This window comes from Euleptes europaea, chromosome 1, assembly GCF_029931775.1.
Source record: "Euleptes europaea isolate rEulEur1 chromosome 1, rEulEur1.hap1, whole genome shotgun sequence".
Taxonomy (NCBI): domain Eukaryota; kingdom Metazoa; phylum Chordata; class Lepidosauria; order Squamata; family Sphaerodactylidae; genus Euleptes; species Euleptes europaea.
The window spans coordinates 145,937,752-146,056,616 of NC_079312.1; the positions used below are offsets into that span (position 1 = coordinate 145,937,752).

The 118,865-nt window shown below is 43.6% G+C and overlaps 3 protein-coding genes across 3 annotated transcripts in view; 2 read left to right on the forward strand and 1 right to left on the reverse strand.

Moving 5' to 3' along the window:
* PRKAG1 (protein kinase AMP-activated non-catalytic subunit gamma 1) overlaps positions 1 to 5,539 on the reverse strand; it is an 18,024-nt gene extending 12,485 nt beyond the window's left edge. The window contains exons 1-4 of the mRNA XM_056851731.1: positions 5,493 to 5,539; positions 3,822 to 3,934; positions 452 to 533; positions 274 to 332 (exon numbers count right to left, since the gene is read on the reverse strand). Coding sequence (XP_056707709.1) covers positions 274 to 332; positions 452 to 533; positions 3,822 to 3,893 — 213 coding nt within the window. The 5' untranslated portion in view covers positions 3,894 to 3,934; positions 5,493 to 5,539. The remainder of the gene's footprint in view (positions 1 to 273; positions 333 to 451; positions 534 to 3,821; positions 3,935 to 5,492) is intronic.
* An 11,739-nt stretch (positions 5,540 to 17,278) lies between these two features.
* Positions 17,279 to 36,350, forward strand: INPP1 (inositol polyphosphate-1-phosphatase). The gene is made up of 6 exons (XM_056863574.1): positions 17,279 to 17,301; positions 20,184 to 20,413; positions 29,091 to 29,151; positions 31,408 to 31,608; positions 32,542 to 32,716; positions 35,797 to 36,350. Exons 2-6 carry the CDS (start codon positions 20,210 to 20,212, stop codon positions 36,290 to 36,292), a joined length of 1,137 nt encoding a protein of 378 aa, XP_056719552.1. The 5' UTR covers positions 17,279 to 17,301; positions 20,184 to 20,209; the 3' UTR covers positions 36,293 to 36,350.
* Positions 36,351 to 50,636: 14,286 nt separating this feature from the next.
* On the forward strand, positions 50,637 to 110,094 carry ESYT1 (extended synaptotagmin 1). The gene is given in 32 exon segments (XM_056862605.1): positions 50,637 to 50,705; positions 50,707 to 51,063; positions 77,469 to 77,510; positions 77,598 to 77,732; positions 78,753 to 78,826; positions 80,338 to 80,410; positions 82,424 to 82,513; positions 83,996 to 84,051; positions 84,730 to 84,853; positions 84,944 to 85,120; positions 85,325 to 85,407; positions 85,738 to 85,786; positions 86,080 to 86,169; positions 87,253 to 87,345; positions 88,802 to 88,873; positions 89,326 to 89,412; positions 89,496 to 89,645; positions 90,918 to 91,070; positions 92,097 to 92,273; positions 95,722 to 95,804; positions 97,630 to 97,678; positions 97,775 to 97,864; positions 98,375 to 98,470; positions 99,685 to 99,756; positions 102,394 to 102,480; positions 105,153 to 105,296; positions 105,379 to 105,542; positions 106,167 to 106,265; positions 107,299 to 107,430; positions 108,570 to 108,672; positions 108,777 to 108,826; positions 110,053 to 110,094. Coding segments are annotated over 32 exon segments (3,354 nt in total). The 3' UTR covers positions 110,087 to 110,094.
* The last annotated feature ends 8,771 nt before the right edge of the window (positions 110,095 to 118,865 follow it).

Below are 118,865 nucleotides of genomic sequence, written 5' to 3' on the forward strand. Positions count from 1 at the left end.
CAGGCCTATTCCTCCAAAATGAGTGCCACTCATTAATCTTGTAGACTTTATATTCTTATTTAGTGGATATTAATGGGGCTGGAAATTGTTTTTATCTTATTTTGTGATTTTATGATGTTTTATTGTATTTATAATTATTGTATGACTACTGTGATGTAAGCTGCCCTGAGCCCGGCCTGTGTCGGGGAGTGAGGGCAGGGTATAAAACCAACCAACCAACCAAATAAATAAATAAATAAATAAAGGTGACAATGAAGCTTAGTTTGTGCTTACCATGGCTGACTTGTAGTAGCGATGCAGGATGTTGATGAAGTCTGTGATTGTCAGCATTCCTACAGGGCGAAGAAGGGGTGGGGCAGAGGTCAGCTCCACCCTACAGGCAACTGGTTGGGAGTTGGGAACAAAAGATTTCAGATGCCTCTCACCTCTCCTCCTGAGGACATACACTTACCCACAAAGCTTTGCTTTTTGCTGTCCCAGAGTGGAGCAGCCCGAACACCATTGGTCACCAATGCAAAGAAAGCTTTCTTCACCTACAAGCCAGACAAAAACAGAGAACACACAGTGGTGCCAGGATGCTACACAAGTTGCTGCTTCAGTTTAACAAACCCTTTTGACTCCTGTTCTTACTGAGAGAAGTTACAGAAGAAGCAGGAGTGTGGATCTCTCTCTGAAGATTTACAGAGGAGTAGCCATGTTAGTCTGTTGTAGCAAAAACAACTGATACTCAAATTGGAACACATGAAGCTACCTTGTACCAAGTCGGACCATCTGGCTGTCCAGGCCAGCACTGTCTAATCTGACTGGCAGATGTTCCCCAGGGTCTCAGGTGGAAGTCTTTCACATCACCTACCACCTGAGCCCTTTAACTGAAGATGCCATGGAGTGAACCTGGAATGTTCTGTATACAAAGCAGGATGGTCCATCATGGTTCCTGTGGCACCTTAGAGATGAATGGTTCACACAGGCACAAAGGAAAAAAACCATTATGAACTGTGGGCTGAAAGGCCATGAAACACCACACGCAGCTATCCCACTCCACTTTCCCACATGCATCCACCCACCATAGAGAGAGATGTGCTCCCTCTCTAGGTGTCAAAGCAGGGAAGGAATCCTGATGTGACTTCCCTCATGGGACAAGGGTTTCAAACTGTTTTCAGGGAACTCAGAGGTCCCTTGGAAGCTTACTAGAGGTTCCCCTTTATGAGACAACTCAGCTATGGTGGACAGCCAGCAATTACCATTCTTCACCTGCCATGAACAGCTCAGGCAGACTACTGGGTATGGTCCAGGTCATGATCTCAGTGGGCTAGCATGGTGTAGTGGTTAAGAGCAGTGGTTTGGAGCAGTGGACTCAAATCTGGTGGACCAGGTTAAATTCCCCACATGAGCGGTGGAGGCTAATCTGGTTAACTGGATTTGTTTCCCCACTCCTACACATGAAGCCAGCTGGGTGACATTGAGCTAGTCACACTCTCTCAGCCCCACCAGCCTCACAGGGTTTCTGTTGTGGGAAGGGGAAGTGATTGTAAGCCGGTTTGAGTCTTCCTTAAGCGGTAGAGAAAGTTGGCATATAAAAACCAACTCTTCTTCTTCAACAGGGAGGACAAAAAGACCTTGACAATGAGTCCTGGGTGAACCAAATACACTCTACAATCCATTGCACTATACTGGGGCTCTGTGGCAGACATGTGGAAAAGATCCCTGAAGGCAGACAGGCTGGAAACTATTTCTGTATATAAAGAATTAGTAAAGGAGTAATATGCCCTCCAGAATAACCCTCACAGATCTACTCAACTACTTTGTGTCCTTGGGCATATTTACACAAATATATTATTACCTTAACCATCTTTCAATCCATCACTGCTTGCATGCTGTGCCACTTCTCATTAACACATCATATTAAGTGTTAATAAATGTGCATCTGTTACCATGTGAACACGAAAGCAGGAACTGTGGCCAATTCTAGGTAAGTATATCAGTATGATAACTTGCATTCATTCATTTTAGATTGCTGGTGTGTGCGTTTGACATACTGCTAGCTACCATAAGTTTTTAGAATAGGCACAGACTAAAAAAATCCAGCAAACAACTGTATCAATAATAGACTAGAAGTTGTCCTCTAGCTAAACCTGGTTCAAATGTTTCATTGGCTTGGTGAACAGTCTTGACAATATACCCTCTCAGGACTAAAACCTAACACCTACATAAGAACATAAGAAAGGCCCTGCTGGATCAGACCAAGGCCCATCAAGTCCAGCAGTCTGTTCACACAGTGGCCAATCAGGTGCCTTTAGGAAGCCACAAACAAGACGACTGCAGCAGCACCATCCTGCCTATGTTCCACCACACCCAAAATAATAGGCATGCTTCTAATCCATTCTTGGAGATTTAGATGAAACCAGTCTCCAATTTTGTCTTTCAGACTTTTGGATATGCCTTGACTGAAGGGCCAATGTAATTCACATCCCCCCCTTCTCCACATTAGTTCAAGGTGACGGACAAGGGTGGTAAACCATAAATCAGACTCTATTCAAGGACAACTATCAAAAAGTGTGGACTACAATTCAAAAAGATTTATTAAGATGGTCCAAATTAAAATTATAATGGTTGGGAAGAATCACTACTGTTAAAATGAATGTGTTACCAAGAATGAACTTCCTGTTCCAGATGTTGCAAATTCATATAGAGGAAAGGACACTAGAAAGTTGGTAGCGACAAATCAACAAATTTGTTTGGAACGGGGGGGGGGGGGAACCGAGGATCAGCTTCAAAGTGATTCAAGATGAGAAAAGGAGAGGTGATTTAGCATTACCAAATTTGAAATTATGTTATCAAACTGCGGGGCTAGTCTGGATTTCAGATTGGATTAAAGAACCAGAACATAGTATATTGAAGGTGGAGAAGGGAGATTGGAAACAAGGGTTACATTATTATCTTTGGAAAGCCAAAAAACAAGAAATGATAAAACATCGGCATGGATTAAAGATAGTTTAATGAAGACTTGGTTGAGAAATAAAAATAGGTTGAGTCCAACACCTGTTCTTCTGATGTCACCAACTGAGGCCTACTACAATACAGAGGAAAAGAAGACAATGGACTTTATAAGATATCAAGGCATGTTAACAAAACAAGGCAAAATTAAATTGTGGGGTGAAATCAAGAAAGGCAACAAGAAGATAGGATGGTTAATCTATAACCAGCTAATTGTGAAATTTAGACAAGACCGCTTTGAACAAGGCAAAATTAAAGAATCTACAGAATTTGAGACTTTGTTAACGGATCAATTATTGGGAAAAATATACAGACTTCTACTCAAGTATGAAACTGGGAGCAAGTAAAAGTATGCATGATTAAATGGATGCAGAACTTTAAGAGATTACGATGCAGCAATGGGAAAACCTGTGGACAAGATCCATAGAAGAGAACTGATACCTTCTGTAAAACTGCTTGTACATCACACCAATGGATATCAAAAAGATGAATAAAAAAGCTGATAATTGCTGTTGGAAGTGCAAAGGAATTTTACGGGACTTATTTTCACACTTGGTGGTGTTGCAAAAAACTTAAGAAATTTTGGATTTTGCCTTCTATCATATTATATGCCACCAAGCCAGAACCTCTCCCCAAATGTAACAATACCTTGGTTTTGTCCTACTGTTTGACTTCTAGACTGCAGGCTGTTTCACTGGCCTTCATTGTACAATATGTAGCTACTGTTCAGAAGTGTAAAAACATTAATATTAACCTTGCAGTCACAGCCCACTTGGCTCACTTGCTGGAAGTCACCACCCTACCCTTCCCAATAGGATGCTACCCACCTGCAGGGAAGTATCGAACACAACAAGCTTGGAGCTTGTGGGGATGAGGTCATAGCAGCGATGTGACTTCATGAAGCACGTGTAGATGCTGCTGCTGGAATCCCCATCGGTGGCTAGAAACAGATTAATGACTAATGAACACAGCCTGCTGTCACACACATCAAAGAGCATGAAGGGTCAGAAAGTTAGAGAGATGACGGTGCCACAACCCAGGGAGGGAGACTCTTCAGAGCAGGAGCTCCTGAACAGTGGCTTCTTGAGAGCCCTCCACTTGAGGGTCAGTTTGGGAGACTTCAGGCTCTCTTGCCATCTCTGCTGGTCTGTATTATTTGTGCAGCATTACTACAGAGAAATATGATGGAAAAGATCCATGCCTCAAGGCACTAACAATATTATTGTCAGGGCTAAATACTTTATGCTTTTAAAAAAAGACTTGCATACTGTACAGGGAAAAATCAAGCAACTCTGCATATATTTGCATACATGCTGCATAATTTATTATGTCATTGCTACTGTGGGGAAAGCCCAAGCCATTATGCAGAGCACCAAAGTCTATGACTTCTGATTGCCAAGAGATCACCAGGCACACCTCACATGCTTTCTGGGGCCATTTCAACAGGCACAGGGCCGAAATTATTTTCTTTTTAAAGCTGGAAGCTGAGATTCCCAGATCACATCCGCACCAGACAGGAGGCTGGGGTGGGATCCAAGGCCCGCCTTTGGGAACACTTACTATGGAGCAAAGGAATACCAGCTCAGGAAGAGTAAAGCTGTGGCATGGAAAGGCTTTTTGTTCTAATGAGACCACAGCTCTTTCGGTGGAAAGAAGAAATGTTGGCTTGCTCTGTGTGTAAAACTGATGATGACACTGTTCACATCTTTTGGGATTGTTACCCCGGAGGATACCTAATTGCTAGACAGCTAAGACTAACCAGCTTGGAGGAGGAAAGTGGAAAGACACTTGGATCCAGAGCACTATTTCTGCGGACAGAAGGATTTCCACCTGTGGAGTACATTTTTTCTGACTGTCCCTTTTGGTGGAAGCCAAAAATCCCCCTGGAAATCCTGTTCTTAGAGAACTGGGGACCACAGGAACTGGATTTTGGGGAGCATTTTGGGTTGCCGTAGGTTGCTCCATGGGCCGAAATCTTTGTGCCCACAGAAGCGCTGCTCTAGATCCAAACCAAAGCCTTCTAGCTCCAGTGGGATAAAGGATGTAGAAGATGGAACTGAGAAAAGCCCCACTGAGAGACCCACATCCATGGGAAACCTCAAGATAAGTTGGCAGTCCCTCCCAAGAGATCCCAGGATTCTCCACTGCCTAAGAGTACCTTCTGCCTCAGGGCATTCCCCAGCACCCTGCAAACCCTCACCCCAACTGCTGCATGTATGATAGAAACCCAGCTAAGTAGATAATAACTGGGGCTTTGCTTGTCTGTGGGAAAACTCACTGTAAAGTCTACTGATTTACAGTAAGGTTGTACATATCATGAGAACAAAGTAGTCATCCTCCTCCTTAGCCCAGGAAAACCTACAAGAAACCAGCATAATAATCACAGGGCAAAGTAGATGATGACCTGAAATGCATCCTTCCACAACTGCACCCAAATGTCCCCTACCAGGTATCCCACAGATCATTCTGCTTACCCCATTCCCACTTGCTTCACTCACCTTCTGATAAGGGTAAGCATTTCTCCAACCTGCTCTCTGGAACGGTACCCTGCAGAGACAGAGAAGGAGAGAGATGAGTGAGATGTGGGTGCTACAAGCAACAAGTCCTCAGATGGCCCATACCATCTTCTCAAATGAATGGGAACGTGCCCTCTTGGCCAACTAACAAAATTATTCATACTGCGGGTTTTAAAAGATTTGATTAAATTTGCATGTGTACAAACAATAGTTCTGAAGAATGAAGCACACACACATCTCAGAAGAGGCATTCTCTGCAGTGTGAAAGAGTAGAAGGCATGCTTGTTCAAAGATGACATCTGCCACCCACTGGTTTCCATAGAAAATAATCCAGCTTTTTTTTAAAAAAAAGTCTGATGCTCAATTAATGGGGTGGAGGCACCTTGTTAGTACACCACTGTGATGTAGTGTTGGACTAGAATCTGGGAGCTGCACACTGCCATGAAGCTTTCTGGAGGACCTTGGGTGAGACACTCTCTCAGTCTAACCCACCTTGCAGGATTGTTGCTGTGAGGATAAAATAGGGAAGTCAGAATGCCCCTCCCAGCTGCCTAGATGAAGGGTAGAATAAAAAAATGTCATAGACAGTTTTTAAATCTATTAACCAACCAGCCAGCTAAATGGTGCCATCCTAAGAATTACACGGAATCAGAATCTCTCTCCTAGTCCCACACCTGGAGTTGCAAAGATCTTCTGAGCAGTCAGTCTGGGGTGACCTCTCTTTGATAAAGGGATACACCCTCTCCCCCAAACCTGTTTACTTCTGAAGACAGACACTCAAGAACAAGTGAAATGTTGAAAGAAATTTCACCACAGCTAGAATATAAACAGATTAGAACTAAAAAGAATGGGATGAACAAGGGCATCCATTTTTCCAGCTTCCCAGCTGGCCAGATAACCTAAAGACCGGCAGTGTCACGTAGTGGAGAGAATGTCAGACTTTGACTGAGGGAGACTATATCCAAGCCCTTCCTCAGCCACAACACTTACTTTTTCACCATGACTCTACCAAACCCACCTCACAGTGTTGTTCTGAGGATACAATGGAGAAGACCCACATGCATCTTCCTGACCTCCCATGAAGAACAAAGGGCCTATCTCAGAAAACCAGAGGAAAACTAACAGGCTCCTTCCTTTTTGTGTCCAGAACACAACTATGCAGTCCACAATGGACCAGAATGGCTAACCTGGGACAGGCTTCTTGCGCTTGCTTCAGTGTTCAACTGTGGCCTCCAGTTTAGAAGATCCACTTGCTTAAAGCTGAGAAATGCTGAGAACAGCACTTCCACAGGCTTCTTCCCAGCTGCTGGAAGGAATTGTGCCCTCTGACTTCTGCCCTCTCTCCCTCAAAAATTTCATTATGTTCCCTCATCATCCTGTTTTATTCTTTCAGGGTTTGACAAAGCCCAGCTGTTAGTGCTTACAAGATAGGAGATGTTCTCCTACACAAGCTTCTTGCCCACAGAGACTGATTGTGTTAAAACAGGGAAGGGCCACTGGACCCATAGCAGGACAGAAAGCCCAGAACGGCTACCATGGGGTGCAATTTAAAAGCTACACTCGTTGCTCTCTAAGCAGTAGTCCATAGAGAGGAAGAGGTTTGACTACACCACACAAGCACACCCTGGGCTACATTCTCTCTAACATAATACAAAATGAAATTGGAACATCAGGATCTGCAAGCAGGATGCTTTACTTGAAGTTCTGTCACCAAAGCTCTCTGTGTGGGTATAAGCAGAGTTTTTGAAATGAACGAGTTTTGAAGGAAAAATCACAGGAATTGGATGCGTGCAACATTCCTCAGCTTATGCAATTACCCAATTACTAACTGCAAACATATGAAGCAAAACATGGGGGGAAAGCCTCTCTCACTCACATGGAAGCACAACTTCCATGGCACCATTCAAGTCTCTTAACACAATTATCTGATGTTCATCATGTAGTGGGGAACTGGCAGCCAGCAGATCCAACCAACTTTTAAGGTGTGCCATGTGGAAAAAATCTTTACTCCCAGTTTCCCATCAAAGAAAGAGAGAAATTATTTCAAATAGAAGATTCCACACTCTGCTACACCTCCCTTTGCATGCAATGCCCTAGCTGTGACTAAGTATAAGTGATCCACAATTGTAAAGCTTTCATGACTAGTTGACTCTCACTTTGCTATGCAGCCCGTCCACCTATGGGGGGGGGGCAGTTCATTGGTGGTTGCATTCTCTGAGAAGTTAGAAATAGGTCACCCCTCTCACTGGGTATAGAGTTGTAAAGTTAAAAATCTGATTTTGTTTATGCATGTATTCATTTTTCCACATCTGGTCCAAACTGATCTTTTGCTCTGAATAAACCTGCAGAAACTTACCCATACAGGCTCTCCTTTCAAACATACAGAACTCATGAGCACAGGTACATTTTAGGCAGCTGACCACACCCACTGCACGAGTCTGCATGTGACCACAAATACCCACTTTTCATTCCAACACATATTGGTTTCAAATTAAAACACTTCCTATAATGGCACACAGTCTCCACCATATAAGCACAAACATACACATTCCTTCACCAGCCCCAATGCAACTTTAGCATTGCCTCAGAGAACCATGCTGTAAAAGTACTGAACAGTGGCTTACTATACTACCACCATGATACAAACGTTCCCTCTGGTTGCTCTCCATCTGCAAAGTGTCCAGGAATGGCTAGGTTATTACTTCTGCTGTAGCTACCCAACAACTTGCATGTTATAAAATGCAAGTGCATCTCGGGAGATATAAAAAAAGAAAGAATGGGGCATAGAAAAGAAAAGGTCACTGGCTCAGCAGTAACAAGTCTCTGTTCATGCACAGCAAAAAGCAAATGTATCAGAGAGAAGTCATAAAAACAGAATGCTGTAACTTAAAGAAAAGGTGTCAAGTGCCAGCTAGGGATGGTGTATGTCAGAAAAATCCAGCTTTCCAAAGGTTCTTAAACATTGCAGAATGATACCCTTTCCGTGGTTCTTGCAAAAATGATCTGCGGTCACAGATCATGGTGCTTCAACACACACCAGCAAACAAACAGATTATACAGATAGGATCTGGGGGAGCGCATAACGGCTTTCTCTTTCTGAACATGTGCCTAAATGCTCACAGATACATACACAAACTTCAGCCGCTCCATTGTTTCTGCCACAGAAAACTCAGAGGCATGATGAGAGTCACTCCATGGCAAGAATGCTGGAACGGAGAGGAGCCAGTGAAAGGTGGGCAAGCTCAAACCATTCGTTTTCCAGTAAGGCGGAAATGTGGTAGATAATTTACTATGATGGGGGAAATTTAAACTCCTATGAAGGAAGCCCACTACCCAAATAAACTACAACATTTATTGTTTAGCCAAGGCAAGTGCCTGACACTCAAAAGAATCCACAGCAGTTGCAAAGATTCAAATCACAGTTTAGGCAATTAAAGAAATTCTGACATCATAGTGACATAGAAACTAGTACATTTACATATAACTATTAACCATTAATCAAGATTGGTGGTATAGCCAGTAAAAGAAGTCTCATCCCAGTAAAAACTCAGCCCTTTCCCAGCCGGGATCTGGCATCCTTTCCAGCAGCTCAGATGCCTAAAGAGAAGGGAGGAGAGTAACTTTTAATACAGAAGTGAGAAAGAATGTAACAATAACTGTAACTGCAGACTTCTTGTCACTAGCAGAGATATAGGAAAAGTAAACTCTCTCTTGCTAGGGCATCACGTCCTTAGGAGAAAATATAGAGAAAAGAGCACAGCATGTAATTGCTTTCCAGAATAGTGTGGTGGCAGAATTCTGGACTTGGAAGGCCCAGGTTCAAATCCCTACTCTGCCGGGGAAGCTTGCTGGGTGACCTTGAGATAATCACACAGTCTCAGCCTAACCTACCTCACAGCATAAAATGGAGAAGGGAAGAATGAAGGGCGCCACCCTGAGCTCCTTGGAGGAGGGGCAGTATTTTAAAAGTACTACACTGATAAAGCATTACAAGGTGTTTCACCTCTAGGCTGGTGATCAAAACAAACAACCTCAGTTTTAGTACAAAGATAATAGAAAAACAATTCTACTCCTACACCTTAGATTGGGGTGTCAAACATAAGGCCCATGGGCAGGATCCAGCCCTTGAGAGCTCTTATCTGGTCCATGAGCCAGCCGAAGCAGCCCACCCCACCCCCCACTCTCAATCTGGGCTGGAGAGGCATGGCCTAGCCCAACCAAGTGGCATTTATGTCATATCCAGCCCTCGTAACAATTGAGTTTGACATCCCTGCCTTAAATATTGGTTAGACAGTGTGATGAACCAGGAATAGTGTGGAGAGAATAAAAACTACTACTATCATACTGCCCTTGTGCAAATTTTTGGTGAGACCACACTTGGAATACTGTGTAGTTCTGGTCACCACACCTAAAAAGGGATATTGCAGAGCTTGAGAAGGTGCAGAAAAGAGCAACCAAAATGATCAAGGGGCTAGAGCAACTACCCTATGAGGAGTGGTTAAAACGCTTAGGGCTGTTTAGCTTGGAAAGAAGGCAGTTAAGGGGAGACATTATAGAGGTCTATTAAATTATGCATGGTATGGAGAGAGTGGACAGGGAGGAGCTTTTCTCCCTCTCTCATAATACTAGAACATGGGGTCATCTGCTGAAGCTGGAGGGTGAGAGATTCAAAACAGATAAAAGGAAGTATTTCTTCACACGATGCATAGTTACATTGTGGAACTCCCTGCCCCAGGATGTGGTGATGGCTGCCAACTTGGAAGGCTTTAAGAGGGGAGTGGACATGTTAATGGACGAGAGGGCTATTCATGGCTATTAGTGAAAATACATACCTATTTTCTCCAAGATTTTCTTCAGGATCAGAGGAGCATGCCTATTACATTAGGTGCTTTGGAACTCAGTCAGGATAATGATGCTGCAGTTGTCGTGTTTGTGGGCTTCCTAGAGGCACCTGGTTGGCCACTGTGTGAACAGACCACTGAACTTGATGGACCTTGGTCTGATCCAGCATGGCCTTTCTTATGTTCTTATGGAGAAAACATATCCCATCCTGCAAAAGTGTTCATATCTCATGAACTGGAGGTATGAAAGCTGAAATCAAAAAGTCTTCTATAGATGTGGCCTGAACAACCAACCAGGGTTGGTCAGAAGAGCTGAGTGTGCAGGGCTTCTGGAGACAGGTGGGACTGGCTGGCCACAGCACACAGGGCAACAGGCCTGGAAGATACTCTTTGCCCCAGACCTTGGCTCTCCCCCAGGCCTCACGCACCAGCCTGTAGGAGCATTCACCTTAGCTAAGGCAAATGTGTGCACATTTGTGGGGAGTGGTGATTCTAGCTCCAGCTCAAGGCTGAGAAAGCCTGGGAGGCTTAGAACTTCTGGATCTCTGCAGAGCATATTTACAGTTATAATAGTCATGCTTGGGATTGGCAGAGTGTCTTGGTCCCCTTCCCTGCCACCTAGGTGAAAGCAGTTAATCCAGTTCCTGATGTACTTCAACCAAAAGGGGAGATAAACTACCAACTAGAAAAGACCTTACTGGGCAGCACCGATCAATGGCAGATCTTGTGTGTGTTAATACACACCCCAAAAAAATAATAGAACCAGCACCTGTAGCTTTAAGAAACAATTGCCCTTTCAGTGGCCACTGTGAGGGTTGCTAGGCAACCAAAACAGTATTGTCAACCTTCACACCTTGGTTTCCGTCACTAAAAGTGGTGTGTGTGTGGGGGAAATAGGGCTCTTTCCAGGGCTGTTTCGGCCTTTGAGGGAGGACTCATCAGGGCAAGGCCTAGCAGCAACCACAACAACTAGATATCATGTGACTTGCATGACTCACCAGTCGTAGCTAGCAATTCAGACTAGGATTGGAAGACCTATGTTTGAATCACCACTCTGTCATGGATGTTCACTGAGTGACCTTGGGCCGGTTACAAATTCTCCGCCTAACCTACCTCACAATGTTGTGTGAGGACAAAACAGAGGAGAGAAGAGTGATGTGGGCTGTTTTAGGTCCCCATTGTGGAGAAAGGTGGGATATAAATGAATTAAATAACAAATAAAGCTGAAGATGGGGGCAGATAAAAGGGAGGTTGGTGGGTAGGTGGGAAGGAGAGAAGGAAGCAGAAAAAGGTGAGGATATGGGGGCTGCCAGGAGCAGGGGAAAAGGAGATCGTGTGGGAAAGGGGATACAGGAGAAATGATGTGCCCCCTGCCAGTCCTTTCAGGTTCCACACTGCACAGGTGGGCCTAGCAGCCATCACCACACAGAGGGGCCATAGTATTTCCAGGTAGAGGCTGCCTGTGGTAGGGAAGGAGGATGAACTGAAGATGGAGCATATAAAGGTAGGCTGGCTGGTATGTGAAGGAGAGAGGGAACCTGGAAAAGGAAAAAGGTTATGGGGACTCTCAGGGAAAGAGGAAATTGTAGGGGAGGGGAAATGAGATGCCCCCACAAGTCCTTGTCACTCACTTTTATTATACAAATTATGCTGAACACTATTTCTATATGTTGTTTTTAATATCTTAAGATGTTTATTGCTAGTTTTAGAGCTTATTCTAATATTGTTGTCCTGTATGTTTTTGTTGTCAAACTGCTTTTTACTTGGAGAGCCTCCGAGGGCCTATAAATTATCTAAAAATTAAATGATAAAAATGGTTAAATGTATACATTTAAAACCATTTGATTAATCAGGCTTGACTATGTATGTCTATATATCTATTTCCTACTGGATATCTATCTATCTATCCCATACTCTATCTTGCTTATGACATGTGTGTTAATTCAGAATCAAGTCCCACTAAACTCAATGGGGTTTATTCCTGTGTAACATAGCTACATAGGACCATGGTCTTTACTGGTTCAAAAAGAGAAGCTACTACGCATGCTTGCAACCTCTCAATCCATTCTGGCCTCAGCAGTTGCGCTTCTCCTTGCCAAGAAGCCATATGTTGTTTGTTCTTCCGGGAGGCAGATGCTTTTAAGGTGGCAAATAGCCTGACAAATGACAGTTTCTCTGAAAAGATAACCACAACTGCTGAGGACCAGACCAGCAGGGATATTCTTCCTTCACTCTCCAGGAAAGAGTATAAGGGAAATCTGCAATCTTATGCACAGCAATGATGGCAGCATTCCCCATTAATCTCAGTGGGACATACTGCCCAAGTTATGCTTAGGTTTGAGGTGTAAGCTTCCCTTGCAGTGCACCTGAGAGAGAAGCAGTAGATGAAAAGCTGAAGGGAGGGAGAAAAAGATAGGTGCCTGAGAGCATACAGTGGTGCAGGTTGAGACACAGAGGGAGAGACTCTTCCACAGTCCAGGGACTGTGGCATGGGGGACTGGAATTCACCAGTCAAAACACTGGCAGCAGGCTTCTAGATATTTTACATGCAAATACGTAAAACTGCAGCTAGGAGACAGAAGAGAATTCTTCTTCCTCCTCTGCCTCCCTCTCACACGGAAAAGAATGCCTCTTCTCTGGGGACACTTGCTGCTACACATGTGCACAACAGGTACAAAATAAAAAGAATGCTTTCCCCCCTTCAGAACTATCAATTTACTCATATGCAAATTTAATATTCCATGAAAATAAGCATGGCTCACCAGCTGGTGTAGTGGTTAAGAGCGGTGGTTTGGAGAGGTGCAGTCTGATCTGGAGAAGCGGGTTTGATTCCCCACTCCTCCCCATGAGTGGCGGAGGCTAATCTGGTGAACTGGATTTGTTTCCCCACTCCTACACACAAAGCCAGCTGGGTGACCTTGGGCAAATCACACTCTCTCAGCCTCACCTACCTCACAGGGTGTCTGTTGTGGGGAGGGGAAGGGAAGGCGATTGTAAGCCGGTTTGATTCTCCCTTAACTGGCAGAGAGTGTTGGCATATAAAAACTAACTCTTCTTCTTCTGGGATTTTATTAACCTAATGCCTAGTCACAAAAAAAATCCAAAAAGGAGGTGCCAGTATCAAATATTTAGTTGCATCAGTGATGAGGACCACCTGGTCCCGATCTGTGCTGACAAGCCCACTGTGGACTCATCAGCTGAGGCAACCACCCCTCCCCATTCTCGATATGGGTTGGCAAGTCCACTGCAGGCTCGCCAGCCGAGCAACTCCCCCTCCTAATCTGGACTGGTGAGGCATGGCCCAACCAAGTGACATTTTTGTCATATCCAGCCCTCATAACAAATGAGTTCGACCCCCCTGGGTTAAAATGTTGGACTAGGACCTGGGAAACCTAGGCTGGAATCCCCACTCTACCATGAATCTTGCTTGATGACCTTGGGCCAAGCACATTCTCTCAGCCTAACCTAACCCACAGGGTTGTTGTTGGGGGTAAAGTGGAGGAAGGGAGACTGATGTATGCTGCTCTGAGCTTCTCGGATAACTGATTGGATAAAAATGCAGTAAATAAATAAATGCAGTAGTTCCTGCTCTTGAGGCCTGTGTTTCAGTTCCTGGTCACTGGGTGATTTGGGGCCGGTCTCTCTCTCTCAACCTAACTACCTTATGGTGTGAGAAGATAAAACCAGAAAACCACTCATGTACATTGTTCTGAGCTCTCTGCAAGAAGGGAAGGATAAACATACAATAAATATATGCATCCTGAAAGAAGCCCGTTGAAGGAGATGCTATAAATCCCAGCCAAGTCCCTCCCATCACCACCAGCGTGGCCTCATGATCAGTTTACTTAAAAGGAAATGCAATTGCCCTTTTAAGCCTCTGTTTGTGTCTACAAATCAGGATGGTAAAATGGTAAAACACTGGAGTATTCCTCTTTATTGATATGCAATTAGTGGTGTTCTTAATCTCCACTGACTATTTTTAAAATAGAAGTACTCGTCTACTATTTAAAGAGACTGATCTAAATATCCTTGTGGCTCAAAGACTGGCAGAGCAATCTGAAGCAGACATACCCTTCTTTGAAGTGAACAGGCCTAAAAATGGATCACTCTGTTGAAGACCGCACTCTGTGTCAAGGAACCAACAAATCTTCAGATCCAACTACTCTGCCATTAACTCACTATAGCCAGTGAGTTTCTTTCTACTTGTTGCTTATTTAAGAATTATATTCTAATTCTTGTAACATTCTAGCACAGCCTCTCAAAAATTTCTTTATTCCAGTCCCAACAGATGCTGCATTTCTAAAGCATTTCTACTTAAAAACCAATTAGAGTTTGAAATGGTGAATCACAGAAGATTTTAGTTCTGCAATTATAAAAACCACATCTTGATGCGTTTCCTAATCAACATCCACTTCTCACGTTTTCTTCCCTGCCTTTCTCAATGGAGCTCAAGGCAGAGTACATGGTTTTCCTTCTCTCCTTTTCATCCTGGTAACAACCCCATGAAAGACAGTGACAGGCCCAGCTTTATGGCTGAGTGGACACCTGAACCCATATCTCCCCAGTTCCAAACTCTATCCATTACACCACACTTGCTCTCTAATAACTGAAACAGTTGCTGCAATCTTCTGAGAGCCCACCCCCCTTCAGTACGCTATTCTCAGAAGCAGCTACTGAGGGAGAAGCCAACCAGCAGCAGTAGCATCCACCAGCAAGCCACTGTAATTTAGACTCAACCTAACCATCAGCAATCTGCACTTTACAGTCTAACTATGGAAGTAGGAGCACCATAACACCTGAAGTCCCCGTTTCAAATGTTAACGTTGCTATGAACTTACTAGATAGCCTCAGGCAAGCCACTCTCTCTTAGCCTTGGCCACTCTGCAATGGGGGTTGGGGAGAATACCATCGGTCTACCTTGTAAGGCTGTTGCAAGGATGGCAACAAGACAACGTATGAAAAACTTTTTGAACAGTGAAAGCACTATATAAACGTTAAATAGTATGATGCTGTGGATGTGCCCCAAAGGCATACAGCACGCCCGCCCCACCATCATCCCACGTAGGAAAAGCCACGTTGAAACAATTCCTAACTCTCCGTTCAAAAAGAGGGACAGGGGAGGCGCAAAGGAAAGGGAGATCCGCAGCAGTCCGTCTTCCTGTTAAACAGGTGGGTGACAAGGCGTCTCACTTACCGCCTCCATACTCCCCAGCGCTGCCCACCGCACCCAGAAAAGGGCACACGCCTACCGTTGTCGCTCCAACATAGTCTGTACTTCCGTCTTGACGCACTTCCGCCAGTAAAAGAGGCTACGGCAGGGAAGGGCTGACGCTTCAGGAATGGTCTTCTATCTCTTTGAAATTGTATCGACATATCCGGTTACCAATCGAACGTTATACTGTCCAATGGGAACTGCAGCCCTTTTGGTCTACGGCAGCAAAATAAACAAAGCAGACGCCTGCCCGGAGTGGGTCCTCATTACAGATTGCATAGTGGCGGTCTACTCGTTTCAACTGAAGAGGTGACCTCTGGTCAAGGAAAGTTTATGCCGGAAGAAAATCCCGTTAGTGTTTCAGCCTCCTCTTAATAATAGAACACGAAGGGAGCAACCTCCTAGAGACTGAAAAAGCTTCGAGAAGCACGCCATGGCAATTGGTATTGGCTATTTCTGTCTAAACATTAAACTGTTTTCCCACTCTTCGCTTCCAATGTATAGTATCCAGGGGTTTCGTGACAGTGGGACGTCAAGGGATAGCGTGATGCCATTCAGCGCCTGTGGCCAATGGTAACTTCTCACTTTTCCCAGACATACAGGGTCTATTTTTCTATAGAAAGAAGCTATTAGGAGCCTTATGGGTCCCAAAGTAAAATCAGAACGCAATCCTCATTTTGCTTTATTTTTCTGCACCGCATGTGCAAATGAAAACTGGAAGAGAAGGCTGTGTTAAACTGTTGCGGTTTTTTCTCCCTCTGGGTAAACCTCTATACAGAATTATACCTTTGTGTTTTCTTGGCGACCCCTTTTGGGGGTTTTCATGGCAGGAGACTAACAGAGGTGGTTTGCCGGTGCCTTCCTCTGCACAGCAACCCTGGACTTCCTCGGTGGTCTCCCATCCAAATACTAACCAGGGCTGACCCTGCTTAGCTTCCGAGATCTGACGAGATCAGGCTAGCCTGGGCCATCCAGGTCAGGACTTGTGTTTTCTTACTGTATTGTATATCCTTGTCTCCCCTGACCTGGCTGGCCCAGGCTAGCCTGATCTCAGAGGTTAAGCAGGGTCGATCCTGGCTAGTATTTGAATGGGAGCTCCTCCAAGGAATACCAGGCTCGCTATGCAGAGGAGGCAGCCAATGGCAAACCACCTCCGGACGTCTCTTGCCTTGAAAACCCTACGGTGCCGCCATAAGTCAGTTGGGACTTGCCGGCAAAAAAAATAAAACAGTAGAAACGGGCGGGGATAGATCGAGCTCCTGCGAGGGAGCTAAGACTGACACACTCTAAAGCAAACCTTTTCGATAGCTCCGGGTTGGGAAACACCTGGAGATTTTGGGGGGTGGAGCCTAAGGACGGTGGATTTGGGAAGGGGAGGTGCCCTAGAGTCCGCCTTCCAAAGCGGCCATTTTTTCCAGGCGGACGGATCTCTATCGCCTGGAGATCGGTTGTCATCCCAGGAGATCTCCAGCCGCCCCCTGGAGGCTGGCAACGCTCTGGAAAGAGTTCTGCGTCCGTTTTCAGCCCCCCCCCCCATCTAACGAAAACGTTGGAAACGCCGACCAAACCGCCGCCTGGGCTGCTATTTCCACGCCCACTGAAGGAGGCCGAGCGTGGAACCCCCCGGGGCAGGCGGCGGCCAGGCTAGACGGGGGAGGCCGCCTCCTTGCCGGGCGGGACGTAAGGAGGCCGCGCGCCGTCAGTGACCCGCCAGCTGCGATCCAGAAAACGGCGGTTGGTAAGGAGGGCGTCGCCGGCGGGCGGCCATCATTTTCGCTTCCCTGTAGCTCGGCCCGGTCAGTCGGATGGAGAGGGTTGCCAGGTCCCTCTTTGCAACCGGCGGGGCTTGGGGAGGGACTTCCACGCCGTAGAGTCCAATTGCCCAAGCGGCCATTTTTCTCCCGGGGAACTGATCTCCATCGGCTGGAGAGCTCCTGCTATTTCCCTGGAGGTTGGCCGCCCTGCCCGTGGAGGACTGTGGCTCTGCCTGGCCCAGAGTGGGGAGAAACGGAAGCCGCCACCAATGACGCGGCGGCGGCGGCAGCAGGAGAAACGCGCTCCAACACAACTTGGGAGAGGCCTGATGGGGCCGTTGACGTGGCGAGTTTGTTTGGCGGCTGGGGCGCGTGGAGTGCTGCCGGTTGCTCTGCCACTTTCATATCTCCAGCCCACCCCCACCCCCCGCCCCCCATGCTTGGAGGAGGAAAGATGCCGACAATGCACGTTTGATAGTGCAATCCTACAGACAAGGATGTATTTTATCTCCCTGTCTCTTCAATCTATATGCAGAACATATAATTAGGAAAGCTGGATTAGATTTAGATGAAGGGGGAGTGAAAATTGGAGGGAGGGACATTAATAATTTGAGATCTGCTGATGACACTGCATTGTTGGCAGAAAATAGTGAAGATTTGAAAGGACTACTGCTGAAAGTTAAAAGAGAAGGTGCCAAAGCAGGACTACAGCTGAACATCAAGAAGACAAAAGTAATGACTACAGGAGAATGACACAACTTTAAGGTTTACAATGAGGAAACTGAAATTGTTCAAAACTTTCTATTCCTTGCCTCCACCATCAACCAAAAGGGAGACTGCAGCCAAGAAATCAGAAGGAGATTGAGACCGGGAACGGCAGCCATGAAGGAGCTAGAAAAGATTTTGAAGTGTAAGGATGTGTCACTGGCCACCAAGACTAGATTAATTCATGCCATCGTATTCCCTATTACTATGTATGGGTGTGAAAGCTGGACAGTGAAGAAAGCTGATTGGAAGAAAATAGATTCCTTTGAAATGTGGTGTTGGAGGAGAGTGTTACGGATTCCGTGGACTGCCAAAAAAACAAATCAGTGGGTTACAGATCAAATCAAGCCTGAACTGACCCTAGAAGCTAGAATGACTAAACTGAGGCTATCGTATTTTGGCCACGTCATGAGCCGACAAGAGTCACTGGAAAAGACCGTCATGATAGGAAAAGTTGAGGGCAGCAGGAAAAGAGGAAGACCCAACAAGAGATGGATTGACTCAATAAAGGAAGCCACAGCCTTCAATTTGCAAGATCTGAGCAAGGCTGTCAAAGATAGGACATTTTGGAGGACTTTCATTCATAGGGTCGCCATGAGTCAGAAGCGACTTGACGGCACTTAACACACAAGAGGCACTTCCCCTGGGAGCAAGTCCCAAACTAAGCACCAAATTATTCATTGGGGGAATTCCCACGAAAGAGAACCACCGCCAAAACCACTGTGGCCTGGCTCAATGGCCCTCCCCAAAACACGCTCAAGGGTGCTTAAAGGATCAGTGCCCCCCCTCCTCTTTGATGGACATCTCCGAAGGAAGAATTCTGTGCTTTGATTCGAAAAGCATCCCCTCCTCCACACCCCAGATCCCAGCGAGCAGACTGCTTTGTTTATTTTGCTATGGTAGACCAAAAGGGCTACAATTCCCATTGGACAGTATAACGTTCAATTGGTCTGTCTTGCGTCTGATCCAGAGCAGGGGCAGCCAAGAGTTAGCTCTAGAACTCTGCTCCCAGTTTCATCCTAACAAGACTAATATTTTACTCTTTTATAATGGGATTGCAATGATTGACGGTATTTCTATATTAAGCTACAAAAAGGCTCTTCAAGCCAAAAAATGTGATTCTTGCATGTACAGTTGAAAGGTATCCTACTAGGAGAATAGATGGGCCAAGCATAGGGCAGTATCAGGGCAGAGCAGCATGCACCACTGCATCTCCCCGTAGCTGTATGATGGAAGTGCCAGTTACAGGAAACAGGTGGGAAGGATTTTCAGAGAACTCACAAAATGTGGCTCCCAGAGAACTGCTACGGTACTGACATAGTCTCAAGTCCAACATCTCAGGCACCCTTCCAATACATTATTCCAGATTTTTCCTTTAATGGGTGGGGGGAGTTGTATGGCATCCAAACGGTAAACCTTTCCTCACCACCACATTAAAAATAGTATGCTGCACAGTTCTTCATCCTGCTGATTTTTTAATCCTTAAGTGGAATTGTATCTTCCTAGTTCTTTTTTAAACTGGCTTACACTGCAGCAATTAAACAATAACACGGGAAACAAACATTTCCTTAACAGGTTTCTTTCTAGTAAGGAACAAATATCAAGTGGTTCCAAGTGAGAAGATATGCTATTGCTATTTGGGATCATAGAGAATAATGATGGAGGCTGGGTCTGGCAGGTTTTTGGGTTTTTTGAACAAGCAAAGTGGCCACATATCAAGGTCAGTGTTGCTTATTCTGACTTGCAATGGCTCAGGGATTGGACCCAGGACTGTCTACATGCAAAGCAAATTCTTTGTAACTGAGCCACAGTTGTTGTTAGTTGCAAGTTTCAGTGTGAATTGATGTTTTGATGCTCTTGCAACTTTTTCTGGGCTGCCTGGGGGCAACCTTTGGGGGAAAGATGGGATACAAATGTTTTAAGGAAATAGGCTGCAAGAGATGGCAAAGCCTCGTGGCTGCAGTGTCTCCTGCATAATTTGCTGGTTCCAGTTTCTCTCACCAATAGGCTGAAATAAGGTTTATGATGAGAGGGTGGGAATAATAATGGGATTCTTCACTGTTTGATTGCCTGTTTCTTCCCCCTCCCCCTCCCATCACAGCCGTCCTCCAACTTCTGCCGCACACTATGGCAGCTCTTCTGAAGAGCCTACTTGCTGCCTCGGAGAAAGCTGCCAACATTGCCCAGCTGTGTCGCCAGGAGGAGGCACTCTTCAGCTTGCTCATTGAGGAGAAGAAGGGCGCAGACAAGAACAAGAAGTTCCTGCAGGATTTCAAGACCTTGGCAGATGTGCTGATCCAAGAGGTCATCAAGCATGATGTGGGGAAGGAGGTAATCTACCAGGGAAAGAGACACTAGGGAAAAGAATAAAGCAATGTCTGGCAATTATAGGCCAGAGAAGGGGCTAGGGCTAGAGGTGATTGCACCCAGACTGTTTTCCACACTCTAAGCCTCAGTGGTTGCTCCTTCCAATTTCACTTACCCTCAACTGCACCAACATATAGACTAAAGTTACTGAATAAGAAGATGCAGTCAGGGACAAAACCTTCTGCTACTAGAAAAGTAGGTAAGACCAAGTGGCATTATAGTTCAGCGGTAGAGTATCTCCTTTGTATGCAGAAGGTTGCAGGTTCAGTCCCCAGCATCTCAGTTAAAAAAGGGTCTGGTAGGAGGTGATGGGACTGACCTGGGCCTGGGGCGCTGGAGAACTGACACCAGTCAAAGTGGACAATATTGACCTTGATAGACCAAGGGTCTGATTTGGTGTAAGGCAGCTTCATATAAGGTACTAATAATATTGTACCTCAGAAGCAGCTTCTCATTTATATAGTACATTAAAAACGCTTCACAAATATTATTTCAGTAATACTTACAACAACCCTATAAAGAAGGCCAGTATGAGTCCCCATATTTCAAATGAGAGTATAGGAGTCTTGGCTAAGATGACATTGAATATTTTTGGTAGAGTTGAGATTTGACGTGGGGATGCTGGCTCAGCCCTCAGTCGCTTAACTACTGTACTTCATCAGAGGGGCTGCCTGTAGACAGAATTGCTTCCCCGAAGTTGTAGAGTGGAGAAAAGGATCTAGTAACAAGCAAAGGAGTACAAGTTGGCCTAGGCTCTGAGGAAGAGTAAAGAAGGAAGAGTAAAAAAGAGTATTTTACAGTCATTAAACCATGCAAATGTGTTAAAAGGAAAAATCAACATGATTTGTCAAAAAGTTACCCACACTGAACAAGCCTGGAGATAAGCATGTGGCAGCCTGGGAAATCATCCTAATTCTTGCTGGATTCTGCTTTCTCTCTCCCTGTTTCCGGCTTAATTTCAAGGTGATGCTGGCTGAGGCAAAGTCCCTTGGCACTTCACATGTCTGCTTTAAGCCAGACTGTTACCCGTGCAAAACTGCTTAGTTAACATGTCACTGGACCGTAGACTTGGTAGGTGTTGTGCTGGCATGCTAAACAAGTTCTGCTTTGCACAGATAGTGAGTGTGTGTTATGTGTCGTCAAGTCTCTTCCAACTTATGGCAACCCTATGAACTAATGACATCCAGAACATCCTATCATTAACAGCCTTGCTCAGGTCTTGCAGACTGAGGGCAGTGGCTTCCTTGATTGAGTCAATCCATCTCTTGTTGGATCTTCCTCTTTTCCTGCCACCTTCAGCTTTTCCTGGTATTGTCTTTTCCAGTGAGTCTTGTCTTCTCATAATGTGACCAAAGTACGATAGCCTCAGTTTGGTCATTTTAGCTTCTAGAGAGAGTTCAGGCTTGATTTGATCTGGTGGTAGTGGAAAGTGCTGTCAAGTCACAGCTGACTTATCACGACCCCATATGATTTTCAAGACAAGAGACCTCAGAGGTGGTTTGCCATTGCCTGCCTCTGCATCACGACCCTGGACTTCCATGATGGTCTCCCATCCAAACACTATTCAGGGCTGACCCTGCTTAGATTCTGAAATCTAATGAGTTCAGGCTAGCTTGGGCTATCCAGGTCAGGGCTGACTGGATCCAGAATCCACTTATTTGTCTTTTTGGTTTTCCATGGTATCAATGAAACTCTCCTCTAACATTACATTTCAAAGGAATCTACTTTCTTCCTGCCAGCTTTCTTCACTGTCCAACGTTCACACCCAAAGATAGTAATAGGAAATACTGTGGTAAAAATTATCTTGATCTTGGTCACCAGTGCTATCCTTACAGTTAAGGATCTTTTCTAGCTCTTCATGGCTGCCCTTCCCAGTCACCATCTCCTTCTGATTTCTTGGTTGCAATCTCCCTTTTAGCTGATAATTGAGCCAAGAAATAGAAAATTTTGAACAATTTCAATTTCTTCATCATCAGCCTTAAAGTTGTGTAATTCCCTAGTAGTCCTTATTTTTGTCTTCTTGATGTTCAGCTGTTATCCTGCTTTGGCACTTTTGACTTTAACCTTTATCAGTAGTCATTTAAAGTCTTTACTATTTTCTGCTAGTAATGTGGTGTCATCTGCATATCTCCATGTTCCTTCCACCAAATTTCATTCCACCTTCTTCCAAATCTAATCCAGTTTTCTTTATAATATGTTTTATATATAGATTGAAGAGACAGGGAGATAAAATAATCCTGGTCTGACACCTTTGCCAATTGGAAACTATTTTGTTTCTCCATATTCTGTCCTAACAGTAGCCTTTTGTCCTGAATACAAGTTGCACATTAAAATAATGAGATATTGTAGCACGCTCATTTCTTTTAAAACCAACTATAACTTTTCATGATCCACACAGTCAAATGTTTTGCTGTAATCTATGAAACAAACTGATTTCCTTCTGAAATTTTCTCATGTGCTCCAGTAACCAATGTAAATTTGCAACACAGTCTCTGGTGACTCTTCCTTTTCTGAATCTAGCTTGAACATCTGGCATTTTGTGTTCCATCTATGGTACCAGTCTTTGTTGTAAGATTTTGAGCATCGCTTTACTCGTGTGAGAAATTAATGTGATAATCTGATAGTTGCTGCAATCTTTGACATCTCCTTTTTCGTAATTGAGTGAGCATTTCCAGTCTGTGGGCCACTGTTTTGTTTTTCTTATTTTTGGCTTATCGTTGTTAAGATTTTGATGGACTCTGTTTCTGTGGCTTGAAATAACTCTATTGATATCCCGTCTACACCTGGTGATTTGTTTCTCCCAATTGCTTTGAGAGCAGCTTTCACTTTACTTTCTAAAATTGCAGGTTCTTCAAAATTGAAGGAATCCGTCATCCTTCTATCTCTTCAATGTTGTGTTCAGTATATTGTTCCCATCTTTTCTTTATTTTGTCTTGATCAGCGAATGAGTTTCTGGTTTGATCTTTCAGCATCCCTAGCTATGGTTTAAATTTCCCTTCGATATCTTGGATCTTGTAGAACAGATTTCTTGATCTTCCTTTTCTGTTGTTCTCTTCTATGTCTTTACACTGGTAATTATAATAGTTCTCTTTGTCTCTACAAGCAAGGCATTGGAATACTGCATTTTAGACTTCTGATTCTATTTCTGTCACCTTTTACTTTTGCTTCTCGTCTACCTTTTAGCAATGTTAAGATTTTCCATTGGTCATCCATCGAGGCTTTTCCTTTCTTTTGGCTACAAAGAATAGTCTTTGCACATTCTTCCTTGATAATTGTCGTGGTGCAGGCGAGGAGCGAGGGTTGTAAGCGTAGTCTGGGGAACAGTCCAAGGTCATTCACAGTGAAGGCAGTGTCCAAGATAGCAATACAGGCAAGGGAAGTCCAAGGCGTTAGTCAGAGCCAGTCCAAGAAGTCAGGATACCAGGAATCCAAAGGATAGCAGGGAAACAAGGCCGGTACACAAAGAGGTTGGTGACAAGTTGCTTGCACAACAGCCAAGCCTAACTGATGGCTTAAATCCCTTCCCCTGCTGCTGTAGCAGAGCCAGCTGATGCTGATGAGGCTGAGTTCACAGGTGGTGCTTCAGCCCTGCTCTTCCTCATCACTGCTACTGGGGAGGTTCCTCTGTAAAGCCTTCAGTCTAGCACTCTGCCGTCTCTGCTGCATTGCCAGACGAACCTGTTTTCTTCTCTGCTCCAGTGGCCTTGGCGAGGCCTCTGGAGACACTGCATGTTGCAAGGTGTCAGGTTCAACTGGAGTCCTTGAGCTGGCAGGCTGCAGGCATGGTGAGTCATCTCCTGACTTTGACTGATCCTCTATTCTGGCAGGCTGTAGGCCCTGTGGTTGTTCCTGTGGGACTTCTGCCTGAGGATGTCCCTCTGTTCTGGCTTCTATTTCCTCTTCATCAGAGGAGGTCTCTGCAGGCTGACTCATGACAATAATATTTATTGTTTTAACCCATAGTTCTGTTTCACATTCACTTGAATTTGGTAATGCAAATCTGTTCTGTAAGATGGTCTTTAAACGCTTCGGAAATATTGCTTAGATTGTATTTTGGCATTGTGAATGTTCTAGTGTTTTTCTTCAGCTTTATTCTAATTTTCAATATTAACAATTCATGGTCTACATCACAACCAGCTTCTGGTCTTGTTTTAGCAGAGAAAGTAGAGCTTGTCCACCTTCTGTTTCCAGTTATGTGAACTGTTCGATTTCTGTATTGGCCATCCAGTGATGTTCATTGTGAACAGATGATTGTATACATGGACGAGTTCACAATGAACAAATTTTTGTCTTCACAGAATTCTTTTTTTTAAAGTTTTTTATTTTTGTTACAAGACATGGGAAAAGGGGAATAGGGAAAGGGGTAATCGGACTACATTCATTCTCATTTCTATTTCACCGGCGTACGGGCTTTCTTCATCATTATCTCTATCATATTCTTTTTTCTTCTATTATTACTGTTATCTCACTCGTACATCGATTCTCTAATATTTTTGATATTTTTAATGTTACCCTTTAATCTATTGAAAAGAACAATCACAAATTTCATAACACTAACTAAAGTATATACTTATGAACTATCATATTTATCATAAAAAGATTTCCATTTCTGCTTGTGCTCTTCGATCATCTCATGATGTAGCATGGTGGAGAGTTTTGACATCATTGCATATTCATGCATTTTTATAATCCACATCTTTAAGTCTGATTTCTCCTTATCTTTCCATTTTTGCACCAATAACAATCTCGCTGCTGTTGTTGCATATTGGTACAGCTCTCTTTGATTGGGTGAAATCTGAGTTGGACTAATACCCAATAAGAAATATTTGGCTTCTGGTTGAAAACTGGTTTTCATTAGGTCTTGTGTTTTTTTATGTATCATTTCCCAAAAAGTTTGTACTTCTTGCATGTTCACCATTAGTGGAAATATGTCCCTTCTGTATCAGAGCATTTCCAACAATTTGCCTGATTTGCTTTGTACATCTTCTGCAGATCTTTCGGTGCATAATGCCATCTGTAGAACATCTTATACCAGTTTTCTTTTACAGCTTGTGATCCAGTAAACTTAATGTCTCTTTTCCACAATTTCTCCCAGGTTTGCATCGGAATCATCTCCCCATGAGAATCATCTTTACAGAATTCTATGAGTCACTCTCCTGCTTAATTTTGTACGTCTAGGCCAAATTTTCTACTGTATTTGATTCTACTTTGTTTCCTACTTTTGTATTCCAGTCACCTATGATTATCAGCACATCTTGTTTAGATGTACGAGTAGTTTCTTCCTAGATGCTTGCATAAAAGCTTTCAATTTCTTTCTCTTCAGCATCTGCAGTTGGGGCGTAAACTTGAATGATGGCTATATTGATAGGCTTTCCATTAAGTCTGATTGACATTAATCAAGTCAGAGTTTGCATTATAGCCCCTAACTGCTTGCGCTACATCTCGCTTCACTATCGGAGCAACTCTGTTTCTTCTGTGTTTTTAATTTCCAGAGTAAAAAACTTAGTAATTTTCTGACTGAAAATGTCCTAATCCAGTCCACTTTAGTTTGCTCACTCCCAGGATTGCAATGTTTAAAAGTTCAATTTCTTATTTTATGATTTCAAGTTTACCTTGATTCATACTTCTCACGTTCCATTTTCCTATTATATGTGTCGAACAGCTCTGGACTTTCCTTTCACATCCATTCATATCAGCAACTGATAGTAGTCCAGTTTAACTGTGCGAAGTCCCATGGGTTAGTGCCCTGGCCTCAGCCAAGGCTGTGTTTAAAACAAGCCTTCCCCTCCACCCCCTATGAACAGCAGCAGAGGCTCTAGAAGAGTTCTCCTTTTCTATACATTTGCTTCTCCAGTTTGTTTACTTATTTTGTATATTTGTATTCTGCTTTTCTCCTCAATGGGATCCTCTCCCCAATGTTATTTAACATCTATATGAGACCCCTTGCCCAGCTACTCCAGAGTTTCGGGCTGGGTTGTCACCAATATATGGATGACACCCAGCTGTATCTGTTGATGGATGGCCAGCCAGATACCGTCCCAGATACATTGGCCAGGTGCCTAGTGGCTGTGGTGAAATAGTTGAAGCAGAGTCAGCTGAAACCTAATCCATCAAAGACAGAGGTCCTGTGGCTGGGCCGGAGAGACCTGGGATTGTGACACCAGCTTTTGATGTTGGACGGGGTGCAGCTAACACCACCGCAAACTGTCTGGAGCCTGGGTGTGATCCTGGATGCCTCCCTTTCAATGGAGGCCTAGGTCACAAATACTGCCAGAGTAGCATTCTTCCATCTCCAGCAGGTCAGGCAGCTGGTGTCCTGCCTGTCTCACCCCGACCTAGCCACAGTGATCCATGCGATGGTCACCTCTAGGCTAGACTACTATAACTTGCTCTGTGCAGGGCTACCCTTGAGACTGCCCCAGAAACTTCAGCTGGTCCAGAATGCAGCGGCAAGGGTTCTTACGGGGACCCCATACACAGTACATATCCAACTGGTACTCCACCAACTGCACTGGCTCCAAGTTGAATACCAGATCAGGTTCAAGGTTTTGGTTTTAACCTTTAAAGCCCTAAACGGTCTGGGGCCATCACACCTGTGGTACTGCCTCTCCCAATACCCCCCATAGAGCTTTGCACTCAGCTAGTAACAACTTACTGGCGTCCAGCTATCCTCAACCAGGACCAGAGCTTTTTCAGCTCTGGCCCCAGCATGGTGGAACTCTCTACCAAGTGAGACCCAGGCCCTGCAGGACCTGGCTCAGTTCTGCAGGGCCTGTAAGACTGAGATGTTCCTCCACACCTATGCTTGAGGCAGAAACAGTTACATCGCAGCTGGCCTCCCTACCCTTACCCCTATGTTTATTTATTCTTCCGTATGTATTAGCTGTTGTTGTTTTTTGTTTCCCTTACCTTTTTCTCCATCCTTTCCCATTTGATCATCCCTTATTGTTGATTATTAGGGCACCTTTTTGAATTTTAGCATGTATAAGGTTTTAAATTTTAGTAAGTGTATTTATATTGAGTTGTTGATGTTGTTTTTGTTGTTGTTGGTAGCCACCCTGAGCCTGACTGTAGTCAGGAAAGGGTGAGGTATAAATATAATAAAATAAAGTGACTAATAATATATAGAGAAAAACAAGTACAGCAACAAACAACAAGGCTGGGGGGGGGGCTTCCAGTTCCTAAGAGGGTCTTTTCGCTCCAAGAACTGATCTTCTGTCCATCTGTAGACTCCAAGCCTCAGGCTAAGAATCCAAGGGCTCGTACCTTTGGGCACACCCAGGCTTCAAATACCTGTGTGCAGGGAGGAAAACAAACTCAGCAAGGTGTTACATAGGGCAAAACTAGACATTTCAGGATCCTTGTGGTTGCCTCGAGGAAGCCAACACCATTTTATCTTGTATGTTTAGCATTTATGGTATAAGGCTAAAGGCCATTACAATTAGGGGACACAAAAAGGTCATAAACACCTAAAAAAAATAAAGGATAGAAATGTTAAGAACTCTTAAAACAGATTAAAAAATGCATTAACACCTTCACTATATATGATTAAAGTAGCTTTTAAAAACAGCTGTAGCCCATATTTCCTTGGCTATCTAGGCAAAATGTGCCACTCTGTAAGAAACATCCAAATCAGAAAGAAGGAAACTAATTTCTCCACCATGGAAGAATTTATACCCTTTGAAATATGAGCAAGAAATTTATTTCTAGTCTCTATATACAAAGGGCAAAACAAAAAATTTTGTTAAAATCGGGCTGTGAGAGCTCGATCTTTCTGCCTGCTGCAGCATGGCAGGCTGAGGTATTCCTGTCTCCTCCTAGTACCTTACCAAGAGGCAAAATGCCTGGCTCCTCCGTGGCTGTTTCAGCACTTGAAAAGGCATTGGGGGGGGGGGGGGAGGAAGAGTGCCATGCTGTAGGCCCAATCAGGATTGGGCCCTTGAGGTGTTTTTAAATGGCAGCAACATCCTTGTGGTGACCACGAGGATGCCATCATGTCTAGTTTGGCCATTAGCTGCTGCTAACTAGCAGGATCTTCCCTAGCTCCTCTCCAGCCACTTTGATTATTTCTTGATTTGTTTCTCACTCACAACTGCCTGTCCCTTTAATAGGTGCTCAGTGGGATGTTATTTAACTCCATGCTATGACAAGCTTATGTTGTCTTTTTCTATGCATTAAGCCTCTGTTAAAGGGACAGGGCACTTTTCTCCAAGCCCGTTGGCAAACCTACTCAAAAGGCCAAACAGCTGAGGAGCAAAAAGGGGTAACTATGACAACCTCACTTGTTACTCACACAGGGTGGGTAGGACTAGTCCTCTTGGGCAGCCTGAATAGGCTGAAGCCTCTTTTTTTCCATTCCTCCCCAATGGAGCCTAAAAGAACTATTTGCCTTGTATGGGATCGAGTCACTGAGCTGCAAAAGTGCTGTTGGCTCTTCAGCCCTTGGTTAATTCCAAATTAATTGCCAGTCAGTAGCCTAGAGGTTATGGTCAAGATTTATTTGACCCACAGATGGGAAGGGGCTGTTGAGAACTGTGAGCTCAGAATAATTGTGGCTTGGGTAAAACTAATCAGTATGACTGTTTCCATCACTCTTGTTTCACTGTTCCATCTTTTCTACCTCCGGTGATGCTACCACCAGTTTCCAGAGTTACAAGCCTATATTCGTGGTGAGGAGTCCAACAAGTTTGAAAATGGCCTTGGTGAGTGACAGGGGCCCTGAAGTGTTGGGTGGGAGAGGAGACAAACATCCATCAGGTCTCTATCGAATCCTTGCCCATCTATCTCAAACTCACAGCTAGGGTTCGCCACTGGCAGGAGGTTTTTGGGCGGAGCCTGAAGAGGGCAGGGTTTGGGGAGGGACTTCAATGCCATAGAGTCCAATTGCCAAAGTGGCCATTTTATCCAGGTGAACTGATCTCTATTGGCTGGAGATCAGTTGTAATAGCAGGAGATCTCCAGCAACTACCTGGAGGTTTTCCCTTAAAACCTACTCACAGCTGATTTTACTAGATCAGCTATTTTCATTTTTCTTCTGCATATTCTGGCTTACCCTATGCTTGAAATAATCTTCTCTTTTCCATTTCCCAAACCACTTCCTTCTCCTGCAAACCCAACTTCTTCCACAAATGTTTTCCTAAAATGCACTATGGTTACTCTGTCTAATATTTCCTTGCTCATCTGTTCCCCCCCCCCCCAAAAAAAAAACTTCTATCTTAAGGGACCACTTTCTTGATCAGCTTGTCTGCCAAGAAACTCCTGCACATTGCAAAGGATTCTAGGTAAAAGTTTTAGGAAGTACTATCTGTTCAGGCAGGGTATTAGCTAGGCTTTGCAGTTGTCCCATGTGAGTTGAGTGCATGCCATAGAACACACCTCAGTGAGTTTGTACATTTCGAGGCAAGACTGGTAGAGGTGATGAAACCACCTGTCTTAGGAAACTGTCTACATTATTGATCTTCTTTAGGTACCCTGATAAGCTTCCCTGGAAAACGTTTTGGAAACCATTCCTCTGCTAGTCATTTCTTATTTCTGAATCTCTGTCTAAGAGGATTTTTCATCCAGTCAGTGCTCTGACAGAGCAGTCCTATGCAGATTTCCTCCAGGCTACTGAACCCACTGCAATCAGTGGGCTTAGACTGGAGTAAGTCTGCATAGGACAGCATTGTCAGTGGGGCTCCCCACACATTGTGGCTCGTACAGTGCAATTCTTTTGCTAAATCAGTTTGAACGCTAATTTTATCAACATACTTTATCATGACCTATGAGTTGAATGTATTAAGGGTCACCTGCCCCCATGAAAGTCTGCACGGCAATAAAATTGCCAGAAAAGGCCCTGGTCATACATTCTAAGAATTCTAAGATCCTCTATTGCCCTACATTATATGTCTTTAGAAGGCTTTCTTTTCCTAAAAGCGTTTATTGCTTGCATTAGTGGCTAATTCATTTTCTGTTGTAGCTTATTGATTGGTCCCAATCCAGAAAAAAAACTTGGTCATGTTTCTGTTCCATTGAAATTAGTAGGACTTGACTTGCAATTAATTTGCCCCCTGCTGGTTTCAATGGAATTTAGATGCTACTAAGTCCAAAAACAACAGAAGGGTAATATTTTAATTAGGACCAACAAAAACATTATAAAATGTGAACAAGCTTTTATGTTCCTTTGAAAATTCTTTAGACCATAAGATAAGCAAAATTTTAAATGGTGGAGGAAACAGAACATTTTGGGGCATAATAAGAAAGTAACAAGACTTTAGAATGAAACAGGTATTATATACACAATTAGGTTAGGCTCTGCTGTGTAAAAAAGGGTCTTGATTGCATCCATCGATAATGTGACAGAGACACTGTGGCAGCTTTTCCTTTGAAAATACAAGAACCAACAGTAATTTGAAGTAGTCGCGAGTGCTAATGGGAGAACACTGGTGCCTTATAAGGCAAAGAGCAAAAGTTTTAAAAAATGATAGTCCTTATATTAGCAAAGACGGAAATTAATGTTTGGTGGTATGCCAGCTACAAAGTCAACAGAAGCCAAATTGGGTTGGGTTGCCTATGATGATGAAGCTGGTGTCACCCAGCAGTAAGGGTTTTACAGGTATGCAGTATGTGTACTTGGATGGTATAAGATTACCATTTTGGAAGCAGGGATGAATATCCTTCCTCAAAATTTGTCTTAAGAGGCAGTTTGGCAGTAATCTTCAGAAATTCCAGTATGTGCATGAACAATTTCACAACATGTTTTGTGAATCAGAGATGGAAACTCATTGTTTCTTTTCAGCAAAATTGTCCGCATTTTTTAAACCACACTTTAATTAAAATTTGATAGGTCAAATAAAGTTCATGTCTGACTTACCATCCCAGTTTCTCATTCTGGCTTAGAACATAGGGAGACATCTGCTTTCATAATACAGAGCGTACGAGAAGTTTTCCAGAGTTATTGAAATCTATTTGCCTTTTAGGAGAGACTGTGGTGGTGCAGGTATGTTCCACCCAAACAGAAACAGCTGCACTGCTTCAAAAAGTCCTGGATCAGAACCAGACAGCTGCAGAACTGCTGGCAGCTGCTATTCACCAGGAGATGGTGCTTTCTGACCCAGCACTGGATGGTGTGACTGTGACAGTCTCCACTGAGAAAATGGCTATGTGGATTGACCCCATAGGTAAGGTAATGAAATAAGATAGGAATTGCTTTATGACAGGATAGACTTTTGGATTGCTTCTATACACAGACAATTCACTGTTTTCCTCATTGCTATGAAACCTGCTGATTAATTATAGGCAACAGCGCTTCCACACAGAGGGCTTTTTCCTTCACAATTTCCCTGTATTTTTCCCAGCCATATGGTCAGGCATCAACTCCACACTTTCTCCCTGGGGGAGAAGTCACCATGACGAGCAGCCATGTTTTAATTTTTTTTTTCATTTATTCATTGATATATCAGGATACCAATGTCCCAGTGCCATAAAGTGCCACCCACCCCACCTTTGTATACCTGAGGATTTTAAGTTTGCAGTGTTTGGCTTCCCACAGCTGGCAATGTGACCTGATTGACTAAGCAGTAATATTCTACCCCCTTTTTTAGATTCTTGAATCTGTTGTGACTGCTTTTGGTCAGTCACATCCAGTGTTATATTATTGGACTTGCAGTGGTTCTTTCATCTCTCAGGCAGAGAGGTCTTTACTAAACATTCTACCTCCATGCCTTTAAAGGACCTCTTCACATATTCTGTTTTGTTTTTTTAGGTGTATATATAACTGGTTTTTAAGCGTACCTCTAAAAATGTAAATATGTGAATGAAACAAAAAGATGTTTGAAAACATGGTTTGATGCTATATAATGTGTGAAATTGTCCTTTAGCTGGAGATAAAAAAGATTGAATTTTAGATTTTCAGCATTCAAGTCATGTGCTCTTACCACCATGCTATGATGCATGGGATTGGGAGCCTTAAAGACATAGCTCTTGCAGTCCTCCCTCTGTGAAACTGATATAGTTTCCAGTGTGCAAACCTGTGCATCAGCCAGTGCTGACAACTACTCTGTTACTAAGCCTGGATGAAAGACATCAGTTTCACAAGTTCTTCCTTTCCTCAGATTCCACCAATCAGTACATCCGTGGCTGTGGAGATGTGGTGCCTGTGGATGGCATCTACCCATCAGGACTACAGTCAGCCTTGGTGCTAATAGGGGTATACAACCGGCACTCAGGTGAACCTGTTCTAGGTATCATCAATGAGCCATTTTTCCAGGAACAACTACCAGAGCATAGGTAACCACACTCTGTTGTATATTGACCAGGTTAACTATCCCCCCACGGGTGCCAGCTGGGTGGCCTTTAATCCTCGCATTGTAGAGAGTCAAGGAAGCAATGAACACAGAAGGCAGCCGTTTGGTGGTAGTTCCTCCTTTTTAAGTGCTGGGTCTGTTTCTAAGAGACCAGAGAGCTGCTTGACTGACAATTCCAATGAGGAATCCAAAGGTCCTTTGAAAAATGAGGACCCCCTAAGCCCTGGAGCACAGTATTCTACAACTGGAAATCACCTGCGTTTAGGGGAGGGGGATAGTAGAAAGTACATATTCTGTCAGCAGAACATGTGCAGAGGGCCACTGAGGAAGCATATAAAACTTTTAAAGGGAATGCAGGATACACACAGTGATTCCATTCAAATGGGCAGAGTCCCCATAAAGATCTCACACAGCTGAATTAATTGTGGTGCAGAATGGAATTATAGGATGCCAGTGATACTGTGGTGGGAGATGATGCCCTTCAGGAGAGGAAACCACTCAAGTTCCTGAGAAGAAAAATTGCAGGAATCCTGAGTCCAGGAAAGTTTCCTGGATCTCCAGGTTTCCCCAGAGTTTGTAGGCGGGATGGAGTGAGTGGCTGGATGTCCAGATCCAGAGAGAGAGAGAATTGAACAATCTAAAGCCATTTATTATACCATATAACACATTAAAAAGAAGCATGCATAGCAGGTGTGTGTGTGTGTAAAGTGCCTTCAAGTCGCAGCCGACTTACGGTGACCCCTTTGGGGGTTTTCATGGCAAGAGACTAACAGATGGCTTGCCAGTGCCTTCCTCTGCACAGCAACCCTGGTCTTCCATCCAAATACTAACCAGGGCTGACCCTGCTTAGCTTCTGAGATCTGACGAGATCAGGCTAGCCTGCATAGCAGTTATAACCCAAGAAAACCCAATACTGCATAGTATAATAAGATTAATAAGGAATATATTCTGTCTGCATACCAAGCACGAGCAATGCGCTTGCGACTTTGGCATGCAGCCCAGAGTAAAGAGCTCACAATGTTTATATGCCTTTTTGAGTTCATAGGAGAAATAGCAGGTGCCAATTAGAAATGTGATTAGCTAGACATCTTCCAGACTCTCAAGAGAAAGAAAGTATGGGGAATGATGAGGAATTTCCTTAACTTTCTGAGAAAGTTCCTAATCCTGATAGGAAAGGCAAGTTCTCCCTAGCTCCAGTCAAGGTATTCAGTATTAACTCAAATGAAGACTATGATAGGCACAATGGTTGCTCTTGTGGTTGTTTCAAGCAAGTAGGAACTTAAATGATCATCAGATCATTGAGATTAACAATATAAAAGCAATATTTTCTGAGAACCTACTCTGATAACAGAGAGCCAGTGTGTTGTAATATCTGGGCTAGGATCTGGGAGACAGATCATAAAGCTTGCTGGGTGACCCTGGGCTATTTTCTCTCACTCAGCTTAATTTACTTCACAGAGGAAGGGAGAAACATCCCTGTTCTCCATGGAGGTGAGATAAAATACTCGAGGTAAAAAGATGCTTTGAATTTGAGTTCTGTTTTGTTCAGAATGTTTCTGATGCTTTAGTGTAGAGGTTCCAGCATCATTTGAGTATATTTTATTCTGAAGTTAGGCAAATACCAATGATTCTTCATGAATATGCATTGAAGATGGTGAATGGAAATCTGCATTCTGTGCAGTAGCTGTGGACAAAGAAGAGCAGCAAAATGTGTTTGGTAGTTTTTATTGGACTAAGCTGACTTCTGCGTAGTGACATCAGTGAATTGTCATTCCTCAGCTCAGAATATAATGCTCATTAGCATCTCATGCTCACTTTCTCTGCCTAGTAAACATCACAGCTCTGAGTTTGTCTTCAGATTTTAGTGCAAGCTAGAGAAGAGCTCCTCGCTCTCATCCTTAACTATCACCTTGTTTGTGACGCGGATTGCCAGCGGATTATGCAGTCAGTCCAGGAAAACACCACCCGAAAACCCCTTGCTACTTAGAAAAGTGTTGTATTATATCTATGCACTGTAAAATAAACCAAGAACTCCTTACACTCCTTTTCACTCATAGCATCCCACACTGAGCTTCAGTTTCACTCCATTATATACACATTACAGTCTCAAGCACCAATCACAGAAGATGCTTTGTCAGTCTGACTTGCTCATACATTGCATCAGCCTACTGGTCATAACCTGATCTGGCCAGCTCCCTCTAGCTCTCCAGGGAGTTTCCAGGCTTGTTGCATCATCACAGATCCATCTGATCTACCTGCAACCTGTCAAACTGATCTGATAGCCTTGCAATATCAACAGTTTGTATGTCTCTTTAGGTCCTCTACACTTTCCCCACAACAGCAGCAGCAGCAGCTCTCTGACTTTCTCTGTGTCTCTCTTGCCCCACCCCACTCTGGTGCCTAAAACTCTGCTGTGGTAGTGTGCTAGGCACTAGAACTGGGACAGGGGCCCTGGTTGTTTTCCCAGGAGGCGGAGAGGGACTGCCCTTTTCTGAGCATTCTCCATTTTTAAGAGGAAAAGGACTTTTACTGAGTATTGTCAGACCCAAGCAAGATTGAGAATGTCCACCTATTACTGTGTGTGTGTAAAGTGCCTTCAAGTTGCAGCCGACTTATGGCGACCCCTTTTGGGGGGGGTTTCATGGCAAGAGACTAACAGAGGTGGTTTGCCAATGCCTTCCTCTGCACAGCAACCCTGGTATTCCTTGGTGGTCTCCCATCCAAATACTAACCAGGGCTGACCCTGCTTAGTTTCTGAGATCTGACGGGATCAGGCTAGCCTGGGCCATCCAGGTCAGGGCCCACCTATTACTACTAACTCTAAAATTAGATTAACTCAGGCCTGTTTGATTTGTAAATTATTGCTTCAGGAATGTTTGGAACACTTCTAGGGGTGCACACGGTGCATTGCTGTCTTGAATTTCTGCTTTCCATCAGTGCCGCTCTGATAACCACCACACTGCTCCATATTCGTGCCAATATTAAGATCTTGCTGAGGAAGAAAGCACAGCTACTTCAGCCAAGTCCCAGCCACCCCTCCCAGTCTCTTTCTTTTTCCTACAGATGGCACAGCAGATACCACTGGGGCATCTCCTATGGAAACACCAACCTGAGCTCGCTAAGCCAGCCCCTGCCTCAGGCTCCCCCTCGTGTGGTGCTGAGCAGCAATGAGAAAGTGGTGCTGCAGAAGGCCCTGGCACCCCTGTATGGCGAGCAGTTCTACTTTGCCTCTGGTGCTGGGTACAAGATGCTGTGTGTGGCCCTGGGATTTGCAGATGCCTATGTGCTCTCAGAGGGCAGCACCTTCAAGTGGGATTCGTGCGGCCCCCATGCAATCCTTCGGGCCCTTGGTGGAGGCATCGCTGATCTTGCAGGGGCATTGCGTGCTTGGCGTGCTGGCCAGCGTGACTCGCTGCCTGAACTGACCTACAACAAGCCAGAAGAGGGTGCCGTGGGTGCCGATCGCTGGGCAAATCATGGTGGTGTCATAGCCTATATTTACCATGACCATCTGGAGGCTGTCATGGCTACCCTGGCAGCTGCAGTTGATGTTGTTTAAGTTCCTCCTCTATATGGGTGTGGCTTGGCTGGGACATTCACATCTACATGAGGGGAGAAAGCCAGACTGCTGGTCAGGTACTGTATGACTTGGACTTACCACTGAACTGTGGGATCAATCAGTTATAGATGGAGCGCACCTGCCAGCATGGGGCTTGGTTGGGTAGAATGTTGGGACTTAATTTAGGCAATGCTTTGGCCTTTCAATGCTGAGTCAATGAAGGTTTCCTTTCCAGCACAGTGCAGATGGGAGAAGCTTAAAAATTTCCCCTTCCTTATCCATATTTTGCCCTCCTGCACGAGTAATATGTGTTATGAGTAATGCTGTAAACATGTCTTGAGGGTAGGGTTGCCAACTGCCTGGAGAAAAAAATGTTCTGTCTCTTTAACAGAGGCTTAATGGGATGTTACTTACTAGATGATGTTGTTTACTTCAATGCCATGAAAAGGTTAAGGTGCCCATTTCCATGCATAAATCCTCTATTAAAGGGACAGAACATTTTGTTTTCCAGGCCTGCTGGCAACCCTAGCTTGGACCTTTCAATGACTTCCACTATATTTCCCGTAGCCTTCCCTCTCTCTAACATCATATATGGAGGGGCTAGAAGATGGAAGGTCCTATTTCATGGTCAGATGACAACTGGGGATTAGAATCCAACCCAGTATTTCCACAGATGGAACAGTTTCTGCCCATAGAGCATGACTTTCTTGCTTCCCTCCCATTTCCCTCCTGAAATGCCAGTCCTTGGGGGGCAGGGGACCCCCAGAAAGAGAATGTGGGGCTGTAGTGGGAAGCAAGATAGCAATTTTCCACAGGAAGAAGTTGTTCCATCTGTGTAAATATTCCATTGGATCCAAAAGCCTAGGGTTGTAATTAGCGTTGCTATCTTGAGACTGGCAAGGACATGATAAGCCCATTATGGGGACCAGAAAGTAAAATTGTAACAGGAGATGAAGAGAGGGCGGAACTTCTCAATTCCTACTTTTCCTCAGTCTTTTCTTGCAAGGGAATCGGTGCTCAACATGGCATAAACAGAACACATGATGAGGGAAGGAAGTTGCAGCCTAAAATCGGCCTTGGGGTAGTGCACAAACACCAAGTTTCTTTAAATGAAACAAAGTCCACAGGGCCAGATGAATTGCATCGAAGGGTACTCAAAGAACTTGTAGATGTAATTTCTGAGCCTCTGTCCATTATTTTTGAGAATTCTTGGAGAACAGGTGAGGTGTCAGAAGATTGGAGGTGGGCAAATGTCCCCATCTTCAAGAAGGGGAAAAAGAAGGATCTGGGTAAATACCAACCCATCAGCTTGACATGTATATCGGGAAAAGTTTTCGAACAAATCATTAGTCAGTCCTTAAGCATTTCGAAAAAATGGATCTGATTACTAAGAGCCAGCACAGGTTTCTCAAGAACAAGTCATATCAGACTAATCTCATCTTCTTTTTTTGAGAAAGTTACTACCTTGCTGGATAAGGGGAATGCAGTAGAGATAGTTTATCTTGATTTCAGTAAGGCTTTTGATAAGGTTCCCCATTATATTCTTGTTGACAAATTGGGGAAATGTGATTTAGATCCTATTACTGTTCAGTGGATCTGTAACTGGTTGACATATCACACCCAAAGAGTGCTTGTTAATGGTTCCTCATCCACTTAGAGAGAAGTGACAGTGCCCCAGGGATCTGTCCTGGGCCCTGTGTTGTTCAATATCTTTAAATGATTTGGATGAAGGAATAGAGGGGGTGCTTATTAAATGTGCAGATAATACTAAATTGGGAGGGGTCGCAAATACAATAGAAGACCAGCCAGGATACAGGAAGATCTTGACAGGCTGGAGGATTGGGCTAAAACTAATAAAATGCATTTCAACAAAGATAAATGTAAAGTTCTGCATTTGGGTAGGAAAAATCAAATGCATAATTATAGGATGGGAGAGACTTGTCTTAGCAGTAGTGTGTGCGAAAAGGGTCTTGGGGTCTTAGTAGACCAAACACTGAACATGAGTCAGCAGTGTGATGCTGTAACTAAAAAGGCAAACACAGTCTTGGGCTGCATCAACAGAAGTATAGTGTCCAGATCACGCGAAGTGATGGTATCGTTTTACTCTGCTCTGGTTAGAGCTCAACTAGAGTACTGTGTTCAGTTTTGGGCACCACAGTTTAAGAAGGATGTAGACAAGCTGGAACGTGTCCAGAGAAGGGCAACAAAGATGGTGAGGGGTCTGGAGACTAAGTCCTATGAGGAAAGGTTGAAGGAGCTGGGTATGTTTAGCCTGAAGAGGAGAAGACTGAGAGGGGATATGATAACCATGTTCAAGTACTTGAAGGGCTGTCATATAGAGGAGGGTGCCGAGTTGTTCTCTGTTGCTTAAGAAGGTCGGACCAGAACCAACGGGTTGAAATTAAATCAAAAGAGTTTCCATCTAGACATTAGGAAGAATTTTTTAACAGTTAGAGCTGTTCCTCAGTGGAACAGGCTTCCTCTGGAGATGGTAAGCTCTCCTTCCCTGGAGGTTTTTAAGAAGAGGTTAGATGGCCATCTGTCAGCAATGCTGATTCTGTGACCTTAGGCAGATGATGAGAGGGAGGGCATCTTGGCCATCTTCTGGTCACTAGGGGTGTGGAGGGGGGAGGTAGTTGTGAATTTCCTGCATTGTGCAGGGGGTTGGACTTGATGGCCCTGGTGGTCCCTTCCAACTCTATGATTCTATGATTCTAACATGAGTCAGCAGTGTGATGCGGTAGCTAAAAAGGCAAATGCGATCTTGGGCTGTATCAACAGAAGTATAGTGTCCAGATCACGTGAAGTGATGATATCGGTGTACTCTACTCTGGTTAGACCTCACCTAAAGTATTGTGTTCAGTTTTGGACACCACAATTTAAGAAGCATGTAGACAAGCTGGAACGTGTCCAGAGGAGGGCAACAAAGATGGCGAGGGTTCTGAAGACCAAGTCCTATGAGGAAAGGTTGAAGGAGCTGGGTATATTTAGCCTGAAGAGGAGAAGACTGAGAGGTGATATGATAACCATCTTCAAGTACTTGAAGGGCTGTCATATAGCGGATGGTGCCGAGTTGCTTTCTGTTGCCCCAGCAGGTTGGACCAGAACCAACAGGTTGAAATTAAATTGAAAAGGTTTCCGTCTAGACAGGAAGAATTTTCTAACAGTTTGAGTGTTTCCTCAGTGGAGCAGGCTTCCTCAGGAGGTGGTAAGCTCTCCTTCCCTGGAGGTTTTTAAGCAGAGGCTAGATGGCCACCTATCAGCAATGCTGATTCTATGATCTTAGGCAGATCATGAGAGGAAGAGCATCTTGGCCATCTTCTGAGCATGGACTAGAAGTCACTGGGTGTGTCGGGGGAGGTAGTTGAGAATTTCCTGCTTTGTGCAGAGGGTTGGACTAGGTGACCCTGGTGGTCCCTTCCAACTCTGTTTCTATGATTCAAGTATACATACCTTTGATATATAATGCCACTCCTCCACCCTTCCTAGCTGTATACCCCTTTTAAACAAGTTGTATCCTTCAATCATAATATTCCAATTGTGAGTGATATTCCACCAAGTTTCAGTAATGCCTATTAAGTCAAAATCCCCTTCTTGTATTAGGGCTTCAAGTTCTTCCTGCTTGTTTCCCTTACTCTTCGCATTAGTGGGCAGACATTGGAATCCATGGTTATTGCACACTTGAAGCTGCCTTATACTGAATCAGACCCTTGGTCCATCAAAGTCAGTACTGTACTCAGACCGGCAGCGGCTCTCCAGGGACCTAGGCAGGAATCTTTCACATCACCTACCTGCCTAGTCCCTTGAACTGGAGATGCCGGGGATTGAACCTGGGACCTTCTGCATGCCAAGCAGATGCTCTACCACTGAGCCATGGCCCCTCCCCGGTTTTTGTTTCTGTGTCCCAAGGGTTTTGTTTCTGTACTTACCCGCGAGTTGATGTTTCCTCGCATGCATTAAGTTTTTGTCTCGGTCCCCCATAGGATTTAGTTTAAAGCCCTCCTTATCAGGTATGAAAGGCTCTCACCAAACACATCATTTCTTACCCTCTTGAGGTGCAAACCATCCCCCGATAGAAGTTTCATCTTGTAAGTGGAAGCCATTGTCCAAAACTCCAAACCTTTCTTGACAACACCATCTATGCAGCCAGTCATTAATTTGTAGTATTCTTCTTTCCCTTCCTAAGCCACGACCTTCAACAGGAAGAACTGATGAAAACACAAGCTGTTGCCCCAGGTCCTTCACTTTCTTACCAGGAGCTGCATAGTGTCTTTTAATACGTTCTGGGCTGTGTCAGGCAACATCATTTATTTCCACATAAATGAGAAAGAAGGGGTAATAATCTATGGGCTATTGATTGTCACAATCAATATTTTAACAGCAAAAAGCTGTATGTGATGAAATTGCATAGAATATTCCTTGGATTTTTAAAATATCTGTATATCTGGACTTTTAAACACGATGTAATGTTCCATTAATCAATAAACAGCCTAATTTTTCTTCTCTAATTTTTATGTATTTATCATCTTCCCATAACATACACATGGTAATTTCTCAGAGATATCATTGGGGAAAGACACCTGTGTCACAATCAAGGGTTTTGTGTTTGGATCTTACTAAGCTGACAAGAAGACAAATCTCTCCTTTTGGCCAACAGCATGCTGAGCTGCAGCAAAAAAGGAAGAAGAGGCCAGACTACAAGCCATCATTCCCACACCAGGAACAAGACATCATATAGGGAATTAGGATCCACCCAGCTTCCCTAGAATCAATATCAGCTCGGGGGACAGTAAAGAAAGGCATAGCACTTTTTTGTTTATCACATCATTTGATCCTCACAGCAACAACCTTGTGAGGTAGATGAGGCTGAGAGATTGTGACAGGATTTGAACACAATTCTTGCAGTCCCTTTCTAACCACTACACCACACCCAAAAGTGCAGATTCAAGCTGGCTAGGAATCCCAGTATGGAGTCCCAGGCACAGCTGAACGTAATCTTGGGATAGGCTACTCATTCTGATTAGCTAACTCATGTGTCCATCATTTCTGTTGGCACCCCCCCCCATCTCGCTGCCACACTCAGGGAACTCATTATCACCGCAGCAACCTTTGTGCTCCATTTGCTGCCTCCCCTTCTATGCTCGTGATGCAGCCTTCCTGGCTGATCAGATGCCAGCATTTGAGGGAGTGTGCAACCTGGAGACTCCTCTTTTTTTTCATAAGCATACTTGTACACACATTGAGGGGTGTGGAATGGTATAGTGTAGCCTGATCTTGTCAGATATTGGAAGCTAAGCTGAGTCAGTACTTGGAAGGGAGACGATCAAGGAAGACTCTGCAGAGGAAAGCAGTGGCAAACCACCTCTTTTAATTCACGTGCCTTGAAAACCCCACCAGGGGTTGCTATAAGTCAGCTGTGACTTGACATCACTTTGCACACACACACACACACACACACACACACACACCCTGTATGAGCTACATGCAGAAGTTGGTAAGCGATGGGAACATTTATTGAAAAGTATCAGGAATACTGAAAAGTCAGGTGAAAAGGGCAACCAGCTCTTTTGTACCTACACAAGCTTCACTATCAGACTCTAGGAAAACAGATAGAGTTGTCCTTATCATAACATGCCCATAATGTGGCGAGCTGTGCTGGTCTACCAACTGTTAGACAATTCACAATGGTGAATGAGCTAGGCTGAACCAAGAGAGCTGGCAACCCCACAGTAGTGCAGCTGGAGGTGTAATGTTCACGGAGGCGATTGGCCATGTTGCAGCCTTGGCAGATGGTTGGCACTGTACTGTGAATAGAATCCATCCTGATCTCTTCTTGGATGTATGCCTGCAAAGAGTAGAAAGGCACAAGACCAGGATGGACTAGCAGCAAAGAGCAAGTGGGTTCCAGAGGTTTGCATATGAACACACATAAAGCTGCCTTATACTGAGTCAGACCCTTAGTCCATCAAGATCAGTATTGTCTAAGACTGGCAGCAGCTCTCCAGGGTCTCAGTTTGAGGTCTTTAACATCACATGTTTCCGGACCCTTCCATGGTGCTCAGGCAGGGTCTGCAGCTCCTCTCTCTACCTTGTGGGGGAGTTCCTACATGGCGGGCTACCTCTGTGTGTGGGGGGGGTGTAAGGTTGATAATCAGCCTCAGATAAGTGTCATATCCCTTTAGTAGATGCTTAATGGGCTGTTATTTACCAGGTGATATTATTTACCTCTATGCTATGACAAGCTTCAGCTACCCATTTTTTCCAATCCATACTGGCACCACTGCAGAATTTTTTTATCTGCACCTGGGGGCCAGGTTTGGAATTGGTTAAAAAAGAGAAACATAGAAGATAATACATGGTTACTTTTCCTAAGCTTCAGCCATGGGATGATTTACAAATCCAACTTTAATTAATGTTGGAAATGGCCCTGGAGTCCCTCCTTCCCTTTAGAATTAGCTGGGGGCCTTGAAATAGAGGCTGGGGGCCTCTGCCAGTAAAGGGGCACCATCATATTTCTGACAGAAACTTAGTGTACTAGCAGCTGGATTGAGATCCTGGAATTAACCTGGGGTCAGAAATGGCTGCTGAGTAAGGGGAGAATGCCTGGAGGACTGGCAATTGTCACTGATTTGCACTGACAGATCACAGGTTCCATCCCACAATCTTTTACTGCAAAAGGGCCCACATTTTGGTAAAGACTGATAAGAAGATAATTTGCACTCAACAAACATTTTAAAATGGTGTATTTGTTTATCCATGGTCTCCAGACTGTAATAACAGAGCTTTTAATTTGTTATCATGGAATATTGCTGGGTGGAATAACAAAAGACAGGATACTGATTTTATTAATTTTCTTAAAGGGTTTGATGGTATATTCCTACAGGAAACTTGGGAAGCTACTGACTTGAGCATAAATGGTTTCCAAACTTTTCTCCTCCCAGCCTATAAAGTGTCCTCAATGGGTTGCCCAAAATGCGGCCTAGCTAGTTTGATCAGGAACAATAGCTTCTTTAAGCAAACCTTTTTTGGGAAATTGTGATTGTTTTGCTCAAGCAATATTACTCTCCTCTCCTACTCTGAGCCTTATTATGATTAATACCTATCTGCCACCCTCTAATAATATTAAGGACTTGGACACTATGTGGTCCAACCTCTCTAAATTTACTTTTAAAATTTCTCAAAATCGTCCATTGGCTCAAATTGTTTTATTGGGAGATTTAAATGCTCGAATTGGGTCAAACCAGCAGGAATGGTCAACCTCTATGGGTTTTGATGGGGAAGACTTGTTACCTCCCCAATTAAGTTTGCCTCATTACTCTACTGATAAAATATATAATAAGGCTAGAGTTAGACTGATAAAGTTCTGTGTGACTCATTGCTTAATAACTCTAAATGGACTACCACAATTCCCTTCTTCAACAAACTCCACCTTTATATCTACAAGAGGCTGTAGTGTGATTGATTATGGTTTATGCTCTTTCAACTTGTTGCCTCTTGTCAAGTCAGTGAATATTGAAACCCGTACCGAAAGGTTTTCAAGACAGGAAGCCAAGCCTTATTCATTCTTAAACTCTCTTCTTTTCCGTTAAAGTTGTGCTGATGTTTATGAATTTCAATGGCTTCTCTGTGCAATCTGACAAAATAGTTGGTAGAATTGTCCAGTCTTTCAGTGTCTTGGAATAAGACCCTGTGTCCTGTTTGTGTCAGTCCATGTTCAGCCACTGCTGATTTCTCAGGTTGGCCCAGTCTGCAGTATCTTTCATGTTCTTTTATCCTTGTTTGTATGCTGCGTTTTGTTGTCCCGATGTAAACTTGTCCACAGCTGCAAGGTATACGATATACTCCTGCAGACGTGAGGGGGTCTCTTTTGTCTTTTGCTGATCGTAGCATTTGTTGTATTTTCATGGTGGGTTTAAACACTGTTTGTAGGTTATGTTTTTTCAAAAGTTTCTCCATCCTATCAATGACTCCTTTAATAAATGGCAAGAATACCTTTCCCATGGGAGACTGTTTTTCCTGAGTTTTCTGATTTTTGTTTGGTTTAATGGCCCTTCTGATTTCATTCTTGGAATAGCCGTTTGCTAGCAGTGCGTGATTTAGATGATTAGACCGTGCAAGACGGATCTGTGAACCACAGTTTCTCAAGGAAGAAACTAAGAACATAAAGATTTATTAGATTCTAATATAACTATGGAGGAATTAAAAGCAGTAATAGGTAAAAGTAAATTAAATAAATCACCAGGCGAAGATGGATTTACAGCATTTTATTTCAAAAATTTTATAGAACAATTATCTCCATATTTATTAAAAGTAATGAACCGTTGTTTGCAGAATGGATCCATCCCAAATACCTGGAAGCAAGCAAACATAGTATTAATTCCTAAACAAAATTCAGATTTACTGGTTGTTAAAAATTATAGACCAATTTCATTACTGAATAATGATTATAAACTTTTTGTAGCTATTTTAGCAAATAGATTGAAAATTGTATTGAATCAGGTTATACATGAAGATCAGGCAGGTTTTCTTCCAGGAAGATTGATTAGTCAAAATGTTAGAGTAGTATTAGATCTTATAGAATATGCAGAATTTAGTACTACACCTTTTGCAATGCTATGTTTGGATGCAGAAAATGCGTTTGATAATGTAAAATGGAAATTTATGAAAAAAGTATTAGAATACATGGATTTTGGGGAAAAATTCAATTAGCTATTGGAAATATTTATACTTATCAAACGGCTAGGTTGTTGATCAATGGGAATTTAACCTCACAATTTGAAATTCATAAGGGTACTAGACAAGGCTGTCCTCTTTCACCTTTATTGTTTATTATAACGTTAGAAGATTTATTGAGAAAGATTAGAAATAATATAGATATTATAGGTTGTAAAATTGGAAGAAATCATTTTAAGGTTAAAGCTTATGCGGATGATTTAGTTTGTTTTTTAACTAACCCTATTAGTCAAATTGTAGAATGGAACAAAATGGTTGAGGTTTATGGAAAGCTTGCGGGTTTTAAAATAAACAAAAATAAAACGAAAATATTGGTTAAGAATATGACACTTTTGCAGCAGCAAGAACTATCAAAATGTACAGGTTTTACTATTGAACATAAAATAAAATACTTGGGTATTTGGTTAACTTAAAATAATTTTAATTTATTTAAAAATAATTATATAAAAATTTGGCAGCAAATTACCGTAGATTTGAAAAATTGGGGGAAAATACCTTTATCATTATGGGGTAGAATTTCAGTAATTAAAATGATGGTTTTACCCAAGATGCTTTTTTTATTTCAAAATTTACCAATTATAAAAGGAACCAAAATATTTAAAATTTGGAAAAAAGATATTCTAAAATTTTTGTGGGGTAAAGAAAAACATAGAATAGCATATAATAATTTGATTCAATTAAGGGAAACAGGAGGCTTAGGGTTACCAGATTTAAAAATGTATTATGAGGCATCCTGTTTTGCTTGGTTAAAGACTTGGATTATGTTACGAGAATACTAAAATATTAGAATTAGAGGGTTATAATTGACGTTTTGGATGGCACGCATACTTATGGTATGATAAGGAAAAGGTAAATAAACAGTTTAATATTCATATTGTTAGAGTTGGATTATTTCAGATTTGGAAAAAATATAGAAGGATTTTGGAAGATAAGACCCCGGGATGGGTTAATCCAGTAGAAGCTCATATGAGAAGTGGAATACATTTAAATTTAGAAATGGTTATATATAGAAAACCTATTGAATGGAAAGAGGGAAAATGGGTTCTAAAAAGTAGAGAAGAACTTGATATAAAGGATTGGTTTTTGTATTATAGGTTAAAAGATATATTTAATAAAGATAATCAGCTTGGATTTAATAAAAATAAATCTGAATTGGAGAAAATATTAATAAAAGGAAATAAAGGACTGGTAGGAAGAATGTATAAATTATTAATTGAAACTAATTTAGAACAAGAAAGAATTAAACCAGTTATGATAAAATGGATTAAGGAGTTAGGATTTAATATTGAATTGGAACTATGGGAAAATTTATGGAAGAGAGAATTTAAATTTACAATAACCAATGAAATTAGAGAAAACCTATATAAAATGTTTTACAGATGGCATATAACCCCTGTGCTGATATCTAAAATGAATAGAGGAGACACGGGATTATGTTGGAAATGTGGAAAGGAAAGAGGTACATATATGCACGTATGGTGGTTATGTAAAAAAATTAAAAGTTTTTGGAAAAAAGTACTTAGGGAAACTAATAATTTGATTAATGGTAGAGTAAAAAGGAAGCCGGTATTTTGTTTATTAGGAATTCCACCAAAAATATGAGTAATAATGACGGGGTTATCTGCCAATATAGTTTTGCTGCTGCAAGAATTGTGATAGCTAAAGTTTGGAAGCAAGTGAATAAACCTTTAATTGCTGACTGGAGAAATTATGGATGTATATGAGGATGGCCAAATTAACGGAATTCCTACATGGAAAGGACATGGAAGAATTAAAAAAAACATGGCTTAAGGCCGCCTCATATTGGGATAAATTGGCAAAAATGGATTTTATATTATTACTTAGCGAGTTATAGAAACTAGTTTTAACAACTTTATATTATTTTGTTAATAAGTATCATTATAAAAACTGTTTAGACACTTCTTCGGAAGTCAGGTGAAGGGTCACTTTTTAAAGTGGGTGGAGGGTCAAGGGGTATCTTTTTGGATTTTATAATTTAGTACTCATGAATGTAATAATTAGTATATAAAGATACTCTTTTGTATTTTCTTTTTGTATTTTTATGTTAATTTTATTGTATTTGTTTGTTTTGTGTTATAAAAATTAATAAAAATTAATAAAAAGTTATTAAAAAAAGAAGTTTGTAGTAATTCCATACTCTAATCTGTGTGGCTTACTGAGTATTATTGTGTTCAAATGTTTATCATGTTGATTAGATGCTGCTGTACAGAATGTTTTTAATGTTTTAACACCGGTTTTATTGAAGTGCCAATAAAATAAATATATGTTTAATATTGTCGACCATTTACTTTTTATTCCTGTGAGTGGTTGTCGTAGGGGCCCCAGCACACTAGTTTGCCCAGGGGCCCATAATGCTGTTAAGACGGCCCTGGGTTGAGGGTGATGTTTATCAGTTAAAAGAATGCAACGTCCAAATTACAGCAGTTCTGAACAGCAGAGAAATGGCTAGAGTCTCTTGGAAGGAAAAGGACCTTATATGCAAGTAAGGGGTGGGTGTCTCGGATCCAAGGAAACACACACGTTTGAATGGTGAAAAGGCCACTAATTATGGGAAAAGTTAGCCCTGAGGCTGCATGAGGTAACTGGCAAACAAAATAGACTTTGCCAGGGGCAAAAAAGTTTCATTCTCCCATGGTGGAGATATTAAAGTATGAAAAGGTAATGGTAACTGGGAAGAAGTGCTTGTTTATGGCCTGCTTGTATTTACTTACTAGTAAGGGATAGTAATTCTTCATATACTCAGATATCCTGTTTATTACTGATTTATGTGGCTGCAGGCCCTGCTTTAAATTAATATCTGTCCTGAAAACCAGAATGTGTGCTAGGAATCCTTGCTGAAGGTTAGGAGTGGCTTTGATATCTACAACATATTGCTTCAAGGATTCAAATTCTCCAGCACTGAGAATTTATGTGTGGGTGTACCAGGTGTGACAAGTGTGACAGGAGACAAATGGAAAAGCAGGTGTGGGAGTACTGGGAAAGGGGGAAATGTTGCCAGTGTGGCAAATAGGACAATATGAGCTCTGCTTGCCTGGTAAGTGTTAAATTGTTGCCATATTATTGTAATTTCATAGCCTTTGAGCTTGCAGTAGGCCTATGGAACCCACAATGGATGAGAGCATTTTCAAGAGTAGAACATAAAACATTTATTATATGAAAGTTGTGGTTATACCATCTTTGTCTTGGGAGGAGATTATTGGTATAGACTACTGTGACAATAAGGAGCACAGAGTCAATGAACAGGAATGTAGCCAGACAGGATTAGAATATTGTTAGCCAATGATGATTGTGAGGCATTTAAAATAATATTTACTCATGGAAATATGCTTTAAATCAAACCATTAAGTCTCAGTCAGTCAGGACCCAATCAAAATCATGGAGTTCCTAACAAGTTTAGAAAGAAAGGCTCACTAATTTGAGTCATTTTGGGGTAATTTAGAGGTCTTTTTAAGAACCAATGTGTTTTTTTATTCAAATCTTATTGAAAATTGTCAAGTAAACAAAGGCATATTTCAAAGGCTCAATAGATATATTGGACTATGGAATATTTCATGCCTCGAGAAGGATGTGTGTGTGTGTTGTAATGGTAGTATGAGAAATGAATGACTGGCTATTGGTTAAAATGAACAAGAGGTAAGTCAGGTGAAAAGGCCTTCGAAAGAGTCCAGAGGGTTAAAATTTTTTTTATTATTATTGTTTCTTTTTATACAAATTTCAAATATATATTTCTTATTCTACATACATTGTTTGTATAACGTACTTTTCTCATTCCCTTCCATCCCTCCCATCCCCCTCTCTAACCCCACTCCTTCTCCTTGTATTTTTTTAGTCTCTTAACCCCAGCCACGGGCACAAAGTCTGGATCTTCCACCGAATGTCTTTTCTTCCTTCCGTTGATATCCACTCTAAATAGGTCTTCCATCTACTCGTGATTTCCCTGCTCTTGTCTTCCCATGAAGTCTTCTGGCTCATCATCTCGACGATATCCAACTGTATAAATTCAAACAAATAGTTGTGCCAGATTTCTATAGTCCATTTACTTTTATCCTTCCAACCCAGAGCTATTACTGCTTTGCTTGCTAATAACATAGCCTTGAATATGGCCTGATCCCTCTTGTTTACCCCCGAGTTCCATGTTGTGCTCATTAACATCAGGTTAAAATCTATGGTTAAAGATACTTTACATTTTCTCCTTTTAATTTCTAGTATTTGTCTCCAAAAACCCTAACCTCTGGGCATTCCCACCACATGTGGGAGAACCAACCCTTAGATTGTCTACAGTGCCAACACATGGGGCTTAGTCCTGGAAACATGTGGTTTCGAATTAGCGAATATGTTTCCATGTTTCCAGAGGGTTAAATGTAATAAAATAGAATATCTAGTTGTAACAAAATAAAACAGGAGTGCAAAATAACAAACTATTCCAGCACAAGTTTTTTGTGTGAGCCAGAGCTCAAATTATGAAATACAATGATGAAGTGAACTGTGGCTCACAAAAACTTATTCTGGAACAATTATTTTAGTATTGTCGAAGGCTTTCACGGTCAAAGTTCATTGGTTCTTGTAGGTTATCCGGGCTGTGTAACCGTGGTCTTGGAATTTTCTTTCCTGACGTTTCGCCAGCAACTGTGGCAGGCATCTTCAGAGGAGTAACACTGAAGGACAGTGTCTCTCTCAGAGTAGTAACACTGTCCTTCAGTGTTACTCCTCTGAAGATGCCTGCCACAGTTGCTGGCGAAACGTCAGGAAAGAAAATTCCAAGACCACGGTTACACAGCCCGGATAACCTACAAGAACCAATTATTTTAGTCTTTAAGGTGTCACTGGTCTTCTGTTTATGATACTTTATAAGCAGATCCTCTACTGAGATTTTATTTAAGTGGACGTTAAACAAATTCATTTTGTGCAAACATGTGCGGCGTCGAGGAAAACTCAATGATCTGTTCAGCCATTGCTTCGTCTCAACTAGGACAAAATTCCAAACCTTCCTTCCCTCCGGAGTCGTCGTTCAAGAAAATGAAACACCGAGGCCTCATCGCTAACAAGAAGCGGCTTCTCCCTGCTCCACTGATAAAATGAAACAAGGCGGATGGCTGCGGATACCCGCTTCAGTCGTGTGGGAAATGCACTCTTCACATGACCAGTGACATTTTATTCTTCGTTCTGGTGTAACACGTTCCAGGACAGACAAAAAACCAGACACCCGCTCAAACAGGCAAGCAATAAGCACGCAGAAGTCACGCAGGGGCCGCGACGCCTCTCTTCCCACCCACCAAATATCTAACGGGGCAGCGGAAGAACGAGGAGGGGCGCTGTTTTCACACGTGGCCCCGCCCACCAGAATAGCTGCAAAACTACACTCATCCAACGGAAGAGAGCGGGCGAGAGGCTTTCGTCGTTGCCTAGTATCCTACTCTTGGAAGCCTGACGGACCAATCAGAACGGGAAGGGCCAGACGTCAGGGGCGTTCTAGACCCTCCTCCTCGAGCCTTTGCTCAATCCGAGGACGGGGAGGCGGGGCTTCCACGTCGCCGTCCAATCAGCCGGCGGGTGGAGACGTTGCTCCCGCCCTGCCTCGCCGTCCCGTTCCATGACTGCAGCCGCCGCCACCGCCGCCGCCGCAGAGACCGCGGCGCTCTCCGCTGGCCGGACGTTTTCGCGCGCGCGCCATGGAGGCCGGCTCGGAGCAGGCAGCTGCAGCGGCCGATCCTGGCCCGGCGGCCCCCCCTTCGGGCTCGCGCGGGCTGGGGGGCGTCGGCTCGGCAGAAGCCCTGGCGGTGCTGGGCGCGGTGGGGCGGCGCCTGCTCTGGCTGCTGCCCGTGTACCTGGCGGGCCGGGCGGGGCTCAGCCTGGGCTTTGTGGTGGCCGGGGTGGCTCTCTACATGGGCTGGAAGGGCCGGCGCCTGGGCAAGGAGCGCTCGCTGCGGATGGCCGGGCTGCTGCTGAGTGACGAAGAAGGGGCGGTGAGCAGCGGAGGGCTGGGCCGAAGCCTGGGCAAGAGCGACCTGCCCGCGTGGGTAAGAAGGGCGCCCCACTTCCGCCGCGCGCGGCCCCCCCCCAAAAAAAACTGATGAGTAGCACAGTTGCTGTAGTCTAAGCCCTTCTAAATAAATGCGCTTAAAGTGACTGTGCGAGCGCCTTTTCGCTGGCACGGAATGCCCTGGAATGCCTCTCTTATTGGCTGTTAGCGCACTAGGTATTCCCAGCGATGTATTAACAGTTTGAAAATGTTATGAAAAATACTGTTCGCACTTTGTTTGGCCCCTTTAGCTGTGAAGACGTCTTCCAACCATTTTTTAGCCGTGGCATCCAAAACCCCTTTTAAAGCGATGTTTTTTATAACATTTTCAAACTCTTAATACATCGCTGGGAATACCTAGTGTGGTAGCAGCCTATGGGGGTTACCGCACTTGTATTCCCAGCGATGTATTAAGAGTTTGAAAGCGTTATAAAAAATACTGTTCGCACTTTGTTTGGCCCCTTTAGCTGTGAAGACGTCTTCCAACCATTTATAAGCCGTGGTATCCAGAAACCCTTTTAAAGCAATGTTTTTTATAACGTTTTCAAACTCTTAATACATCTCTGGGAATACAAAGTGTGGTAACCCCCATGTCAGGACCGACCAAAATAACACAGTGAAGCAAGCTTTTGAATGCTCCAGAACTCTTCATCAGGCTGGATATTTAAGAGGGAGGGGGTCTTTCCATAGGCGTGGCTTCTTGTGTGGATTTCTGCTCCCTCTCCTCTTTGAATTCAGAATGGTGAGGGAGGAAAAAAGGAAACTCTCCCAGCACGTATGATGTACTTGAGGATAATGTGACTTGTGTTTTAATGCAGCCGTGCAGAGACGCCTTCAGAGGTTTCTGGCACACAAATGTCTGTTATACTGCCTGCCTCGATAATAGTTTTAAGGGCTTGTTCCCTTAAAGAACAATAAAGGGCTGACTGTAAAGCTTCCAAGCCTGGATGACAGTTTTGACTTTCCACAAGCGATCAGCTGTTTCCAAAGCTGTCCCAACTTGTGAAGTGGTCTTCAGTTTACACCATGGCATTCTTTCCTCTTGACCCAAGTCCCACTATTCCTGTCCTTGTGGGTTTCTGTTCTGATTGGGAAAAGTATGCTAGAGCTTGACCCAGGAATGGATGAACTCCAAGCTTTTGCCTTCTTTCCCACCCTCTCCCTTTTGGTGTGATAAGGAGACTAGCTGCTATCTCTCAGCTTGCGACATGGGGATGCTACTGGCCAACCTTACAGGCTTGTTGTAATGATTACATCAAGATAATGTACCTGAAGTAATCTGGATGCTATACAAGTGCTGTATATGCTTATCATGTCTTTATTTACTGTATACTTGTCTTCATCATATAAACAGAAGCAAGTTGGCTTATAAAATAAGGAACTCTGAAGCCTTACATCTGGGACGTTTCCCCCCCCCCCCATATTATCCCTTCATCTGTCTCATATAGCATGGGAGCTTGGATCTATCAACTAGTAAACTTCTATATTTCTGCTTTACATGTAGGGAGAAAAGTATGGAATAAGACAGTTTGATCTTGCTGGAAAAACACACAGAACAGCAATTGCTTCTTGAATGGCAATTGCTTAATTTAGCATTTGCATATGACGAGTAGGTATTAATAATTCCTGCTTGGTGTTCCCATCTTCCACCCCTGTCCAAAGCTTCTACCTTCTCCTTTATTCATAACGTTATACTGTGCTTCCCTCTTCTGCTTTACAAAACCCCATCTTCTCTGTTGAAATTCCATTTATTTATTTAAAACATTTATTAGCTGCCTTTCTTCCTTGCACAGCTCAAGGCTCCTTACAGCATAGATAAAACACATAAATCTTGGTTTTTAAGTTTTTAATGTATTTTATTTTATCTCCCTGCCTTTACTTCCTTTCCTTTTCTCTTTGCAATGTCTTCCCCACATGCGTGGAATTCTTTCCTGGAGACTGCTTCTTCCCCACCAGCTCTCCTAGTCTTGGAGTCATCTTTTGCATTTCTTACCTTATTCATAGAATCATAGAGTTGGAAGGGACCACCAGAGTCATCTAGTCCAACCCCTGCACAATGCAGGAATTTCACAACTACCTCCCCCCCACACACCCCAGCGACCCCTGCTCCATGCCCAGAAGATGCCCAAGATCCCCTCCCTCTCATGAACTGCATAAGGTCATAGAATCCTTACTTCGCTTCTCTCTGCCCTCTCTGGGATGTGTTCACTTTATGTGGAAAGAAACTCCTAACAGATAGGTAGGGAAAAGGTGCAAAGCAGCAGGCATGCTACTCTTCCATGGTGATTCTCCCTATCTTTGTTGGTATCAGGTGTTTTCTTTAGCAAGGGGAAACACAGCATTCTTTGCATTGCATCCTTTTGGGCAGCCTGGATAGCACTGGTTTGATTGTGGCAGAACAGCAGTAGACCATTTCTGCCGTTCAGGATCAGAATGCCCCAAGGAAACACAGGATGGCATTGCTAAAAGCAGATTAATAGTTTGGTCATCTAAAAACTTGGCATGTGCAAAATAAGCCTGTCCAGATTTTGTTTTGTTTTTAAATCCAGCTCCTTGTATCAAAATGGCTGCAGATATGAGAACTGCCATGCTGCAGCAGATATGGAAAGATCCTGAGTCTCTGGTTAGACTCTTGGTGCCTTAATTTAAGCAGAGTTCATCATTTTTTATTTTTTTCACAAGTTTGTTGCTTCTGACACTTAATTACTTTGATACATAAAGCTGCTGCTGTTGCAGGTCAGTTATCCTGTCACTTGCCTGGAGTAGTGTGATAGCTGATCACTGTGCCTGCTCTCAAGCAGAACATGTGGACTTTCCCCCTCTGTTTAAAGAGGGACGCAAGCTGCAAGGTCTGGATTAACTAGATGCAAGCAAGCCCGGAGTTAACCCGGAGGCTGACCCTACTTGCCTAGCTATCCCAAGTGTATTGGATACTTGCCAGGTGAAGTGCGTGCTGGCTCTTGGCAACTAAAATATTAGTAAAACTGGTACTGTATACTATGCAGTTACCAAAATCAGCAACCACGTGGTTTAATTCCTGTTTCTTCCAATGTAGCATCACAAGGAAACATCTCTCTGACCTTGCTTTCATGGCAATGTCGGTTTCTCACCCTGCTATCAACTGCCACTGATATGGGGTAGGGAATGCAGAAAGCTGGAGTCAGGTCTTGGATAAGTAGCGCTTGTGGTTACAGAAGGCGGAGAGGTAAATTCAAAGTGTAGTTGGTGGTTTTGGTGGCATTTGCATATTCACTCTAACATATAGTTCTGGCCTGAAACACCCTCACAAAAAGTCCCTAAAATATGTTATCTAGTCATCTAACAGAAACTTCCTATCTCAGGTTGTTAGCTTAACTAGCTGGTTTCTTGCCTTATCTAGATTTTTACATTGTAGCTTTTTTGGGGTGGGGGGGACATTCATTCCTGACAAGTACGCTTTGATGATTGGCTTGCCACATTCCAGTCTTGTGGTACATAGCAACATCATTGCAAGTTCAAGTTCAGTGGCCTGACCTCCCTTCTATGGGAGAGCAGAACAGAATATGGAAGTCATAATGGGAGGATTTATAGGTTTTAATCTGTTGGGGCCATGAATAGCTCTTTTTTGCCTTAGGCCTTTGTGTTGTTGCCGATGGGGTGGACATTTAGTGCATTGTACACAGAGAACTTCCTTTCTGTGGAAATCTTGACTAGTCTGTCCTTGGGATAAAGTTGGATGCTTGTGTGGAGCAAAACTCTTAAAGGGGCTATTGCGGATGCTGCTGCAGCAAATGGACAGGAGAGATCCCTCTTTATAACAGCGGTGTACTGACTACCTTGGTTGCTCAGCAGCAGCAAGAGAGGTCAAAGGATATGATGCTGTGAGTTAGAATTGTTTCTTGGTGTGAGAGAGCTTGCAATTTACTGTTCTGTATTTCATTGGTAAATATGGCATTTTAAAAGGAATTGTTCTGTGTCTCTGAAATACAGCCGAAACAAAATTGCTAGCTGATTATGATGCAGCCTTGAATGGAGCTTTGTTTGGAATTTTGTCCTCTGAATGTTTGGGGGAGTTTGTAGATGAGGCTTTTGGCAGGAAGACCATGTTCCATGTATGTAGGACAGATTTTTTTTTAACACACCATTGAAATTAGAAGAAGCAGCAGCGTTGGTTTTTATATGCCAACTTTCTGTACCACTTAAGGAAGAATCAAACCGGCTTACAATCACCTTCCCTTCCCCTCCCCATAACAGACACCCTGTGAGGTAGGTGAGGCTGAGAGAGTGTGACTAGCTCAAGGTTACCCAGCTGGCTTTATATGTAGGAGTGGGAAACAAATCAAACTCATCAGATTAGCTTCCGCCACTCATGTGGAGGAGTGGGGAATCAAGCCCAGGTCTCCAGATCAGAGTCCTCTGCTCCAAACCACTGCTCTTAACCACTGCACCACGCTGGCTCTCTGTAACTAGGGTTGCCAGCCTCCAAGTGGGGGCTGGTGATCTCCCGGAATTACAGCACATCTCCAGATGACAGAGATCTGTTCCCCTGGGGAAAATGGCTGCTTTAGAGGGCCCTGCACCCTACTGAAGTGCCTATCCTTCCCTTAAGATCCACCCCCAAAATCTTCAGAAATTTCCCAAACTGGAGTTGGCAACCCTATGCTTTGACTAGGTGTGAGAGCTTGTGATTTCATGTTTCATGAAGCCCTCTGTTTTAGTCCCCCCCCCCCCCAATCTTGGGCATTGAAACAATGGTAAAGGCCAGAGAGCCTTCAAACAAGTGTCAGCAGGACAGACTCATTATAAAGATAATTTAACTCCCACCTTCTTTCCTGCTTCACTTAACCAACCCTGAAGGCAGATAAACTTCCATATGGCACCGTGACAGTCAAAACGGAGATGGTGTGCAGCGTGACAAACATGTCTTTAATATAATTACAGCTTTTTTTAATTTTAGAAAAGTGTATTTGAGTGTCTGAGGTTACTTGGCTTGTATCAGGTTAAGATGAGAGCCTTTAAAATCTCCTTAAAAAACAAACAACCCTATGCAATGGCTGCAAAAGAGAAGAGCCAGTTTATTAGCATTTGTAAACTTGTGCGCGTGTGTGCACGTGCGCAGTCTGCATGCGCACAGCTGTGAGGATTGTTTCGCTGCATGCCATACATGGACAGTTTTGCATTTGCTTGTCATAGCACTGGTATGTGCTGAAATTCCCAGAATTCAAACAGTTGCACATGGCCGGCATGATTTGTATTTCAGGCTGTAGTTCTATCATTTGGAAATAACAAGTCACTCAGGCTATTAAAAAAAAAGTTTTACTCCAGGAGTAAGTTGTTTCCTTCCTGACTTCAGGGCAACAGTGGTCTGCAGTCCAATTCTGTCCATGTTTGGAAGCCAGTCTCACTGTCCCCCCAATGGCTTGCTTCCAATTAAGTGTGCTTAGGGCTGGAGACAGCATTTTTTTAAACTAGTGAGGGCTGACTCCCGAAAGCATTCATTGGAATAAACTTTGACAGTTTGTTAGGTGCCACTAGACTCCTGTTTTGTTTAGGTGAAAATGTGTTTTGCTTTGAAATTGCCCCCCCCATTTTTCTTCTGCACCTGTCCTTCAAACAACTTTTACGTGCCCTCAACCACTCTTTCTTCTTCTGCATGGCTCAGGTACCACTCCTGTACTGTTGCACCCCCTCCCCTGCCTATTTTCTGCATCACCCACAAACTGCCACAATCCCCTGGCTCCTTTCTCCCTCCCACCACCTTGTGCTGCTTCATCTCCAGCCTCTTAGTTACAAAGTCTGTGACCTCAGTCTTCCCTGATAAAGACCCCAGTGCAATATATGACCCATCTTCTGCAAAACCCTCATTATCTGTAAGCCTGTTCTGAATAGGACATTCAAAGAGTTTGTCCATTGTTTGATTAAACATGATTTTGGTTATTCTTGCTGGTTTAGCAAAAGGCAGACCAAAGAGCAGCAGACCAAGTATTCAGAGTCCTGGGCATGGGCTCTCTGTCTGGGGAGCAAGCCTCTCTGCAGAGATGGCAGCATCTTTTCTCTGAGCTGCAGTTAACATGATTTTACAGGACAATTCACTGAGGTAGAGCCTGAATTGTGTCTCTCTGACCTACTCTCAGGCTGCACATGGTTGTTATTCCACTGAACTGCAGACTGCAAGAAAGTACAGCAGTAATTCCCCAATGGCACACCCCAAGAAGACTGGCAGCATGTCACGTGAAATAAATTCATTGAGCCCAAAGCGCCCATCTGTAAAGGAGACAACCCTGCAGGGTCTCTGCTCAGTCCACTCCCTCACCTGTCCACTTCTCATCACCCTTTATTGAATAGTTTTGCCACATTTCTGCATTGAGTGTGACTGAATGATCCATCCATTTCCATGTAAAGAACTAGGCAGAATTCCCCCCCTCCCAAAAAAAATAAGGCTGCTGGTCAGGTGTCTGGGTGAATCACTATTACAGGTTTCCTTCCTTGCAACCAGGAGCCAAGCTTTTAACAATGACTCATGTAGAAACATAAGGGTGGTCTTTTCTGAGGGCAGCTTATTCTTTTTTACACTTTATTTACTTTATTTACACCCTGCCTTTATCCCCAATGGGGACCCAAGAGAGCTTACTTTGTTCTCCTCTCCTCCATTTTATCCTCACAACAACCGCGTGAGGTCGGTTAGACTGAGTGCCTTGTGACTTGCCTAAGGTCACCCAGTGAGCCTCCGTAGCAGAGTGGGGATTTGTACCTTGGTCTCTGACACTCTAACCACTACATCACACGGGCCGTCTTTGAAAATATATCACCTCAGCAGTGAAAGGTAAAGTATGCCCCCAGTTTTAATTTTGGGGGAAAGTCTGTCAGCTAGCAGAAATTTGGTGGACAATTAGACTGTTCCAAACAGCTTCTGGTATGAAGAGCTGAATGCTTAAAAAAAAAAAAATTTCTCACAGTTTATCCAAATGGTTTAGAAGTCTGCAAGCATGGTTTTAAATAATGGATGTTAAGAATATGGAAAGTCCCCCCAACCTCCATTAGAGCCTTAGCCACAATATCTAGCCCAAACTAAAAGATTACAAGTTTGCCAAAGATGCAGGAACAGAAGTTGAACAGCTTTGGGATACATCATCTGAATCTGAATGGAGTGAAATCATCAAAGTGCTGGGAGAAGTAGAACTCATGTTCCCTTCTCAGGTCCCCTGCTTACTAATCTGTGCTAAACTACTGGGCTTACCTGTGGATTCAGCACAATCATACAAGATGGAAGGGTATGAGAGAGCTCCTCTTTAGAATCATAGAGTTGGAAGGGACCACCAGGGTCATCTAGTCCAACCGCCTGCACAATGCAGGAAATTCACAACTACCTCCCCCACACACGCCCAGTTGCCCCTACTCCATGCCCAGAAGATGACCAAGTTGCCCTCCCTCTCATGAACTGCCTAAGGTCATAGAATCAGCATTGCTGACCGATGGCCATCTAGCCTCTTCTTAAAAACCTCCACCTCCCGAGGAAGCCTGTTCCACTGAGGAACTGCTCTAAATGTTAGAAAATTCTTCCTAATGCTAGAGGGAAACTTCTGATTTAATTTTAACCTGTTGGTTCTGGTCCAACCTTCTGGGGCAACAGAACACAACTCGGCACCATCCTCTATATGACAGCCCTTCAAGTACTTGAAGATGGTTATCATATCACCTCTCAGTCTTCTTCTCCTTCAACCTTTCCTCATAGGACTTGGTCTCCAGACCCCTCACCGTCTTTGTTGCCCTCCTCTGGACACATTCCAGCTTGTCTACATCCTTCTTAAATTGTGGTGCCCAAAACTGAACACAATACTCTTAGGTGAGGTCTAACCAGAGCAGAGCAAAGCGATACCATCACTTCGCGTGATCTGGACACTATATTTCTGTTGATACAGCCCAAGATCATATTTGCCTTGAATATTTCTCTGCTCTAGAGAACTGTCACATCAGAAAGAGAGCCTCTGACTTGGCTTACTCCTTCATGTTGTAGTTTTTGCCATGGAGAGAGGTTTTTAAAATGTGGGGGAATGTTTTAAAAGGATGGTACCTCCACCTGTAGTCTGCATTAATACAATCCAGGAAGGATTCTACAGTGTGAATTTGCTTAAGGTTTCCTTTGGCTCAGAGTCGCTATAATACTCACTGGTAATCTCAGGTTTGGAATAGAAGGCAAAATCAGTGGCATTTGAAAAGGTTAATTTAGTCTGGGTACTATAGTTGTACTCAGCTGTACTGAGTACAGGTACTATAGCTGTACTCAGGTAAAATGTCTGCAGTGGAAAACTTTGATGGTACACAATAGATTGGTACGCAATTGTATGGTGCAGTGTCTTTGATATCTAACAATTGTTAAGAGCAGACTGTGGGATTGAGTTCTTAGTGTCTAAAATGACCAGATTCTGCATTCTTTTTTTGATGGCCTTAACCACAGGTGAGGGTTATAGCTGTACTCAGGTATGTAGCCAGTGTCACAAGCATTGCTTAAGTGGGGCACTGATCAGCATTAACATTGGGTAAGGTTGATGCTGGCATAACCTCAACGCTGGTGAACGGTGAGGGGAATTCAGGTATGAGATGGGAGGGACTTAGAGGAAGGAGTGGTACCATGGTGGGTTCCTGGTCTTTTAAACTTGGTTAAAGACTGGGGATTTGATGTTTCCAGTGGGCCATAGGCAGGCAGAATGAGAATCTTGCACTGTACTGATCTATTTTGTACACACTTCACTGGACTGGAGTGTGTTCACCCCAAAACCAAATGTTTGAAGTTTAAGCCGTGGTATCTGGCGGTTTTGCAAGCGGATAGTCTATTTATGCATACTTGTGTTGGTTGTTTGCTTATAAAAAACTTTTTGGCTGGTCACCTGGCTGTGATTCCTTATTAGCCATAGGTGACTAGTCAAGTGGCTTTTTTCTTGCCTGATATCTGGCAAAGCTAGCCATTTAGGTCCTGTTAGGTATCTGTAAGTGTGAGTGAAGGTAAAATCTCTGCAGTGGAAGACTTTGAGGGTGCAGGAAAAGGGCCCCTCAGCCTGTGCCACAGTCTGTGCCTTAGCAGTTCTAACAGCAGCGGTATTTGGGGAATGCTTCTGTCTGAGTCACCACTTGCTCTCCACAATGTTTTCTGTTATATAGGAAATGCTGCTGCTTTTGCTCATTTTGTAGCCACACAGTTAAGATATGTGGGTGTAACATTTGGGGCAGGGAGTACAAGGGAGCTTCTAAAAATAAGCCAGTCTGGCATCTTCCTTGTGGTTCTCAAATACCTTTCAGCTAGGTGCTTTATCTTGTGGTTGATCGCTTAAAAATTAGCCTATCCCAGCTGATGCAAAGATGCCCATGGTTTCTGCTAACCAGACCTAGTACATACATACATCTTAGGAAAATAACGTACCTGCATCTTCCAGTTCAAAAGAAGATCTTTGAATTATCTGGGTTATGACAATGACTACATCCTGCTTTTGCATGCTGACATTCTGTTGTCTGGGTAACATATTTGCGCAATGTTGTGGGGGCACAACTTGTGTCTTGTGGCTCTTGCTGCCCTGGGAGGTTCTTGGGTAGGGTCCAAAATTAATACAAACTGTGGACTTGGCCTATTACAGAGTCCTGAAAATGAAAGGCCACAGATCTTTTGCTTGTGCTGGGAGTTTCATATTTTCTTAGGACGTGTGGGTTTATATAGGGCAGGGGTCTCAAAACTGCGGCTCCAGAGCCGCATGCGGCTCTTTGGCCCGTTGAGTGCGGCTCTCCGAACTTGGTTCGGAGCCCCTGCTCTTGTGCCCGCTCGCGCCGGCAGCCGGGCTGCGGAGCCGGCGCCTGAGAGAGAGAGAGAGAGTGGGTCTCCCTTTCCCTTGCCCTCAATGGTTGGGAGGCTAAAGGCTCCCCTCCCCTCTAGCCGCGCGATTGCTGGGCGGGCGGCTCGGTGGTTCCTGCCCCCCCCGCCTATCAGCTGTTGGGCGGGGCGGTAGACCTGGCCTCCGGCTGAGTCCCATTGGGAGGCCATGTCTACCCACTGGCTTTCTTAGCGGTAGACCTGGATTCTGAGGAGGGGAAAAAAGTCCCCCTTCAGAGGCCAGGTCTACCAATTGGCTTCTATGGGCCTCTGGAGGCCAGGTCTACTGCCAAGAAAGCCAATGGGTAGACCTGGCCTCCCAATGGGACTCCGCCAGGTCTACCAATAGGCTTTTATGGCGGTAGACCAGGCCTCCAGACGAGGACTCCGGACGGGGAGGGGGAAATGGCAGGGACTTACAATTAAATTGTTATCAATAAATAAGGTCACTATTAAGTATGATATCAAGTTTTATTCAGTGTACCTATAGTTTAATTAAGACTTAAAACTTTAATTAAAGTTTATTAAGTTAATAAACAGTGTACCTACCTATATAGTTTAAGTTTAAGAAATTTGGCTCTCAAAAGAAATCTCAGTCGTTGTACTGTTGATATTTGGCTCTTTTGACTAATGAGTTTGCCGACCCCTGATATAGGGTGATATTCTTACTCTTGGGCTACATTTAGACATCCTGTTAAACCATAGTTTGTTTCAACTGTGGTGGTGGAAAAACTGTAGTTAGTCTATCAGATGAAAGTAACACATCCCAGTTTGTGTATAATCCCAGGGGTGCCTGCTTTTCACTTCCCAGCAAGGGAGGACATCTGTGGTCCCTGCGGCCTGATGACTACAAGGTGTGGTGTTATTCAGCAAATTAAATCCATATATTGCCGAAAGCCACATTTAGTACAAACTATGTTTACCCTAGTTGGAAATCCCAGTTTAGTACCATCAAGGAACCCTTGTCTGAATGCAGCCTTGCCCAAATTCAGTCAGTATAACAGGAAGGACTTTTTGTTCATCTACTGTGGTGTGGCATGAAATCCAAACAGCCCTCAAGGGCTGAGGATACTTTGCATTGGAGGAGGAAGTGCTTAACCCTTCCCTTGCCAGTAATTTTTCCAGCTGCTTCTGCTTCAACCACTATTCTGGATCTGTTTTTACCTCAAGTATAAAAGCAGGGGGGGGCGCAGAGGGACGAAATTTTTAAGGAAAAGTAGCTGGCATGGGAAGGTTAAGGACTCCCCTCCCTGCTGCAAATTTTACCTCTCCTGAGAGTATTTTGCAAGGGAAAAGGGGTTCTCAGGACCTCACTGCATATGGCTAAACCTGATGTGATTTGTGTATCTGGTTTTGGTGTGTAAATGGGGCCTCTGCTTCTCTTTCTAGGCTTCTTCCCTGGGTGGACTGATTTTATAATCAGGGAGCTTAGACTGGAGCAATTCTGCAGAGAATTCTACTGCTGTTCACTTACATAGAAAATGAAGTTTTAACTCAGTGAATTTGATAATGGGTCATGGATACCATTTTGATAACTTCTCTCAGTCAAGATGAAGTTGTTATGTTTAAATCCCGCTGAAATCTTAAATCAGTGGGACTTTAGTTAGCTATGACTGACTGTTTTGGTGTACATTTACATATAACTAACTTGCCTGGGGTTCCACCCATGTATGTATTTTAGCATATTTGCATTCAGATTTCATTTTAAACCAGGCCCTTTCTTTTTGAAGATACATGATAGAATTGGATTTTTGAAAAAGAAACTGATTTAAAATTTTAAAAATCATGTGTGTACCCACCTTGTGCTCTCATTTGGGGACATCAAACCTATCATGGCCCCAGGATGTGACCCTTCTTGTTTCTTTTTTCTGTTCATAACCTTCATCTTCAGTGTTTGCTCCCAAACATATGGTGGTCAAGGCATTTGACTTTCTTGCATTGAGGAACCTTAAGTTAGTTCTGAGAGTTACTTTGAGAGTTACTTTGTGTGAGCAAAGCAGTTGCATGCAATCCATTCACTGAGTTCATCACGCATACCACATGTGCATATATGCCATCAAGTTGCAACTGACTTATGGTGATCCCAGCAAGGGACCCCAAGGTAAGTGAGAAGCAGAGGTGATTTGCCATTGTCTTACTTGGTGGCCTCCCATCCAAGTACCAACCCTGCTTAGCTTCTGATATCTGATGAGATCAGGCTATAACATGCTGCTTCCTTCCCACCCATGCAATAGCTGATGCATAACATTGACAAATTAGATCACAGCTAAAATCACTGGGAATCTTCCCATCATGATCAGTGGGACTCAGAGTGGATTACATCCTCAAAACCAGCTAAAATCTCATTGTGCAAATCCAATACAAATAAGCAGAACGCAAGCCATTACCGTATTGTAACCTTTGACCTCCACTAGCAAGCCATCAAAAGCATGTCAGAAAAGCTCTGTCTTACACATGAAACCTGTATCTGTACCACACTTACCATAAGGTAAGGGACCAAAAATGCATGAATTGTTCCTTGTGTGACACCTGCCCAGGGGACAGTTGTCCACAGTCGCTGCAGGAGCTGAGACCTGAAGCTTGATTTCCTGAATCTTAGCCAGGAAGACCCATCTGTGTGTTCAGCTCCTGCTCTTCATTTAGGAAGGCAAACATTTTGACAATTTTTTCAGTCCCCAAGCAAGGCTAGCAGGTTTGGAAGTGGGCCTGGACAGGGTTTTCCTTTCTGGCTCTTTATCCACTTATGGTTTGTTGAATAGTCTTGGAACGAAAAAGGGGGGCATGGGGGTGGGAGCAGAGTACATCTCCACATCCAGTCATCTTCTTTCCATACACCATCACTGATCAGCTTCACCACCACTTCCAGTTTTCCCTTGAATGTGCAGTCATGAAGGATATATAGATTGGGTTTGCTACTGGCAAAATGAGGGTGAAAAGTCTGGAAGTGACCGGACTAAATGCTTCCCCTCACTCCACCTAATGTATATGGGAGGATGGTACAGCCTAGCCATTTGAATGGCATGCTATTCTGTTTGCAGTTTTATTTTCCCATGGGATGAAATACAAACATGCAGCCTCTGTCCCCTCCCCCCAGCCTGTAGTGGTGTAGTCTAGGAAAACCTTTACCATATGGTTCTCCTGTGTACATTAAATAGGTCTAGTTCTTGGTAGTCCTGTCCCAGTTAATGTGTAGATCTTGGATCAATGGCAACTGCTTCTACTTGTATTTATTTCAAAATTTCAACCCCATCTTTTCTGAATTCCAGGCAGCTTGAATTCAGTACAATTAAAATCAGATACAGTTGGATTTAAGAAATGTGTTCCTCTTGGTGTGCTTCTCACCCTGTGCATAATTTTATAAACCGCTATCATGTCCCCCCTTAGTTGGCTCTTTTCTGAGCTGAAACAAGGCTGCATGTGGTGGGATATACCTATCTTGATGGTTATTGGTTATATGTAAATATACTGGTCTCTGTGTCACTATGATGTCAGAATTTCTATAATTGCCTAAACTGTACTTTGAATCTTTGCAACTACTGTGGATACTTTTGGCTGTCAGGCACTTGTCTTGGCTAACCAATAACTGTTGTAGTTTTTTTTAGAATAAAGACTTTGAATCTATTTTCTTTATTTGGGTAGCGGGCTCCCTTCGTTGTTTAAATTTCCCCCATTATAGTGAATTCTCTACCACATTTCCACCTTACTGGAAAACTGAGGGCTTGAGCTTGCAAGAGCTCTTCTTCTAGGAGAGCCCCCCCTTCACTTGCTCCTCCCCCTTCCCATTCCAGCATTCTTGCCATAGAGTGACTCTCATCATGCCTCTGAGTTCATTGAAGCCTGTCTCCCTAACATCTAACATACCTGCCTGGCTATGAACTCCCTTGGCTGCTGACAACAAAAGGGATTCTAGGAAGAATTCAAAGATAATCAATGGATAAGATAATGTAAAAGTGTAATTATTCATTAACAGTTCGTAGAGGTCAACACTATTTATTCTATCATTTAAAATAGTTGTTGATCATATATGTATATCATATACGTTAATTATATACATATGTATACAGAAAAATATGTATGCACTATATGGGGGGTGTCATTTTGTCCTCTTGCCCCCCTTCAAAAAAATGTATATCAGGCCCTGGGTTATTTACCTTGGTGCTGCAGACCCCAGCCTGAAATGTCTACCTTCAAGCAGATCTACTCTGAAGCAAAAGGCCCAGGCTGGCAGCTTGAAGCTTACAGAGAACAATCAGGTTCAGACTTGTATGCATTTTTAAAAAATAAGAAAAATGGCAAATAATATCTGTGCACTTTTCCTGCTAGATGAGGCATGCAAAAAATGTCTAATGAGAATTGGCCTGTTTAAAAGGTATCTTTGTGTGGCCAGTGTGCAGTGAGTCGAATGCTGAACTAGGATCTGGGAGACCCAGGTTTAAATTCCAACTCTGCCATGGAAGCTTGCTGGGTAACTCTTTTTCTTTTTTGCCATCAAGTCACAGCTTACATGGCAACCCCACAGGGTTTTCAAGGCAAGAGATGTTTGGTTTGCCATTGCCTGTCTCCGAGTCATGACCTTGGGATTCTTTGGAGGTCTCCCATCCAAATACTAGCCAGGGTCAGAGCTGAGAGTGTGTGACTGGCCCAAGGTCAACCAGAAAGCTTCCATGGCGCAAGTGGGATTTGAACCTGGGTTTCCCAGGTCCTAGTCTGACACCTTAATCACTATACCCACACTGGCTGTCATTCTTAGTCTAGCTGTATCACAGGATTGCAGTTGTAGTAATGAAGTGAAGGAGGGAAGAACTATGTTGTAGGCTACTTTGTGTCCCCATTGAGGGGAAAGTGGAGTATGAATAACTAACTAAATAAAATATTAAGATTCTTAACTTATTACAGTGGAGGAGAGACAGACAGGCACTCAGTCTTAGGTTCATGGATATTGATACTGTGGACTGAAATGTGTGTAAAGTGCCTTCAAGTCGCAGCCGACTCATGGCTACCCCTTTTTGGGGTTTTCAAGGCAAGAGACTAACAGAGGTGGTTTGCCAGTGCCTTCCTCTGTATAGTAGCCCTGGACTTCTTTGGTGGTCTCCCATCCAAATACTAACTAGAGCTGACCCTGCTTAGCTTCTGAGATCTGACGAGATCAGGCTAGCCTGGGCCATCCAGGTCAGGGCGGACTGAAATGGGCAAAGACATTTAACGGAACAGTTAATAAACATATGCTTAAATGAGCCCCCAATAACTCCAAGTCACAATGGCAGCTGTTGACTGGCAGTCCTTCAATATGCCTTTCAACCACTGTCTTTCTGCTACATGTCAGCCTTGATGTGTCTCTTTCATCTTGAGTTTCTGTTCTGCATCGTCTCTGGCCGTCCCCAACCCCTGCCATCAGCTGTCCCCAATCTTGCCATCAGCTGCATCGTCTCCAGCTGTCCCCAACCTTGCCCTTTGGTTTACCTCTTGTAATATCAGCATTATAACTTGCATGCCTTTGTGGCTCCTGATCCTTGCTTAGTTTCCTGTGTCAGAAGCAGATGGTTCTCTCCCCCTCCCCAGCCCTTCTGTGTGCTTTGAGCCTCAGCCTTTTGCCTAATCAGAATCACACATGAATCAGGTGCTCTTCTTCCTCCAGCTTTGACCACGAGACACTGGGCATTCAAAATCTTCTTCACAGACCAGAAGGACTTAGATTTTCTGAAATGCAAAGGAGTACTTGGGAGTTGACTGACCTCATGGGCTAGCTCTGGGAAAGAATGGGGGATGAAAGTCTGTGAGGTCTGGAGATATCATCTACTGCACTTTTTATAGGTTGTTCCTCACCCCTTTAAAATAAAGTAACTGATTGGAAGAAAATGTAATATTTGTCTATTTCCAAGGAACCTTTATTTTTTTAGCTCAGCTTGAAGTCTAGTCAGTGGGTAACACAAAACATGCACACATCTTAAAATCAATTAACATACCTGTGACTCTTATGCCTATGTTATAGTGTTCTTTTCAGTGTTGTTTCTCTTTCTCTCTTTATGGATTTCTGTGCACCCCATGCATATTTAGCTGTGTACTGGAGTGGTGCCCAGTTCATGTGCATTTAAAACCATTTAAAACCAGAACAAAAGTGGATTTCTGTCCCCCTTCCCACCACACACACTAGAACAGATAGCCCTGATGGGAAGAGGAAGCTGGTAAATTAGCTACAGACTATTAAGTGAATAAAATATGTAGTCCGGAAATAACGGGCATAAACCTGATTTGAAAAGTGGCACAGACCAGGCCTTTGGGCTGCAGCTACATCCTCTGTTCAATTATTGCTGTTATCAAGGGCCTCTGTGTTTTCCTTAATTGCATGTTACTTTTACATAATTACATCTTGGTATGTTCTGCATTTTGTAGCTGCTGTTTACTTTTATTTTAGTCTTCATAACTATGTGAGTACGCCTGCTTGTCTAGTGAGGAGTGCCCACCAGGATGCATCCGACAAAGCGGACTGCAGTCCACAGAAGCTCATGCTAGAATAAAATCTTTTTCATCTTTAAGATTCTGCAGGTACCCCTGTTTGTTTTTGCTGCAGCTGACTAACACAGCTGCTTGCCTAGAATGAGCTCCTCCGCCCTTGAACATCAGCATCAGAGTGTTAAGATGGCTAAACCAGCAGTGCTGTAACAAAGCTTGTTCTGTCCTTGGTCTCCGATCCCCACCCTCTTTCTGTGGATGAAAGGAAATGAAGAGGCTGCAAGCGCAGGGCCTATTCTTGATAGTTCTTCCCCTGCCCTGAGGAGCTTTCGTGGCTTTCTTCCACAGCTCTGAAGACTAAAAAGAGAGAAGAATGACTACAGCCCATCGATGGCAACCTACAAAAGCTGCCTTCTTCTAGCGGGCCTACAAACATACTCAGATGGGGCAGACAGCTGGTTTGGGTGTCGCCCTGAGTCTTTGTACCCACTCAACACAACACAGGCCCTTTTGTCTGAAGGGCTGAAGAGTCTGTTGGCTGCTTCTGTTCTGCCTCATCTCTCAGATCATCATAGAGAACAGACTAACCTCTGGAATGGCTGTTTTCAGCAGGAAGCAGCTGTGTGTGGAAGTGAACAGCTTGCATCTTATAAGAGACTCTTCTGGGTGGAGAACGGTGCCTTCCTTGGGTTGACAACAAGGACTAAGCTGTTGCAATCCAGGGAGATGTGTACATACTTCTGATTTCCTTTAGAGACAAGATATCCCTTTCACCACTCTCTCAAGCTGAGTTTTAACTTGCACTGCTATTGCCAGCAGAGTGGTTTTTGAGCTGTTTAACAAAAATATGGTGCACAGGAGTAGGAACAAAGCAGCTCCTGCATTAACTTAATAAACCAAACACTGAACATGAGTCAGCAGTGTGATGCGGTAGCTAAAAAGGCAAATGCGATCTTGGGCTGTATCAACAGACATATAGTGTCCAGATCATGCGAAGTGATGATATCGGTGTACTCTCTCTGGTTAGACCTCACCTAGAGTATTGTTTTCAGTTTTGGGCCCCGCAATTTAAGAAAGATGTAGACAAGCTGGAACATGTCCAGAGGAGGCCAGCAAAGATGGTGAGGGGTCTGGAGACCCAGGTCCCATGAAGAAAGGTTGAAGGAGCTGGGTATGTTTATCCTGAAGAGAAGACTGAGAGGTGATATGATAACCATCTTCAAATACTTGAAGGGCTGTCATATAGAGGATGGTGCTAAGTTGTTTTCTGTTGCCCCAGAAGGTCGGACCCGAACCAACGGGTTAAAATTAAATCAAAAGAGTTTCCGTCTAGACGTTAGGAAGAAATTTCTAACGGAGCGGTTCCTCAGTGGAACAGGCTTCCTCGGGAGGTGATAAGCTCTCCTTCCATGGAGATTCTTAAGCAGAGGCTAGATGGCCATCTGTCAGCATTGCTGATTCTATTACCTTAGACAGATGATGAGAGGAAGGGCATCTTGGCCATCTTCTGGGCATGTAGGGGTCACTGGAGGTGTGGGGGGAAGATAGTTGTGAATTTCCTGCATTGTGCAGGGGGTTGGACTAGATAACCCTGGTGGTCCCTACCAACTCTATGATTCTAACTGTCCAGTACTTGCCCTGTTCTCTTCCTCTCCTGTCTTGCTAAGATAAATTTTAAGCTCTCCGGGTGGGGGGGGGCTGTGTCACCTCTGAACGGTGCCTAGCAACCTGTTGGCCTTTCAAATCAGAGTGTTTGCTCTCCTCATTCCCCCCCCCAGGTTGCCACCCCAACTGTCATTGGCCATCTGGTTTCTCAGAAGCAATGGGTAAGACAGCCTGTAACTCTATCCACTGGGCAGAGGCCCAAGTGCTGCTGGGAAGGCCAGGTGCTGCTGGGAAGGGATTGCAATTGCCAGCTGCTCGCTGAGCGGCTGCTGAAGGGCACTGCCTGTCAGGGAGCTATTTGTTGTAAAGCTTTCTTTCTTACACTTCTGCAACAGGCATAAACTGCCCAAAGCTTCTAAATGTTGCTAGTAGAATTCCAGGACCGTTACGTGGCTTTGTGGAGAGTGGGGAATTATCCATACCATCCATCCTGACCCACATGATACAAATTACATTGCGCCAACAGAGGCAAACCAGGACCACAGCAAGCAAGCAAAGCAAGCAACTTGGCTGTCCAGAGTACCTTGCTTTAATTCTGTTTATGTCTGCTTTCTTGACGGTATTTGCAATTATTGTGTGGTTCATGATGTAGGCCAAGGTACTTCAAACTTGTTGAGCCTGGGAGTATTTTTTTAATTTTGAAAACGGGTAATGGGCATCACCAACAAAATGGCTTCCATAATGTGCAGGCCAATCACAAAATGGCTGCCACAATCACAAAATGGCTGCCACTGTTTGGCTTCGGTTTCCAAAGGAATGAGGAGAGTTTGCTTCCTGCATAGCCACAGAGAAAGGTTGCCAAGCCCAGAGAATGAGAATGCCTGTGGCCAAGCTGGGCTGGTACGTAGCTGTGATGCACAAGCCCAGGATGAATTTGGCATTTTGCTAGTCAGTCAGCTGGTAGGAAATGACCAGAAGTCCCCAGCTGTTTTTCCTCTTTCATTCAAGACCCTTTGGATTTTGTCCCCAAGACTGAAAAAGCAACTGGCCACAAGGAATCACATAGGCAAGCTCCGTGGGCACTACGCTGGGGATCACTGTTCTAGGCTGTGAGCCCTAGTTCTGGGATAGAATGACATGTGTTGGATTCAAATCCTTGTTCTGCCATGAAGTTTGCTGGGTGATCAGTCATTCTCCCTCACCCTAACCTACCTCATAGCATAGCAAATGGGGAGGGGAGAATGATATACTCCATCTTGAGTGCCTTAGAGGAAGGGTAAGATAAAAATGTACAAGAGAGAGAGAAACTCATTAGGGGAAAACATGCCAGTTTCATTTTAACAGTCTGTGGGTTTGTGACTAAGGTTGTGGGCTTCTAGTTTCCTGCCCCTCCTGTGCCAGGCCAACCCTGCATTTGTTTGTTCCATGGTGATTGTGTACCATGCAGGAAATGAGCTGCAGTGAACCAGGCACTGTACATAAAGTAGATGGCAGAGCCTTTCAGAGAAGCAGCTACAGGGCCCTACTGATAGGGCATCCTAAGAAGAGTTACAGCTTTCATTGGACATAGAAGGGTGTAAATGTGTTCAGGATTGCACTGTATACTAGCATTGTACCAGCGCACTGGCACCCAAGTTTCCTCTCTTATCCCTGATACCTCATTTTTCCTTGAAGCTGCCTTAACTCATTAAAAAAATTTCCTAAACCTTGTCCCCAGCCTTGTGTACACACCCTTCCTAGGAATTCCCTATTCTCCCAATGTCCATCACCATCAGACAGTAGCTAGATCTGATTTCTATAAGTCATTTTCACCATTAGGCTATTATAACCTTGTAGTTCTTTGGTGATTCTGTAGAACAGCTTTTTGGGGATAGGGGGATCTGCTTGTTCAGATCTCTTTCCCTAAAACCACACTTTTTACTTAACCACGAGACAAAGGCCCTTTATGCACAGGTTGCTGCCATCACTGTCAACCCCCACCAAGCTATTTCAAGGGTTTGTTTTAATCATGCATGTATTTTCTGACCTTAAGAAGTTGCCTCGATCACCCCTTGCGTTTCTCCACGTTTTCAGGATGCTGTTTTACCCTGAGTTTAAATTTGCCTCGATCCCAAATCAAAAGCCGGTCCTGTGCATACTTGTCACTTTGGGTTTTTCTCCCCATTCCCATTCTTGCTTCTCCCTCTCGTGTCTGCCCCCTTCATCCAACCTGTCCCCTCGAAGCCATTATCGAGTGCATTAGAGAAGGAATAATGCTGGAATACTATGAGGCTGCTTATTTGGTAAGTTTCACAGCGAGTGTAGGTGAGTTTCAGATTGAACAGTTGAGAGAACTCTGAAATAATCACAAATGACCTGTGTGGCTACTTTTGGTCTGTTTCACAGCGAGGCACTGGGGCTGAGAGTCTTGGTGAGCCAGTTCTCAGGCATCCTTTACCAAAGAAGACAGTGTTCATGTGTGTTTAAGCTTTTTCTTCCATTTAATGGTCACCAATAAAAATCCCCCTGCTTCTCCCAATGGGGTTATCTCTTCATGCCTCTGAAGTAGTGGACTTTGAAGGCTTATGTCACAATTTATACCATATTTTTGTGCTCAAGATGCAAGAAAGCTCTTTTGGTGCTAGCTCAAACCTGGACTCTTTCCCCTCCCCATCACTTACCCATCCAAATTTATCTGTATCTTTTAGTAAAATCTGTCCTCTGTCAGTCTTACTTGTGTCACGCTCCGTTGGAATGGTTACATTCTGTGCTTATCTTGTGATAGTATAATAGACAGGGTAGTTTACACAGACGAATGCACTCCACTAATTTCTCCAATAACACCTGCTTCAGGATTAGTATATTTCTGATTTCTGAACAGGGTTTTTGTAATTTGTGGAGTGTTCTTTCTCGCTTCTGAATATGTACACATGAACACATGTGCACATACAAGCATGCACCCTGCACCCTTTGACCTAGTCCTGGAACAATATTGGCATTCTGTGAAAAACTGAGAACTTACCAACTTACCAACAGTGAAAGTCCTGAGGAAGAGGAAGGGTCCGTGTGCGTGTCTGATTGCAGCAGCCTAGTATATTAGAAAAAATCAGCTGATTTTCTTAAGACAACAGTCAGACATGTACCCTGTAAAAGCATCCTCTGTCATGCCTCCTCTCGCCCTTTCTATTCTGAGCAAGTTGATAAAGCAGAGAAAATTGCTTCATTGAGCAGCTGATGCAGCTGTTGGTGATGACTAAATAGCATGAGGTGTCCCAGGAATCTGAGCCCCAGGACTGTGGTCTCCTTAGAGTTCTGCCTCCCTTCTTTGGCTAATGTTCAGCTTTATTGTCTCCTGATAACACCGTGGCTTATTTATGGGCCCCAAGGACACAGGTGTTTGTAGATAGGCCAACAAGCACTGCCTTTTTGCACTTCTGTCATTATTTTCGTTTAAGGTGCTAAAAGGATCCCACTCAGTGTGACTAAAAGGCCAAAAATCCCTAAGTGATAATGTTAAATTTATTTTTTTAATCATTTTATTAAATTTATTAACAAAATTACAACAAACAAAATAAAGAAAAAGGGGAAAATAAAAAGAGACAAAAAGATACTTCTGTTTTCGTTTGTATCGAATATAAACCTAATTAAGAAATTACATTAAGAAATCTTAATTAAGAAATTAAGAACCTGTTCTCTAGTTACATGTACAAAATTATTTTTAAAATTATTCTTACAACTAAAAAAATCAAACTTTTCTCTATCATACCTACATTCTTATTCTACTCTTCAAACCCACAAAGCATAAATTCGTTCTTTTCAGTATTTCGCAAAAAGTTCATAAATGGTTTCCAATTTTCCACAAACTTAGGTAAGTTATTTTCTCTAATCAAAGCAGTCAGTTTGGCCATTTCTGCTAATTCTAACATTTTGACAAGCCACTTTTCTATTGTAGGTATATATGAATGTTTCCATTTTTTCACATATAATATTCTTGCTGCTGAGATCGTATATAATAGCAAACATCCATATTTTTTTCCAACTCACTATCCATAAAACCCAAAAGATACATTTCAGGTTTCATTTGTATATTAACCTTCAAAATCTTCTGTATTATAGAGTGTAATTGTAACCAAAATTTTTGAACTTTTTTAGAAGTCCACCATAAGTGAAAGAAAGTCCCTTCATTCTGTTCACATTTCCAACATGTATTTAGGACATTTTTATACATTTTAGCTAATTTTATACATTTTAGCTAATTAGTACCAACGATACATCATTTTGTAAAAAAATTCTTTTAGACTAGAATGTAAAACAAACTTAAGGCCCTTTCACCACATATTTTCCCATTGTTCCATTTGTGTGTTATATCCAAAATTAGTAGCCCATTTCACCATGCAATCTTTTACTTGTTCTTCTTCCGTTTCATATCGCAGCAAGAGCTTATACATTTTAGCAATAACATGATTATCATTTGTACACAGTTCTGTTTCAAATTCAGTTTTACCATCTTCAAAAACATAACATCTTTTGTCAATTTTAAATGTATCCAATAATTGTGCATAGAGAAACCAATTCCTGTCTGTCATTATTTCTTCTCTCTTTTTCATTTTACAGTCCTTTTGTGAAAATGCTAACATATCCTGATATGTTATCCATCTATTTTCATGTATCATTTGTCTCCTAAGCAAGGCTTCTTTTGGTGATAACCACAAAGGAGTTTTTGGGCACAGTCTGAATTTATATTTATCCCATATTGTCAAGATTGCATGCCTAACATAATGATTATTAAAGTCCTTATTTACTTTGACTTTATCATACCAAAGATAGGCATACCAACCATATCTTAAATCATGGACCTCTAGTTCTAACAATCTTCCATTTCTCAACATAACCCATTCCTTCAACCAAAGTAAGGAGCTGGCAGCAATGTATAACTTTAGATCAGGTAAACTTAATCCTTTTCTTTCTTTAGCATCTTGTAGGATTTTATATTTTACCCGGGGTTTTCCCCCTTGCCATACAAATGCCGATATAGCCTTCTACCATTGCTTAAACACACTATCATTTCTCAAGACAGGTATTGTTTGGAATAGAAATAACATTCTTGGTGGAACTTTCATTTTAATTATATAAATTCTCCCCCGCAATGATAATTGAAGTTTGTTCCACCTTGTCAAATCCTTTCTAATTTCATTCCATGTCTTAACATAGTTGGTTTGAAATAACATGCAATTCATGTTTGTCATTGTGATACCCAAATAGTTCACCTTTTTCTCCACTTTAAAGCCTGTTTTTTTCATCAGTTCCAGCTGGTCTTGTGATGACATATTTTTTGTTAATACTTTTGTTTTCTGTTTATTAATTTTAAAACCTGCTAGTGCACCAAATTCATTCAACTTCTGCTCCCTTTAATGGATCTTCCAACGTTACCAAATCATCTGCAAATGCGCGTATCTTATAAATTGGATTATCCATTAGAGTATTATCCCCATCTTGTATTTTCATTATCAGTCTTTTTTCTTTTCCTTTTCTCAATTTAAATGCTAACCATCTGCCCAATTTATTTGCAAGTTCAAAATTTTTCTATTTTGCATATTTAAATCTTATTTTCAATTCGCTTACTGTTAACATCGACAACTGTTGCTGTAATATTTTAATTTGCTATGAAACACTCTTATTTTTAGGTTGCTTTTTCAGTTTCTCCTCTTTTCTTTTAATTTTCTCTAAAATATCTTGCATTTTCTTTTGTCTATTTTTTTTCATTTCACAATTATATTGTATCAAGTAGCCTTACGGGCATCCCAAACCATTCCCAAATCTGTTTCTTTATTTACATTAAGTTCAAAAAATTCTTTAATATTTTTTTTTACCTTCCTGTACAATTGTGTCTTTTCAGAGCAACATTTCATTTAATTTCCACCTGAAAGAGTTGGGTTTTCTTGTACAAAACATACTAACAGGACTGTGATCAGAAAAGGTTCTTGGCAAAATTTCTGATTTCAATACCTTAGATGCCAGGTCCTTGGAAACCAAATCATATCTATTCATGAAACAGATCTGTGTCTTTCTGAAAAAAATGAATACTCTCGCATTACCATTTTTCTGTCTCCATATATCAACCAAACCTAAGTTATCCAACAAATCAAAGCAGGTTTCTGGTAATTTACCTTGTGTACTTTTGACATCTTTTTTGGAAGCTATCCTTTTGTGGTGAAACTACTCCATTCCAATCTCCCAATATGTACCAGCTTTCATAGGGAAAATCTATAAATTTATTCATCAGATTTTTATAAAATACCCCTTTATCTTCATTTGGGGCATAAATTCCCAATACCATGGTTTTAATCCCAAATAAGTTAACTTCCACCCCAATATATCTACCATTATCATCTGTCAATACTATTGTAGGTTCTAAATACGGTTTGATATATAATACCTCCCCATTTTTCTTTTTAGTTCTTGCAGAAAATTCTTTGCCTACATTTTTATTCACCAAAAGCTTAATATCCTTTTTCTCAATATGTGTCTCTTGTAAACAGATTACATCCTGCTTCAACTTTCTCAAATGGAAAAAAAACTTCTCCTTTTTTGTGGGGAATTAAGTCAGTTTATGTTCCATGGATTACATTTGTAATCCATATTTATATTCCAAGGTGTCCAAAGAATTTATTTTCTGAGTCAGTCTCATCTTCTCCTTCTTGTAACTGTTCCTTATTTAATTGTTCCAAATCTTCCAATATCTCAATAACTGCACTGTTTGTTCTTATTCCAATGATTTCCAGAATAGTCCAGTCTTATCCGGTAGTCTCAATTGTATCCAAGCCTCAAATCCAAAAAAAGACTTCTTTCAAATGCACTTTTGACACCAAAATAAATAGCTTCAAAAATATCCTCTTATATCTTGAAATAATCAGGCAAAAAAAATCAAACAAGACTAGTAAGAATGTCTCTTCAGTTCAATTAAACATTCTTTCCATTATTTGTAGCAGTAGTTCATTTTAGGTCATTACTTTCCAACTCCCTCTTAAAGGTCCAAAATAATTTATAGCTCTCCAAGAAAAGTTAGTTTCACTTCCAGGGCAATTTCCAACGAAGTAAACGAAAACCCTCTGAAGCTGCACAATTAATTATCTCCACAGTCAAGGAATGAAGGCTGGCTGTTCTTTAAAAGTCTGTATATTCTCCTTGTCTTTGAGCCAGGTTACCTGCCGCTTCTCCTGTTGTCTATGCCGGCGTCCGCTGCCGAGATCTCCGCCTCTTCAGCAAACACCAGAAAAGACAAACTGCTAGAAGTTGTGTGGTTAATCTCCTTGTGTGTGTGTAAAGTGCCGTCAAGTCGCAGCCGACTTATGGCGACCCCTTTTGGGGTTTTCATGGCAAGAGACTGACAGAGGTGGTTGGCCAGTGCCTTCCTCTGCACAGCAACCCTGGTATTCCTTGGTGGTCCCCCATCCAAATACTAACCAGGGCCGACCCTGCTTAGCTTCTGAGATCTGACGAGATCAGGCTAGCCTGGGCCATCCAGGTCAGGGTGTTAATCTCCTTGCTCACCCTTTAATCCAGAGTGAAAGTTTGGCTGGTGAGTTCTCTCTCACTGCCATAAATCAGTTCACGGAGCTCCTCCACAGCCTGTAGAAGCGGTCAGAACGCCATTCACCTTCACCCAATACCCACCTCCTCCATCAGTCATTAACTGATGTCTAGACCAAAGCTTGATAATATTAAATTTCAAGTTTTGGTCTGGACATCAGTTAATGTCTGATGGAGGAGGTGGGTATCGCTCAGAATTGCGGTGCTGGGGAGACTTGAAAGCACATGCTTGCAAATATCATCCAGCTCCTAATTCTGTCACTTCCTTTAAAAAAAATGAATTTCAGGATGGTTCATCCTGCTCCAGATTTTCCTTTTTCCTATCATATTTGTGTGCTGCCCTTTCTCCAGTGGCACCACGCAAGAGATAATCTTGGTTTATCCTTACAACACTCCCACTGTGGCAGATCAGGTAGAAAGATGGTGATGGGGGGTCACTTGTTGAGAGGTTCATAGCTGAACAAGCATTTGCACTCCAGTCTGTTCAGTTTACATCCATCCTCCACACCAGGGGTTCTCAACAAGGGGGGAATCCCCCCCGGGGGGGATTTTAGGGTCCCAGGGGGGGAATTGGGACCACTATTCAGCCAAGTGTGATGTCCTGTAGATTATGTACAATCTGTAAAATTGTAGTTTGTTTTTAATTTAATCTGCGACATTCAATAAAGTTTATGACTATCTTGGGAAGGGGGGAATTATATTCTGAACAATGGTGAAACGGGGAACGGCGCAAAAAAGGTTGAGAACCACTGCTCTACACTGTTTATCTATTACAATTGCTGTTTGCATGGAATGTACACAGTCCTGACTTTAACCAAAATTCTTAGCTGAATCATTTTACAGGGATGGGAGAGAATCTCTTGTTTCTCCCCTGAGGTTTTCCAGTGTATCTAAGAGCCCATAGCAATTTGCTGGAACTAACCAATATTTCTTTTTCTTTCTAGGTCAGTTTCCATGAAGTTGAGAAAGTTGAATGGCTCAACAAGGTGAAAAGCAGTGGACTCTATTATTTCTCTCCTGTCCATGACGGTACTGAGTCTAACATCCCCTTTTCTCTGCTGTCTGCATGACAGATTCTGGCCCAGGCATGGCCCTTCTTTGGCCGGTACATGGAGAAACTGCTGGTGGAGAACATCACACCAAATATCCGGGCCTCCAACAGCCATTTGCAGACGTTCACCTTCAGCAAAGTTGACATGGGAGAGAAGGTAATAGCCAGGAGAGGAATATAGGGCCAGAGTGATGTAGTGGCTAGAGTGTCAGACAAGGATCTGGGAGACTCAGGCTTGAATCCCCATTCTTCCTTGGGTGACCTTGGGCCAATCACACTTTCTCAGCTTAACCTACCTAGCAGAATTGTTGTGAAGGGGAAAAAAAGCAGATGGGGGAATATTGTAAGCATCTTTGGGTCCCCATTGGGGGGAATATTGGGGTGTAAATATTTAAATATCTAAATATTTGTTTAGAGTATTAGGGGACAAGCCCAGTGTACCTGCCCCCAATAGCCATCAGTGCCCTCCCTCCCAGAGCAGCTACGGACATATAAAGCCCTGTCAGAGATCAGTCAGCAGAGTTATTCAAGGCATTGTCTCTCCTCTGATGTCAGTACCCACAAACTGAAAATAAATGAACAAAGAAGAGGAAGGAAATTTAATTCCCAAGGAACAAACTGGCCTATTAAAGAATTAACCACAACTTATCATATATGAAAGGATTCAGTAAAAAAAACAAAAACCTAATAATAATGATCTTCTGGAATGAAAGAGCAGGATATGAAATATTTGGCTGCTGGATAAGAAATCACCTTGACTCAAGGAACTTGTGAAATGTTTCTGTGGACCGGCCCCACTACTTTGTCTATTTTGAGAAATACCAAATTAAGCCATCAAGGAGATGGATTCTTACTGGAAAGCTTTTAAAGCTGATTTTTAAAGGTAATTGTTCCATAGCTATATAGCAATTCGTGTTTAAATAAAAGTCCCCCAAAGCCCTTCAGTGGCCCGAGGGGGGGGGTATGGCAGCTGCAGAGGTTCAGAGGCAAGGAAAGTGCACAGAAAACTGCTATGGGCACCCCATTGCCACTGTGTCTTTGAGCAAAGCTTTGAGGTTTATGCACAGTCACTGAAGCGATTATCTCAGAGCACTGAAGAAAGATTCATTGAGGGAAGTGGAACAGAGAAAAATGCCCCCCCCCATTTTTTTAGTGATGATGTCTCCTTTGTTCCTAGCCACTGAAAATCCTTGGAGTCAAGGTTCACAATGGCATGAACAAGAAGCAGATCTTGCTGGACCTAACAGTCAGGTGAGCATACGGCTTTGTTACCCTGCTATGTTGGTTCCATAGAAAAGTGTAGAGCGGGCTGTCAGTTTGTCAGGGCTATATTTCAACATTTTGGATGTGTTCTGTATACTCTTCCCTGGGAAAGTGCACATCCTGAGGGCACCTTCTGTTCTGAATTGGGGAAGTACGAACTGCATCAAGATCCAGTGGGTAAGAGATACAGCTAGGAGGGCCTGGAAAGAAAAGCAGACTAATTTGGGGAGCATCGTTTGGGGAGAATTTTTTCAGTATTCTCAATGGAAAAATTGAGCAATTTGGGGGAGCACTGGAAAGACTTGTGAAAAAATCTCTTTTGGAATGAGTGAAATGCTTTTTAAGACAAGGTATTTCTCACTCAAAATTTGTAGCATGAACATTTTTATGTAAGGCAATCTACATAACTAGATAATAACTTCCAGCTATACTGTAAACATATATAACATTTTGACAACATTTAATATGCTATAATGTGTTTGATAATATATTATTGAGTTTAGTGTTTTCAGTGCTATAAAGTATATCCAAATATGGCTCTGTCCAAATAATACACTTATTTTCTAATTTCAGCTTTTACTTAGTCCTGTGTCTGAGATAGCAAAAACTAAGGCTTGTGTGCTAAGGCAGCAGAGGGTACAACTCTCTCTCAAGTACTGGCTATATTTGCAGTTTTGCTTATAGAAGACTAAGGCTGCAATCCTCACAACACTTTCCTGGGGTAACCCCACTGAACAAAATGGGACTTACATCTGAGTAGACCTGCTTTAGACATTTACAGTGCAATCCAAAGCAGAGTTGCACTGTTTTCAGCTCATTGACTTCAGTGTATTTAGAAGATTGTAACTATATTTAGGATTGTACTGTTATACTTCTAAATTCCATAAACACATTCATAGTTTTATATGAAGTTATAAATGATGTATTTTATGTTGTTGAAGCAGTAAAGCAACTTCAGATTTTGACAGGGAAGTAAATATTGCAAATAAGTCAATTTCCCCCAAAATGTCTTGGGGGAAAATGGGGTGGGGAGAGAGCCATAGTTTTCTTCTCTAGCTTCAAAATGTTACTTCTCTGATAGGTGGGTTGAGTTAGCACAGGGAGATCCAGGGAATCCAAGGTCCCTGTCACTTATCAAGCTCACTAGGTGACTATGGAGTGCCTCTCAGCCTCTTTGAATTTCCAGGGCTGTTGTGAAGGAGGGCAGGACAAATAACTAGAGGGAGAAGCATATTTCCTTCCAGTTGCTCAGGCCAGCCTGGCACTTCGTAGACCCATGGAAAAGGTGGGAGGTAGATTGGTCCAGCCTTCTGTGAGCCCTCTTCACATGAAGGCCAAGATTGTCTATGTGCAAACCCATTGCCGCTTCCATTTGGTGGTCATATTGGATTTCTGCCATATGAAGTATGGGGGCTCTTGGAGGTTCAGTCTTGCGCAGACGTAATGGGTTTCTTTGAATTTTTGGGAACTTCATATTGCGGTCTTTCTCTTTATTATAGCTATGTTGGTGATGTTCAGATTGATGTGGAAGTGAAGAAGTATTTCTGTAAGGCCGGGGTGAAAGGCATGCAGGTAAGATGTACCATGGTTGAGAATAGGGGGGCAGAGACTGAAGAAAATGATATCACATCATCAGTGATGCTCTAGGAATTCCCCTAATCTCTGGGGGGGGAAATGGATATTAAGGGAATTCCTAGAGTGTTGTAGATTGTGTAACATTGTCTCCCTCCCCCACTCATTTTTGCTTCGGCTGTGAGAATGGGGGCCAGAGTGCAGGGGTGGGAGGTTGCCTGCTGCCATGAGCATTGAGGAGGGTATCCTGATTCAATTGATTGAGATTGGATTTGGCCAGTCCAGAGACTGATGTGATTTCTGGTGATGTGGATGCAGTTTTGACCTCTCTCTCTCTCTGTGTGTGTGTGTGTGTGTGTGTGTGTGTGTGTGTGTGTGTGTGTGTTCGTTCTAGGGAGGCTTTCCTCTCAGCATCCTGGCATAGTCTGCCTTTTGGCATTAGACATTTCTGTTCAGCCTATAAAGTATCACTGGAAGTTTTCAGCAGTTCCACCATACTGTCCTTTCCTGTGGCTTTCCCTGAAAGGGCATTGCTTCCTTGCCCATACCCTCTTTCTCCTGATACTTCAATATTTAGTCTTCCACCTGTCCAATCGGAGTACCTTATTTTCTTTTTAAAGGCATAGTGGCCTCAGGAAGAAGGTAAAGGCTGCCCTACCCATCTCTTTATTGGTGTTCATTCCCTTCAAAATGATATGTGCAAGAAATTTCCCTCCTCTTCATCCTCCCCAATTGCTGAATTAAAGAATAATCCTAGAGCTGTGCTGTACACAGTGTGAAAGCATTCTCTCTACTGCTTCTCATAAGGAGCAACACCACCCAGTGATGTATTATGAGCATTACTTGAGGCAGATACTATTGGCACCTTTATTGTACCAGTGTGGTGTAGTAGAATAATAGAGTTGGAAGGGACCACCAGGGTCATCTAGTCCAACCCCCTGCACAATGCAGGAAATTCACAACTACCTCCCCCACACACACCCAGTGACCCTTACTCCATGCCCAGCAGATGGCCAAGATGCCCTCCCTCTCATCATCTGCTTAAGGTCATAGAATCAGCATTGCTGACAGATGGCCATCTAACCTCTTCTTAATAACCTCCAGGGAAGGAGAGCTTACCACCTCCCGAGGAAGCCTGTTCCACTGAGGAACTGCTCTAACTGTTACAAAATTCTTCCTAATGTCTAGACAGAAACTCTTTTGATTTAATTTCAACCCATTGGCTCTGGTCTGACCTTCTGGGGCAACAGAAAACAACTCGGCACCATCCTCTATATGACAGCCCTTCAAGTACTTGAAGATGGTTATCATATCACTTCTCAGTCTTCTCCTCTTCAGACTAAACATACCCAGTTCCTTTGACCTTTCCTCATAGGACTTGGTCTCCAGACCCTTCACCATCTTTGTTGGCCTCCTCTGGACACATTCCAGCTTGTCTACATCTTCCTTAAATTGCAGTGCCCAAAACTGAACACAGTACTCTAGGTGAGGTCTAACCAGAGCAGAGTAAAGCAATACCATCACTTTGCGTGATCTGTTGATACAGCCCAAGATCGCGTTTGCCTTTTTAGCTACCACATCACACTGCTGACTCATGTTCAGTGTTTGGTCTACTAAGACCCCAAGATCCTTTTCACACACACTAAGCATCCCCTCTATTCCTTCATCCAAATCATTTATAAAGATGTTGAACAAAGATGTTGTAGTGGTTAAGAATGTTGGAGTAGTATCCAGGAGACCCAGGTTCAAATCCCTACTCACGCCCTGGAAGCTTGTTGGGTGACCTTGGGCCACTCACACTTTCTTAGCGTAACCTACATCACAGGATTGTTGTGAGGATAAAATAGAGGAGAGGAGAATGATGTAAGCTGCTTTGGGTCCCCTTTAGGGAGAAAGGTGAGGTATAAATGAGATTAATAAATAAATTTGTGTCTTCCATCTGCTGCAGAGTACAGGAATTAAAATAATGTTGGGTGGGAACCAAGGTTCAATCTTCTCCTTTTTTTTTTTTAGCTGCATGGCATGCTACGGGTCATCCTGGAACCTCTCATTGCTGATATCCCTATTGTAGGGGCAGTCACCGTGTTCTTCATTCGCCGGCCAGTAAGTATTCCTTCAGCCTTCATTCCATGTGGCTTCTCTAGGGATGGGTTTGAATTTCTCATCCCTGGTGTTCCAGCCCAAACAGTCCCATTTTTATTTTGCTTTTCCCTTGTGTGAACTGAACCTATGATTTACACTGCTTTCTGTTTCCTGACATGTAATTTTACTGTCACATGTATGCACTTTTCAACATTATTTGTCTGTCAGTAAATCAGCATTATATCTATAAAAGCGGGAGACCTGCAAGGACTGACTCACAAGGGTGGGAACCACATATCACAAACTTCAGCAGCCTTCCTGTGGATCCACACAGGAGGACTACCTATCACTATTAAATATATGATGGTGTAGTAGATGAAGTACATTGTACTTAGAAATAACATAGAAATTGCATATTAAACCAGACCCAATACAAGCAAATCTACAAAACCAATAGTGGAAATTGGATATGAACATAACCCATAGAAAAAAAACCATTCACTCGTTCTAGAATCTCTTCATGACTAGCAAATCTATCCAGTTGTCTCCCCCTGTGCCTTAGTGATTATCATTTAATCTCCTTCCCAGCTCAACCTCATGAATCCCATCTTCATTTTTGCATGACTTCTCTCTCTGTTGGTATCCTATGAAACCTGAGACAGAATCGAGTTGAATCTGTCAGACAGAGAGGTCTGGGAACAATGCTGAGTGCCGTGGGACACATTGTCCCAGCCAAGCCCCATCCCATGTGGTGTAGGATCCACATATCCTACTATTGTGCTACTGTGATCATTCACCTTCGGGAGGTAAATGATTACCATTGCTCTGGTCTAGCCTTGATTATTTAGTAGAATAACTATCATACAAGGCTTGCAAAAGATAGGGCCAATCTGCAGGTTTTCCATCTAAAAGAAGTATGGCTGCATGAGAACAGAATGTGAGGAAGGGTAAGAAGGAAGGTATCACTGCCTGGTTGGGATAGGCTTGGAGGAATGCTAAACCCCATCTAGGCCTGCAGGGCAAGATCATCCCATATCTTTCTGTCCCCCAACCCCATGCAATCCAGAGCATGGTACATCTCAATCAGATTCAGGGAGCAGAATGCAAAGTTGAGTGCATTTTTATTCTTTAGTTGCAAGGCGTTCAAGTAACTTTGGGAGACCTTGTGACAAGCTGGCATGGGTTTGTTATCCAGTGGTCAATATGATCACATTCCCCCCTTTTTTTGCCATCAAGTCACAGCTGACTTACATCAACACCATAGAGTTTTCAAGGCAAGAAACCTTTGGAGGTGGTTTGCCATTGCCTGCTTCCACATCATGACACTGGTATTCCTTGGTGGTCTTTCTTCCAAATACAATCCAGGGCTGATTCTGCTTAGCTTCCAAGGTCTAATGAGCTCAGGCTAGCCTGGGTTATCCAGGTCAGGGTATCACATCCCCTACCCTCACCTTATTTGGTATTTCGATGACTGGTTCTAAAATGCACCTCCTTCTTTCCCAGACTCTGGACATCAACTGGACTGGATTTACCAACCTCTTGGACATCCCTGGACTGAGGTAAATTGTTTACCTTATAGTGGCTTCAGATTTTGGGTTTTTGCACACAGGAAAGGAAAATGCACAGAAATGGTCAATGTGTTTTCCATTCAAATGGGGTCCCCACTGGGGAGAAAGGTGGGGTATAAGTGAAGTAAATAAATAAATGATTGCTGTGATAAGGACAGTGAGATTATGGTCCAAAACAAATCAGTAGCAGGGAGTATTTCATATCTTCAAAATTGCTGGCACAATGCAGAACTGAACTTGTTTAGAGGGAAATTTGTTCAGTAAAGAGGCATGATTGGAGAGTCAGCATTGCATATTGGCTCAAGTATCAGACTAGGATCTAGGAGACCCAGACTGAAATCTCTGCCGTGGAAGCTTGCTGGGTGACCTTGGGGCAGACACCCACTCTCAGCCTAACCTACCTCACAGGTTGATGTGAGGATGAAATGGAGGAGGGGACAATAATGTTGTAAGCTGCTTGGGCTCCCCATTGGGGAGAGAAGTGAGGTATAAATATCTAAAATAAATAAACATAAATTATGAGGGAATGGAGGAATGTGTGGTTGCAGTAGGAAGTTTCCTGGGATTATATTGTGCAGCAGCGCAAAAGGTACCAAGGAAAGTTGTAGGGGGCAGTGTGGCAGGTTAAAGTAGAAAACACTGGTTAAAGTAGAAAACTTTCTTCTGCAGCTCAGTTTCTGACACAATGATCATGGACTCCATTGCCTCTTTCTTGGTTCTGCCCAACCGCTTGCTCATCCCATTGATCCCTGACCTTCATGAAGCAGCCGAGCTCCGCTCTCCAGTGCCCAGGGTAAGGCAAACTCTGGTGCTTGTGTGTGTGTATGTGTAAAGGCTTCTGAATTTTAAAAAAGCTGTAGCTGATGCACTTTCTTTGCTCCAGGGTGTTGTCCGTGTGTATCTGATAGAGGCCAAAGACCTGCAGTCTAAGGATAAATACATCAAGGGGATGATTGAGGGCAAGTCAGACCCATATGCTGTTGTGCGTGTGGGTACCCAGCTCTTTACCAGCAAGGTCATTGATGAAGATCTCAACCCTACATGGAATGAGATGTATGAGGTAATTAGCAACCCTCTTCCCCCGAGGTAGCAACTTGAGTACAAATGGATCTTGATCTCCATTTCTGTCTTCTCTTTGTGACTTAGCGTTTTCCTCTTCATACAACACAACTGTCATTCCTTTCATTTTGCTGTTTGAAGAGGGTCACAGCAGCCTACACGGTAGGTGGTGCCTGCTCTGACCTCTCACTCAACTTCCTCACAGTTCATTGTACACGAAGTACCAGGACAGGAACTGGAGGTGGAGCTGTTCGACAAGGACCCTGACCAGGATGACTTCTTGGGCAGGTGAGAGGCTAGTTTCTATTTCCAGCTCTGGCAGGAGACTGAGGCCTACTTGAGGCTGGTTTCCAGACCTTTGTTGTTTTTCTTCTGATACCAAAAAGATTTTGGGAGCTAACTGATGCTGAAAAGATGTGGGAGTGAGACAGAGCAATTAAGGCCCCAGTCTGGAAGTCAATGACTTGGTCCTCAGCTCTGAAAATAGGGTCTTCTTGGAGAGGAGGTGATATCTCATGGGACCTGTGGGACCGGTGATCATGTAATCTGCAGCACTTTTGGTGCCACTGCTTGAAATTCAGAGAACATTGGATACACCCCTATTCTTTCCTTTCCCAGGATGAAGCTGGACCTTGGAGAGGTGTCCAGGGCTTGTGTGCTAGAGGAGGTGAGTGTGATAAAAATTCTCTCAGCCAAGCAGCAGGTTGGCATTGGAGTTTGATTTTTGTTGTCTGTAAAGAGGTGGACTTGCAATTCTCTTGAGAGCAGTGGTATGATGAAATAGAAGAGGTGGGCTGAGTGGTAAGGCCAGAGAAGCTGTATCTCATGGAGCAGAGAAGGCATTTATGGAGATGGGTAGTATGATTAAAAGGAGATGTCATTGCCTGTCAATGGGAAGGGCCTTGGATTTATTGACTGACCTCTGCTCCTGATTCTTCTACTCATTTTTCTTCTTGGCAGTGGTTCCCCTTGCAAGACGGTGGCCGAGCACGGGTGCATCTGCGCCTGGAGTGGTTGACACTTATGTCAGATTCCTCCAAGCTGGATCAGGTAAGAATAACATGGACCTAATTTGAGATAGGGAAGTAATGCAGCTCAGGGATACAAGTTGGCTTTGTTGGCTCCCTAAATGAATATAAAAAGCTACATTATATTGTGTCATGCCACTGGTCCTTTTAGGATAAGATTGGCTTGTATCCAACCATTCATACAAAGAAGGCACATGCCCCCCCCCCCTTATTCCTCTCTGTTCTTCTGAAGCCCCTTCTGACCCCTGAAAAGATCGTTCCTAGGGTCACAGGACATGTACAGAGGGAATGGAGGCTGTGTGAATTGGAGGGAATGGTGAAGGAATAAGGAATTTGCTTCCTTTTTTCAGCAGAGCTTCTCTTGCAGAAGGTGGAGGAGGAGCAATTTTAGCCCCTTGTCCCTGCTTTCTCCAGCCCCCTGACACACCCTGCTCTGAACAGATCCTGTGATTCCATGAATGATTGATCCAGGTGTCAGAAGGAGTTGCAGGCATGGAGAGGAATGCGGGAAAACTGTTCTTGGAGACTGGATGGTTGGGTATAGGCCATTGTCCACTGTGACTGGCAATAGCTCTCCAAGGTGTCAAGCAGAGGTCTGTCTCAGCCCTCTTACAGAAGATATTTTTAAAGTAGAGATGGCAAGTTGTCTTGAGTGAGTGTGGCTTTCTGCACAGTTCTTCCTACAAGGTGTTTCCTTAGAGGAGAGGCTGCTCAAGGAACGGCATTGTGGGAGGATAGGACGCTGCATGGACTCAAGACCAGGGATAGCAAATTCAGTATTCAATCTGCATAGTGATTAAAACTGGGGACCAAGTGTCCTGGTTCTGTTCCTATGAGACGTTCGTGGAAGACTGGACTGGAAGACATTAGTTTGGGGAGCTAACTGGGGAAGCCTCAGTATTAAAGTTATGCCTGCAATCTGGTCTGAGTTCAGATGAGTTGAAAAAAGAGATAGGAAGAAGATGTTTACAGGTATGGCATGGTGAAATATATATCTCTCATTGAGAGTAAGGCTTGATCCTACAGGTAGACCAACTGGGTACTTTAGGAGGAAAAGTTCAGAGCTGACTAAATACTGCTTTTTCTTCATGTTTGTTATTTGAAGGTTCTTCAGAGGAACAAAACTATCTCCTCCAAACCAGAGCCTCCATCAGCTGCCATCTTGGTTGTCTATCTGGACAAGGCACAAGAGCTCCCAGTGAGTAGTCAGAAACGTCTTGGTGTAGAATTTCTGATGTAACTGACTCTGTCATCATCAAGATAAGGCTGGTCAGATGCTTGGATATGCATTTAAATTTCTTATCTCATATCACCCCAAATCATTAGGGTGTTTAAAAACAGAATTCAATTTGATTTGTTAAAAGAAAACATTGTAGATAGTCAAATTCAATAAAAAAATATTAAAAATGGCATTTTCGTCTAACAAAAATGAAAGTTTTTTTTTTAAAGTAAATCTTATATTCAAGAGAAACTGCCCTTTTCCTGTAGTATCCTCATAGAGATTTTACAACACATTTGGTTGGACCCTGATTCTTCTCCTTCCTGTATCCACTGACTTATGTGGCTTTTGTCTTCCTGGATCTCACAATACCCAGCATAGAATTTTTGGTGGTCAAAAAGAGTCACCTCCTCCCTCATTCAACAGTGGAAAAACTGATAAGATTCAGCCCATTATTTAAACTTAATTGATGAAATGGTTAGAAGCCAAAAGGTTAATCAACTACAGCCAGTAGTTGATGACTGTCTAGACTGTGAAAACCCTATCAATTACACTTTAAGGAAAATGTTTGTTTTTTATACATATAACTGACGAGGTAGCTGATTTTATAGGGCCACAGCTCAAAGGGCCCTGATCCCAAGTTCTAATCAAACTCACTCCTTGATTGGAAGGAATTTTGCATTAGAGACAGTAAGAAACTTCCAAATTGGTTAATAACTTACAGTTAGAAGTTGGCTGAATAGAGGTGGAAAGGGACCTGGAAACAATTTTCAGCGATACTGATACAAATAGAGAAAGACCAGCATAACACAAAACTTGTAGCTTAAAAAAAAATGACATTATTAGTTTTAATTTTCTCTAGATGCAGAATGATGTGTGTCTGTGCTAATATCCTTGCTATTGGAAAACAGACTGAAAACCAGTTCAGTTTTAACTAAAATGACAGTACTGTACTGGGACTGTTCCTCATTGGTGCCATTCAACCAGTTAAGAGTTCCTAGGGCAGAGCTACTGGCTCTCAGCACCCATTAACCCATTTTCTGGCTAGTGCTGTAAGGTGATCTGGTAGCTAGTGACTGGGGAGGGGGACTTTCACCCTTTGAAAGAGGGGTAAGTCAATTCCATTCCCATCCATGAAGGTGGAGAGTGCCTACCACCTTTCCTAGAAAATTGTACGGGCTCCATTTTCAAGTTAGAAAGATTTTTGACACTCACTAGGATCCAGGAAAATATTTGTGACTATTCTTGTTGATGTAAATACACTTGGCTTATAAAAGTAAACAAGAAAAAAATAGGTTAGGTTTTCCATTGAGTCCCTTATTGGCACAAGATGTTATAAAAGAGGAAGTCATCTCCCTTATTTATAGTTCCCTGATAAATGCTTGTATTGTTCCTGACTGAGCCCTTGGTTCATTGTTTCTTGATTGTTCCACAGTTGAAGAAATCCAGCAAGGAGCCCAATCCTGTAGTACAACTGTCTATCCAAGACGTCACTCGTGAGAGCAAGGTAAGGAATATCATGGATTTCATTTTTTCAATCTGACTCTTCCCAAAAGGATGTGAAACATCTTACCTGACGAGGTGCGGGGCTTAGTTATTACCTGCTGGACCTCTCCAGTTGCAATTCTTTGGTGGGGATATATCGGATAAACAGATCTGAGTTGGCAAGATAAAAGTGCCCAGAGTCTTGTCTCCTTCCCCTTCATTAGAGCATAATCCAGTGTAATAATCCCTTGCTGCATGTGCCACTGGCAGGAAGGATTTAAGCCCAGCGTGTTACCTTCTTCAGAGGACAGCAGCTTCTGAACGGCAGTTTCTTGCTGAAGAGGTGATCTGCCAAAATCTGCATATTTGATGCTTAGATGACTTAACGGCCCACAGAAGTGGGTTTTATTTCTGTCCCTCTTTGAAGGATGCACTAGCAACTTACTGTCATTCTCTGGCCTCTCACCCTGCCAGGTTGTCTATAATACTGTCTCCCCTATCTGGGATGATGCCTTCCGTTTCTTTCTGCAAAACCCAGCCAAAGAGGATATTGATATACAGGTAGGCTTTGCCCACTTGTCTGAGCCCCATCTGTCTTTGTTCCCATGCAGGCAGTAGCAAAAACTCTTTTGGTCCCCCTGCAGGTCAAGGATGACAACCGTCAGACTACACTGGGCTCTGTCACTATCTCCCTGTCTCGCTTGTTGAGTGCCGACAATTTGACCCTTGATCAAGGGTTCCAGCTGGAGAACTCTGGACCCAACAGCCGCATCTACATGAAACTCATTATGCGGGTAAAAGGCTTTGATGTTTCATTGTTGCATTTAGGGGCTGCTACTGATTATGACTATGTGGTGGTTGTTGTTCGTGATCATGATATCTGAGATAACCTCTTCCATTTTCCACCTAGCCCAATAATTGGTTCTCAAGGAACTTTATATAAAACTGCAGCAAAATGTTTAAAATGCATTTTAAGCCTTTTTTTAAAAAAGGAAGAAAAGGAAAGTGGTCAGGGCAGAGGAAAGGATACACTACAGTTCCTTCTTTATGAGGATGAGTCCCTGTTGTATTCTCTTTGCTGCTGGAAATACAGAGAGGCATTCACAGTAGGCACTGGAGGCTCTACAAGGGGGGGATTCTGTGCAGTATCCCCTTATGCCTCTGCTATTCCCCTGCCTCGCCAATTTGGTAACTGGTATATCGCTATAATGTAATAATGATGCTAAATCTTTCCACTACCCGTGGGGGAGAGCCAGCAAAAAGGTGGCTAGTGGCAAGGAAAGGAAATGTTGGATGTTAGGGGAAATTGAGCAGCACATGGTACTGGATGAGGGCAGGGAGAGGTGGAAATCTCCAGCCACCTAAATCCCAAACCGACGCTGACTGCAATCTTCCTGGAGAGATTGTATCACAGCAGGTTTGGGAAAAACACACTGTGAAGTGGGAGAAAACATAGAAGGTGAATGACTGCATGACAGTGTCACATGGAACGCTTCCCCCCCACACCCCCAAAGTGCCACAGTTTTTTTGGGGGGGGGGGGCATGGAGCAAAACCTCTGTGTAGAGGCAACCTGAGATACACTCTGGCTATTTTGAATAGGGATGAAGGCCAAGTCTCTTTCTCACCTGTTTCCTACCATTGCTTTGGTAATAAATTGAGCTGCTTCCCTTCTGCACCATCAGGATACTGCACAGAATCCCCCCCTTGTAGAGCCTCCAGTGCCTACTGTGAATGCCTCTCTGTATTTCCAGCAGCAAAGAGAATACAACAGGGACTAATCCTCATAAAGAAGGAACTGTACTGTATCCTATCCTCTGCCTTGTGTGCTGCAAGCGAAGTTCGGGTTCACCTTTTAGAAGTGGTGCAGCTGCTTGGGATGGCAAATATCTATCTGATTATCTAGTGTCCAGGTTTGCAGCAGGGCTTCCTCTGCCAATGGGAAGGAGGTGTTAGAGTCAACAGTATTGTGTCAACAGTTTCCCCTCCAATGGATCGGTGCTTCTTCACCCGCAGCATAAGTTGGCTTTCTAGCCTGATCCAGCTCTGTTTGCTACTATTTCTGTAGGTCTTATATCTTGATGCCCCTGAAGGTTGCCTCATCCCTCGGCCATGTCCTCCGGGACATCTGAACGTTACTGAGAGTGCCTATCTTGGCAGCAGCGTTGACAAGTCTCCTCGGCCTCTCACAGCCAGCCCAGATGCCCAGTTTGGCACTGAGGTAAGGTCACACCACGGAGAAGGCTGATGTTTTCTGTGTCATTGGTTTGCTGGGTGAGATACAGTTCACATAGTAATGAGAGGGAATGAGGATCGGGATCCCTGTGCTTTTGATTCACCAATTCAAACTGAAGCGCAGGCTGATTTTTAAAAAACAGCCATACATTTATCTTTCTAAATATGTCTGTGATCAAGCCAGAATAAATATTAAAGAACAAAAAAAAAAGTTTGTCAAAGCATTATTATTAATTAGGTTCAAAAACAGAGTGGGAAAGGACTTTCTTATTTACAGTCTCCAGTGTTACCTAAAAAAAAAAGATTATTTTTTGGTCAAATATATTACCATTTTTATTTAAACTCTTTATCTTATTGGCCCAATGCCGCTTTCAGTAAGGAGTTCCCCAGAGCTGGCATGTAAACATAAAAAGCTTATATGCTTTCTGTTGTCCACTGGCTTGCTCTGCTGCGTCAGACCATCTGGTCCAAAATCCTGTCTCTAATAGTAGACAGCCAGGGAACCAACAAGTAGATCAGAAAAGGAAAATGTCTCCACTGTTGCTTGACCCTGACATCTGATGCACAAAGGTATATTGCCTCTCAACATGGAAGTTTTATTAGAGGGTCAGACTAGTATCTGGGAGACCTGGGTTTGAATCCCCACTCATGCCATGGTAGCTCGCTGGGTGACCTTGGTCTCACTCTCTCTGGGCCTAATCTACCTCACAGGGTAGTTGTGAGGATTAAAATGGAGGAGAGGAGAATGATGTCAGCCACTTTGGGTCCCTATTGGGGAGAAAGGTGGAGTACAAATGAATAAAATACACAAATATTTTACAGGAACCAGGTACTCTTAAAGTCAAATCACATTTCATCCTCTCCCCACTTCTTTACTGAAGAGATTTGTGTTGCTTTCTTAACAATGCAGGCTGGCTTGGGGATCCCAGTGAAAAAATCCACTGAAGTATATGATGATCATTGCAGTTCTGTCAGGCATACTTGACCTCGCCTCATGTAATCTTGCCCTCAGAACGTGATTCGTATTCATCTTCTGGAGGCAGAGAACCTCATTGCCAAGGATAATTTCATGGGTGGGATGATCAAGGGCAAGTCGGACCCTTACGTCAAAGTGCGCTTAGGTGGCCAGAGGTTCCGCAGCCGTGTCATCAAAGAGGAGCTCAACCCCCGCTGGAGTGAGATCTATGAGGTGAGAATGCCCCCTTCCCTTGTCAGGGTGGGCTCTGCTGAACCCTGGCTGATGGCAGATAGCTGGTTTGGCAGGGACTAGTTTAAACAAGGCGAATTGTTTGCTCCGTATGTGCAAACGACTGTGCTTCAAAAAGGAACGATGCTGCACCTTGCGCTGTGCTCAACCCCAAGATGCCTTTCTTGCAGCACAGATTGGTACCAGAATATTAGTCCAGCTAGTGAGGCATGTGTCAGAATGCATCTAAAATTACAGATTGTGGAAAATCAGAAGTGTATATTTGATTTGTTCAGGAATTTGTTTCTGTATAATGTAGGTGTCTTGTGGCAGGTAGGTCCTCTTCTAACTACCAACCGTACATTGCAAGTGGAAGTCATCTGCATTTGGGTGCATTTAGACCCGGGATGCAAGTGCAAAAGTCCTCCAAGAGGCTGTAGAGCCTTACAGCTGCTCTGCAAGAAATGTCTCCCTCTTCAGCCCCTCCGCAGGCTCAATATGAATTTCTCAAACTGTGGTGCATAAGATTCTCAGTGACAATTGTGTGCCCTAAAAAACAGTGTCAAAATGCCTAAAATGATGCACTATGATGCACTATGCAGTATGCACTATGATGCACTATAGTAGGGGTGGGGTAAACGGCCCGCAGGATCGGGCCACCTGCCAATCCCCTCTCTGCTTGAACCCCCGGCTGGCGTGCGCTTTCCAAGCGGCTGCCGGAGGGCCCCCTGGCCAGCCCCTCCCCGCTGGATCTCCCAGCTGGCGCGTGCTTCCTGCGCAGCAGCTAGAGGGACCCCTGCCAAGCCCCTCCCCAGTTGAACCTTAAGCTGGCGTGCGCTTCCCGCGCGCCTGCCAAAGGGACCTCTGGCCACCCCTCCCCGCTGGATCTCCCGGCTGGCGCACACTTCCCGCACGGCAGCCTGAGGGCCCCCTGGCCAACCCCTCCCTGCTGGATATCTCGGCTGGCGCTCTTCAGTAGAGCATCTTGGCAGGGGCTGTGGATCAGTAGTAGAGCATCTGCTTGGGAGGTGCTGTGGATCAGGGGGAGAGCGCATCTCCTTGGCAGGAGCTGTGGATCAGAGAGAGCATCTGCTTGGGAGGGGCTGTGGATCAGTGGCAGAGCCTCTCCTTGGGAGAGGCTCTGGATCAGGGGTAGAGCATCTCCTTGGGAGGGGCTGTGGATCAGGGGGAGAGCCATCTTTTTGGGAGGGGCTGTGGATCAGTGGCAGAGCATCTCCTTGGCAGGGGCTCTGGATCAGTGGTACAGCATCTCCTTGGCAGGGGATGTGAATCAGGGGGAGAGCATCTGCTTGGGAGGGGCTGTGGCTCAGGGGGAGAGCATCTCCTTGGCAGGGGCTGTGGATCAGGGGGAGAGGGGGAGAGCATCTTCTTGGCAGGGGCTGTGGATCAGAGGGAGTTCAATCCACGGCATTGCTGGCTCGGGCAAGAAATGAACAGAGGTGGGTTGCCATTGCCTTTCTCTGCATAACGACTCTGGTATTCCGTGGTGGTCTCATATCCAAGTACTAACCAGGGCCGACCTTGCTTGGGATGGGCTGTGGATCAGGGGGAGAGCCATCTTTTTGGGAGGGGCTGTGGATCAGTGGCAGAGCATCTCCTTGGCAGGGGATGTGAATCAGGGGAAGATCATCTGCTTGGGAGGGGCTGTGGCTCAGGGGGAGAGCATCTCCTTGGCAGGGGCTGTATATCAGGGGGAGAGGGGGAGAGCATCTCCTTGGCAGGGGCTGTGGATCAGAGGGAGTTCAATCCACGACATTGCTGGCTCAGGCAAGCAATGAACAGAGGTGGGTTGCCATTGCCTTTCTCTGCATAACGACTCTGGTATTCCTTGGTGGTCTCATATCCAAGTACTAACCAGGGCTGACCTTGCTTAGCTTTTGAGATCTGATGAGATCAGGCTGGGCTGGGCTGGGCCATCCAAGTCAAGTTCCAGGCAGCATGTAAAGTTTCTCAATAAACAAAATGTACTTCATAATTTCTCTGGGCCAAAATGGGTAGGTTGCCAATAGGTTAAGATCCTAGACATCTGCAGGACAAACCTGCTGACACTTTCCAATGAGTAAGCCCTGCTGACTGGACTTGAGTAGGATTTAAAGTAGACCTGCATAAGATTGCACTGCTGATCACTTTTTGTTTTATATATATATGCATTTTATATATATAAATTTTGTATGGCTCCCAAATAATGTCCAAGATATCCAAATGGCCCTTGGCAAAAAAAAGGTTCCCCACCCCTGCACTATAGAATAAAATGTCCTTCCCAAAAAAACAAGTATCAAACGCACTGCAGAGCGAAACTTTCTTCTGATATTGAACCATCAAATTAGAGGGTTTCCTGGATGAACTGCAAATTTTCAAATGCATACAACTTCTACTAAAGCAAAGTATTTTTACACAACTCCTGCGCTAGTACTGGTAGACAATATTATGTGATTTAAATTATTTGTATCTAAGACTGTAAGCTACCTTGGGTATTTCATACTGAAAGGTGGGGTTAAAACCATTTTAAAAAATCCTGCCTCATAGAGTCATGGATAGAAATCAATAATTCCACATGCCCTTCACATCTCTGATCTTGGATGTTTGCTGATTAAGGTAATCTTAGACAATTAAATGCATGCATTGTCATCAGTCCAATTAACCTGTGAAATATGCATATATTTGCATATCAATCAAAACCAGTTATTCCGAAGAAATATTTTTCAGTGATGTATACATATCATAGCAGTCACCATCTTAGAAGACCATCTTTGGAATTACTCTTAAAATAGTACTAGTTATTTGCATTTCTGCAAGCAATTGTATTAAAATGGTATTTATTTATTTACACACACATGGCTCGGTCCAACCAAGTGACATTTATGTCATATCCGGCCCTCCTAACAAATGAGTTTGACATCCCTGTTCTAAGATGCTCACCCCAGACCCCACATTCTGTACCAACTGGAGTTTCTGAGACATCTTTAAAGGCAGCCCTCATTTCCACACAGGGACTGGCTTGCATGGTTTTCCTGTTGCTGGTGTGGCTGCTGATAAAGCGCAGCAGCACGGGGCTTCAACGCGACAGGTTTCTCTGCAGTTTCCCTGTCTCAGTCCCCCAGCAGCAGCTATCATCCCCTGCCTTTTTTATTTTGAAAACATGGAACACTAGAATATCATTATATTGATGTAATGTAATACCAACATGTCTACCAGGTTCTCTGAATTCCCAGCATTCATTTAAAAAGTAAGTCTCTAGACTCTTCTGTTATGGAGATATGCCTTTCTCCTTATATCTTTGCAGCACTATAGTGGGAAACCTTGCCACTTGCTTCCTTAAAGCATTGAATCTGGGGCAGATGACCCATGTGGAAATGCCCAGAGTGTGTTAACAGCACATTTTGTTTGCTCTGAATGCATGCTTAATTTGTGACACTCTCACATCCTCCAGGTCATAGTGAATGATGTCCCAGGCCAGGAGGTGGAATTTGACTTGTATGACAAAGATGTTGACAAAGATGACTTTCTGGGAAGGTTAGTAAGAAAAAAATGGATAAAAGCCACAGAATGCAGACCTCTCTCTCTCTCTCTCTGAGTAGGGAGCAGTGGAAGGGGCCTGGGTAACTTGAAGAGTCCATGAGAAGAGACTTAGAACAGAGCACCCCAATCCTTTCAGTTTTCCTAGCCATTGTCAGCCACTGGCTTTTGAAGTGATAGGGCTTAATTGTTCTGTGAAACAGCAAAATACAAGTGGTCTTATATATTTAAGTCAGGGGTCCACAGCCTTTTTGAGCCTATGGATATATTTGGAATTCTGACACGGCAGGGTGGGTGAAACAACAAAATGGCTGCCAAAGGAGGTAGAGCCAGCCACAAAATGATTGCCACAGCTTAACTTCAGTAACACAGTGCTTATCCTTGTGCTGTGGTGGCAGCTGCTGTCAAAGCAACATTTTTAAAAATATCAGCGCAGCCAGACAAATCTCTATAAGTCAATCAGAAGCCTTGCTGGCCCTACTTGGCCCCATCCACTTAATAAAAACACTTGAAAACCACAAGACAAGGTGTCGGCGGGCGCAACATTGGGGACCCCTGGTTTCAGTTAACGTTATTACCTTTCAATAGGTGAAGTAAGATTTGAATAATGTTAACCAAAAATGCCAAGAATCCAGCTGCCTTTCAAGTCATCCTTGTGTCCTGCTGCACTGGGAAAAGGCTTGAGGCTGAACTCCCATGTGACTCAGGAATTCTGTAATGTTCAAACTTGACTTTTGGCCTTAAAAAGTAACTGTGGGAGAGAAGGGAATGTTGACTGGGGCCATGCCGCTTCCCTCCGTGCCACTTTCCTAGTTGAAACTCTCCTGCCCAAGCTACTTAAAGCCCTGGAATAGCAAAAGGATGGGCACCCAGATTCTGCATATCTTTTCTCCCTCCTGGGTTTTAAAGTAACTGGAGGATGGCTTTTATCTGGGAAATGGTATTGTGGTGAAGAATTAACTCCTCTTTTCCCCACCACTATGGCCCCAGTCTCTCCCCCACAACCAACAATCCCTAGTATCTTATGTAGTTCAGCTCTTCTCACTCAGCAGTATGATGACATGCTGACATGTTTTCCCTTCTACCACCATAAAGGCTAATTTTTTCAAACAAAAATGATGATTGTCCAGAGAAGAGAGTTGGACTATCTGTGGAGAGCAAGGCTGACAGTCCTGTCCTCCTTTTGACCCACAGTTATGACCCTGGTTTTAATTTTATTTCACCCTGTGCACTATGCTAAGAGCAGGCACAGAATCTCCATAACTAGGCTACCCATTATACTATCCTCCAGTGCCTGCAGAATCCTTCATTGGGGGCTTCACAGAACGGGGGGCTAGAGGGATCAAAAGGCTGTCAGTCTTGAGACATAAAGCAAGATTCATCAGCTTCTTCTTCTCACAGTCGAACCCACAAAATGCAGAACACACAGTGCATAACCAAAGAGCACATGGCTTCAGGCCCAAGCAAGTGAGCTAAAAGCCATGCACCTACCAGGGAAGGTGCTCAGAGTCACCAGACAGTCCTATATGAAGATAAACACCACCTTAGTTCCGCATATGGTCATCAGTAGGACTCTGAATATTGAGCAAAACTCATCCAGAATCTCTGCAAATGAAATGTGTTGATCTAGAAAGTTCACAACACTATGCTATTGTCATTATTAACAATACCTCAGAGATTCCTTAGGATGATGGTGGGTCTAGAGCATTGTGGTCCGTCCCCCCCACCACACACACCCAAACACAGATAGCTAAGTTAGTTTTTGCAAGGGCCTGTGGTGAATAATCTTGTCCCTCACCTTTTCTCCGCCCACACTCCACAGGTGTAAGATCCCTCTGAGACGAGCACTAACCTGCAAGTTTGTTGATGAGGTAAGATGAATCTTCCAACAGTATTGAGTCGATCGTGCAGATGACACCAATCTGTAGCTCTGTGCTGGTCTTCTTACCCTGTTCTTCTTGTTCTAGTGGCTCCCCTTAGAGGATGTGAAATCAGGACGGCTCCATGTGAAACTAGAGTGCCTGCCTCCCATACCTAGTGCTGCTGAGCTGGAACAGGTAATGTGGGCAGCCGGGAAAGCTGCCATGTGGGATAGACTAGTTTGGGCTATTCTAGCCTGAGAAGGGGAGCTTAGCCCTCAAGGTGTCTGTGTGGGGAATAGATCAGAATGCAACAAGATCTTGTCATGTATCAATGTTTCCCTAGGGAGAATAGAAACAGTTTTGGGGGTGGCATTTTTCAGTGGAAATATGGGGCAAGGAGGAAGAGTTAAATCGCCAGCCTCCCTCTTAAAACTGATGCCCAGTGGCTGCATTCTGTTAAAAAAAAAGTTAATAAGATCACAGTTCTATATGTAACATGTTCTGCTCTTAAACAACCCGATCTTGTGGCCATTACATGGAATTGACTGACATTGGACTGGGGGATGAAAAGGCTGCCTCACGTTGAATTACCGTACACCCAGTTCTGTACTGCAGTGAGCAATGTGGCCTCCTGAATTCATCCAGTGCTCTCTGATGGCGGGGGGAGGCAAACCATGTGGACTATTTCTGCCATCCTTTTTGCAGGTACTGTTGGTGAACAGTTTGATCCAGACACCAAAGAGTGAGGAACTGTCATCTGCCTTACTGTCTGTCTTCCTTGACAGGGCAGCTGAGTTGCCGGTGAGTGGAGAGGCAGACCCCTTCTCTGCAATTTGTTGTTCTGGCTATCAGGGCTGGAGAGTCCATTCACAACTGCAGGTTGCCCCTTAATCAGACAACAGCAAAGCTCATTCTAGTTCAGAGCTCGTAGTGAAACTTCCAATTGGACCAGAAATATCTGAGTTCAAGTTCCAGCTCAGCTATGGACTGCTGAGTGGTCTTGGGCAAGCTGCTCAATTTTTCCACCTGTAAAATTGGTATAAAAGCAAAAGAGCACATTATAGGTACTGGAAGAGCTATTTGACTAGATAGAGAGTTCTCTAACCAGGTGTCTCCTGAAGGGTCGCTGCTTACTCCCCTCTGCCCATTTTTATTAGTTTGTATTTTTTTCTCAGTGCTGTAACTGCAGTGATACTGACGGGATGCTCAGAATCCTAGTTGGTTCCAATAAATTGCTACTTCAACTTAAATTATGCAAATAGATCTATCTGGATTTGAACATGGAAGCAAAATGTGATCATGAGGACTTCTCACAAAGGGGTTCTCACAAAGAGATTCTTGCAAATTAACAGCGCATTCCTGAAAGGAATGCCTGTGCCGGGTTTAGGAGGCAACCCAGCAGCGTTGCCTCCTAAAGAGGTTTCGGCACTGCCAAAACCTCTACCCAGCGCCAAACAAGTGCTCACATTCTTGGATTGCAAGCTGTAAAAACCTTGCCACCAATTCAATTTTTATTGGGTCCTGTGCAGCCATAAGAGACATCTTAATTTTGGCAGGTAGCCAATCCCTGTCTGCAAATAATGGGTCTATAAATTGGAAACGACCCCTAGCATAAAACAAACAGTTCAGTAGGACGTGATGAACTGATTCTATTTTGCCCTCCCCGCATAGACAAGCCCTATCCGCATATGAGACATTATTAAATCTTCCATAAAGCAGGGTGAAATGAAGAGCATTGAATCTAGCGAGCATATAGGCTTTTCTCTGTTGGGGATCAGTTAGATACACCAAGGACTGCTTATATGACCGGGGCTCCCAATCTAGAGGAGAACGTCTACTGCTTGCAGATTTTCTAAGCTCCTGCAGTTCTATGTACAAAAGTCTGTGCCTAATCAGCTCAAACGCTGATTTCTCTGTGAGACAGAGCAGAGAATCCAAGGAGATTCCGTGGAGTGCCTCCTATTGGTGCCTATTCTACTAAACTTGCAACTGTTCTCTCTTTCTCATCTCTCCAGCTGAGGAAGGGCTCAAAACCCCCAAACCCATATGCCAGTCTCTCTGTCCGTGGTACCTCCTATAAGACCAAGGTAAGAGCATGGAGAAGAATGTGCGTGTTTTTAGGGGAAAGGACCATGTGTGTGGTTTGATGGGGGTAAACCCTTGCTTTGTATCAGGGGATGGTCATAAGGTAGCTAGCAAGGAAGGAGAAGCTGAAACAGAGAAGCAACAAAATCAGGGGGGTTGTGGCACAGCCAGATTAAGTGTTTTTGTGTGCAGATTTACCCTTAACCCTAAGGGACAAGGATTTTTTTGTACCTATGTGACTGGAAAATAAAATCACAAATAAACCAAATAAAGCACTGGCTTGTAACCCCCAAAATCTTTGCTTCTAGCTTTATATGCTGAACCCTTATTTTACATTTTCAGTTAATGACACAGAAGTCTCCATGACTCCCCCCACTCCCTCTCAAGAAACCTGTCTTTTAACAGCCTCAGCTGAGAAGAAGAGGGTACCCCACCCTAACCCCGTTCTCCTTCCTCCTCCTGGCAACTGTCTCCCACCAGAGCTGGCAGGAGAGTCTTCCTCCCCAACCCTGTTTAAATGTTTGTAACATCTGCCTGATGAAGGGTTCTTGAGGAACGTGAAAGCTTGCACAATATTTTGGGTCATTTTGGTCGGCCCTAATAAAAAGGTATTATATGTGGTGGAAAGTGTCAAGTCACAGCTGATTTATGGCGACCCTGTAGGATTTTCAAGGCAAGAGGACGTTCAGAGGTGGTTTGCCATTGCCTGCCCCTGCGTGGCCTGAGAGAACGATGACTGGCCCAAAGTCACCCAGCAGGCTTCATGTGGGGGACTACATAGATTTGGTTTATTGTTCTTTATTTTATGTGGCCCAGTATGGCTGACAGCCAGGGCTCTCCTCCTCAGCCCCAAGGCTGCTGGGGCTCAAATACCCTTCAGCACTCTCCTCCCACCATACTCTAGCAGTTTCTGCGACCTCCTCCCAGACTTGCAAGACAAGACCCCCCTTGCCCAGGCAAAGGCTCTCACATGAACACGTGAAGGGGCCTTGTCCTGAGCCAGGCCCTTGGTCTCTCAAGGTCAGTCTTGTCTGCTCTGACTGGCAGCAGTGCCCCCGGATCTCAGGTTGAAGTCTTTTGTATCACCTACTACCTGGTCTTTTTTAAACTGAGGATGCTGGGAACTGAACCTTGCAGATGCTCAAGCGCTGAGCCCCATCCTCTCATTCTGGCTGCCCAAGACAGCGCCCTGATGCCCAGCTGATGAGCAGCGCTTTCAGGTCCAGACAAGTGCAGTGCCGCCTCCTCCTCCTCCTCCAAACTACCAGTCCCGCCCTCATTCTACCCCACCTTCTTGTCGTCTGGCAGCCTCTTTGGGGCTGGGCACACGCAGCCCCACTGTCCATGGACATGTGCTAAAGCTAATCCCAAAATGGTAAATAGCAGTAAGAGCTGGAAGAATTCAGACTAAGCATATTTGAGGTTAATTTAAAATATTCAAATGAGTTGTTTCATGTTTTGTTCTGTTTTTGCACTGTAAAGCAGTTGTAGATTCTTTTGAAATGCCGATCAATTAAAATAAATTTACTGCATCATGAGAAATTGATTGACTTACGTTGTCAGTGCATTTTGTTCAAGCAAAAATTGTATGGTTTTTTGTAATGTAATGTAATTGCCTTATACTGAGTCAGACCACTGGATCATCCAGCTCAGTATCGACTGGAAATGGTTCTCAAGGGTCTCAGAATGAGAATGCTTTATGCAAAGCATGTGCTCTACCACTGAACCATGATCCTTCCCCAAATCTTTTCTTCATGCTTGAGCTCGAGCGAAACTGCATGTTTGCAACAGAAGCTGGCTACAAACCCTCCTCCCCAGAGCAGTTTGTCAATATGAGGGGCTGTGGCTCAGTGGTAGAGCATGGGCTATGCGTGCAGAAAGTATTGGCTTCAGTCTCTGGCCTTTCCAGTTAAAGGCTGTCCAGTAGCGGGTAGTGGGAAAGATCTTTTTCAGCCTGAGCCGCTGCCAGTCAGAGTGGATGATTCTGAGCTAGAGGTACCAATGGCATGACCATATAAGGAAACTTCACGTGTTCAACTTTTTAAAACATTGATTTTAACAATAGGCAATGAATGAACACTTAATTGGTTAAAAGTTCATGCATTGTTAAAAAAGAAATAAAGACTCCCCCAGAAACATACAAGTGACTGATCCAGAATTTGATTCACTGGAAAGAGCATGTTAACTGGATTAGCCAGGCTAACCACTGAAGAGAAACCCCTGCATAAAACTTGTGTTTCAACTTCATTTATGTACCCCTATAATAAGGAATTTAGTGCAGGGATGGATTTTATTGCAAGAAATAGTTAGAAAGCCAGACATTCTTACAAGTTCTTGACCCAGGATATTAATTAAAATGAGTATTGATGTAAAAGAATCAATCCAACCAGTAGAGCAATACCAATTCTATCAAGTGGAAGACGAACTTGATTATACAGTCCCAAGCTGTAGAACGATACAGATGTCAAGATACTCTCCTCTCCCTCCACACTAAATATTATGCTTGTCATTCATTTGGATTGTGTGCCCTCCACACTATGCAGATTGTTTTATAGAAATAAGGGCCAAGCATTTTTTTCTTTCTTCTATATCTTGCAAATATTGAAGGCTTTGGTCATGGGTTATCTCCTTTTTCTCAGGTTGCCTCTCAAACAGCAGATCCAATATGGGATGAAGCTTTCTCCTTCTTTATAAAGAGGCCCCACACAGAATCTTTGGAGTTGCAGGTCAGTCTCTTACTCATTGCTTCTTCTGAGCCAAGGCACTTCCCAGATCCTCTGCTGTTTGGGCTCACAATGCTTGTCTTTGTTTTCGAAAGAGCCCATGTTTCTGTCCAGAGATTTTTGTTGGGGACTAATTTGGCAAGATGCAGGACAACCAAAAGTCTGAGTTAGAGCCAGGACCATCCAGAACATGAAAAAGGCAGGCATTATCAAGCAAAAGTTGTCTGGAATGTATAAATCCCAGATAGAAGAATATAATGAAGTATGAACCAAAACTGAAATGTAATTTTACCAAATACGTTTGCAGTAGGGTAACATGGATCCACAATTTATATGAACACATACAACACAATATACAGGATAATATGATGAGATCCCGGGTACAAATTCATTTCGATACCCTTCTGATACCTTCTTCAGATTGAATGAAGAATAAGAACCATGTCCATACAGTCATACAGTAGAAGAAAACAATAATGTTCATGCTGTCCAGGTTCAGCCGTTGCCTCTGCAGCCACGTCAGGTGCAGCCTCTCTGGACTTTGGCGCCGGGGGAGCTGGTGCAGTGGCGGTAGCCAAGGCCCCAGCAAACGTGCTGACCCCACATAGCGGTGGCAGGTGGCCTGGGACTAGGGCGGATGCCTCATCTGATGCAGGGGAGGCGCCACTGGGGGGTTCCCAGCAAGTTCAGCACCTGCTGGGAAAAAGGGCCCATGCCAGAGCAGCCAAGCAGGGGGAAGGCAGAGTACCGCCCAACGCTGGCTCACCCTGGGAGGAGCAAGTCCTGCCAATCAGCTGATCGGTGGGTGGGGAAGTCTTGGCGGGCGAGGAACCGCTGCTGCCAGGGGGAAGGGGTCAGGGGGCCCAAAGATGGCTGCAGCCACCGCCCACCCTACCTCCAGCCCCGGGAAGGTGAGGGGCAAGATGTGGGGAGGGCCCCACTTACCTGCGGGATGAGTGGGAAAGGGAGCCAGCAAAGGCCCCTCCGCCTCCTCAGCTCTGGGCCCTGTTGCTAAAGGCGGGTGCTGACCCCACCCCCTCTCAGCAGACAGCCCAGCAGTAACACAGGCTGCCTGGCTGGGGAGGGGACGAGCAAGACACCATTCCCTGACAGAGCCTGCTGGCAGGGAGAGAAGGGTGGAGAGAAACCCTCCGCCCAAGGAATGCCAGGTGGCAGAGCCAGGCCCCGCCTGCAGGAGGCCTGGCCAACGAGGGATAATGGGAACAGGGGAGCACCTGGGGAGGAGGGTGGTGGCTGGGGGGGAACAGGTGTGGGGGATTCAGGGGGAAAGGGATAAATAGGAAGGAAGGACCAGCCAAGGAGGAGTTTGGATGGAGCTAACAGCACAGAGAGAATGCGAGAGAGAAGACAACTGAGTGCTAAACAGAAGTCCAGGGCAGAGGAGGCGCCGGGAGTCATTATCCAGCGTCTCTGAGGCTCAACAGGGACTGGGGAACAGTGGCAGCACAGAGGGGACCGGGAAGAGCCCAGAAGGGGGTGCCCAGGCTGACACTTGCAGATGTGACAAAAAAGACAGAAGTCATAATAATACTAGACTGAGGAGACGTTATATCTTTATAGATGAGAATATAGATGTGAAGGTAGAAAATAGTAAATAAAGCATTGAATTGTCAATACGGGTCACTTCCTCTGATTAAAATCAAAATTTGAGCCTTAAGTCTACCTCAAAACGGTGCTCCTATCTTCATAAGCAAGGTTGAACTCTTCAAACAAGGTGTATTGGAGGGGTCGGTGGGGTGCTAGAATAACCAATTATTGTGAGATCTTGTATGCGCTCCTTCCCAATAAAAGACTTAGAACAACCAGTGTTGGGTTGCAGAAACTTTATGGATCAACATGTTAATTGTCAGTGATGTTAAGCTGTATCATTTCCCATATGCAAGTGACCTCTTATACCAGTTCTGTTGATCTTATGCTCTACATTTTGATGTCGTTTGGTTCTTCTATTATAAGAGGTTGCTGACTTTTGGGACAAAAGAATGGATCAACATTCATGCAGCTGTATACCTCATACATACAATTTAATATCATAATCGCTCCCTTGTATTAGTAAAATGGGTGGTGAGCATGAAGGTATTCTTGGAGCCAAAAAGGGACAAGGTTGGAGTGGGTTTCTCCTGAGGACCCCCCACCCCCTGTTGTTGCAGAAAAAGATTGGGAATACTCAGCTCTCCCCTCCCAAACCCCAAGAACTGGTAGGGGCCAAAGGATGCACATGAATTGCTACCAAGAACCCTGAAAGGCAGAGATCGGCATGCTTACAAGAGATAGAAGCTAGCTGGACTGTAAAGCTGAGGCAAGTGGCCTTTTCAGCCCAGGGTCTAAAGGGAGGGGAGAGAACCCCCCCCCCCAATAATCTTTTCAGCTGTAAAGTGGAACCATTCTTGGGCTGCAGCTCCCTCTGTCAGATCCTCTATACTTTGATCTGTCTGCTTAAAAACAGGAGAGAGGAAATCAGCCATGAAGAAGGTGCACGTTCTATCAGTTCGGTCTCTGTGCTTGGTAGAATCCTACAAGATCCCCCTTTGCAGTTTAAGGAATTGCAGGGCGTGGGAGGAATTGGGCTTGGAAGACCAGCCTGCCCCTGCCCATCATCAGTAAAATGATTGTGGTATCTGTTTGTTACTTATTATTTATAATTATTATCCCTGTAGGTGAAGGATGATGGGCACATTGTGGGGATGCTGTCACTTCCACTTTCTCAGCTGCTGGCAGCAGAGGGGCTTGTCCTTGACCGCTGGTTCCCACTCAGTAACTCGGGTCCTGGCAGCCAGATCCTGATGCGAGTGCAGCTTGGGGTAAGTGGGATTTTGTATGAGCAGCAGCCATTCTGGATTACGGTGGAAGGCTCAGTGACCATTTTGCTCCTCTCTCTCACAGGTTCTTATCTCTCAGCACTCTGGTGTGGAGGCCCTTAATAATGTGGCAGGTGAAGAGAATGGAGAAGGTTCCCAGAAGGGATCTGAGACTGAGCTGTGTATCAGGGAGGATGGAGACTCTGGTTCCACACAGGAGCTGCGCCAGCGCATGCCGTATGCCCACAGGTAAAGAAGGAGTCCACTGTGGAATGGAATGGATATTGGATCACGAACTCTTAGGTGTTCTCCATGCAACCTTCCTCTTCCATAATAAATATGCCCTTCTTATTCCCTTGTTCACAGGGTCAAGATATCTTCCTTTAAGGTAGTGCTTCTGTTGCAGGCATATCACATTTCCTGAGCATGCGAAGTCCAGTATTTCGTATCTGAGGAGATGCAGTTCTTCCTGCAGACAGAACAGCCATCGTATTTTCCTTGTCATGTGATTGCATGAGGGTGTCTTTCTTGCATATTGCCTGTGACATGCTGAGCGACTTATCTCCCCACCATGAATGTTATTCTCTTACTCTTCTAACTGCCTCTGTTCAACACTTCATGACATCTGTTGGTGCAGCATAGGCACATTAACGGTCCTGACTTTTTCTCCTGGGTGCTACCGAGATAGATCTTAAAAATTGTATCTTCTTTTCTGCCTCATATTTCCCTGCATCTGCCCAATATCATCATGTTTTCTTCCCTCTACCTGATGGTGTTTCCAAATAGAATCTAAACACACACACCCTTTCCTCTTCCTCCCCCGCCCCCAATTCCACTAATATTAATCTGCACCTTTCTTTTTCTACATAGCAGCCACTCAGAGCTGTCGGACTCCCCCCTTGGCCAGCTGCGTCTCACTGTTTGGTACCACATGGATGCGCGCAAGCTTGTTGCCATTGTGCACGCCTGCAGGTAATGTCCATAGGACTGAAAAAAAGTGTTGAGTCCTTGAAAGCTGTTTGCACCAGGATGTATTGATACAGGTGCTTGGATTCTCCTTGCTAGAGATGAAGAAGGGTAGCCTTTCCTGCCACCTTGCTGGATGTCTCCCCCAACACACCAGAGCAGGGATGGTTTCTTGGCTTTAGCCTCTTTGTAGGGTCTCAGTTCTCAGATTATCTGTGGTGGTCAAAAATGCTGTAAGTGTAGGAAACTGAGGGCTTATCCAGGATCCCCTTTCCCCAAACAACTGTATGTGCAGTGGCTCTGAACCAAAAGTGGTTGCATGATATTCCTCTCCACAGACAATGGTGCAGGTGATAGGCTTGCTACAAAGACATTGTCATAAGGGAAGACAGCAGTGGAGAGGGTGCACACACAGATGCCACAGAAGAGAGAGGGAAGGAAAAAAGGAACTCATGAAATGGTGGGGCATAGCTGCCTTCTTAAAAGGCTACATTTCAGTGATACACTGCATTTCAGTGATACCAAGCAACCAAATAAACAAATATTGTACAAGCTTTTGATCTCACTAGAACATCAGGCTGGATATTTCAAACATTTAAAAAAAAACAGAGGGGCAGGGTGAGAAACAGATTTTACTTTAAAAAAAGACCTCGACCAATTTTATTTATGTCTTCCAAGGAAGTCACAGAGCCAGCCTTACAAGTGTGTAACTCTGCTTTAAATGTCCCTGTTAAGGAAGCGTGTACATTGTTCCCCTCCCCTATTTATCTTCAGAACAACCCAGTAAAGTAGGTTAGACTGAAATGTAGTGGCTGGCCCAGTGGGGATTTGAACCCTGGTCTTGGCATTTCTAGTGCAATTTCTGTAATCACTGTTATCATACCAGAAGATAAAGGGAGGTGATGTACTGTCTTTATGATGTATTGTTTTATGAAGAACCGAGCCACCTTATGTTGCCATTCATGACATCCATAGTTTCACCTCCCTCTTTTTTCTACTTTGCTGTTGCTGTTCTTTCCCTACCACCCCACCAATCCAGGAACCTTAAGTCAAGCACCAAGGATTTTCCTGACCTCTACGTCTCTCTCATTCTTCTGCCTGACAAATCCCGTGTTACCAAGAGAAAGACTACTCTGCGGAAGAAGACTCTTAATCCTGAGTTTAACGAAAAGTAAGAAAGGATCAAATTGTGTGTGTTTGTGTGGAAGTGTCTCACTGAAAAATTGGGGAGGGACCTGCAGGGAAATGGAATCACCACTATACCAGTGACCAATCAGATCCAACTTCTGTTTTCTAAAGAAAGGATTGCTTGGGATTGGTTGCCATTTTGTTAACCCATCAGATGCTAAAGAAATTTAGCTATTACGAAAGCCTATAAAGGAAGCCCACGGCCCTCGGTTTGCAAGGCCTAAGCAAGGCTTTTAACAACAGGACTTTTGGGAGGACATTGATTCATAGGTTAGTCATGAGTTGGAAGCAACTTGATGACACGTAACACACACACACAAAAGCCTGCTCTGGGAGGGGACTGGAATTTTTCACATCCTAATTGATCGCTCTTCTAGGATGGATTCTACCCAGGAACATTCTAAGATCTGCAGGGAACGCTGAGGCACTAACTAGCATGAAAGAGGTGAAATTTCCCATTCATATTTAGTACAGTACTCCAAGGTGCTGTGATGAACATGATCTCAGCTATCATCACAGCAACCCTGCAGTATAAGACAGCGTCCTCATCTTGATTCTGTCGGCATGGAGCTGAAGCTGAGAGACAGCTTGCCTTAGGCCCCCTACTATGCAATCTGAAATGGAGTACACCTTTCTAAGTCGGTTGAAGTGAATGAGCATAGAAGGACGTGACTCTGCTTCAGATTGTACTGCAGGTGAGTTCATATCAGAGGCCTGATTTGAACTGAGGACCTTCTGATTTGAATCTTGGTATGTTAGCTGCTGTGTGGAGCTCCCAGTCTTTAATTAGCACTGGATCAAGCATACTCGCTAAGGACTGATGCTCACAACATGGCTCCCCGGGGTATTGATTTCCATGCAACAAGCTCTTCATAGCATGTGGTGGTTGAGAATATGCATGGCTTTGATCCCGATATCATCTAGTTCCAACACCCTTGTTACCTAAATGAGACCTGACAAAGGATTTCTTAATTCAGAGTCATAGTTACTGTCCCATAGTTACTATCACCAATGCAGTTTAGGTTCCCCATTACAGCCATAAGCATGCATTAACACAGCAAGCAAAAATTCACTCTTACTTATTCTTGTTACTGATTTGTGTTACTTATTTCCCCCAAACAGGTTTGAGTGGGATCTACCCTTGGAAGAAGCCCAGCGAAGGAAGCTGGAGGCCTACATTAAAAATGGTGCCTCTTTCATGTCACGGCCAGAGGCAATTGGAAAGGTACGGTGCATGGGGGGGGTTACTGTGGTTTCCACTTTGACAGAAGAACTGGCTCCTTAGTAGAATGCAGCAAGACTACTTTATCTGCGTTTTTTTTCTCCCAGGTGCACCTTGACCTCTCACAGATGGACCTGACTCAAGGTGCCGCCCAGTGGTGAGTATGGGGAGAGCAAAATGTGCCAGAAAGGGGTGGCAGGACAACCAGTTCCACTTTTCTGCATCAGTGGTCAGTGGGCTGAAAGAGAAGCATTTCTTCTTTTGAGAGGTCCTATCTGGGCTGCCATTTCATAGAGAGGGGAAATTTGATTCAAATGTGGGATTGTCCCATTATTGAGGCTGAAGAGACCAACCTTTACACCGTATCAGGAGGATCAGACTCATTCAAATCTTTTCTCCTTTATGTACCAAATCCTGAACTTTCTTCTCATCCTCCTTTCCTTCCTGCACACTCCATCATGAATGCTGACCTTTAGTAAAACTGTTTACTGAACATGTATATACTTACGTGTGTGTGTGTAAAGTGCCGTCAAGTCGCAGCCAACTCATGGCGACCCCTTTTGGGGTTTTCATGGCAAGAGACTAACAGAGGTGGTTTGCCAGTGCCTTCCTCTGCACAGCAACCCTGGTATTCTTTGGTGGTCTCCAATCCAAATACTAGCCAGGGCTGACCCTGCTTAGCTTCTGAGATCTGACGAGATCAAGCTAGCCTGGGCCATCCCGGTCAGGGCATATACTTATGTACATATTTATTTGTGGATAAAATGAATGACTTGCATTCTTTGCAATGCACCCTCAGCAATGGCGGTTTTATTACGATTGCATTGACTAATTTAGTTTTTTATTGATTGGCAGTCCACTAATTGTGATTTTAATTGTGGTCTTTTTTTATATTTGTTTTATTGTAAGCCGCCTTGAGTTCTGCAAGGTAGAAAAGTGGCTAATAAATGTTTTAAATAAAATGTATAGCATACAAATAAATACTAGCATTATGATAAAGAATCACATCATTAAAATACCTAAATTAAAACCACAAGTACATGTACCATATCTAGGAATTGAATTCCTCGTAGGGAATTCCAGAGCACACCTGGTCAACACCTCTGCTTGACCCATGAGGGAACATGAGGACTTCGTAGCATGAGGACTACGTACATGTAACATGTAGTAGCCCACTGCTTTCCATACTGCATTGAATGGAAGGGTTGAGGATAGTCAGCTTTCTATCCCTTTTCCTAATTGCAGGGTTGGGGTGGACTACAGGAAGGTCTGGGAGGAAATTGTGAGTCCCCTGGCTTGCAGGTTGGGAACTGATGCTTTTAGGCTGCCTCATGATGGGAAGTCAGAGAACTGTGATGCTTATTTCTCTCCCCTGCCTTGCAGGTACGACTTAAAAGATGATAAGAGCAGCACCTAGTTGTCCCATTGCCTCCTTCGTGGAATTTCACCATCCAAGGAGTTCAAGAGCTGGCATGAACATCTCCACCACCCTTCACCGCAGGATTCTAAACTCACCTCCTGCCAGACGGGCTTTTCGGTGTTTTGCTTTTAAGCAATCCTAGTGTTACATTTTTAGAATCTTATTTTCAGTGTGAAGCTGGTAGGGATTGAGAAGTGACTCGTAGGTGGGTTTTGAAGGAGGTTGGTGGATTCACATCCTGCATTCGCCCCTATATGCTTCTTTCAACACAGCAAACCACATTTTGCCTTTTTCCTTGACCAAAGAAGAGAGCCTTTTCTTTCATCCTTCCATTATGGACAAAGGTCCTTACAGGCTTGCTGTGAGCCAAATCTTTCGGCAGCCCCCAGAGAGGCTACAAATTGGGCCTTGGGGCTCTGTATGCTAGCTGGAAAAGTTTAAGAAGACCAACACGGAGGAACCAAATATTTCCCCATACTAATAGTGGGCAAATAACCAACTGACCTCCTTTGGAACAAGGAGTTCCTTGCCTGAGCAGGGTCACTGGTGTCCCCAAAGGGGACCAAGTAGCATATTTTAGCTAGAAAGGGAACATTGTTCAAACTGTGCAAGTTGTGCAAGTGACAGGGGTTTTGACCTAGCCCTCCTGTTAATATGGTTTGAAACTGACATGGGTCATTTTGAACCAAGGGTTTAAAAATGAGAGGGTGCAGTAGCCAAGTACTTTTTATTTGCAATGTCTTTTATATTTCCCCCGTTTGTGGGCTCCATGGGTCTGGCTCTTATGCTTTAAGCTAAGGCCTCAGTGGTGCGGTGTCCATGCTGCCAGTAGCAGTTCACCCTAGCCTCACCATCCATACCTGCTCTTTCTGGCTCCTGTAAAGGGAATTGATTTGTTTGACTTCTTTTCTCACTGCATATTGTGCTGTTTCTGTCTGCAGTATCTGTATTTGTGCCACGTTCAGGGGTCTTGGGATTTTTTAAGATGAATGTTGCCTGGTGCCTTCTTGCACCCAAGTCCTGAAATTGGTGTTTGGGGTGAAAACCTCTTCCTCCTCACCCTAATGCACCAAGTTTTAAGGCTTTAGTGCATTCTGTAGCAAGGGAATTATAATTTCAAATCAGATTTGCAAATAGGCAAATGTATCTAACTGTATATGGATTCACTCGCAATATTTATGTTTTGACTGACTTTGAATGCATTGTGCAAAACAAATAGAAGGAGAGATACAGGAGGTTGTAGGGAGAGAAGATTTGCTTTGAGGATCCAGAGATCACAACATTATATGACTTAAACAGTAGGATCCTCTAGCTGCTGTTACTGCTTTGCTACCATCAGCTAGAAGCAAAATTAATGCAGCAGATATGCATGGTATTTATTATAGCACTATATTACTTTTAAAAATCCAGCAATACCCATCTTCAAAAGAAAGATTACACTATATGTTTAATCAGAAGGAAGTCCTATTTGTGCAACTGTCCCTCTAATCAGTAGTTTTTACCTGTTTCTTTTAAAGCAACTTCTGTTTCTTGGCTTCGGCTTCTAATTAATTTCTTCCTGCTCCTGATTGAATCTTGAATTATCTAGTTTCTGTTTCAGGAGGGAGGGGTGTGAGTTACTGGTTTTCTGTATACAGCCAAAACAATTGTATGTTCCTTTTTCATTACTGCAATTGTGCAATCACAGTAATAAAAAGGAAAAAACACACATTTTCTTTGCTACACAGAGTTAATCAGTAATAAAAGCCCTCCCCCCAGAAATGATCAGTGTGACAGCTAAGGAAGTGAACAGGCTAATTATGACTCTGAGAAGCAGAAGCCTTTCTAAAACAGGCAAGGAGAAAAATGCATAGGGACAGTACCCCGAAGAAACCTCAGGAGTGTTTTGCCTATCCAGCCTGGACAAGCCAATGCTACAATAGTGTTTGCAGTTTTTAAAAAATCACAAATCAAGTATGGAAAAGAATGGGAGGACAGCAAGGAAAGCAGTAGAATGCAGCAGTTTAGTAGTGGCAGCACATGTAAAAATGGAATAAATTATTTCCATTTCAAACAAGCCAGAAGCCTTATGGTGATTAAGAATACACTGTGGGCCAAACTACATATTACTGGGTCTTGGTGTGTTCCTTGCAGCCACATAGCAGCTGTGAGGAGTGGCTTCTGGAAAGCAAAAAAAACAAAACCAGAAGCTGGATACCCAAGGTTGGTTGGAAAAGACAAAGTAATAATAGAGAAATATATTTTATTTTAAGGTGCTGTCTATTTTAATGCAGACAACTATATGCCAGCCCATGTTTGTGTGTAGGGTGTTAAATAAATTCCAAATCATGAAGCCCTCTAGCTGGCATGCCTGCAAGTTGTTCTACACTGGGCTGAATTGGTTTCCCATACAGAATGTGTATGCAAGTATCAGTCTGGTAAAACAGTACCTCTAGAGGGCTTTGTACCGGTAATTTGAAATTTATTTAACACCCTACATGCAAACCTGGGCTTGTATATAGTTGTCTGCATATGTTGAGATATTTGTAAATACTTGTGTATGCATTATATGGGTTTTATTTGACCACTGATGAAGGCCTGCGGGCCAAATCACATCTGGCTTGTGGTTTACGTCTATCAACCTGATAAGATGCCATTGTGGCATGTTGTGTCATTTTTAATGTTTTTAATCCTTATATAGCGCCTTAAAATAAAATATATTTCTCTATTATTATTTTGTCTTTTCCACCCAACCTTGGGTACCCAGCTTCTGGCTTTTTAAGGTTGGGTTCTTTCCCCCTTTCCACCCCTGTTTTTTGAAGCAAAAAACAAAACAAAACACCCAAATGGGCTCGGAACAGTCCGCTGGGGACAAAAAGGATCCTGCCTCTACCCCAAATCCTTTTCCTGTGCAAAAAAAAATGTGCTAGGGGAAGTTATTTCTCTGATTTTGGTGCTCGACGTGGAGTATCTGTGCACATGGAGCAAAAACTCTCAGCAGGGTTTTCATGTGGGAAGGTGGCTGGTGGGGAGGCAGGAACCCTTCCTCCCTCTGTACTGCCATTCCAAGCCCATTTGGGCTCTCTTGTTCTCTCTCTCTTTTTTTTAAAGAAGCCGTTTCCTGCTGTGGGGACTCATAGAGTTGGAAGGGACCACCAGGGTCATCTAGTCCAACCCCCTGCACAATGCAGGAAATTCACAACTACCTCCCCCCCACACCCCCAGTGAACCCTAGTCCATGCCCAGAAGATGGCCAAGATGCCATCCCTCTCATCATGTGCTTAAGGTGGTAGAATCAGCATTGCTGACAGATGGCCATCTAACCTCTTCTTAAAAACCTCCAGGGAAGGAGAGCTTACCACCTCCCGAGAAAGCCTGTTCCACTGAGGAACCTCTCTAACTGTTAGAAAATTCTTCCTAATGTCTAGACGAAAACTCTCTTGATTTAATTTCAACCCATTGGTTCTGGTCCGACCTTCTGGGGCAACAGAAAACAACTCAGCACCATCCTCTATATGACAGCCCTTCAGGTACTTGAAGATGGTTATCATATCACCTCTGAGACTTCTCCTATTCGGGCTAAACATACCCAGCTCCTTCAACCTTTCCTCATAGGACTTGGTCCCCAGACCCCTCACCATCTTTGTTGGCCTCCTCTGGACACATTCCAGCTTGTCAACAACTTTCTTAAATTGCTGTGCCCAAAACTGAACACAGTACTCTAGGTGAGGTCTAACCAGAGCAGAGTAAAGCGATACCATCACTTCGTGTGATCTGGACACTATACTTCTGTTGATACAGCCCAAGATTGTATTTGCCTTTATAGCTGCCGCATCACATTGCTGACTCATGTTCAGTGTTTGTACTATTAAGACCCCAAGATCCTTTTCATGCATACTACTGCCAAGACAAGTCTCCCCCATCCTATAATTATGCATTTGATTTTTCCTACCTAAATGTAGAACTTTACATTTATCTTTGTTGAAGTGCATTTTATTAGTTTTAGTCCAATTCTCCAGCCTGTCAACATCATCTTGTATCCTGGCTCTGTCTTCTACTGTATTTGCTACCCCTCCCAATTTAGTATCATCTGCACATTTAATAAGCATCCCCTCTATTCCTTCATCCAAATCATTTATAAAGATGTTGATCAACACAGGGCCCAGGACAGATCCCTGAGGCATTCCACTAGTCACTCCTCTCCAAGTGGATGAGGAACCATTAACAAGCACTCTTTGGGTGCGATCTGTCAACCAGTTACAGAGCCACCTAACAGTAATAGGATCTAAACCACATTTTCACAAGTGGTCAACAAGAATACTATGTGGAACCTTATCAAAAGCCTTACTGAAATCAAGATAAACGCTAGATGGATCCTGGGAACCCGGACCCAACTCTTTAAAAATAGTAATGTGTAGTTTGCCTCTTTGTGATTTTCAGGTGTCCTCTGTTAACATGAAAGCTCTGAAAACTGAAGTTTCTGAAGCTTTACCCCCACCCAAGTGATAATTAACTACTTACAAATTAAAAAGGTAAAGGTCCCCTGTGCAAGCACCGGGTCATTCCTGACCCATGGGGTGACATTACATCCCGACGTTTACGAGGCAGACTGTGTTTGCGGGGTGGTTTGCCAGTGCCTTCCCCAGTCATCTTCCCTTTACCCCCAGCAAATTAGCAGTGTTATATTACGTTGGTGGAGAAACTAGGTGAGGGATGGGGTGAGGGCTTCATTTTTTAACCTTTCCATCATCCCAAAGCTGTACTCCCTTGACAAAAACGCCTTCCGGAGAGCATGTGGGCAGCATGGCATTCTCCCCATAGGGTTGGATCCAGAATGGAACTTTCCTGCCTCTCCCTTCCCATTGCAGTTCACTGAGCGCCACAAAATGCTGGTCTTGTGGGACAGGGAACTCTGAGGAATAACATGAGGAGGGTCTGCAGCAGGTAGGGGGAAATTGTGGAAATCATCAATTCTGCAGTTGGATCCTAGGATTCCCTTCTGCTAACTTCAGTCCTATGACTCTCTTCTGCTAAATTTTCCTTCAGGGGAGAAAAGCTGCCTCCCCTGGCTTCTTCTGATGGAGAAAATTCTTTGTTGAAGGAAGTCTTTCTCTACTGGACAAATACTTGGTGGAAGGTAGTTATAAAGTCTGACCTTTATTCTGGGTTCAGTGTATTGCCTGCAATAGCTGGGTTTGGTTTCTGCAAGGTTAGTTTTTTGTCTTTACAGAAGATCCATTTGATTCTTTGAAAGACACTCTAATTGTTTTAGCAATTAAAAAATCATGTGACTGAGCCCTCAGGCAACTAAATCCTGGCTGATGCCTCACCATAGATTTCTTACCACCTTTCCAGAGTTTGCAATCTGAGGTGGGTGGACAGGTCATGCTTCTGGCCTTTCCAAAATACAGAAAGGGGGAAAAGCATTTCTCTGCAATGCTGTCTGACCTGCTGCTGCCTACTCTTTTTCTATCCTTTGCTCCACCACCACAGCTAGATCTCCAGTTCCCGGCCCCCTCAACTTTCTCTGATTGCATGCAGTAACTCCTGAGCTGCCAAAGACGCCAAAATCATTATTTGAAATGTATTTATAAAATATTTTTAATTGCTTATTTCTGTGCATACAATATGAATGTGTTTCAGAGAGCAAAATCTGCCTCCTCTCTGGATCTGGCCCTGCTCCCTCTAGAGCTTGTGGAACTGGAGTAGGGAGGAGATGAGCATGCCTGAAAGAGCTTGGTAGCTGTGCTCCCTTCCATGCCAAACCAGGGCTCCAATCTGCGCTATTCTTCATGCAGGCTTCACTGCAGTAATGTGTTCCTGGCACCTGTGCCTCTTGTAGCGGCCACTGTTAACTTAGTCATAGCCAATAAAGAGAGGAAGAAAATGTGTTTGTGTTTTAAGGTTTATTTATTCCTTCCCTCAGGCAACAAGGACATGGTAAAGAAAACTGCACCCTCTTGCCAATAAGTCTGAGATTCTATAATTCCAAATCTGCCATGGTTAAATGGTTGCACCAATGAACAGTTGCATTTAAAGAAAAGGCTTGACCAAATTTAATTGACATAAGGTCATATCACCTGACAAGTATCCGATCATGCAGATAGTGCCTTTAAGTCTCTGAGCAAAAGAGCCCCCCCCCCCCAATACCAGTCTCCTCCCCTCATGGGTTGGCGTCTGCCCCATCTGTACTGATGATCTCCCCAATTTGTGTTACGATGAAGCAGGATGAAGTATGTGCTTTGGGCAGCACAGTGGAGCAGTTAAAGGTACAGCAAATAACAGACATGTTTGTTCTCAATAGCCCCAAGTTCACAAGAGCCCTGCTGGATCAGACCAGTGGTTGATCCTGTTTCACACAGTGGCCAACCAGTTGCCCTGGAGGGCCAGCAAAGCCATGCTAGACTACAAGATGCATGTTGCACCGTCTTGGATACACCATTCTCCATTCTTACTGTCTTTGTTACAGGAGAAGGTCTCTAGGAACATACCCATTGTAGCAGTGGTGCTAAGGCATTGCCTGTATATTGTGTATTACCTCAGGTGTCTTTTTATCAGGGGAGATGGAGCCAGAGGACTAAAGCCCAGTTTGTTCATGTAGGCAAATAAAGTGGTGGAGACCCAAAGTGGTAGAACCAACAGCACCATCTCTGACTGCTGGTAGGAAATCATCTTTTGCAATGTCCTGCTATATTAAAAACTGCCTGGTAATAGAAAAGCAAAGAGAGACGATAGAACCTTTGTTCCTGCTGTGCTAGTTGTCTTGTTGGTGTATAGATATTTTTATGCAAAGGAGCATTTAAAGCTGGAATCCATCACCTACAGTCAAGAGGGGCTCAGTTCTGACTCCTGGGCTCTGCCCCTTCATTCTCACCTCCTCCTCCATGCATGAACCAAGCTAAAGTGCATGCTGAAAGAAAGCAGGTATACAGTGCAATCCTAAACAAAGTGATACCCTTTAAAGTCCGTTGAAATAAATGAGTTTAGAAGGGTGCAACATTAGGATTGCATTGTAAAGCAGTAAAAGGTTCAAGTTGTGCTCTGGTAATCCCAGTGCTTGTCTGTAGTTCCCACAACTCCAGGACCAGACTGGGAAAATATAAGATTTGTCCAATGGATCCAAATGGGAACGATGTCTGTTCTCTGTACCTTGTTCTTGAGCAGATGCTCCTATTCACCATCAGAGACAGGACACTGGTCAGAATAGCCTAAGAGGGGGCAGCAATTGCATAGTCAACTCAAAAGGTATTTCTTGATGCCTCTTTATTTAGCTGTAGCATTGTTCCTGATTTTAAAGTCAAATAAACATTTTATTAAAGACATTTACCTACATTATCTGTCAGTATCAACTTGTTCATTGGGGTGGCAAAACTAAAATGGTATCTCAAAGTAGATATGAATGATTGGATGACGTTTGAGATGCAGGATTTTTGGAAGTAGGAATGCAGCCTCTGAGGCTACAGTTATGCATTCTGGGAAAGTTTCAGTATGTTAACACAGTTGCTCTCTAAAAGGAACATTTCCTCACTGTCCCCACTTAGGGAAGTGTCTGGATTTTGCTTAATGTATTTGTTACAACTGATGATCCCACGTAATACTTCTGTGGGAACAGTAGATCTCTTGTCTTAAATAGCTGGGGTTGCTACAAATGCTCTGATGTGGTGCATACCAGATAATGTAGGTATTATTTTCTGTAGGCATGAAGCCAAAACAGGTGATTTAATTCCTGGGAGTACAAGTACAAATTCCCCCTTACAGAGAATTACATGCACCCAGCTTGCTTTGCTTCACCATAAGAATTTTCTAGAGAAAGTTTTTCCCACTTCCATTTTAGCTGAGGTTAGCATGTCAAATTGGGATTGAGGAGCTCAAAGTTGTTGTTGCTAGCTACACAATCCAGCCAATCAGAGATCATATAGCAGTTGCGAAGACAGGATGCCATGTAACTAAATTGAACGATATGATAACCCTCCCCAAAAAAGCCAAATTAAAGTAATAGCAGAGCGTCCTCACACCCTACCATTTTGCACACGTGCACCCTCTACACATCACTATTGCTGAAATGAAGAAGGGTGTGCTTCATAAGAAGTGAAAGGCTTTGCAAAATCATATGCATCCATTTTGGTTTAGTCCAAAAGTTGCTTGACTGTCCTTATGCTCCCGCATTCATCTGCTATTGGTAATCTTGACAACATTACCAAAAGCCTCAAGAGGGATGTGAAGTCTTATACCCTCTTTGGACCAGAATCTGGGAGACCCAGGTTTGAATTACCTCTCTGCCACAGAAGCTTGCTGGATGACCTTGGGTTAGTCACATGTTCACCCTAATCTACTTCATGGGGTTGCTGTATGGATAAAATAGAGGGGAGGAGTATGCTGTGAGCCACTATGGCTGAGGCCCTGGAGAGCTGCTGCCAATGAGAATGGACAGTGCTAGACTAGATGACCAATGGGCTGAAACACTATAAGGCAACTTCAAAGGTCCAGGTGTAGTTGTGACCCCTGAAAAGCTGGAGTCGGGTACATTATATCAAGGGAAGGGGTAATTTCCAAGCCTTTCAGAGAGGTGAGCACCAAGGAATCTCCTACCTCCATTCTCAGTGGAGGACACTGGATTACAAACAGATGCTCTAGATGTTAAACTACCATACAAAACCAAGCTGAGGGCAAACAGAATCACAAAAGGAAGTTCTGCAATGTTGTCTTCTCTGGTGTCCATGTTGACTTTCACCCAGGTTGAAGGCTACTGGCAGTGCCATCAGCCCTACCACCTGTCAAGCCCTGCTGGGATTTTTGT

What these genes read in the sequence shown, in the direction of transcription:
- INPP1 (XM_056863574.1), top strand. Translation starts at nt 20,210, where the DNA reads ATGGCAGCTCTTCTGAAGAGCCTACTTGCTGCCTCGGAGAAAGCTGCC. An exon ending in TATGTGGATTGACCCCATAG is followed by an intron (nt 31,609 to 32,541) that starts GTAAGGTAATGA and finishes TCCTTTCCTCAG; the next exon opens with ATTCCACCAATCAGTACATC. An exon ending in GAACAACTACCAGAGCATAG is followed by an intron (nt 32,717 to 35,796) that starts GTAACCACACTC and finishes TTTTTCCTACAG; the next exon opens with ATGGCACAGCAGATACCACT.